Source organism: Petromyzon marinus, chromosome 6, assembly GCF_048934315.1.
Source record: "Petromyzon marinus isolate PM22_M1 ecotype Great Lakes invasive population chromosome 6, UKy_Petmar_22M1.pri1.0, whole genome shotgun sequence".
Lineage (NCBI taxonomy): Eukaryota > Metazoa > Chordata > Hyperoartia > Petromyzontiformes > Petromyzontidae > Petromyzon > Petromyzon marinus.
In genome coordinates, this window is record NC_133672.1 from 18118570 (window position 1) to 18240465 (window position 121896).

Below are 121896 nucleotides of genomic sequence, written 5' to 3' on the forward strand. Positions count from 1 at the left end.
TAATGGAAGAGGTTACAGTAGTCACACCAAATCAAACAAATTATTTGGCAACAATGTATTGGCAGTGGTGCATTAGCACAAATAAAATGTATATTTCAACACACTCGTTCTTATACTACCTTGAGAGAATATATAATAGGTGACGTTTCACGTAATTGCCCTCATTCATAGCAAAGAATATTTTAGGTCTGTTCAGATGATTACAGTATTTTGAGAAGGACTAAAATTCAACACATATGTAGTGAGCGACTTCCGAGACACGACATGTAGACGGCTCCTTGTTTATTTCTCACACTTTACAGGCACAATCACTGAGCAACATATGTCTATTGGGCTGCGCATGGCAAAATGCACTCATACAGCCCCATTGCCGGCATCTAACTATCTATATAGCTGGCTGACTAATACAGCGATGACGACGATGGGAGCCGTACAGCGGATCGGCCACGCGGCCGGGCGATGGAGAAGAGATGATGGCGAAGACAGCGATGGCAGCCAGGACTCGGACCCCCACTACAGCCCCAAACCTCCGGTTACGTCCCCCTTATATACTCCGCGGCGTGGCCAAGCCCTGCCTCCAGCCACGCCCCCTTCTAGAACCTTCGAGCAGGTTCCCAGAGTTTCCCGACTGATCCCCACCTCTGACCTTCAGCCCAGTTACGCCCCCCCCCCCCGATGGTTGGCTATTATATATGCACCCATATGCGTAATTATCCCTCCTGGTTAACAGATGGCACCCTGTCACTACACATATGTAAATCACAGCCACGAATTTAGAGCACACGGAGCTAAGTCTCTTTGGCACAAGCGACTCGGGTTGCAAAGTATAGTACAACACGTCTCAGTGCAGGAAAATGAACAAGAGGTACTGAGATGCGTGTGCATTACACCACTATGCATTGCAATATAAATGATCAATCGCTGTCACTTGGCTGCAGGGAGACTCGGGGGGGGGGGGGGGGCCTCGCCTGCCAGGGCACAGTGAAGGGCTAGTATCTGAGCAGCGTCACCAGCTGGGGCTTTGTCTGCGCCCTCCCCAATCTTTTTTCGTACGGTTCATATAGATGCAGAGCAACAACTACAATTTCACATTCAGGTGGTCAACCCAGATGATCTCTGTCAGGAGCAGCGGAATGTATCACTTTGATGTCTCCTTCGTATTTGTGGATCGGGCATTGCGTCATTATACATTTGTAATGAGTGGTCTCCGACACGGCAAGTAACTTTGGGTTGTTTATTTCAATAAAAGCTTGGTACAGCCACGTGTCTCCATCTCTTCCTTTTTGCGGACGTCCCCTCTCCGTGTGGCTACGCTGCCCCGCGCCACGTGGCACTCACCCAGCGCTCTCCAACGCACCGCTGGCTGACGGTGCGCTAGGGAGCGGCTGGCGGCTGGAGGACGAGCCGCCACGTGGTGGATGGGGATGGCCGGGGGGCAGCAGCGGCGGGGAGCTCCTCTTCAGTCTTCAACACCGACCCCTTGTGTTGCTCTGTGTCCCGCTTATATCCCCCTACCCGGGTCTAAGCCCCGCCTCTGGCCACGCCCCTCCTGGAACTTTCCCGAACGTTCCCGAGGCTTCCCTGGTGGAACCGCCTCTCAACTTTCACCCAGATGTAAACCCCACTATGGATAAGCATGAACTGTAGAATTATATATGCCCCCCTAATAATCCAGGCGATGGCGCTCTCATTACACATTGTATGGCCTGTTCTGGATGACCACAGTTGCAGAACACTGGAGAGTGTTTCATGTTCCATCTGTACATCAGGTCCATCACTGATGTCTGCAGCAGTGGTGCTGATGCTCCCCAGCTTGTGCTTGCCAGTTTCTGGCCCAGATTGACCCTTATTTTGGTCTTGGCAGCTACCTTCTTCAGTTGTTCATTGAAGGTTAGCGTATGGTCCAGCTTCACTCCAAGATATATTGGAGTGGTGTCATGGCACACAGTGTTTCTGCAGAAAGTCACTTTCAGAGTGTGCTTGACGCTCCTATTATCAAGATGCAATGCAGTGACAGTTGTTTTGTGGGGATTTGGCTTGAGCCTCCATTTATGGAAATATTCCCGCATGGTTACCTATTGCTCAGCATTGTTCATATCAGGCATATTGTTTTGAGGCAGGGAATGGTTCTTGCGAGCTTCAGCGTGAAGCCCTTAGTCTAGACTGTATCGTATGCCGATGACAAGTCCACAAAGGCCGCGCCGGTCATGGATTTCTTCTGGGATCCGGCCTCGCTGTGCGTCGCAAGGGCCAAAATTTGGTCACAGCAGCTGCGTCCAGGTCGGAATCCCACTTGTTCTACAGGGATTACTGTCTCGACGAGGAAGCTGATTCTCTGCAGGATGGGTTCCCAGAGTTTATAGGTCACTAGCGGTAAGTACCCGGCGTTGCCCGGACGAAAACGGCAGACACACACATCGACCTACACACACAGACATTGACCCACACACACAAAGACATCGACTTACACACACATACATATGGACTCACACAGACAGACATCGACATTAGACACACACACACATGGAGTTACACAAACATATCGATTCACACACACACATACATAGACTCACTCACACATTGACCTACACACACATATGGACTTACAAAGACCCACATCGACTAAGAGACGCATGGACTTACACACAGACATGGACCGACGCAAACACATCGACTTATACACACACATCGACTGATACACACACATAGATAGACTCACACACACATGGACCGACGCACACACATATCGACTTGCACACACATATCGACGCACACACACACATGGACTGTCACACACATAGACACATTGCCGTACACACATCAACTGACACACATAGACTCACACACAAAGACACATCGACTCACACAGACACATAGAGCCACACAACAACAATCGCCATTCAGCACTAAGTGGCGCTGACGTCATCACGACGCTTGTGCCAGGCTATGTGCACCTTGAGGCCACGTGAAGTGTAGAACGGCCGCTGGCAGGAGGTCACGGGGCAGACCCAGCAGGTGCCACGGGTCGAATGACTGAGATGACTGGCTGATGCACCACCTGTGCCCCCTACTGTGCCAATTTGCTGTGCTTTAGCCACCCGGCGCTCCGCTCATTGTTGTGAGCGTTGCTCCTATGCCCTCCGTTGTTGTTGCACAGGAGTGATATCAGCCAATAACTTGGCTTGACTGGTTTGGGTATGGTAATGACCGTTTCCTCCCGCCATGCTTTTGGGATGCATCTGGTTTTCATGGTTATTGTGTACGGTTTTGCCAACTATTGGAGTCTCCTAGGGCCTAAGTGATGGAGACATTCTAGGGGGATACCATCTCTGCTGGAAGCCTTGCCTGGCCTTCCCACGGAACCCGTAGTCTACACCAAGACCAGCAAGTTCCTACCGTTGATCAAGCAGCACACACGGGTGCCTGAAGGATGAATGATGGTGGTATTTCTACAATGTCAATTTCTCCCCCTGACCACCAGATGGTGGTATAGATAAGCAGTTTGCGGCTTGCGCATGATTTTTAACAAGACCAACATTCTGTGATATCTCAACAAAGTTCAAAAAATAGAATTTAAGGCTCAGACGCTAGCATTCTTAACTTGATTTGGTGTTTTCCTATCTTAAATCAATTTGGTTTTCATATCATTGTGTTCGTATATCATTGGGTGAAGGAAAATAAGCTTGAAGTTTTTGTGACAATGATATATGTATAATTAAACTTCACATTCCAGGAATAGCAGGCATAACAGATAACACACAGCCTCTGCTGCGGGGATGTTGTCGGATTCCTGAGGACTGCACTGCTCATTTTAAAGCGCATCTCATTTCCAAATTGGTCTTACATTATTTTGGATTTTTCTGAAATAGTAATTCAAATTATACAACATCTTAAGAGACAAATAAATCAGGGAAGTGTCGTTTGCCTTGATTTAATTGAAAATACAAATAATTGTTTTCACGCACATATAATGTAACTGCTGTGGGTGTAATTATCATAGCTGGAAATCTAAATAATTACGGAAATTGCGTGTAGCAAGAAATGTCATGTTTACTGTTTTGTGTTCTGTTCATGGATCGATTAGTCAGTTGAAGTCTGTTTAATGCTACATTAGTGCCAGTTGCACCAGCTTAGCCTAAATTGGGCAGGCTAATTAAAACTGGGCCTGCTATTAGACTTTACGGAAAGTTTCAGGCAGACGTAATTATTATAGTACAGTACTAGCCTTTTGCCCGTCCATGGACGGGTGTATTGCAGTAAATTTGAAACTTGCAAGTGAAAAGCAGACCGCGACGTGACATATTCATTGCATTAATGCATGTCCAATTTGTAAGGGAGTGGTGACAGAGACCTATTTCATTTTAAGGTTATAATCCCTTGTTCATCACGACGTCCTTTTTACTTTGATGTCTCAACAGCGTTACGGAGATCACGTGATGACGTGCGGGTTCTGCCTTTGTAGTGAGGGTTGTGAGTTGACGCCGAGGAGGGGGGGGGGGGAGGCGCCTCAGCCCCCCCATGTGGAGTGACGTCAGCCGCTAATTATTTGGAGGACGTCACCTGATGATGATTATTAATGAGGGGGGCTGTTCGATGTGGAGTTATGTAACCTGCTCATTATTATTAATGAGGGGGAGGGTGATTCATGTGGAGTGATGTCACCTGCTCATGATTATTAATGGAGGGGGGGGGGCATGTAGAAGGCGTGACCTGTTTAAGATTATTAATGAGGGGGGCTGGTCGACGTGGAGTGACGTCACGAGCGATGCACACAGTTTTCAGTTTATTTATTTTGGTATAGCCCTGTGAGCCATTCGGCTCTTGAATCGGGTGCAACCACAACAAACAAACAAAAAAACAAAAACATGAACAAGAAAACATCTTAAATTTGTGATTGTGCAAACAGAAAATCCATGAAAAAACAGCAAAATATTCCTGAAAAAAGCACCGTACACCAACGCTGTGTGCAAAAAATCCCAGTGGGATGCAAGTCAAACAACAACAACAAAACTTAGATTAAGGCCATCAGTCTAACTCTGTACTACAACAAAACAAACATGTCCAAACCAAAAAACGTTTTCGAAATCACCAAAAAATAAAGCCATAATTGCAACGTAAGTGGTCACAGGGACTGTGATCGAATTTTTACAATAAACTACATAAATAACATGCAACACCAAATCCTAGCGCCATAACTGGCTGTATGAGTTACTCCACAATAACAGAAGCATCAGTCGGAGTATCACATTTTTCAATGCACCTTTAAGATCAGCACGCTAAATCAAAATACAGATAATTCTTTGCAGCGTCATCCGGAGCGAAACATTTTATTTTATTTTACAATGAATAGCAGTGGCAGCTAGGGGTGTACAACTCCTCTAGAGCAGTTTTGAGAGAAGATCTCATTGGTAGCGATTCAAGTTGCAGTTTATTGGCAATAGCATTCCAAACCCTGGGGGCATCAATAGCAAAGGCCCTTTCTCCAGTTTTTGTACGGCAATAGGTAATGTGAAGCTGGTAAATGAGCGAAGACCTGAGGTCAAATTTGTTCTTTGAAACAGAGAGGAGATCCAGCAGGTAGTCTGCGGATTTTTTTGTAAGTACATTGTGAATAAATACGATCTGGTGCACAAGCCGTCGAACATTAAGATATGTTAAGTTTGACCCAATATAGAGATAACAGTGGTGAGTCCTATATGGGGTTCAATGTCAATCTTAAGACCGAGTGCTAGATGGAATCAAGCTTCTTCAGTACAGTACTTGGGGCTGATTTCTACACGATGTCACAGTAGTCAAGGAGAGGCAGTATGGTAGCTTTTAGAAAATTACAAACGGAACATTGGGGGGAAGCAGTGCTTGTGTCGATACAGAAAACCAATTTTTATTTTTGACTTTTTACCAATATAATCAATGTGATCTTCAAAATTCAGTTTTGAATCCAGGATGACCCCAAGATACTTATAGATCTTGACTTGCTCTATTTGATCATTATTTAAGGAATGTAATTGGGAAAAAATAACTCCCTGCTTTTGTCCTGGTGAGAAGCATAGCACCTTGGTTTTGGAGGTATTCAGGACTAGTTTAAGAGCAACTAGCTGATGTTGTAGTTTGTTGAAATCACCCTGTAGCTTAGCAATCACGTCATCCGGAGAGCGGCCAGCAGTAATCAGTATCGTGTCATCTGCAAAAAGATTTACCATGGAATGATCCAAGTCAGTGCCCAAGTCATTGACATAAAGAGAGAAAAGGGGGCCGAGGATGGAACCCCGTGGAACCCCTTTTGTTATCTTAACACTGTTAGACCTCCAACCATCTGTGAATACAGTTTGGGTGCGAGAAAAGAGGTAATTTTGTTACCATTTTACTGCGTTTTCGGAAAAACCGAGGCAACTTAGTTTACTAAGCAGGGTGTTGTGGTCTACTGTATCAAAAGCTTTGGACAGGTCTAGAACAAGACTGGCGCAGTACTGCTTATTATCAAGGCTACTGTAAATGTGATTCAGAGAGTCTAATGCAGCAGATGTGGTGCTGTATTTTTGTTCGGAACCCAGATTGTTTTAGATGTAGTAGATTGTTGGTGGACAGGAACCTGCTAATTTGGTAGTTCAATAATTTTTCAAAAATGTTAATCAACGGGGACAACATTGAGATAGGTCGGTAGTTATTTGGATCACCTTTAGGGCCCCCTTTGTTGGCTCATAATAGTCGGTCATAATAATTTGGAGGACGTCACCTGCTCATGAATATTAATGAGGGGGGCTGGTCGATGTGGAGTGACGTCACGAGTGTTAAGGACATTCCTGGGTGATCATAAGTATGTATATCATAGTTGCTATTACATGGCTGGGATAACTTGTGCTTTATTACACCACTTGAAAATGATTCCGTCTTCTCAACAATTACTTCTGGAAGTTGCACCATATAACCGGTAATGACAGCCGAGCCATGCACTCTTGGAAGATGCCTTCTGTAGGGTACGTGGTGGTTTTATTCGGGAGAAAATCACAGTTCACCAGAGGATTATTGCCTTTCAGGAATTCGTTTCCAAATATGGTAGTGCGCCACACGTCTGCTCAAATACAAATGAAGTGATTACAAGCGTGGAGATATCTGATTAAAATCGAGATGGAGATCGTGTGTGTACATGTGTTTGATTGATAGATGGGTCATGGTGGGTGGCGAGGACTGGAGTTTAACAATCCATGCCATGGGCGATGCGTATCCTAAACACTTGCAGCCTGATGCCACGTCGAAGCCAGCCAAAGTGCGCGAGGCGTCATCTTCTACAGAGCTGGAGAGAAGACGATCCGACCTGCAGTCTGCTGGGCTCGGAGGAGCTGATCAGTGGTGGACGGGAGTGTGGAGATGTTGGTCATGCTTAGGGGGAATGATGTTTTCAAACATTTTGGGAGACAGAATCACGGACACAGGATCAGGTAAGAAAAAAAAAATCCTTCGATTTAAAGCTTTCGTGACTGCAAGGATTCATCTTCTTTGGTTCTTTCGGTAAAGTCACCACGTAGAATGAGAATAAAATAATAAAATAACACAAATTCTCACGACGACAGGTTTGTTCCTTTCACCTGAAGAAGGCCACTTGTGTTGTGGCCGAAACGTCGTGAGAATTTTATTGTGTTATTTATTATTTTATTCTCATTCTACGTGACTTTACCGAAAGAACCAAAGAATAAAGACATATTTATTGACTAATGCAGGTGTGCACGCATGAGCCGTGTATCTGGGCCATAGCCATTAAATAAGTTTGAAAATTTTGATTTAAAGCTTTCGTTGACTGCAGGGATTCATATTCTTGGTTTGAAAATGTTATCTGTGGGTTCAGGGGAGATAGTGATTTTACACTAGTGGTGTTTCAGGTTAACTGGTTAGGGTGTTTTCCAAATTTCAACAGGTGTGCCTTGGTAAAGTACAGGCAGTCCCTGGGTTACGGAAGGGTTAGGTTCCCGAGAAATATCCGTAACCCAAATTTTCCGTATGTCGCAAAATAAACTATTTCCCTCCCAAAAATCAACGATAAAATCCCATATCCAGAAATAATTGTGCCTCCAGTAACGTTTTCTCTCATCGCGCCGTCGTCTCTACCGCCACCTGTATCGTATCGCTGTTCATACACTCTGCACTTCATATATGACTATTGAATTTAGTCGAATATCTACCCTAACACTACTCATAATTAAACTAATGGACCGCTGATTTAAAGCTTTCGTGACTGCAGTAATTCATATTCTTAGTTCTTTCGGTAAAGTCACGTTGAAGGGAAACAACAAAATAATAAAATATATATAAAACAATAAAAATTATCACGACGTTTCGACCATAACACAAACGGTCGTCTTCAGGTGTGTTGGTTTGCATAATTTTTTACACCGTTTAAAAATAAATTTATGCAAACCAACACACCTTAAGACGACCGTTTGTGTTATGGTCGAAACGTCGTGAGAATTTTTATTGTTTTATATATATTTTATTATTTAGTTGTTTCCCTTCAATGTGACTTTACCGAAAGAACTAAGAATATAATGGATCGCTGTTCATACACTCTGCACTTCATATATGATTATTGAATGTAATCGAATATCTACCCTAACACTACTCATAATTAAACTAATGGATCGCTGTTCATACAATCTGCACTTCCTACATGATTATTGAATTTAATCGAATATCTACCCTAACACTACTCATAATTAAACTAATGGATCGCTGTTCATACACTCTGCACTTCATATATGATTATTGAATGTAGTCGAATATCTACCCTAACACTACTCATAATTAAACTAATGGATCGCTGTTCATACACTCTGCACTTCATATATGATTATTGACTTTAGTCGAATATCTACCCTAACACTACTCATAATTAAACTAATGGATCGCTGTTCATACACTCTGCACTTCCTAGATGATTATTGAATTTAATCGAATATCTACCCTAACACTACTCATAATTAAACTAATGGATCGCTGTTCATACACTCTGCACTTCCTAGATGATTATTGAATTTAATCGAATATCTACCCTAACACTACTCATAATTAAACTAATGGATCGCTGTTCATACACTCTGCACTTCATATGATTATTGAATTTAATCGAATATCTACCCTAACACTACTCATGATTAAACTAATGGATCGCTGTTCATACACTCTGCACTTCCTACATGATTATTGAATTTAATCGAATATCTACCCTAACACTACTCATAATTAAACTAATGGATCGCTGTTCATACACTCTGCACTTCATATATGATTATTGAATTTAATCGAATATCTACCCTAACACTACTCATAATTAAACTAATGGATCGCTGTTCATACACTCTGCACTTCATATATGATTATTGAATTTAGTCGAATATCTACCCTAACACTACTCATAATTAAACTAATGGATCGCTGTTAATACACTCTGCACTTCATATATGATTATTGAATTTAATCGAATATCTACCCTAACACTACTCATAATTAAACTAATGGATCGCTGTTCATACACTCTGCACTTCCTATATGATTATTGAATTTAATCGAATATCTACCCTAACACTGCTCATAATTAAACTAATGGAACATATACTGTGCTGTATCCAATTGTTTATGAATACCACGAAGCATAGAAAACAAAGAATAACGTAATGCTACAAAGGGAAAAGGTGACGATGTGGCGGGTAGAGTCTGCTCAGGGTAACAATGTAACAGCTTGAGTCAAACTGCTGATCAGTACACCACCGCCTTGGGGCAATATGCGGCCTCGCCTTACGCCTCGCTCCACTGCATTCATCCGCAACATCACCGCGCTGCACTATTTGCACGTACGTAACTAATGCAAACATTTACACCGACAGTTTAAAAAAATGATTTACATGATTTATGGGATCGTTTCCGTAAGTCGGGTTTCCGTATGTCTGATCTTCCGTAACCCGAGGTCCGCCTGCAATTTTTGAGGATGTTAGTAGTGAAAGGTACATTGCTGGCCCATTTTGTGTGTGCCCATGTTTTATATTTCAGTTATCAGGCAGAGAGAGAGTTAAATGAGAAACATTATTCACAGGTTGCTACAGAGTCCTTCATGCAGAGAGTCTTGGAGCTGAATTTTCAGGTACATTGTTTTGCACAGGAAGTGTATGAACAGGTTTGAGTGTTTCAGGCCGAGTGTTTGATACAGGAAGTGTATCAGCAGGTTTCCAGAGTGACAGACCAGGTTGATACAAGGAAGTGTATCAACGGGTTTCCATGGTTTGAGACAGAGGTTCGGTACAAGAAGTGTATTATAAACATGTTCTAGAGTTGTCAGGTGTTTAGGCCACTTCCGGCCTGCGCAGTGTCTGGGCGGTGTTCGTGCCCCGCCTCAGCCGAGTACGGAGACTGTGAGTCTCCCAGGCCTTCACCCTGCTGCAACTAGTGACAGGCGTGCCTTCACTGCATCAGAGTTCAGGGGTGTTACGTTTTGTTGTATGGGTGTAATTGTCCGCGGTCCCTAACGTAATGTGAAGCTTCCCTAGGAGCTATAAAGGACCGCGGTCCCTGGGGTTCGGGACCACATCCTGAAGTCGTTCAGTAAAGCACTCGTTCATGTTGAAGCTTCTCTGCCTCTGGTCTGATTAAGGAGTGAGCTGCTCCTGCATCAGAGCCCAGGAGTCTTGAAGCGTGTCTTTTGGACCCCCCCCCCCTCGGTGTCTTTCTTGCCTTCCTCCTCGCAAAATCATTCACGAGATCATCAAAATCTAGCTGACTGACAAGGTCTGACTCTATTGGCATAAGTGACAATGAGCTGAGACGTGTTTGGCAACATGCTACTCCGCAACTAATTTTTTTATTCTGCCTAAAAGGGAAAATGTCCGCTCACCCTGGCAGTTTGTCACCGGCAAAGTTAGAAAATTCCGAAGTGCCACGAAAACATTGGGGAACACTGACTGCAGATTAAGTGCCCTGCAACGTCTCAAGCTATTTAGTTGGGCACTTCTCACCCTCAGAGTCAGACATGAAAGACTTTAATTGGATGAGTTCGTTGGCAAAGTTCATGTCCAGGTCTGGTGGATATGCAGCGGAGAGTGCATTTACCTTTTCCACTATGATATCACTGTTAGACACCTGATCTGACAAACAGAACTCCAAAGAGACTGGTCAAACGCTTGTAAGCGTCCAAGCGATGTTCAAGGCATGCCACTAGCTTATCAATGACCACATGAAATGTTTCTATTTTGAACTTCTCCCTCTCCTCAAGTGTCACATCTGACTCTGAGCTCTTATCTGCAAATGTTTTGCGTTTCCTCTTTCGCTGAAGATCGTGCTTATATGTCACATTTAAGGCTGCCCTTTCAAAAGCCCTAAACTGGTCTCACTGTCCCACCACAAAATCCCTTAAAGAAGACAAAAGCTGTGCTGCTACAGAGATGTCAATTTCACTTTTCTGTAGGTCCATGCTTGTCGCGTGGAACCGGTCAAGTATGACATCCCAGAAATGTGTCATGAACACCATCTCTAAGGTGTCCAACTTAGCACATAGACCAGCGGCCTCAATTCGAGTATTTTTTTCTCATCATTGCACATACCACCAAAGGCCTCTAATATCTGTGTAATTTCTCCTCAGTGCTTTGGTTGACTCTACCTGAGCACTCCACCGAGTACTGGACAGCGATTTTAATGTCACTCTGACATCTGCCTTCCGAAAGACTTTCCCCCATCTGTGTGTGGATGAAGAGCAAAATGTGTACAGTGACTGCAACATGTTACAAAAAACTCGTCAGCCTCTGGGCTCCTGCCGTCTAAGGTGTTAACACCAACTAAGTGAAGTGAATGTGCTGCACAAGGCACAGACTCTTATCAGAGGGTTTTTTGTTTCAGGTGGGCCTGTAGCCCATTGTATTTTCCAGACATGTTGCTGGCATTGTCATATGACTGACCTCTACAGTTTGAGAGGTCCAACCCAAGGCCCTCCACCATCAAAGTCACACAGTCTGCTAAACTTTTTCCAGTGTGGCTCTCAATTGGCTCAAAGCCCAGGAATCGCTCCACCACATTCCCGCTGCTGTTAACAAATCAGAATATGAACGTCAATTGGTTCACATGTGACAAGTCTGGGGTGGAGTCAACAATTATTGAAACATATTTGGCATCCCGAATCTCATCTGCTTTTGTTTTGCGAGTTTTCTGTCTCATTAGCTCAAAGAGTTATTCACATATTGTCGATGACAAATATGACACTGTGCCTCTTCCTTTTCCGCCAAACTTTTTAATATGTTCAGCTAAGAATGGGTCAAATTGTGATAGCAATTCTATGATGCCAAGTAAATTACCATTATGGGTTGACCCAACTCATTATTCATCTCCCCTAAACGCAAGTCCTCTTTCACACAAGAACTTGATCACTGCTACAACTCTTATCAAAATGTCCCCCCAGTATTTACGTTTCCCATCAAGTTGCTGCATGATATTTGCATCTATAGCACTGCCCTTTGTCTGCTGGTGCAAGGCAAGCACGCATGATCTGTGTTTTGCATTCTTTTCGTGTTCCCCTATTCTTTCAGAGTGCTTCCAGTCGCTAAACCCCTGAATAAAGCCACCGAGCTTGCTGGAGAACAGTTTGAATGCAAAACAGTGCACGCAACCTGTTGAGGGTGAGTACAGTAGCCACTGTCTAGAAACCTGCCCGTTTGGCAATATACAGTTCAGAAGTTGATTGTTTAAACTTCTCGTCTGTCCACCAAGCGCTCAATCTCGAACTGAAGCTGGGTATTGTTCACTGTGGTTTTGGAAGGGGACTGCTCCTCTTTCAATAAGCACTGACTTAACAATGCCACTGGAAGTGCTTTGCCATAATGCAGGGTCAGTGACCTCATAGCACCAGGAATGGCTTGGTTGCTGATTTGATTCTTGTGAACTGCCCAACTGCTCCTGAGGTGAAAATGACGGTTATTGTATACCATTAGCTGCCTTCAAAGGATGGCTCTGGGGGAGTGAAAACATTACTGGAAACTGAACTAGTGCTAGTGCCTTCCTTGCAGCTGACAATAGTGCTGCTGTTATCATTATTACTTTTAGAGAGTTTTTGAAAGAAGTTGGTAATGAGTGGAACACTTTGAAGCAAAACTGCCTCTCTTGCCTCCTTTTCTTTTTTGGCTTTTCTTTTGGAAGCACCACGATTCCAACGTTTGTGGTCCATATTTCAGGACCATTAGCTTATTTATATGAATACATTTATAGCATATCTCAATACTTATTAAATAATAATTTAATTAATATATGTGGTAGGTATAACGGAGCTCTGGAGGCAACACATTTATTAACAGTAATACAAAGGGGTAACGGCCCCTTCACCCAGTTAGCTACGGTGGTAACCCACGGATCTAGCTAATCTAACACACTCCACGGCATAACCACCCTACTCTCCTACTCCAGTCCAAGTTCCCATGTGAGCTCCTTTTCAGGCTAGGGCGTAGCATCTTCACAGCAATTCTCTCTCCCCATCTCCACCGGGGACCCACTTTTTATCCCACTGTGCGGGGCTTGCTCTGCCCTCAGCCATGCCTCCTTTACGGAGCCACGCGTAGGCTCCTTCCCCAGGCCGGGGTCCCCTCGGCCCCCCCTCTGGGGGTCCTCGGGTGGGTCCCCCTTCTTGCCCCCTTTACCCTGGGGCTGGTACTGCATTCTGACCTTGTAAGTCCTGCACACGGCGACATGCTACGATGTCGCTAAAATATATTAATAATGACAACACCCTTCAAATACTGTTGTTGGAAAATACAATCAAGTGGTAGTATTTTATAGTCTACAATATATTAATAATGACAACACCCTTCAAATACTGTTGTTGGAAAATACAATCAAGTGGTAGTATTTTATAGTCTACAATATATTAATAATGACAACACCCTTCAAATACTGTTGTTGGAAAATACAATCAAGTGGTAGTAATAAATCAGAATATGAACGTCAATTGGTTCACATGTGACAGGTCTGGGGTGGAGTGAACAATTATTGAAAAATATTTGGCATCCCGAATCTCATCTGCTATTGTTTTGCGAGTTTTCTGACCCATTAGCTCAAAGAGTTATTCACATATTGTCGATGACAATATGACACTGTGCCTCTTCCTTTTCCGCCAAACTTTTTAATATGTTCAGCTAAGAATGGGTCAAATTGTGATAGCAATTCTATGATGCCAAGGAAATTACCATTATGGGTTGACCCAACTCATTATTAATCTCCCCTAAACGCAAGTCCTCTTTCACCCAAGAACTTGATCACTGCTACAACTCTTATCAAAATGTCCCCCCAGTATTTACGTTTCCCATCCAGTTGCTGCATGAGATCTGCATCTATAGCACTGCCCTTTGTCTGCTGGTGCAAGGCAAGCACGCATGATCTGTGTTTTGCATTCTTTTCGTGTTCCCCTATTCTTTCTGAGTGCTTCCAGTCGCTAAACCCCTGAATAGAGCCACCGAGCTTGCTGGAGAACAGTTTGCATGCAAAACAGTGCACACAACCTGTTGAGGGTGAGTACAGTAGCCACTGTCTAGAAACCTGCCCGTTTGGCAATATACAGTTCAGAAGTTGATTGTTTAAACTTCTCGTCTGTCCACCAAGCGCTCAATCTCGAACTGAAGCTGGGTATTGTTCACTGCGGTTTTGGAAGGGGACTGCTCCTCTTTCAATAAGCACTGACTTAACAATGCCACTGGAAGTGCTTTGCCATAATGCAGGGTCAGTGACCTCATAGCACCAGGAATGGCTTGGTTGCTGATTTGATTCTTGTGAACTGCCCAACTGCTCCTGAGGTGAAAATGACGGTTATTGTATACCATTAGCTGCCTTCAAAGGATGGCTCTGGGGGAGTGAAAACATTACTGGAAACTGAACTAGTACTAGTGCCTTCCTTGCAGCTGACAATAGTGCTGCTGTTATCATTATTACTTTTAGAGAGTTTTTGAAAGAAGTTGGTAATGAGTGGAACACTTTGAAGCAAAACTGCCTCTCTTGCCTCCTTTTCTTTTTTGGCTTTCCTTTTGGAAGCACCACGATTCCAACGTTTGTGGTCCATATTTCAGAACCAGTAGCCTATTTATATGAATATATTTATAGCTTATCTCAATACTTATTAAATAATAATTGAATTAATATATGTGGCAGGTATAACGGAGCTCTGGAGGCAACACATTTATTAAAAGTAATACAAAGGGGTAACGGCCCCTTCACCCGGTTAGCTACGGTGGTAACCCACGGATCTAGCTAATCTAACACACTCCACGGCATAACCACCCTACTCTCCTACTCCAGTCCGAGTTCCCATGTGAGCTCCTTTTCAGGCTAGGGCGTAGCGTCTTCACAGCAATTCTCTCTCCCCATCTCCACCGGGGACCCACTTTTTATCCCACTGTGCGGCGCTTGCTCCGCCCTCAGCCATGCCTCCTTTACGGAGCCACGCGTAGGCTCCTTCCCCAGGCCGGGGTCCCCTCGGCCCCCCCTCTGGGGGTCCTCGGGTGGGTCCTCCTTCTTGCCCCTTTTACCCTGGGGCTGGTACTGCATTCTGACCTTGTAAGTCCCGCACACGGCGACATGCTACGATGTCGCTAAAATATGTTAATAATGACAACACCCTTCAAATACTGTTGTTGGAAAATACAATCAAGATGTAGTATTTTATAGTCTACAGTATATTAAAAATGACAACACCCTTCAAATACTGTTGTTGGAAAATACAATCAAGTGGTAGTATTTTATAGTCTACAATATATTAATAATGGCAACACCCTTCAAATACTGTTGTTGGAAAATACAATCAAGTGGTAGTATTTTATAGTCTACTTGTACCTAAAGGCAGCTTTGAGTAGATAAAAGAAAAAAATAGAAAAGCACATAAAAGAAAATAACCCTAACCCTTTAAAAAGGCTGTTAGAAAATAGCCCTTAGGAGGGATTGTTGAAATAGCCTTTAAAAAGGCTGTGGTTTTAGAAAAAGATGAAAAAGTCCCTGAATATATTACTGTGGTGAACCAAGCAAGAAAACAGGCATCTGTCTGTGGCTTTTGCGACCAAGAAATGTCTTATAAACCTGTCTGACACAGAGATAATTATGTTGCTTGAAATTCAAAAGATAACTTTTTTTCATTGGCTGAACAACCAACAAAGGTTTCTGATAAGTGAGTGAAATGACTTGGTGGAGACTATGCACATAGGCCACACCCCATCGATGGGGAGGGGCCACACCCCATAGGCCACCCCCCATCGATGGGGAGGGGAAAAAATACTTTGTAAGAGCTGTCTAAAATTTGCATGTCAACGTTAGCATTATCTACTTCCCTGGATCTGAAAACAGACGGTCTATGGAAAAATGAATGGGGTTTTCCTTAATCTTGAATTATGGATAGGGTCTCTTATATATGCGTTAGTGTATGAAAAAATATAGCTTTTGGTATATTTTTTAATGTTTCACAAAACTGCAGTGTATTTTTAATAATTGATTTGTCAACGGCTAACTAAGCTCTCAACAAACGACGAGCCCTCGGTCTCACTAGCTGGCTTTTTAGTGCAGATAATTTGGTTGTAAGGGCAGCTAGCTGGCAAAAATGGCAGCTAGCTAACTAATTTCTGTTAACAAGCTGAATCATATGGGCAGCTCGCTAGGGAAAATGGGCAGCTAGCTAAAATAAAGGGATAGCTAGTTACGGTAAGTCAAATAACGAACGGCTTGCCATAATATGACGCCCTTCAAACTGTCCTGTTATGCAGAATGAACTGACTTGTTGAATATTGTATCATGTCACAGCATATTGTAGCGTGCCAACCAGTAGCTCAGTTGTACAGAAGCACTGGACTCTCCGAGAGGCTCTCGTTTTCAGCATGCACTGTATGTACCAAGGGGCCCCAGGTGTTACACTCGATGTGTGCACCCAGGGGCCTGGGGGCCCTAGTGGTCAGCTCACTCTTTAAACGCCAAGGGGCATGGGGACCCTCACACTGTAAGCACTGAGGGGTCTGGGGGGCAGTAGTGGTCAGCTCACGTTTTAAACACCAAGGGGTCTGGGGGGCCCTCACATTGTAAGCGCTGAGGGGTCTGGGGGGCCCTAGTGGTTAGCCCACGCTATAAGCACCCAGGGGCCTAGTGGTCAGCTTGCGCTGTGCGCACTGAGGGCCCTGGCGTTCAACTCTCTTCAGAGTCTTGGGCCACGCACCGCGTGCGGCCTGAGGCTTGGAGGCCCCCTGGCAGTCCGAGACCCCGGGGCACTGGCCCCACTGGCCCGGTTCATAATCCAGCCTTGGTCTTGAGGTACGAGGCCTGGAGGAGTTTTCAGAGTCAAGACCCCAATGTGGGGTTGGGTGACTTTTCAGGGGAGAAGCAAGTGGATTGATTGTTTTGTGATTGTTGAGTTGTGTTTTGTTTTATTAAAGTTTTATTGGTGCAAGTTGGTGTTTTTTTTTTCATTTTGGTGGACCTGTGTGGCTGTGTGCTAAGAGCTCGGATGGGCTGGGCTGCTTTAAGAGGGGCTGAAGAGAGGTCCTGTCAGATTCGACGGACCAAACTCTCGCAATCTCAACTTTTGCTGTGCGAGCATCTCGTGGACAAAGACAAAGATCCCCCGTATAGCCTGTTAACATACTGTTGGGACAAGTTCTACTCACGAGTACCTATGAAGGTCGGCATACCACACAAGGGGGTGGGTGGCCAGCACCACGTCTGGCCGCCTTCGTCTCCCCCGTGGAAATGTTTTGTCCGCAAGAGCAGTAATGTAGCGGTTAACGCGCTGCGCTACGAACCCAGCGACTCGAGTTCGATTCTCACGGCCAACACCAGTGATGGTTATCTGAACCAGTCATGCACCTCCCCGAGGTCGACTCAGCCTTAAATGAGTACATGGTGCGATGTGTAAATGTTGCTACTAGGGAGACAAAGGTGGCCGGGTGTGGTGCTGGCTATGGTGCGAAATAGGTTCAACATACCCACCTCATTTGCTGTGCCACCCTTCAAAGATGCTCGCTAACAGAACTAGCCCAAAAAAGTATGTTTATAGGCTATATGGAGGGTCTTTGTCCCCGAGATGCTTGCACGGCAAATGTTGACGTGCCACTGACTGCTTCGCATCCATCGCTCACCCCGCACCACGGTATCAGTTAATGGTACAGTACTTCTGGGTACAGTATACTCACGAAAAGCCAAAACCATCCCCGGTGATAGCTAAATTTGTATACAAAGAGGTTTCCCGCGATAGGTCAAAACCTCAAACAATAAACCTGCGATATTCAATGCTCTCCTGTACAGTATTTATACGACTATTGTCTTAGAATGTTTTTGTATAGGGTTTTTTGATGATTATATATATAAAAAAGTGTATTTAGCATGCAGTGCAGTACTTATGTAGAGGTGTTTTGTGAGTAACCAATGAAGGCTCGAGCAGAGGGAGGTGCGATGGGGTTGCCAATCAAGAATGACGTAACGTCACGGAGCGGTGTTGGCTGAACCCCTGCTTCGGGCAGATGAGTGAGAGAGCCCAAAGGGTAGCCAAGGGTAGGACCCAAATAGTATTCGGTGTTCAGGGTAAAGGACCAAGATAGAGTGCACCTACACTGGTGTGAGCGTAGGATGTTGAGTGTAACAGTGTTGTATTAAATTGCAACAGCCCTTATAGAATTCCTCGTCTCCGCGTGGTTCTACTGCACCACTTATTTCAATTGTGATGTGTCTATTTTTTATTGCTGTGTAGCTAACCCCATTATTTAGGTAAGTCATCGTCGTCGTCGGCAGTCCCTTGGAATTCGAGGATGACGTCCATCAGGTTTCGTGGTGGCTCTTAAGGTGGCTGAGGAGTCCAATTCTGGATCCGTAGATCTTTGTGCATTGAGGGCACATGGGGAAGGACTTGAGGGTATCCTTGAACAACTTCATTTGTCTTCCCCTCGTCTGCTGATCATTAGAGAGCTGGGAGAAAAGGATATGGCAGGAAAAGCAGTTCTCAGGCATGTGGATGCAGTGGCCGGTCCATCGGAGTTGTTTCTTTAGAAGTATCGCACCAATGCTGGTGGTGTTAGCTTGAAGGAGGACACTCACATTGGAGCTGTGATCTTCCCACTTGATCCCTTGGATTTGGCAGGGGCAACGCTGATGTAACTGCTCGAGCACAGTGACATGGAGCTGGTAGGTTATCCATGTTTTGCTGCAGTAGAGGAGTGTCGGGATGACAACAGCCCGGTAAATTCGGAGCTTTGTTGTCCTGCGGAGATTTTTGTTATTGAAGACGCACTGTCCCAGCTTGTAGAAGGTGGCGCTGGCACACTGGACTCTGTGTTGGATCTCCTCATCGACAGTGGCCATTTGGGAGAGATGACTACCGAGGTAAGGGAAATACTTCACATATTCAAGTGCCTCTCCATCGACATAGATAGTCGGGGGTTGTTTGGCTGGTTGGATGGCGGTTGGTGGAGGATCTTGGTTTTGGTGATGTTTCCAGGTTAAGCCAAGTCTCCAATATGCAGCGTTAAACACATCGAGGGTCATCTGGATGTCCCGCGCAGAGTGAGCCACCAAGTAGCAGTCGTCTGAAAACTACAGGTCATGGATATTCTTTGTAGTCAGCTTCTTCTTTGATCCTCAAGTAGTTTCCACAGCAAAACGTGTTCCCCTTCTTGAAGGTTGTTACTATGGTCGCATTCCTGAGGTCGCCGGGAAGGTCTTCTTCGTGCCAGATCAAGATGATGAGCTTGTAGAGCCTTGAAGTGAGCAGGTGGCTGCCAACTTGGAAGACTTCAGCTGGGATTCCACCCTGTCCTTACTAATGGTTCCACTCCAGACGCTGTGGTCACGTCCAACCCAGGCATTGAAGTCGCCCAGAAGTATGACCTTGTCGCTGCTTGGGATGGCAGTGAGGGTGTCATTGAGACCGGAGTAGGACTGCTCTTTGATGCCATTATCCGCGTCGAGGGTCAGGGAATCGGTGCTGATGATAGTTGCGCATTGGTTTTGGCTGAAGTGGATGGCGGAGGGTCATTGGCCTTTCGTTGATACCTGTGGGGAGTTCCAGTAATGCATCAGCAATCTTATTTTTTACTGCGAAGCCGACTCGGTGGATCCGAGGGTTACTGTCCAGCTTCCCCTTCCAGAAGAAGGTATACCCTGCTCCTCTTTCTTCCTTCAGTTGCCCCTCTCTGGGAAGTCGTGTTTCACTGAGAGCAGCAATATCAATGTTGTGTTTCGCTGACTCTGGACACGATGGCTGTTCTTCACTCGCGGCAATCACTCTTGATGTTGTCCATGAATGTTCCTACATTTCAGGTGGCAAAATGTATATATTTTTAGTTTATTTTCGTAAATTTTTTTATTTACTTTTTGCTCGACCATAAGTATGGTGACCCCACTGGGTATGGTTTCCCAGCCACGAAATGTGGGGTAGCCTATGTTGATGGGACCTTTTCTCGCCCCTTCCTCCATTTGAGGGTGAGCAGAGGGCATCCTAAAGCGGACTGCTCAGCGGCGGATGTTGCTGCCAAAAGACACCTCTATCCCGGTGCTGGTGTCCAACGATCATCACACATCCACCGCCTGCATGCAAAGTCTTGACTGAGGGCTTCTAGATTCACAGCCCTTCGCCAATCATCCATCGCTGCAGGACTTTTGACTAACCTGACGAAAACCTGCGCATGAGTTGATTTACGTGGGGACCCCGGTGCATGAGTGGGATCCACACGATCTTGATGGGTGAGTGGCTGGGTCCAGTGCCGTGGCGAGCCGTGATGACTGGAGCCACTTTTCCCGCTGCAACCTTTGTCCGCCTTCACGGCCGTTGAGACCCAGATTCTCTGCCTGTTCTGCCGTTGAGGACTTATTGAATCGCTTTTAGTCTGGAGCATCCCCTTTGACCTTGCCGCCATGGGTGACCCTACCAGGAGCACGACGCTTCCGACGGCTTCGCTCTTGGGATCATTGGAACACGCAAACCTCTCCACCACAATAAGGTGGCGATCCTCAGAGAGGTAAGGTTTAAAGTATTGAATATCGCAGGTTTGCTTTAGGGGCACTTTCCAAGAATGTAACCCCCGCGATATTCAAGGGTCTCCTGAAAAAAAATATTTGTTTACAATATTGATTGTAAGTTATTCAGTATTTATGGTACGAAATAGTAAGTTATGAAAGCTGGGAACGCATTCTCATCGTACTAGTGTTATATTATTTAATTCATGACTTCTGAATACTCGAACGAAGCAGCAGGGACGCTCCTACTTCGCCTATCGAGGTATTTCTGTATGTTCTTCCAGAATGCCAACTGACAGCCATGCATCCAAGCAGGTCTTCAAAAACGATATTCCTTGAGTCACAAGATCCTGGATGCCGTTCAACGGCTAGCCAGGTGCCCGTGATGCTTAAAGTTTGTTTACTTTCAAATCAGTTTCCCTGGTGTGACCCAGGGAAGGAGCTAAGGCATTAGACCTCTCACGTCAGTTAGAACGCATTGAAACGGCGGCATAGTTATGGTCGTGTGCACCTTTATGACGCTCAAGTGACTGCTTTGACTCTGAAATATAAACACGTGCACGCGTGTTGTGACATGCACGAATGTTCAACTCCTTTTGGATAAGCACAGCGTGCTATGGTTATGACTCGATTTGAATATTTCCTCGTAATTTTCTTGACACGATCACCACGGGCTCCTTTGTGAGCCAACCACTTCACAAAATCATCGCGTTGTATGCTAAGTTATGCGTTATACACAATAGTGATGTGCAAAACACATGGGGATTCCTGCAAATAGATACAGTTACCTTAACGACGGCCAAACGAACGCACTCTATAATTCAAACAAGTGGCCGCACACAGTCTAAATGAGACTATGCGAAACGCCACTCAAACGGTGCATGAAATAGCAACACCTTATACATGATACATCAATGTATCAATAAGCGCATTAGCGATAACAAAGTGAAGCGACTTGAAAAATTAACCCTCTTGTCCTGAGCACCCATATTGATAACGCTATGTAACACAATTATTGTTCCTGGGTAGTAAGTGTTATTTCGTAATTGCTTATGCCTAAAAAGTATAGAAAAAGGCTATTATTCCCCACAAACTTTGCTTTTGTGACCAGGACAGTGATATTTTGAAATTTACCTATTTTCTATGAGAAAACGGGCGAATTTGTGTCTTTTCGGTCACATGAAGTCAGAAAAAACAACATATGAATCAAAATTAACATGTATTTGTACTAAAGTAATACAAAAATTACTACAAAAGATTTAGAAGTTTTTCGAGATTTACGATTATACTGTAAATAATTCACGAATCACCCCCCAAATGTAGTCTCCCATCATGTTCTCTTATACTGTCCTTGGTAGCAGCGTTCCAAAGTCCAGTATATCCTGGTGGAAGTGCTTGCCTTTCTCCTCCGAGTACGCTCCCATGTTCTCCTTGAATTTATCAAGATGAGCATCAAGGATATGGACTTTGAGGGACATCCTTCAGTCTCAACTAGCTCCACGTAGTTTTCGACCTTGTGATTGCCCAGGAAGCCACAAACCACTGCAACAAAGCTGTTCCAAGCCGCTTTCTCCTTACTAGTGAGATTCTTGGGGAATTCATTGCACTCCAGGATCTTATTTATCTTTGGTCCGACAAAGACACCGGCTTTGATCTTTGCCTTAGACAGCTCAGGGAAAAAGTCTTGAAGGTATTTGAAGGCTGCCGACTCCTTATCTACAGCTCTGACAAATTGTTTCATAAGCCCCGATTTGATGTGCGGTGATGGCATCAGCAACTTCCGGGGGTCCACCAGTGGCTCACACTTGACGTTGTTCCTCCCCACAGAGAACTCGGTCCATTGTGGCCAGTCCCGCCTGTGGTAGTTGCGCCTTGGTGTCTAAATCTTTTGTAGTAATTTTTTTATTACTTTAGTATAAAACATGTTAATTTTATTCATGTGGTTTTTTCTGACTTTATGTGAATGAAAAGACACAAATACACCCGTTTTCTCTTTGAAAATAGGTAAATTTCAAAATATCTCTGTCCTGGTCACAAAAGCAAAGTTTGTGGGGAATAATAGCCATTTTCTGTACTTTTGAGGCGTAAGTAATTTGCAAATAACACTACACAGGAACAAAAAAAAGTGTTACACAGTGTAATTATATGCAATGATCACACACTTCTTCACACAATCGAGCCCCGTGGTGACAGTTGCTAAACATTCGCTAGTACTGTACTGTATATCTTAAACGTGTGAAGGGATATGCAAATAAATCTGAGTCTATAATTTAAAAATCTGGGTCTATAAAAAATACCAAATCCATGCAATGGATAGGAGTCTCATTGAAGAGGGAGTTCACCAGCATTTGTTTCAAGCAAGCCGAACTCTGCTGATGAGATACACCGAATGCCAAAACCAGTCCAGAGTTTGGTTGTATTGAACCGTTGTGTGAAAAATACGTTTAGATTATTTTACGTGGAGTGACCAATATGTGAAGGAATCATATTGTCTGCTTGTTGAGTGCGTTACCCATTGAGGAGGAATGCGTGGGCTGAATCTCAACGGCCTCACCCTATTATAACAAGGTGATGAGTGGTGAGGGTCGGGTGAGTTGTGAACGTCTGACGAAGGTTAGGTGTGCGCCACGTAACGCTGCCTCGTCCGTAGGACGGGCGACCCACCACTTGATGCCCCCAGGGTCTGGAATGCTATTGCCAATAAACTGCAACTTGAATCACTACCTATGAGATCTTCACTCAAAACTGCTCTAGAGGAGTTGTACAACCCTAGCTGCCACTGCTATTCAGTGGCCTAAAATATGGCTCTAGATTTTGGTGTTATAATTTATTTGTAGTTTATTGTTAAAAATTCGGTCACAGTCCCTATGATCACTGTTACATTGCATTCATGGCTTTTATTTTTGGTGATTTCGAAAACTTTTTTTTGTTTTGGCCATGTTTTTGTTTATTGTAGTACGGAGTTAGACTGATGGCCTTAATCTTAGTTGTCTTGTGGTTGTTGTTGTTGTTATTTGACTTGCATCCCACTGGGATTTTTGCACACAGCGTTGGTGTACGGTGCTATTTCAGGAATATTTTGATATTTTTTTCCTGGATTTTCTGTTTGCACAGTCACATAATCACTTTAAGATGTTTTCTTGTTCATGTTTTTTGTTTGTTGCGGTTGCACCCGATTCAAGAGCTGAATGGCTCACAGGGCTATACCAAATAAATGAACTATGAACTAACTATGAACTATGAACCAGCATTGCTGCCACACGTGAGACGGAAGCGGGGGAACGAGCGTGGAGTCGTGATGTGGCGGCTTTCTCCCCCTCATTTGCCTATCGTCACCACTCAATAGAAACTGGGTTATATAAATGGAACACAGTGCGAGGTGTACACTTTAGAACTTGGCAGTTGAGGCTGCAACTGAAGCGATTTCTTCCGCAGGCGCATGACTCGAGAGTAACGGAGGTAAGTCGAATTTAGACTGCTCGTTGCGTAATTTCCAAATGCCCCACCGCGTGGCTTTCTGAGTCGCATAAATATTCACGGCTCTTTGAGGAAAGCTGTATGAAAAAACATCGACAGACCAGTCTTTCGCCAGGTCATTCCACAACATTCGGCAAACTAAGTCTCCTCTGATGGCTATTTTGTAGCTAGACTACAGATTGACAATATATAGTACAAGATACCCATGCATATCGTGGGGATTCAGTTCTCGGAACGTTCCGCGAAAGCCAAAACAGCGATATTCAAGACTTAAGCCTTATCAAAATGTAGAAGACCCTCGGGGGCGATAGGTCGAAACTGCGAACGACAGAACCGTGATATTCAAGGGTCTCCTGTATTGCCATGTTTACAGAAATAGCGCGAGTAGATCTCTTTTAAGGCAAGTCTTTTTTTTGCAGTTTTGAAAGAGTTTGCAATGTTTTCCAATGCAGTCGAGGGAGTTTTATGATAATGTGATGTTTTGTAAGCTGATTGGTAGAGCAGCAGGTTCTCATGACCTTGTCAGTTTAAATCCCACTTGGGGTCAACTCAGCCCATAATGACTACCATAGTCTGAGGCCCTACAATGCTGACGTATATCACCATAATCAGCCGTGGTCAATCCACTACTTGATAGAGGATGTACCAATGGACAAACAATGCAAACACTGTGTGCTTTCCTTGGCTTGTATCAGCTCTGAGCAGGGTCGCAGCTGCGCCCAACAGTTCCATGAGTTGAGCCAGAGCCGGCCCCATGCCTGAGCCGCTCATTTGGAATCAACTGAGTGGCTCTGGCCTAACCTGAGTCGTGTTACAGGCCAATCAAGAGCCGAAACGCAGCTAAAATGCACGCCTTTATGTAAGCCTGGCATCTCTATGTTATATGGGTATGTATATTAATAATGGAACTTGTCTTTGAATAGGTTATCATCTCAAGACTTGCGGCATGGACGGCAAGCAAGAGGCCATGTCTTCGCCAGCCACAGAAAGAGAGCAGGGTCCCGCCTCGGGCTACTATCAACCCCAGCAGCCGCCCATCACCAACCAATACCCACTCCCCCCATACCCAAACCCAACACAACCGCAAGTCTATTTCACCCATCCAAATCAGGGAGTCATCTTTTCGCAGCCTCAGATGGTGGTAACCAACCCCGGCCCGCCCGACTACCTGTATTTGTCCGTGTTCACGATGCTCTGTTGTTTCTTTCCGACTGGGATCCCAGCACTGATTTTCTCCATCATGGTGAGTGCATGCGCTTCGCGTGACCATGGCTGACGCGTTCTCATGCACCTAACGCCTCTCGCACTTCCGCAACGCGAGATGTCCCTCCATACGAGTCCTAGTTTTACAGCTTTGGTGTAAACTGACACTTTTTCAACAAACTGAAGTCACGATCCAAATACCAGCTTGATTGTGTATTGCAGACTTTTTTATGTGAGTTTATATTTCCATTATTGTTTAGTACACATTAGAGCAAAATCTATTTTTGAGATCGACCATCTTGAATATGTCATGATGTCAGTAAAGTGTGGAAACATGAGTGGTCATTGCAAGTGGAAACACGCCTCTTACATGTGCATTTAAAATTGAGGTAATGTATCCTTACAACCATAGAAGACATCAGCTTCACACGGGATGTGATAATCCAAGTTCGTGTGCACTGTGCTGGGAAACGCATTGCGCTTGGAAGCTGAGCTTGCAGAGGTTCTAATTCCAGTGGGCAATTTACCAATGATCTACCTGTATGTAAATTTCGAACCAACCAGTTTCTTTGTCACGAAGGTCATAATCGAGTAACCTGGTTCTGAGGATGTGATGACGAATGGTATCAAATGGCAAATCTATGAAGGCTGCTGTTAGTGAAGCTGTGATGGTTTGTGATGACGATATGAGCTTGATACTTCCACTCCAGCGACCGTTGCAATGTGTTAAGAGGTTGAATTTGGACGAGAGTAGGCATTCTGTACAGCAGCAGGGCGAGGGACAAGTGTGGGAAGTGTTGATTCAATAATCCACAAGATTATTTTTGTGAAAAAGACATCTGTGAAAGAGAGCTTTATAGCTCATCGGATTCCTCTAGTATAAATAAATATTCTGATTTGACATCTGTGCCCATTGGGTGCCAACCAGTGCCGAATTAAGCTAGTGCGACGCCTGTAGCATATGTTATAAAGGGGCCCTAAATAACAAAAAAACACAAATATTAAAACCCAAATTTGTAACTTGCATAGTAAAGTATATTTTTTGTATTTGCCATACAGCCAGATAATACGACATTGCTAAACTTAAACACCCAGTCGTTCATAAAAGTTGAAGGCGGTATAGTACTATAGTAATAGAGCAAGTGCAGAATAACTGAACCGGAATTGATAACTTTAAAGCATTTAGCGCGGGGCCCTTGAAAGTGCGGGGCCCGTAACATATGATACTTTTACTACTCGGATAATCCGGCACTGGTGCCAACAGTGTTAATAGAAGCCATTGAGCTCCCTGGATTCGCGTTTTTGTGCCTTTTGGCCAGATTCCTATGTACAGTAAAAGCAAGTTTTAAATATTCCTATTATTCATAACGTTTTCACCATTTTACAGTTTTTATGCTTGGATCCATTTCATTTTTAGAGGACAACAAGCAAATTATAGCTCGCTGTTCTTTTAATGTGCAGTTATGCAACAGCACCAATAAATTTGACCCCATGATATGTTTGCTATCTTCCGACTTAATCAGGGAAAGCGGTTGCTCATGATTTCAAGGTGTATGCCGCATACACTTAACCAAAATCGCATTGACATCGGCATTTTGCTCATTTAAACAACCTTGTACCAGCCCCAATTGATTTTTATTGCAGACAAAAAACATTTTAAGAGTACAGGTCTGCTGACATCACGATATTACACTGCTTTTATTACCAAACCTAGAAACGAAAATAACGAAATGACAAAATCATGCATACTTGAACTTTAAATCTTGACTTAAAGCTTTCGCGACTGCAGGAATTCATATTCTTTGGGTCTTTCGGTAAAGTCACGTCGATAGGTTCATATACGTGACTTTACAGTGATAACGTGACGATACAGGACACAGAGTAACATCAATGTGCTCGTTGTTTATTGTACGCAGGTCCGAGACAAGGTGTTGAAAGGAGACATGGAGCACGCCAGACACTGCTCCATGACTGCTCGGAATCTCAACATCTGTGGACTCATTTTGGGATTGATTTGGATTATCATTTCAATAGTTCTTTCTCTTGTAAAATAATCGCTGCATCATACCGTCCGCCCCCTTTATCATTATCTATTCCAAAGAGATGAGGGTGATAATGAGTAATGATTGTAAGTGTGGCATGCGAGGAGTTACATCGGGTGTGGGCTAAATGTAATAATACAAGTGAAATTATGGCGATGTTAATCATAAGTGAGGCAAATGTATTTGCTCGTGATGTAATTAGTAAAAATGTTTCAATGTTGTGAAGGTAGAGATAACGAATTGATTATATTACGGTGGGGCCGATCGGAGCTAAGAGAATATATGCAGGTGTACACGTGGGGGTAGTTGGTACAATCTGTTTTGCTTTAGACTGTTCTGGGTGAAGTTGAGCCATTGAGGGCCTTTGCTTTTCGATACGTTTGTGTATGCGTTCTGTCCACCACAGAGGAATGCCATTCCGGGCCAGTAGCAGCCAGATTACACCACAGGCACAAACGGATAGACGAGCCATGCTTTAATTAAGACACTCGATTGTCGCGTGGGAGGTGAGATGCATGGTTAGATATAGGTATACGACAGATAGGCGTGATTGGTAAAGTTCATGTGCAAATGGTGAATTGTGACGTCTGTCAGGAGATGGACGTTCTGAATAAGGGGTCAGGGTGGCGGTATTTGGGAACTCGAACAAGGGGGCACCTCGCACTTGCTGTGTGGGTTGGAGCCCCCCCCCCCCCCCCCCCTCTTTGGAAGTTGAGGCTGGCCTGCGTGTTTGTGTGTGTGCAGTGTGAAAGTGTTTCATACAGTATTTAGACGCTGTAAAATCCAAATTACATCGTATTGTATTTTATATTGACGAGTACAGTATTGTTATTGCTAAAATGTGCTAAAAGTTTCGTGGTTTGTTTGGGGATTTTTGGGGGGGATTTTTTTTTGTGAAAAGAATACGGATTGTGCACAGACAGAAGAACGGACGGACACAAGATTTCCCCCAGGACAACATTAAGTTGTCTGATGGTTTCCTTACACACTGAAGGAAGAAGGGGCACGCGACGAGGTAGTGCGGCCATGCAGCACCACGCTGCTGCCGATGTCGTATCTGATGATGCCGAATCAGAAACGAACGTCAGGCTGCGATGTCCCAGGCAATGCGCAGGCAGAATCAGACCGCACCCACCGGTGATGCGCACAACCATCAATCGGGCCCGGGTTGCCGTTTTATTTAGTGAATGCTTTTACACGTGACTGTGACACAGAGCACCAGATATACAAGGGAAATAAACAATGAAATAATACATGTTTGTCAGTGTTGTGCGTGAGTGGACGTCAGCCCACGTCGCCACAAAGTCATGTGACAGCCTCCTCCTCCAGCACGTGCAGGGCAACGAGTCCGCCCGGCACGCCCCGATGCACTTCACAGCCGGAGATGGTGCGCGCCATGGTCTCCTGCTCCCCGCATTCACACGTATGCCCCATCGATGTTTAAAAGCAGCGCACACAACCCCTGGTCACACCGGAAGCGGTTCAACTGGACAGACGGATCACTGATGAGGTCCTTGTTCGGCAGTGTGGATATCCCGCATACTGAGTGTCGGGACTTCAGACGCACGGGTGGAGGCTTGAAGATGTCGACGTGAAGGGGCAACTCCGATGCTGCATGTACCTTATTTAGCAGCTTGGGCATTGCAGCTTGGCGGTCATTTTTTGGTGGAGGGATGTTGCAGAGTACTGGCAGCCACGGGAGTGTGGTTCTACTGATTGCACTGGAGATGGTTCTCATGGTGACATTCAGCTGAGTGTCTACCAATTTGGTGTGAGTTGATCGAGTCCATACAGGTACACAGTATTCTGCTACAGAGTAGCACAGAGAGAGGCCAACCATACGTAGTGACCGGGCCCCTTGTTGAGCCAGTTAGCCGGGCCAGCAGACAGTTCCGTGAGCTCAACTTTCTGGCTGTCTTCTTGAGGTGTAGACGGTGTGTCAGACTCCTGTCCAACGTCACTCCAAGGAACATCGGCTGTGGGTCTTGCTTTATCAACTGGCCATTCAGGTGCATTTTGAGCTTGTAGGTGGCTTGGGCATTGTACAGATAAAACGCACTGCTAAGGTCTTGCTTGTACTTGGCTGGAGTTCACCATCTGCTGCAGTAGTCTGCTACCATGGCCAGGTCACTGTTCAGGGTATTTTCCAGGCTGCCAAAGTCACAGGCTTGGGTTGCGATGCAGATGTTATTTACGTAGACAAGTATTCATGACTTTGCAGTAAGTAGGTTGTTCATGTTGGGGCAGGAACAGAGCCATGTGGCAGTCCATTATTTTGCATCTGCAAGGAGCTGACCTTGTTATTCATGTTCACTTGGAAGCAGCGATTTTTAAGAAGTTCGATGATGTTCACTTCCGAGCGTGGCAGGACTCGTGACAGCTTCAATAGAAGTCCAGTGTGCCAGACGGTATCATATGCTGCTATGAGGTCGAGGAACACTGCAACTGTTTTTAGAGGTCGCTGGAAGTCATTTTCAACAAACTTTGTCAATGCCAGGGCCTGGTCACAAGTGCTTTGGTCGTAGCGCAAACCAGCCTGGGTCGGCAGTGAGATGCGTTCTAGCACCAATTGCTCCGAGAGTTTTAGACAATCAAAAGGGAGATGGGCGACTAACTAGCTGGGACACTCAGTTCCTTCCCTGTCTTTGGGAGTGCGATGACTTTGGCTCTTCTCCACATTTTGGGCAGCCGACGTCCTGACACAATTCGGGTAAAGAAACTTGCTCGCTAGTCCTGTGCGTGAGATCCATTGTGTTGCAGTAGTTCAGGGGATATGTTGTCTAAACCAGGAGCTTTGCCAGGTTTCAGTTATTGAGGTGCTGAATGCACATCAGCAGCGGTGAAACGCTCACAATGATGTTCTGCCTTACTCTGCAGGTATAGAGTACTTACCTAGACAAACGGAGAGGCAGTCAGACGCATGCGTGAGCATTGTGTGGACCGCGGAGCCGACGAGCAACATGGCTCTCTATTGACTGAAAGACCGCAACTACGAAAAGCTCACTTGCCGTTGGTGGAAGGAGACGAATCATGTCAGATGTTCCACGAAGGGGCAGAGCTGAGGAAGCAAGCCAAAGAGAGAGATGAGAGACGCTGGATACAGAAGGGCCGCAGACAACCAGGGGATGGAGACAGATGGAAGAGCGAATGAATCACCTCACAGACGCCGTCTTCCTACTTCTACAACGAATTTCGGAGGGAACCGGTCAAGCAAGGGGACTGCCTCTGGAGGCAGTGGGACAGAGACTGGAGATGCCTCAAAAATAATCACCTCCAGCATTGCCAGAAGAACTGTGGGGGCTGACGCCCACCTCCTCCACTCCTCCCTCCTCCTCGGCCACTTCTCGCCAGGCCCCCACCGATCGAGTGATCGGACCCCCCACACCAGCGCCCTCTCTGAGGGACATGGCTAAGTGGCTGGCTCACCACCGCCCGGAGTTATCCCACACCCTCCCCACGTACACCACCACTAATGCGTAGGTGGCTGCGTGCACGCGCGTGCCCGTGCAGGCGCACGTCGCCCACCACGGCTAGCTCGTGAGTAAAACATGCGGTGTAACGCCAGCAGATGGGTTTTAACTCACCCCTCCCTCGCCCAATTAATTGCGCGGTGCTGCAGCACGGACGCGGGAGCCGTTAATGAATTACTACCCGCGTGCCTCACACACACACGCTCGAATTACACACCACGCCGACAATCTCCCCACACACACAGAAATCACACTACACCGATCTTCTGAACTGAAGTTTATTAATGGCGCGTCTATAGCAAACCCTGTGCGGCCCGGAGTAAATAGTCGGCGACCAGCGCCTAGCCTATCCCTATTCAATCCCTGGGTGTACCCTCACCCTTCTTCTCACCTCGCAGACACACTCACGGCGTCGCGGACGCGGTGGGAGTCGGAGGGACGAGGGTACGAGAGGTCTCTGCCTGGGGTCGAGTTGTAGCAGCACTCGCCAGTGTCCCTCGGACGCTGCGAGCGGCTGGGAGTCGGACCGGGCAACTGAACAGCTGGAGGAGAACTCCCTAACGTTTTTCCCCTCCCTCCTTTTATGGCCTCGGAATCCGAAGATCCAGGGTCACGTGGTGTTATCCTGCGCGGCCAATCGAGTGTCTACCTTTTGATGCCCTGCCCTTACCTGGACCGGTACCCTCCGGTGCGCCTTCACCCATTGTTTACGCACCCGTCCTCTCCACTCCGACCACAACCGGTTTGGTCGGGGTGGCCGTCCCGCGGAATACACAGCTGCAATCGGTCCAGGAATTTCCCCCTTGAGGCCCTATCTCCCTGCGCTGTGAGTGTCTCATTGCGGTTAGCCCGGTGAGCTTCGTCGCACCCATACAATTTTAAGCCAATTCACAGGGGCCGCAATGCAATTTAGCCTGGGTGGGGTCAGCCAATCTCCTGGCACTGGGAAACCGTGGGACATCCCCGCTAGGGGCCCTTTGGGTAAAAACCCATGGTACCAGGTGACCCCCCACGAGACCCTACGTGGGTGCATGTGTGTGTTTAGTGGGGGTGTGCGTGCATTCATGTGGAGGGGTGCGAGGAGATGGCAGCGCCGGCGGAGTTGCTCCATTGCTGTGGCACTACATAGCCCCCCGAGGTGCCCGTCCCTGTCCCGGATTGACTGGAGCACTTCGCGTGGGCCACTCCCACCAGGTAGCGCCGCGGAGTCCACGGGACTCGCCCTGGCCCTCGTTGCCGGTTTCGTGGGTGGTGGCTCCGATCTCCTGTGGCGGTCTCCTTCTCCACTCCAAAGGCTTCTCCTGTCCTCCGGCATCCGTGGGCTGGGGAACAAACTCAGGGGCAGAGGGGTTTAGGGGCCGCCGCACCCGCCGCCTCCTGGCCGGGCCGGGGCCCCCTGGGGGCTTGGGCCCCGTGGGGCCCATGTATAGCGCAAAGCCATCAGGTATGGGGGGCATTGGAGGTGCGGGGATTCCGGGGTTTCAGGGCACCCGGGGGGTGGGGGCCTCCTCCATCGGGGCCGCCCTCCATGGTTTCAATCGGCGGACATTGACCACCGTCTCTCGGCCCCTCTCCCCGCCCTGGATCGGCAGGGCGAGATCTGCCGCACCACGGTCCAGGGTCCCCGCCAGTAGGTGGTCAGCTTTCCCACCTGTCCAGCTCCTACGCGCGGGGTGTGCAGCCATACCTTAGAACCCGCCGAGAAGAAGGGGAGCTCCACACGGGGCCGGGCGCCCGGCTCTTGCCGCTGATGTGCGGCCTCCCCCTGTTGGTAGGCCCAGCCACGGGCCCCTCGCAGGGTCCCCATCAGGTGCTCCATGGGCTGGCTCCCTTCCTCTGGTTGCGGCGGGAGAACGCCGAACAACAGGTCTGCTGGTAGGCAATACTCACGACAAAAGATCATTAGGAACGGGGTCTGACCCATAGATGTGTGACAGCCAGATTTGCCTGATGAAGCTAGATCGCCTGATGAAACTAATTGTAATTACTGGCAAAACGTCATACTCAGATTGTAAATGTTGTGGCTTGGCTCTCCAACACACCGGTGTGCTGTACTAGTGACGAATTGGCATGTTCTGTTTACGTAACAACCCTTACTAGTTGGCTGTGTCGGGTGGTGGCGGGTTTTAATGACATGTTTATATATTTATGCGATCTAACCCAAAAAAAGCTCTATTATGGATGATATTGGTCATGCTACAATCAGCTGACAGCTCCTTGCGAGCGCCACGAGAATGGGCAGAAACAAACACACTGCAAGGGGAGGCGTTACTAGAGCTGTACTTCATTATGTGGCACAGATTATTGATGGGGTAGCAAGTCTCAGGCATTGTCTTGTAGTACCAGAAGCTCTATGTCAACAACTATTCCACGAAATCCACGTTTGGGTCACCAAAAGACCTTGAAATAGAACTCCTATTGGTGGGGCATGTCAGCAGATGTGTATAAATGGGTAGAGGAATGCCTCGAGTGCTTTAGCCGGAAACCACCCGCTCAACCCATACCACCCCCTTGCAGTCCATTATAGTAAAACAGGTAAACGAGCTCGTTGCATTGGAAATATCGAGCCAGTTTCCATGCACCACAAAGGGAAACAAATATTTTTAGTTGGTGTGGAGTATGCTACCCGTTGGCCCATGGCGTGGCCCATTACCTGATCAGACTGCTGCTTCGATTGCGGAAGCCTTTATCCAGGGGTATTTGTTGGACAAGAGAGCGCCGAAACGGCTCCTTACAGAACAATGAAATATTTTTTCCTTCAAACTACTGCAGGACATTTGTAACATACTGGGCACGAAGAAGGTCCGAACGTCCCCCTACCATCCTCAAACGGGTGGCATGGTGGAAAGACTGAATGACACCTTGTCCAGTGTGTTATGTCATGTTTCAAATGACAAAAATGATTGGGACATGCATATACCAGGGATACTGGCTGCTTATCGCCTGGTTCTGCATGCATCCACGGGTTTCCCATTGTTCTACTTAATGTATGGCAGAGAACCAGAGCCACCCATTGACAGTCAATTATTCCAACTTCCAAGCAAGTCTGTCTTTTGGCCAGCTACCCTTCGCCTGTCCTTGCAGAGACTGCAAGAGGCTCGTACGGCTGCTCTCGCGTCATCGGCTGTGGCACAGGGTGTGAATGAACGTCGGAGGTTGGCATGTGCTTCTCCGATTCCCTTCAAGGTGGGGGACCTTGCATGGCTCCATTGTCCTCAGGGACTGAGTGGAAGGTGCCTCACTGGGGTTAGTGTACCAGGTACTGTGAGGCCCACTCCACAAGTGCCTCGCCATTTTCATCAGACACTGCATAGCCCTGGAGCCTAAGGCCTGGGCAGGAGGTGTAGCTGTAGTCACGTGTTTCCCGGGATCATGACGATTCAGCCAGCTAGCTGCAGCTTTGATTTCCCCAGACATGGCTGACATCGCCGGGTACTTGCAGGGGCAAAGGGACGCATTTGTCCACACCGAGTTGCCGTAATCCAGCACTGCGTGTGCAGTTCTGTTAGCGAGTAGCACCGATGAAGGTCGGCACGGCACGGCACACGAAATAACATAAGTCTTTATTCCAGCACAAGACACGGTCTTCAAGGATTTCCTTCACTCCAAGCATCTCGAACTCCCTCGTTTCCCCTTTATATATCTTTCAAGCCCCTTTGCCGAAAGTTCCTTGACCCGCTTTCTCTCAAGCCAATCCCTTTCACTTTTTCTAACGGATGTCAACCGTCGACCCTGCTCCTATTTTGTATTTCTCCTCCAATCCCTTAAATTCCCCGCCTGTAACCAACCCCCTTTCAGGTCCGTTAAGTACCAGTCAGAGGGCTTGTCTTACTTCCTGTCATGCACGCTGTTGTATATGTGGGTGTTATGAAAATTGATGAAAATAATGAAAATTAAATGAATTTTGAAATTTGCATAATTTATCCGAAATTATGTTAATTTGTGTAATTAAGCGTATAAATTATGCTAATTCGAGAGGTAATCGTATTACTTTATACGAGTGGGTGTGGTTATGTTAATGATAGCCTTATGACAATCAGGCCCTGCCTCGTTGACGAGGTGGTGTTATCAATCGGGATAATGCAATCAATCCGGTGCAGTTAAGCTGGTGTCACCTCGGCTTCGTTGTCTACTTCGTATTATCGATCAGTATAATACAATGATTCTCGCTTTAACATTACTGAGTGAGTTAGTGTGTTTATATTTTAGGTTCCCAGGTTCATATCTCAACGCAGGATACAGATCTTACGCAAAAATTTCAGGAAAGAATCACACGACCACTTCTGTATTAGTCAATTTATTTTCTAATTAAACCTCAACTATAATATAGTATGTGAACTCTCAATCTCGGAACGTCAACACGGTATCAATACAGTATCATCAACGACTGTACGATTTCACTTTGACAACGGCACATGGGTCCCGCATAACGCGATTGTGGTTAGTGAGAGAGAGTCGTTAAAACATGCAAATGCTATGCTAAACAAAAACGTATACATTATAATATGAACGATCATTATGCTTGAAATTGTCAGCACATTATCACAGACGATTGATTAACATGCAACGGTATCCATATAACAAGACGATCAAACAGTTATTATTTCCAAAGGCATAAATGTAACAACAGATCCACCGGACAGACTATAAGATTACCGAAATGGCTTAGTGTGAGGGTGTGCGGCGGAACGTGTTATCTCACGGGAGATTAATTAATTCGTGAATGAGATTGTATGATCAGAAAATCGTTTTAGCACGATTCCTCCCCGGGAGCGTAGCTCCGTGGCGAAGGTGCCAAGGGTTAATTCGCACTGATGGATCGGTTGGTAACTTATGCGATTAGAAGTACAGTCCAAAACAAAATATTAAAGAGGATACTTATAAACGACGGATGGTTATCACTCGGTCTCGTTGTGATGCCTTCACGGCCAGTACGTTTTACGGACTTGAGTGTGTTTGTGTGTCATGAATTGTGTGGAGTAGTCAGTGTTCGGAATTAATTTTTTGCGTTAAGCGGACGTCAGATTGGTCGTGTAGTGGGGGGCATAGCGCACCATCGTATCGTTGAGTTATTTTTTTTATAGGTTGATGTGTGAGTGTGGTAGGTCTTCTTGCGTTAACATACGCCGACGTGGGGCATCCCTTGTATGAAAAGCATCCCCGCTCCTTTCATAGCGGTGAGGGTGCGTGGGGGGGGCATCATACGGGCAGCGGCACTCCTCCACACGGCGGCCAGCCTCTGTGCACGGCTGGCGGGGAGAGTTGGCAGGCGGCCAACTCCTGGTGCAGCTCGAACAGGGGCAGGCAGCAGACTCTCTTCACTGCTGGATGGCTGCGCTGCCCTCTGTGGTTGACGACGCTCCGTGGCTGACGACGCTCTGTGGCTGACGACGCTCCGTGACTGACGACGCTCTCTGCCCTGCTGGCAGATGCCGGGCTGGTAGAAGCCCCTCTGGCTGATGAGCCGAACTGCTTTTAGCCCTTGCTGATGTCGTCGAGGTCGTAGCAGAGTCGAGCTGACCCGCCGGTCGCAGCTCGCTCCTGCGCCCCGAGGGGCCGGCTCCGGTGAGCCGACCGAACTCCCCCGAGTTCCGGACGAACTGAGCCCCGATGGGCCGGCTCCGGTGAGCCAGCCGAACTCCCCCGAGTTCCGACCGAACTGGTCGAACTGAGGTTTCAATGTTGCAGGGTCCTCTCTTTATGCCAAAAATCCCTTCACTCGGATCCTGCCGAACAAGGCGGGGCTTCTTTCGATTTTGCTGTGTATTTAAGTGAGCGCTATCCGTGTATGGGGGGGAAGGGAGATCGACGCTGACTACGACCAAAGGACTCCTGTACAAGACCAGCTGCTACTGCAGTGCGGGCGGCTCAGTGACCAAAGCTGCAGCTGCGTTGAGTTGTTCAAAGCGCTGTTGGAAGCACCAGCCAGGTCCCGAGAATGTTGCCGCGTGGAGTCACTTAGAGCGCTATTGAGAGCATAGATTCCGTACACTGCAGTTGCGTTGAGTTGTTCAAAGCGCTGTTAGAAGCTTCGACCAAGTCCCGAGACTGTCACTGCGTGGATACATTTAGAGTACTGTTGTAAATGCAAACCAAGGTTGAGTTTGTTGAATAGTGGTGGTGCTGCACTACTGTTGGGTGCTGGGGAATCCCTAAGGCTGTATGCGACCTCGAGAACGGATTTGCATACCCTGGACTTCTGCTGCAGTCTCGTAAGGTTTGGTTTCGCGGTTTGGTTACAAACGGTCGCATTTTTTATGTATCTGTTTTGTTTCCACAGTGTTCTGTGATTGTGTAGTGGGTTCCCAGGACACGGAGACGGTAGAGTAGAGGCAGCACTATTTATTGAACAAGGGGTCACACTGGAAGGGGTAGCGGCCCCTTCACCCGTATACACTCAGGGATACCCCCTAGGCTATCTAGCCTAAGCCCTAGGCTCCCGATTCCTCCAACTATAGGCGCTAGAGGAGGCTATCTGATCTGGCCCTGGTCAGACACAGATCTCGGCACCCCACCAACCAGACCGGCCCTTAGAAGGACTTCGGCTCTGAGGCTCTGGGGCCGCACCACCGGCTTGCCGTGCCGGCCCTGAAAAGGACAGCGGTCACAGGAGTCCTAGGGTCTATCCTAGCCAGCCTTCCTTCTTCCCTGGCTCTTCATTCTTGGCCCCAACACTGCCCCGAGCTCTCTGGCTCCCCGCCCTTTATACCCATACCCCACTGAGGGTGGAGCCATAGCGGACGTGGTTGTAGCCACCAAGGTGTGGTCGTGCCTCACCTTTCCACACCGTGTGTTTCTTTCCCATAACACCCCTACAATTGTTAACGCGGGGTGCTGTGTTTAGCTGGTGAACTACGAGGTTGTACAAATGTCCTGTTACTTTTGCCGAGAGTTTTGAAGAATTGTACTTGGTTAAGAATGTATCTGCCATAGTTGGTTCACGTCCTTGTGCAAAGTGTTTCAATAGTGCATAACGAATCAAGGCATAGTTAATACATTCCAAATCTTAAGATTCATTGTGTTCCGGATCGAGTTATTGTCCTTTCTGTCGCCATTAAAGCAAAATCCGCATTGATACCCTATAAAACATATTGAGGGAATTGCATGGCAGAGAAAATGGATCCGAACTCCGCTCTCCTATATATTTTAACAACTCTCACCTACACTCTTCCATACACATACAGCACACACACAACATATACATGATCTGCATAACACAAGTATAGTCCACTAGGACACGATTAACGCACAGGAACTTGCACTATACTTCTGTAGGTTAATTCAAACCCACGACATTCGTTTTTCCGGTCAGTGGTGAATACAATCCTCACCTGTGAAGTCAATGTTACACTCCTCAAAATATTAGTCCGGCAAAGCCTGCCGGGTACGGTGGTGCTTCTATTGTAGATCTGGAGGCTGTCTACAGTGCAGCCATCAGATTCCTTAATGCTGTGGGAAAAATTATTATCATCAGTGGCGTCACTAGGGTTGGAGTCACCCAGTGTGGTAACTCACGGTGTCACCCCTCATGGACCTCCGTCCGTACTAGACCATACAGAAAAATTGGGTTATTATCATCAGTGGCGTCACAAGGGTTGGAGTCACCCAGTGTGGTAACTCATGGTGTCACCCCTCATGGACCTCCGCCCGTACCAGACCATACAGAAAAATTGGGATATCATCAGTGGCGTCACAAGGGTTGGAGTCACCCAGTGTGGTAACTCACGGTGTCACCCCTCATGGACCTCCGCCCGCACTAGACCATACAGAAAAAATTGGGTTATTATCATCAGTGGCGTCACTAGGGTTGGAGTCACCCAGTGTGGTAACTCACGGTGTCACCCCTCATGGACCTCCGCCCGCACTAGACCATACAGAATCCTTAGTAATGTTTTTGTACTAATGTTACAATTATGCTCTTCATACAACCCTTAATTGTCCACTTCCAAGAACACATTCAGCACCGTGATGGTGTCGAGTGGATAATTTGCGTATGTATAGCCTAGGCGTGACTTTTGTAATCAACATTTTTGAGTTTAGGATTTTGTAAGGACAACTTCGGAACATTTACACTGTGTAATAATGTACCGTTGCTTTGCTACTAAAAAGTTAAGTTACTCAATGCCAAGTGATGTCACCTTTTAGTGGCAAGAGCATGGCAGTGACAAGAGCAGATATCTATCTTCTAAGTGTATAAAAGTCTAAAGTTGTCTGTTTGTCGGTTTGTGGTTTTGCTTGTGTGTTCACGTGCTTGCGAACGATTTGCCTCTCCAACGGTGGGGTTTACGATAAAGAAAAATAGCCAGGTACTGTTGTATATATTGGGTCTTGAAAAATTATAAAAAAAATAAATTAAAATGAAATGAAAATGTTGAAATATGTAATTATTGAAAAGTATGCTAATTTATGTAATTATGCTAATTAGAAAAGTGTAATGTTATGCTGATTAGGAAGGTGTAATTGTATTACGTTATGCAAGTGTATGCGATTATGCTAAAGTGTCCAAATATGATAATTAAGCTCTGCCTGGTTGTCTAGGGTTGCATTATCAATCGGGATAATACAATGATTCTCACTTTTACTGATTATGTCTTAGTGTGTTATGTCAGGTCTCAAAATTCAGATCTCTCCGCAGGATACAGTTCTTATAATTAAAATTATTATGCATGAACTTAGGAAGGCACCACTCAGACTCTTCTGTGTTAAGCAATTTTAATCTCATAATAAAGGTTTTTGGGTTAGATCGCGTTGTTTATAAATTTGTCGTAACCCTCCACCACCCAACACGGCCAATCAGCAAAAAAATGTCAAGTTGACAAAAGACAAATAGTTCACTACTTTAGCCCACCGGTGTGTTGAAGAGTGAATCCACAACATTTACAGTTTGAGTTGTACTGTGACGTTTCGCTGGTAATTACATCCAGCACCATCGGGCAATTCGCCAGAATGGTGAAGCCCTCACTTGCTCCCGGTCTTAAATAGAGCAGCAGGGTGACGTCATCATTTAACTCATTCAGGTGCAGTGATTTAAGGTGGAGGGGGGTATTGTAATTATATAATCGATTGGTAATCAATCAATGGTCAATCTCGAAAAAAACCCATAACATTCTAATATGTGAACTCTTATGCTTGGAATGTCAACACAGTACTCCTGGAGATGTCCTCCTCATTGATCCGTACATTTAACCCTCAATGATTACGTTTGTTAAACTGGGTAACAGAACAATCGGTGAATTCCTCAGAGTAAAGCGAGCATACACGGCGATGGGAAAAAAAGTCCTTAAAAATTAATGTGACAATATTCATACGAACAGTAATAAAGAAAAATGTCCCGAAAACAAACGTAGACCTCAATGAATTAATTGGTAAGATTACGCAATTAACGAAATGTCTTGAAACAATGGTGTGCGGAAGTGTGCCTGCATGTCTAGCAAATGCTTATCAATTGGTCAAGGCTTCAATAAATTCGCGGGCAGGATTCTGTGATCAAAAGAAAGCATTTAACACAATAGTCTCCCTGTGAATGTGTAGATTCGTAACATAGATGTTTACAAAGGTTTAGTTTCATCAATTAATTCATTGATACAGTTATGCAATTAACAAAAAGAATGGCTAAAAATACTTCGAACGACCATATCCACGTAACTCAATGGGTAGCAATGCTTTTCACGATCAGCTAAGATTTAACGCCCTGTTCGAAACACAATAACTTTTGGAGTACTCTTATTAGTGTGTATTGTCTCCTTGCTCAACTCTTTGCGTTCAGCAGACGCCGAGGTGCCGGGGCGTTCCTTGTACCGAAAATGCCTTGGTTCCCTGCTGGGCGATGTGTCGTGAGTTGTGTGGGCAATGTCATACACACGACGCTCTCTCTCCCTCGTGGCGGCAGCTGCAGGCCCCTCCACTGCTGGATGAGCTGAGCCGGCACGACGCTCGTCTTTGAAGGTGCCCGATCGCGCTCGCAGCTTGTTCGCTGGTTGCCGGTGCCGACACTCTTTCTCAGGTTGCGCCGGTCACGCTCTCTCTCTCTCCCTTGCACCAGGACACGGTTGGTCCTTGTGGACTTGACCTCTGCAGGAGTGTGCTCGGCTTCCGTGTCCGCACGCTCGTGGGTAGTCGCTAGCCGCCGCCGCTGCTGCTGCTGGTCCTGTGCGATGCTCGCTTGGTCGATGCTTGGCGCTTTTCCGTCCTTTTTTTCCCAGGTCGATTGCTTGTCGTTGCTCGTCACTCTTTCGCTCTTGCTGCAGCCGCTGGTGGGAGCTGGCACTCGGTGTAGAATACAACTTTTTAGCGACACTTCGTCTGTCAGCGCTGAACTCGTACTCGGTGGCACATCGCTACTCTGCAAGCCTCGCCATCATCGGTCGATTGCGGGGCCCTTCCCCGGAGCTTGCCGCAGCAAGACTCAGTTGCATGATCTCTGTCCTTGCTTATATGTAGAAATCTCTCCCCTCTGCGCATCTCTTGCGAAAAAAAAACAGATTCCCTCTGTCTCGTCCCCCCCCCCCCACTTTTGACTGGCTGCTTTCGATCACCATGTTTATGTTTGCATTCCCCCACCTCTGCCTTTGTGGTGTTTGCTATCTCAAGGGGAGGCACCCTCCCTTCATACGTATTTTATTGCTACCATGCGGTGTCAAATTGTGGGAAGACAAAGGCGGTTTGGGGCTCTGGCCCTATGGAATACATATTATCTTGGTTGTGTGCGATTGACCTATTTCGCCTTGTATCTCTTGACTTACCCTAGGTCTAATACTTCATGATTATTATTTGGTTTATGTTTAACCAAGATTCGTGATCTACCATAGTTGTTACCACAGGTATTCCAAGGGTTGTATTAACCTTTGCTCCATGTCTGTATCCAGGGATCCGTGCTTTTTATTTTTGATATCCTGAGGTTGGAGATATAACTAAGTTTTCACTTATGCTTTCTTGACTGCCGGAATTCATATTCCTTGGTTATTTTGGTAAAGTCACGTATATAGAAAGATACAATATGAAACAATATATATTGGTGAATAAGGGTGAAATAAAATAAGTAATAATAAAAGCCACTAATGTAGACTGCAGTCTATAATGTCGATTTATTCTTTTTGCCAAGTTTGTAACTTTTCCCGTTAAATAATACGCGTTGTAATGTCCGTTTGCCCTGTGCTCTGCGTCCGTACCAGCGAGTCTGGAGATTTGTTTGTGAACTGTCCAAAACGTCCGTGGAGGTCGTGTCATATGGTCCTTTGACAATCTGGAGATTTCCCAGATCGTCATTAACCTCCCTTTGCCCCGGAGTTTATTATTTAATGGCTCTTTATGACCTCCTCCCTCCAGTTGCTTTAATGTGGCAAGGCAGCTGGGTTTGAGGGGTGGGATGTGCCTCACCCTTTCATGCCCAATGCTCACCCAGATCGATTATTATAAAAAAAGAAATTGTCAGAATTATTCATATGCATTTTTGGAAAAAGGCCTATATATATACAACAGTACCACACCGTAAGCCCCTCCGTGAGCAAGCGCTATTCCTTTTTCACATCCGTCAACTTTTAATAAGTTTAATTAGCGATTTAGTGCGATTTTTTTGGCGCTATCTCTTTATTTATGACACGTGCACGACCATACCAACTCACGCGCCTTTGGTGGGGGGGCGGCCCATGCCAAGTCGCACGCCTTCGGTGGGAGTGAGGGGGACATTTTCTTGTGTTAAAAATACACTAAACGCGGAGCTTAAATCTTCAGTCTGATGTCCCCACCCCGATGTGTGCAGTTACTAATATATACTGTCGCTAGATGCTACCACTATAGGCCGTAGATATTACTGCAGAGCAGCCGGGAAGATCGTGGCTGGGGGTGGGTAGCAGACCAGCCCCAACCTGTCATGGTGCCACCTCGGCCGGCTGGACAATCTAAGCGAGGCCGGAGGCTCTGCACGGGACTAGGCCTCACCACGCCACTGTCAGTTGAGTACTTTGTGCTATAGAGTCGATTAAGACTGCTATAGAGTCAGCATGTTCTACTATAGTGATAGCAGGTACCACCACAGTCGGTACGCACTGCTGTTACATTTTTAAGAGTAGTTTTGAGATTTTTTTTTTTGGCCCGGGCAACGCCGGGTATATAAGCTAGTTGTCAAATAAATCCGAACAGTTTTTCCTGGATCATCAAAAATGTGGTATCCGGGATTTTTCGAGTTTTTGAATGAATCTTAAATTTAGAAAAAACATCTCAAGTACGGACTTGTGTTAGCAACATCACATGCTGCTTGCAGTTTCATCGGTGTGCAGTATATTTCTAAACATATCACTGCTGTAAGTTGTATGCCTCTTAACGAGTGTATAAGAGTTCAAATAACCTGCAATGTTCCATACTCTACAGTAAATCTAAAACTAAAAAAGTGAAATACCAATTTATTTGTAAAATTGTGGAGAAAAAAACATTGATGAACAAAACAGTTTGATAATTTTTTTGTAAAAAATAGAAGCTCAAAACACATGCTAATAGTTAGTACGCACTGCTGTTAGATTTTTAACAGTAGTTTTGAAAAAAAAATTTGGCCCGGGCAACGCCGGGTATATAAGCTAGTTGTCAAATAAATCCGAACAGTTTTTTCCTGGATCATCAAAAATGTAGTATCCGGGATTTTTCGAGTTTTTAAATGAACCTTAAATTGAGAAAAACATCTCAAGTACAGACTTGTGTTAGCAACATCACATGCTGCTTGTAGTTTCAGCGGTATGCAGTATATTTCTAAACATATCACTGCTGTAAGTTGTATGCTTCTTAACGAGTGTATAAGAGTTCAAATAATCTGCAATGTTCCATACTCTACAGTAAATCTAAAACTGAAAAAGTGAAATACCAATTTATTTGTAAAATTGTGGAGAAAAAAACATTGATGAACAAAATAGTTTGATAATTTTTGTAAAAAATAGAAGCTCAAAACACATGCTAATATTGCACACATTTCATTTTCAACCGAGGAACACATGCCCACAATGCGGTTTAAAATTACAAGTTTAAATTATAAAACAGCCATTAGTTTATTAACATCTCTCCTCTTATTACAAATCTCGAATTCTTTGACTTTTAACATGTAAACTTTACAATTACAACCACAAGACCTTGTTACTTTCACGAATGGGAGTCGAGTCTGTTCATGTGCGGTGTTGGATGCTCTCCTGAAGCCACAGGCTGTCCAACACAGCAGGGTTCCTGAGATTCCAACACTGACCGCTGTACATCCAAATACCTATATTCCACAGGCAAGCGTCATTAAAACAGTTCAAGTTATATAAACAATCAACATGGACAAGATGAAAAATCTACTCGCTAATTTATGTTAATTGCACATGAGGTAAACACGAAGGAAAACCTAGGCACGAATAAAGAGACCAGTCTGCTCATAGTCCTAACGGGCTCGCAAGTGCTAATGTGTTCATGGCCACATGCGCAATTATGTACTCGATGGATGGACATCAGCAAGGAGGATCTGGGCCGAGCTGGGGGTGAAAGATCTATCGTACTCGACGTGAGATCTCAACACCATTTTTGTTACACAAACAATACGTAACTTACTTCTGCGTTTGCCCAAGTGACCCAGACCTTGTTAAGTGTGAACACGTTTCACCAATTTATACTTAAAAAGTGCCCCTCTTCAGAGTATCAGAGCCTTTGGAAAGGTGCTCAAACTATTCGGTTGGATAATGTTAATTTACATCCTGCTTTGGTTTACATTTTAAATTATTTACCAGCTCACGTAATAATCTCATGACCTTTCTAAAACAAGTTCCATCTTTTGAAATTCCAGTACATATGATTTGTGGAGTGGTGTTGCCACTGTGTTTGGTGTTAAGTGATGCTTCAGATGCTGTTAAGATATGAAACTGGCTGCGAAGTTAAACTAAATTGTGTGCATTGACTTGAGTTGTAAGTTTATTTGAGCTCTTAAAGTACACCTACATCAGTTCCAACTAACTTCACTGTGCCATTCAGGCCAGCCCAAAAGGTGGCACTACCAAGAGATGCAACTTCTGCAACGGTATAAAAACAAATGGCGCAACTGCAATCTGCTTAAAACGACTACTCTAAGCGCTGCAACACCAACCTCAACAAGATGTAATGACATCTACTTAAACGGCCACATAACAGTATAAGCCTAGAGAGAGCTTATTTCACCTGTAAGACACTGTAAAAATTGAGGAAAGTGCTTGGATGCACATGCAGTTATACATCGCTTCACAACTTAGGCAAACAACCTTTAAAGAAAGGTGACATGCTGGTTGGGCCCACCAATGTTAGTTTTCATTTTGATTAACTTTGTGAATAACTTACATTGGAAGTGTTGCATTCCCTAGGGAGTAAATTTAAGTGCAAGATGTGATAACTTTTTTTTAATTTCCCAAAACATAGGGAACGATGGGTACAAGTGTTTAAATGCAGTGTTCTGAGCATTTCCTTTAACATTGCTATGCATGCAATGCAAATGACTAAAACAGTCATGGTACCAAAGCACAAAAGCTACCTTGAATTCAATTGTAGTTTTGGCAAAAGGTATTTACTTTCAGCAAATCTAAACAAGTTAACATAACACTGATGAAACAAGTTATGAAATCAACATTTCCATTTAACAAATGTTTTAAATAAGCCCGTAACTACAATGTAAATTATTATTCCCCAATAGGAGGAAGATACCATTACGCTTAAGACATTTGTGCATAAAGTCCAGCACAACTGCCAAAATCTGTTCCACGCTGCTGAGAGCTGAAGCATCACAACAGCCAAAGTGCAAGGGCTGTGAAGAACAGCAACTCACCGGCCTTCATTCTTCATCTAGAGTCATGAGCACTGCTCAGACAAAATATAAAGTCTTGGCCCAGAGACGAGCACACACCATAGTCGCTTCAAGAGTGTGGTTCGCAAAAGCGTGCATCATTATGCGCCCACCAGCACTGGTTATAGCCAAACACACACACGGTGGACACTGATGAAATAAAATGCACACAATTGCAAACTGGTTTCACGTTGAGTAGAGGGTACACACTAGGAAAAGCCACACAGGACAAGGTCTTTGCGATGCCGAGCCGCATCAGTGCGTGCCAGTGTACGCCCTCCAGATAGAGGCCATGGAGGCGACTGCCGAGGACACGAGACCGCCCGCGTTGCTCGCAGAGATTGGCCCCGAGTCCTGCAGGCTGGTGCCACCGGTGTTTGTGAGCGCAGTGCTCTGACTGGGGCTGCCTTCCAGTGCCCGTGACGGGATGTCCATGAAGCGTGGGTTGGGGACAGTTTCCCAGTCGAGCCCCAGGTCCGTCTCCTCGTCGGTCGTGTCCTCCCCATCGCTGCCCTCAGACTGACTGGCTGTGCTGGCGTCCACCAGCTCCATCGAGTCCTCCATGTCGGCCGTCACCTCAAATGGCCCGCTCCTGAAGGCAAGTGTGCGAAGCCAGTGAATTCAGAGATGATACACACACACTGCACTTTCGGCCCATGATAATACAGCCGTGTGTTGTTTTTTTTTCGTACTACATGAAGCAGTGTAGCATGTGAAAGGTTGCCAAGAAAATGTTACTTCCAAATTTTAGACAAAAACACGACGCTACATTGGAAAAATATATTTGTTTTTATCCTTACTAGGTAATAATAAAAATGATCACACTGTCATTGTATTCCAAGTACTCATCTGACAATTGAGTCATTGCACGAAGAGTACAATGACCACATTCACTGAAGGGAAAAAACAATTGAAGGCAAAGGTGCTAATACCATGCACAGAAAATCTCACCTTCCTAGGCTGCTGTTGTCTGGCCTCACCATGTACATCAGGTTCTTGAGCGGACGTAATGGATGCAAAAGCTCAGGGTCCACATGCTGCAAGAATCAGTGTGGAGTGTGTCAGCAACTCATTGGAAACAGCAAGTAAGTGAAACAGGTGGCTGCTAATCCAAGACACCTGGATGTGAGCAATGCAGGTGTAAAGGTGGCTAAGAATGTACTGAGCAATTTGCAGCATGTTCAGAATGTGGTTTCTAGGGTGTTAACCAGAACACCTTCTTCACATCATATTACACCCGTGTTGGCCTCCCTGCACTGGGCTTCCAGTTTCACATAGAATACCGTTTAAAATCCTATTATTACCTTAGAAATCAGTGAACCATCTTGCCCCATTCTACATCATTGATATGCTGCACCCATGTCCCCTCAAGTTCCCTAAGATATGTGGATATAGATCTTCTCTTCATTCTCAGGTCAAGGCTTCGCTCTATGGGTGACCGAACTTTTTGTCCGTGTAGCCCCCAGGCTATGGAATGCTCATCCACGAGATATCAGGGATCTCCGAGTCTGTAGACATAAATTGCATCTTAAAACCTATGTATACGCTTTCACTTATGAAACTTTAGAATGAATTTAGTAAGTGGATTTTTTAAATGTATTTATAATATAATAATTTTCATGCCGAGTGTCTGCTGCTGCTGCTGTGTCCTGTACAGCGCTTTGAGATCCTTGATGAAAAGCGTGACATTCATGGAATTATTATTATTAAATTCAACAGGGTGTGCCTGGCACTGGAATGGAAAATAAATTGCAATTAAACAAAAAACTAAATTACACATAAAGGGGGACATATAATTAATTGTAAAGTCACGTAGAATGAGAATAAAATTATAAATTGATAAAATAAAATAACACAATAATATTTATTATTTTATTCTCATTCTACGTGACTTTACCGAAAGAACCAAAGAAGATTAATCATTGCAGTCACGAAAGCTTTAAATTGATAATTGTAGTGTCCCATGAATGTATTTTGGCCAACAATAGTGTGTGCAGTTCTCTATCCTCAACAGTAAGGTCTGGCAAGAGGTGGCCGGGTGTCTCAAGAGGTCAGAGCGTTGAGTCCATGAAGCTGAGATACTGGATTCAAATACGGGTTTCGGCCACCCACGATTAAACTGGATAGCTGAAGTCGAAATTAGTGTTTCATCTTAGCCCAGTCACTGCAGGAAAAAAATCACGTTAAATTTGTTATTGAACATGAATTGGCTAAATTCAATCTGAGGAGTAAAATATCATTTTGACTGTGATGCTTACAACTGTACATTAATGAAGCGTGCACCCCTACTGCCTGAAAGCTAAAAAGGTCACTTTAATGATTATTCAAAAGTCCTGTGAAAAATCTCTTCCACAGCCATTATCTCATGCATGGAGCACACTGTCCAGTGTAACTTGTTTCATGCCATGATGCAGAGTATAATAGAATAAGTTGAGAAAAGAAAACCCAGAAACCTCTGGCATATGACACCTTAAAATTTCAAACCAATAATTTTTTTATAGCCTTTAAATTCCTATACTTGTTATTTCAGTTCTAGATTTGAAGTTTTTGTGACTGCAATGATCCACACTCTTTGGTTCTTTCGGTAAAGTCACGTAGGTAAAAATAAAAAATAAAGTTAATCAAATCACGACGTTTCGGAAGCAACACAAGCCTCCGTCATCATTGTTATTTCAGCTTTCTGATACCAATTTGGCACCAACAATATTGGTGCTAAGTAAACATTAAACTCTGGAAATGTAAGTGCATCATCTGATAAACCTGGTAAACATGTGTGGTTACAACAATGCAATAACAGAGAATGTCCTGTCGGTTTCATGTTTAAAGGACGGCGCACTCCAATTGTTGTCCAACGAGTGTGGATATGAGCGTGATTGTGTTTGGCAATGTCTTCTGTGTCATAATGAGTGCAAGGATGAAGTGGGGCAGTTTACATCGACAATCTTGACCAGGCACCCTGTGAGAGTGGAGTGAAATGTGCAGGCCTCTTACGGCTGCTGTGGCGGTGGTTTACCTGGGAGCAGCAGAGGTGCAGAACATTGGTGTTGAGCTTCTGCACAGCCCGAATGAAGCGGTGACGGCTTATGTCCTCCCGGCAGAACTCACTGTGCACCAACAGACAAATCAGCATTACTGAAAGGCGCACATGCTTTCAAGTAAATATTTCAGTTTTGTTAAAGATCCATTTTATGCAATCATGAAATAGTGTTCAATATTCATACAAAGTAGATTAGTAAATAATTTAATTTAAAACGTGAAACAGGCTAAGAAGATTAAATTCCTTGCGGATTTTGGAAAACAACCTTGATATATAATTATACATTTTCAACCTTGTATCACTGATAAATGACATTCAAATTGATAAAACAATGATACAATTGAGCAATTTTGGAATTGGCACAAGTTGTGCCTTAAATAAAGATCAAATTCAGATAGTTATCATATCAGGATAGTTAAAATATCACATTCAAAGACATTAGGAAAAGCTACATTTTGATTGTCTGTTGTTTTTAAGAAACCAGTGTTAAATCCTGAGTGAGTGGGTGAAGGCTGGCCAGCCTTGGGACCTCACCTGTAGCAGAGCCTCTGGGGCAGGTTGATGCCCAGGATGTGAGACAGCACGGACACCAGCTGAGCCGTGTGGCAGAGAGCGGCTGTGATGGGGTACGCCGGGCTGCCCTGCTCCAGCACTGAGACAGACACCCAGTCTCGTTATACAGGGGCATCTATCTATGAAGACTGTTTTTTTGCAGGATGGGGTGGTATGACCAGCAGCAACTACCTCAATTAACTCAGTGCTGATATAATGCACCAGGTACTCAATTTAGGCTAAGTCAACTTCCAAAAACGGCTGAGGTTATGTTTAGATCCCAATTGCTGGTCATCTTGACCACAGCAGGGAGGTGAACCTCCATCGCTATGCAAACATGTATCCTACAGAAGTATTTGCTGCATAGGCAGCACCATCATCACCATGAAATGCAAGCACCCGCCAAACTCACCGGGTTCCTGCGTGGAATTCCTGCGTGCCTCCACCCAGCTGTAGTAAGGTGAGAAGTCTCCGTTGTGCGGCAGGCAGATGTGCGGCTGCACCACGGCCACACGCACCTCCCCATTGCCCTCTGTGTAGACCCAGCGGCCAGACTGGTAATTGGTGCGCCGAGCCTCCGCCAGTTTGTCCACCGTGCTGCTCTGCATGGCCGCCTCTGTGCTCGTTCCCGCGTGAGGCCTGCTGCACCGCCAGACAAGCGCGCACACGCACGACCATGCAAGCCATCACACACCCAGCACACGCAAGCATGAATGTTCGTGCACAAAAAACAGAAAATAATTTTTCCGATAAATTCATGCATATATATTTTCGTACATAATGAACAAGTGTACACATCTTATATTCTTTGTTCTTTCGGTAAAGTCACGTTGAAGGGAAACAATAAAATATATATTGTTTTATATAGATTGTATTATTTTATTGTTTCCCTTCAACGTGACTTTACCGAAAGAACCAAGAATATGAATCACTGCAGTCACGAAAGCTTTAAATCAAAATTTGTACAAATCTTATTATGTGGCGAATAAAAGCCCAGATATGCAAATTGATGGATAAAAAAGAGCGACTCAAAAAAAACCTCACAAACTCGTAGGTATGCACTTAGGCTGCGTGCCCTCGGCTGTCCAACACGATTTAGAAGTCTCATGAATGAGAATTACACCAAATTAGTATGGCCTCCATTACAGTGTCCTAGTTGCCTAACAAATATTTCCTATAGTGCCACTACAGCGGTTGTAATGGGGTATCAGAATGATTTTAAAGCATGTTGTTCTCAACGATGTTTTCATGAAATTCTTGTTGTACAGCCCTAGAGACATGGCATCGTTACCTATCTACAAGAACTATTTGATTTTATGGTTGCATCGTCACAGACACAACTGCTTAGCGTTTTCATACTTAATTGCAATTCATTCAATGGCTAGAAAGCAGGAGTTAATTGGGATTCACTTAACATACATTAAGCTTAGGTGACTAAATCGGATCATACATTTTTGAATGAAATAATGCAAATGGTATTAAATTTCTCTCACTTAATTTAACTTTATTATATGGAATGGATCATGGGCCTTTTACCGTAAACAATTCGCTCACTTCAGCAGCGGTAGGTTATGGATAACACAATTAACTTACCGTATCAGTGGGCCTCAGTTTTTATTTAAAGTAAAAACATTGTATTTCAGATTAATGATATCACCTACGTTACAGGATAATACTTATCGATGATTAATGTTGGCCGAAAGGGTTTGGCATTAGACTATTAAATTATTTAAAATGTCTTCTACCCGGAGATATTTCCCCTACTAGTAGAATTTATTTACAGGCTGCGTGTATTTAAACATAAAAATAGATACGATCCATAACTACAAGTCCAACTGCAATACATTTGGCAGGTAATCAGATCGAGTACTTGGCAAACCACAAATTTCAGCTCCTGAGATGGGCAAAATAAGGAAATTGTGTCACCGCTTTACATAATGCGAGAATCCGAGAATGGACAGTGCACTGAAAGGAGGGGACAAAGTAAAAATGGCAGACAATTCGCAATTAGAATCCACAAAATAAAGACTAAGAAAAAGAGGGTTATGGAAATAGGGGAAAATACAAAATGGTAGAACACATAGAACTCTGCACAACCATTCGGAAATGATACACACACACATTAAGAAGCCATCCTAAGCAATGAGCATAAACGGTTGATGGTAGCCTTCGACAGCCAGATGAACCATCATGCACGACAGATAATTATAAAACTAGTGGAGGAATTGTAAACAGATATCTATAAAAACTCGCCATTGCATATCTGCTTTTATCAATATAGATGGTAATTAAACTCCTGCACGACTTAAATAACTGTTAATGGCAATGTGAAACAATGTGATCGTATTAAATACAAGGGCACTCCTCAACATGACCCTGTTACCTGCATTTCCTATGATTAGCTGATGAAATTAACACTGTATAAAGAGGTTTACTGCAACCACTACATAGTGAATGTGCAAGTGATGTTTTAACGCATGACAATTGAGCCCTCAGTTGTATCCAACACCTTTCTTGGGATTTTAAATTTGCGAAATTATAGGTGGAAGCATGAAATTGAAAAAAAAGGTTCAGGTTTCTCTTTGTTAAAACAGATTGATTATACCTTGGAAGAGCATTTCAATCTGGTGTTCCCTCTTAATAAAAATGCATTTGCACTACTTCACCATCACACAACATGGAGTAAAAGTCCATGTTTTTTACAGATACAACTAATCGATGAATAAAATACAATGTGCTGCTTCCAAGAATTGTAACCACAAAACAAACAAATGGTTTTAACGACAGGCAAAAGGAACTAACACTATCCACTGAAAATGGTCCTTCAAAATTAATGTAGCCCAGTGGCATTAGTTTTACGAAGGAAAACTTTAGACTGGTTTTGACTGTACTGGGTATTATTAACAGTGTGTGTTATTTTCAAAACTAATGGATGATGGGTAATCACTTGTGCAAGAACGGCAGAACTTCCCCTCGTATAAAGATGAGCACTATTCAGAATGAAATGTGCGCGAGACAAATCCTACACTCCACATCCACAGCGACTGGCAACTATACAGATCTTCACACCTACAAGGACAAATCTTGGTCTATTGACAGTGATGGAGACTAGTGGCCACCTTTCTGATGCCAGATCAATGAGTCCTTCCGAGCACACCTTTCCATTTGTAACTCTGAAGAGCCAGCGGGCTCGCAACCATCTTCCCAACCTCCTCCACCCACTGAATACCCCAACAGAATATCACGGTGAGTAGGGTCAAGATGTGAAAGAACGAAAATTTAAATGTTGCAGTTAGTGCACCAGTGTCACGCACGTACCAAATCTCATGTTTCTCAATCAGCTTTCACTAATTACTGCCCCAGCATACTCAGAATATTCCAACTCTCAGGTCTCCATATCAGAATATTTATTTATACTGGAGGAAACCGATGAGCTATAATCCTCTTTCTCACAGATGTCCAGTAGGGGTGGGTAAGAACGTTACAACAACAAACATTACAAAAACACAATAGAAGTGCAAAGTATAGGAAAGGTAAGCAAATCACTAAAAGTATAACAAATAAAATCCTGATTGGAAGCTTTCGTGACTGCAGGAATCCATACTCTTTGGTTCTTTCGGTAAAGCCACGTAGGTAGAAAAATAATAGATCACGACGTTTCGATCACAACACAAGCAATCATCATCAGGTGGGACAACCACAGCAAGAAACACCTGCTGAAGTAGGCGAGAGATCTGCCGTAGCAAGAGGTTATATAGTAGGCCTCGGCAGTAGGGGGGGAGAGAGAAGGGGGGGGGGACAGAAAGTGGACCCAGCAGCAGCACCCGTGTCACTGGAGTGAAGTCCACTTTCTGCCCCGCCTCCTTCCCCCCCCTCACTTCTCTCTCCCCCCCTACTGCCGAGTCCTATATACAGTGAGGGAAAAAAGTATTTGATCCCCTGCTGATTTTGTACGTTGGCTCACTGACAAAGAAATTATCAGTCTATAATTTTAATGGTAGGTTTATTTGAACAGTGAGAGACAGAATAACAACAAAAATCCAGAAAAACGCATGTCAAAAATGTTATTAATTGATTTGCATTTTAATGAGGGAAATAAGTATTTGACCCCTCTGCAAAACATGACTTAGTACTTGGTGGCAATACCCTTGTTGGCAATCACAGATGTCAGACGTTTCTTGTAGTTGGCCACCAGGTTTGCACACATCTCAGGAGGGATTTTGTCCCACTCCTCTTTGCAGATCTTCTCCAAGTCATTAAGGTTTCGAGGCTGACGTTTGGCAACTCAAACCTTCAGCTCCCTCCACAGATTTTCTATGGGATTAAGGTCTGGAGACTGGCTAGGCCACTCCAGGACCTTAATGTGCTTCTTCTTGAGCCACTCCTTTGTTGCCTTGGCCGTGTGTTTTGGGTCATTGTCATACTGGAATACCCATACACGACCCATTTTCAATGACCTGGCTGAGGGAAGGAGGTTCTCACCCAATATTTGACGGTACATGGCCCCGTCCATCGTCCCTTTGATGCGGTGAAGTTGTCCTGTCCCCTTAGCAGAAAAACACCCCCAAAGCATAATGTTTCCACCTCCATGTTTGACGGTGGGGATGGTGTTCTTGGGGTCATAGGCAACATTCCTACTCCTCCAAACACGGCGAGTTGAGTTGATGCCAAAGAGCTCCAATTTGGTCTCATCTGACCACAACACTTTCACCCACTTGTCCTCTGAATCATTCAGATGTTCATTGGCAAACTTCAGACAGGCATGTATATGTGCTTTCTTGAGCAGGGGGACCTTGCGGGCGCTGCAGGATTTCAGTCCTTCACGGCGTAGTGTGTTACCAATTGTTTTCTTGGTGACTATGGTCCCAGCTGCCTTGAGATCATTGACAAGATCCTCCCGTGTAGTTCTGGGCTGATTCCTCACGAGGTGAGATCTTGCATGGAGCCCCAGGCCAAGGGAGATTGACAGTTCTTTTGTGTTTCTTCCATTTGCGAATAATCGCACCAACTGTTGTCACCTTCTCACCAAGCTGCTTGGCAATGTGTCTTGTAGCCCATTCCAGCCTTGTGTAGGTCTACAATCTTGTCCCTGACATCCTTGGAGAGCTCTTTGGTCTTGGACATGGTGGAGAGTTTGGAATCTGATTGATTCATTGCTTCTGTGGACAGGTGTCTTTTATACAGGTAACAAGCTGAGATTAGGAGCAATCCCTTTAAGAGTGTGCTCCTAATCTCAGCCCGTTACCTGTACAAAAGACACCTGGGAGCCAGACATCTTTCTGATTGAGAGGGAGTCAAATACTTATTTCCCTCATTAAAATGCAAATCAATAACATTTTTGACATGCGTTTTTCTGGATTTTTTTGTTGTTATTCTGTCTCTCACTTCAAATAAACCTACCATTAAAATTATAGACTGATCATTTCTTTGTCAGTGGGCAAACGTACAAAATCAGCAGGGGATCAAATAATTTTTCCCTCACTGTAACCTCATGCCACGGCAGATCTCTCGCCGACTTCAGCAGTTTTTTCTTGCTGTGGTTGTCCCACCTGATGACGATTGCTTGTGTTGCGATCGACACGTCGTGATCTATTATTTTTCCACTTACGTGACTTTACCGAAAGAACCAAAGAGTATAAAATCTTGACTTAAAGCTTTCGTATCTGCAGGAATCTGTTCTACCATTTTCTATTCTTATATTCTTTGGGTATTTCGGTAAAGGCACGTAGATAGGTTAAAATTAATAAAAATAAAATAAACAAAAAACTACGACGTTTTGATCACAACAGAAGCGATCGTCATCAGGAGGAAAAAAGAGGGGGAAAGCTGCTGGGGCAGACTGTTTTTAAAGGTTTAAAATGGGTGTAGCCCAAGGGTCATTAACGAAGTGGGCGGGGCTAGTGATGTTAATGTGAGAAATTATAAAGTTAATATAAGACCGGAGAGCGGCCTCCACGGCGAGTGCGTGGAGGTGGCTATGTTAATGTGAGATATTAGCATGTTAATGGAAGATCGTAGAGCCTCCGCAACATCGAGATCGGCGCGCGGAGGTGGCTATGTTGGTGTGAGAAATTTAACCTGTTAATGTAAAATCGGAGAGCCGAAGCCAGGCAGAAAATAAAAAAAATTTAAACTAACATCGGAAGGTGGCAGGATGGGAACATCACAGCCACCTTCCGATGTTAGTTTTTTTTTCCCCCCATGGACCAATCAGTTTCAAAGACAATGCATATATTATCAGAGTATGTTTTTTGTTTGCATTCTGACCACAAGTATTGTGGTTAATGCAGACATGATTCCTTGTAAAAGGTTGCAGTTTGGTGTTTTAACATCTTAACACCTGTTTTATTGCCAGAAATGTAAAAACTTATTCTTATTTTTTCAAACCGACAATTTTTTTATCCATAATACAAGTTTTTTGGGTTAGATCGAATAAATAAATGTGTCATTAAACTCGCCACCGCCCGACACAACCATTTAGTAAGGTTTGTCACGTAAACACAACATGCCAATTCGTTACGAGTACAGCACACCGGTGTATTGGAGAGCATGCCAACGAATTGGCATGTTCTGTTTACGTGACAAAACTTACTAATTGGCTGCGTCGGGTGGTGGCGGGTTTAACGACACATTTATATATTTACGCGATCTCACCCAAAAAACCTGTATTATGGATGATATTGGTCGTGAAAGCGTACGTGTTAAACTATTTTTATTTAACCAGGTAAAGCCCAGAGCTATTTGCTTCTTTTTCAGACATATGTCCAAGCCCAGATTGATCAAAGTCTTGCAAGTTAGATAAGCCAAGGATATTTTTGTTACAACGACATTTATTATTCTCAGCCATGACAAATCTTGCAGGTTTTACACAGTATACACTAGAATAAGTTGGCCTCTGTACCTCCTTCAGCCATGGTCACATGCACAGAAGCTTGGGAGCACATGTTCTCAAACAATGATGCCTCCTCCTTTGTAAGCATTTACACCAATGCTTGCAACTTTAACACTTTTCCATTTCGATGAGGCACGTACGTGTACGTCATTGGAATGGAATGGGAAGAAAACTCAAATAAAATATCTGTATCTGTACGTGGTCGAAAGACGTACCAAGGCTCCCACATGGCCTTGCAGGAGGGCATGTGGCACAGTTTGGCGCCAGCTATCGTCGTGTGATCGTGTCGCTAGTTCTCTATTAATAAAATTTACACTAACCGCTTGCGCATTCCGAGATTCAGCAGTAATTGAGAAAACCACCCTGCAAATTGCAGATGTCTCGGAATGTGGAAAAGGTTAAAAACAGACAATAAACTTTACATACATGAGGCTGTTCACATAACCCGTATGTGTATGACAAATAACAAGTGCACAACACAGACACAACGCACGAACGTCACACTCACATGTAAGTAGCCGTGCACAGAATGGGACAGCAGGCCAGCTCATTCACGGTGCACTTGTGAACAATATGGAAGGCAGTCTCAATTCTGAAACATCACACGCACACAAATACACGTGCAGATGAAAACTCAAGTCATTGTATTAGTGATCCCTATGGTCAGCCATGCACAGTGCAACAAACCGTTTAAATATTTAAGCGTGCAGGACAACGGTCTCTGCACCATGGAGCCACCGCTCTTTTTATCAACATGAGTAGGTATGTGAGCAGCTTTCACCCATAATATGAAAACAAACCATCTCCAGTCTACCCAGTGCTTCCTGAACAGGGAATTTCTTGGGAGGGGGTCCTCGGATTAAAATTGACAAAATTCAAACCAAAGTGAATCGTTGTTCAAGTAAGCCTCGCGGATATCATCTGCTGTGTGCAGCACTTAACCATTTGGTGTAAATCCCACATTCCTTAGCAGGGATGAGTCTAATCAGAGAAAAACTAATGGTAACTCTCCACAAAGTGCTACTCATCTTTCATTAACCGCGGAGAGATGAAGGGCTCGTTCGACCCGTTTCTACCTCGAACTACGATGGGTTCTCCAACGTCGCTGCATGAGCTCTCCGCGAGTTACGCGCCATGGTGGTGTGCAGAAATGCTCTACTTCTCTCACTCCGTACATCTCCATGCCATGTCTAGGCTTCTCTCACTCCATTCATCTCCATGCCATATCTAAGCTTCTCTCACTCTGTACATCTCCATGCCATATCTAGGCTTCTCTCACTCCATTCATCTCCATGCCATATCTAGGCTTCTCTCACTCCGTACATCTCCATGCCATATCTAGGCTTCTCTCACTCCGTACATCTCCATGCCATATCTAGGCTTCTCTCACTCCGTACATCTCCATGCCATGTCTAGGCTTCTCTCACTCCGAACATCTCCATGCCATATCTAGGCTTCTCTCACTCCATTCATCTCCATGCCATATCTAGGCTTCTCTCACTCCATTCATCTCCATGCCATATCTAGGCTTCTCTCACTCCGTACATCTCCATGCCATATCTAGGCTTCTCTCACTCCGTACATCTCCATGCCATATCTAGGCTTCTCTCACTCCATTCATCTCCATGCCATATCTAGGCTTCTCTCACTCCATTCATCTCCATGCCATATCTAGGCTTCTCTCACTCCATACATCTCCATGCCATATCTAGGCTTCTCTCACTCCGTACATCTCCATGCCATATCTAGGCTTCTCTCACTCCATTCATCTCCATGCCATGTCTAGGCTTCTCTCACTCCATTCATCTCCATGCCATATCTAGGCTTCTCTCACTCCGTACATCTCCATGCCATATCTAGGCTTCTCTCACTCTGTACATCTCCATGCCATATCTAGGCTTCTCACTCCATTCATCTCCATGCCATGTCTAGGCTTCTCTCACTCCATTCATCTCCATGCCATATCTAGGATTCTCTCACTCCATTCATCTCCATGCCATGTCTAGGCTTCTCTCACTCCATTCATCTCCATGCCATATCTAGGCTTCTCTCACTCCGTACATCTCCATGCCATATCTAGGCTTCTCTCACTCCGTACATCTCCAAAATCTTACATTCCACATCTCCATACTGCATCCGTCTCCGCCGCTCTATGCATGGCCTGGAACTCACTTATGAAGCACCTTTATAAAGCTTCATGTCACACTGCGTTGTGACAACTCCAACTGTGATGCGCTGTGTTGAGATCACCCTATGTCCTGCTATGTTGGGATGGCACTACTGTGTCTTTGTCAAGAGGACACCTGCTGTTTTGGGATGGCCCTGCTATGTGGGATCGACTCCTACTCGCAATATAAAACCAACTCCCGTTGTGTTGGAATAGCTCCTGCTTTGTCAGAACTCCTCCTGCTGTATTGAGCATCAAGCTGCATGTAGAAAATGGGAAGAGCGTGGCGAAATGTATTAATAAAAATAGGTATACGTATTCAGAAGAGCTAGAAGGCAGATGTATTCAATCGAGAGAAAATATTACAAATAGAGATATTAGAGAGGAAAATGGAGATGTAATCATAATTGAGTTCGTAGTGAGAATTAATGTATGATTGTAATAGCGTGTATATGCCGATCTCACAAATTCCATGTTGTGTGCATTTAATATTTCACCCGCTCGGCCCCTATCTCCACTGACCTCCACCCCAAATCTCCATGTGTTATGAGTACAGACTACATGCTGGATAAGATGGTTATTAAATGAGTTTGCATATTGGTCGCAAAAGCATGCGTGTTAAATTGACCTCACGGTTTAACACAGAGGCTTTCGCGACCAATATCATCCATAAGACATTTTTTTGGGTTAGATTGCGTAAATATATAAATGTGTCATTAAACCCGCCACCACCCGACACAGCCAATTATTAAGGTGTCTAATGTAAACAAAACATGTCAATTCGTTACCAGTACAGCACACCGGTGTGTTGGAGAGCCAAGCCACAACATTTACAATCTGAGTACGACGTTTCGCCAGTAATTACAACTAGCTTCATCAGGCGACAGCCAGATTTGTGGAGAAGTCCACCTGATTCGTTCCTTAAATAGAGGCGTAGATGTGATGACAACACTTGTGCGCTCTTCTTTCGCGAAGTGGGGGGGGGGATTAATGAATATGGTATTCAACGTATATTATACACGTGCATTATGGGAGCTCATTGTTCTTGTACTTCCTGTCGATTGTGTGTACGATAATAGCCGTATGGTGACCTGTTTAGGCATGCATTTAAACAATGTATTATTTGATGATTCACTTCCAAGCAGCACTAAATCTATAGCTATCCGAACGGTTAATATTTGTATTTCTCTCAATTTCGATAGATTATCTATGTCTTGGCCAGTAGTAACTAGTTTTGCACAGAACTTCAACATCAAAATCAATTGAGTGTCCTTGTTGGCACGCATGTTCTGCTACTGCTGAAAGTTGTATTTGGGAGTATTTAATATTTCTGTTGTGTTCTTTTTGTCTCGTGCTAATCATTCGTCCTGTTTGCTCAACATAGCATTTGCCACAAGTGCAATTAATCCGGTACACACCCTTTGTTGATAGCTTCAGTAATACATCTTTTGTACCAGATGTTAATTTCTGTATTTTATGTGCCGTGCCAAATCTGACTCGGATGTTTTGTTTTTCCAAACATCTGACTAGTTTATCAGTTACTCCCGCAATGTATGGTATTTTAATAGTTTTAATTACTTAGGCAGTTTCAATTTGGTTTTGGCATTCAATGCCCTGTTTATTTGTGCATCATTGTAACCATTCAATTGCAGCACTTCTTTAACATGTTTAATTTCACTTCTCAGACTATCACCATCTGACACTTTTTTAGCCCGATGATGGAGCGTCTTGATGAGAGTGGATTTATGTGCGGGGTGATGGTGTGACTGCATTCAGATAGGTGTCAGTGTGCGTTTTCTTGTGTTAAACAGTACTTACTCATCATTTCGAAACCAGTCCTGCCAGAATGAAAGGATTGCCAGATTCCTACTAGATCCAAATTTAAACTGGATATTCAGTGTACCCCTAATATACCACGGAATAACTAACATGTCTCGACATAATTAATATCATTGGCAAAGGGCCTCTCCAAATCTGGCAGCTCTTTGTGGTGTCGTTGAGGCACAAGTAGCCTAATAAATGTGGGGGTTTCCCATCCCAAAAAATGTTCAAAGCCACATTGGCAACTGAAGTTCTGATTACAATATTACATGGGTCTGAGAACCTGAGCAAAGTTCTTAACATTTCCATGGAGTGTTGTTTACACCTCCAAATGCTGTAAAAATGTAGATGCACAGCTTGTAAAACTCTCATGTGCCAGAACCTCCCCAACTGTGTGTTGATAAAAATAAACTCTGTCGTTTGGGATACTCTTCATATCTTTGACACTCTAATTGAGAGGAATGTTAGAACTCTTATCCACCATAACATGCTGTTTTTGGGGAAGAATGTAATCCTAAATTGCTCAGTTCCAACAAAAAATGATGAAATAAAGTTGAATATTTTTTTTTACACAATATAATTTACAAAGTCAACCACAAATTATTCGTCATTAATCAAATTTCCACGGCTGTAAATACACATAGCATAAGAGCTGGACATGTTAAAATAACACTGAAGTTAATGATAATTTGTTATTCTTTTCTGATTTTATTACAATTTGGATTATAAGTGAGCCATTAATTTGCCATCTACATATTTATGGCAAACAAGGCATGTTGCCTGTTTCCAAAAGTTGCCAAATGCACGAGCACTTGGCCTCAGGATATTCTGCACAAACATGTCCAAACTCTCTGATACTGTGTTCAATAACAACACCACAAGTAAAAACACTGCTCTTTGCGATTTTTCCCTCACACTGCCCAACATGGGAATTCCCACTCATTGTCCTTTTCCGCGGGAATTCATAACCTTGCTCAATTCAAGAAACGTTTCAACTTTGATCCATTAAAATGTTTACAGGATCGCTTGTGTTTGGCCCTTTGGCATTTTTGGCCTCAGGGCCTGTGCTCAGTAAGGGAGGGTAGTAATAAACCCCCCCCCCTCCATCATGTGCACGCACGTACACATATCCACGCACGTCTGCACAAACATCCTATCCCGCTCACACGTGCACGTACACTTTCTGCTCACACACAAACAGCTCCGCAATGTACACGTCCGTGTGCACACACACATAAGACAGCTGGCCCTGTTCCGCTTACATCCCCCCCCCCCCCCCGCAGCGAGTGAGCGTACATACCCTTGGGGTGGCAGGGCCTCGGTGAGTGGGAAGATGGAGGAGGTGAGCTCACGGACGTGCATGCGCCGCGCCGTGCCCAGCGCCTTGAGGCGCTCAATCAGCTCGCGAAGCCGTGGCTCGAGCCAGTCCCGGCGGCGGCCTAACCGGCGCCGCATCGTCTCCTCTTTCTCGGCGTGCTTGCGCGCACGCAGGGCATTCCGCACATTTTCATCCCGTTGGCGCTGCACGTGAGCGTTGTCTGGTGAACGCATGCACACACACGCAGGCAACAGAGATGGAGGCCACACGAGCAGAAGGGTGTCCCAAACAAGGGACTGCATGCGGGTAGAAAAATATGCGTCCACAGAATGGTATGCGCAGCTCTTTATCGCCCAATTTTAATGGTAAACATCGCAATACATTCAATCGATTCTAATACTATTTGTAAACGATTAAAACCTCAATAGATAGAAAAGTAAGTGCAGGTCAAAGTCCCCAGAGTGATCATGAAGAGCTTGTCCATATAAAGTCCCTGAGGCATAAGACAACATAGGGGAATGACAGCTATACCCCATACTGATGTCACCAACAATGATATACAGTTTATGCATTTTTTATTCATTTTCTTTCTACTGTCAAAAAATATAGCCACTATTTTGAGTTGTTGGTCTAAAAAAAGGCTGCGTGGATTGCACATGCATAATGGCGATGTCACGTGACATGCAAGACATGGGAGGTGATCCCGTGTTCAAAATTGTGCATTTTCCGGCCTCAAAATCATGTTTATTGCCTTATTATTACTATTAGAACATATTGGTTTGTTTTCTGTGTCATAAATGGCATAGATAGAGGCATTTCACAAGAGTCAAGACAAACGTGCATGAGGTAGCTTATTCTTCTTGATAAAGGTAAACTTTTGATTTAAAGCTTTTGTGACTGCAGTAATTCATATTCTTAGTTTTTTCGGTAAAGTCACGTTGAAGAGAAACAACAAAAGAACAAAATATATATAAAACAATAAAAAATTCTCACGACGTTTCGACCATAACTCAAACGGTCATCATCAGGTGTGTCGGTTTGCATAAATTTATTTTGAAAACGGCATATTTATTTGTTTATATAAAAATAACGTTTGCGTCACGCGCAACGATTGGCTGTTTGCCAGGACTAGTCCATCTATTTTTTGAAAAGAGGAGGGGGGAGACGAAATTTGTTTTTATGTATGCTGTCTGAAAGCCACTGTAAGCGTGAACAATCAATCAAGAACTGAAATGATTTATCAAATCTTTCCAATGATTGCTAAGATAGAATCCATCTTCTCGGTTGAAATTGTCTCTGTGTTTGTATATGTGGATAGCCTCATGAACGAATCTCTCATGGAAGCCAGATGGCTTACAAAGAACCTCCGTCTTGGAAAAGTCAATGGCATGTGAGCCTACTGAATTAGAACAATGATCTGCTACGGCCGAGGTGTTGGTCCTACCGTGTTTAAGGTCTGCTTTATGTTCACGAATGCGGTCCGAGATATGGCGTTTGGTTTCTCCAATGTAACTACTACCACAGAGGCAACTTAGTTTGTAGACACCAGGGTATTGTATGTCCGGAATCACATCTTTTACAGACGGAACCAGATCACGGATTTTATGTAATGTGTTGAAACGGACCTGGATCTTGTGTTTATTCAAGATTTTGGAGATCTTTTTTGTGATCCCAGCAATGTAGGGTAAAGTGATGGTTTTGAAAGGCTCCTAAAGAGGGTTCTTCTTCATGGTTTGAGTGATAGCTTTGCGGATTGTATAGTCGGAGTAACCATTAGCCCTAAGAGCTTGGTGTACGTGCTTGAGTTCACTGCTTATGTGTTCCTGGTCGGATATGCATTGGGCTCTATGATACAGAGTCTTGATGAGAGAATTCTTCTGTGATGGATGGTGGTGGGAATCCGGTTTCAGATAAGCATCCGTATGGGTAGCTTTCCTGTAGACAGAGTGGCTCATTGAACCATCAGGTCTCTTTTTAATTAGGACATCCAAAAAAGGTATCTTGCCATCTATTTCGACTTCCATGGTAAATCTGATGGCTGGGTGTATGGAATTGATGTGGTCGAAGAATTGGTCTAGAGCAGGCCGGCCATGTGGCCAGATGACAAAAGTGTCATCCACGTACCTCTTCCATAAGGTTGGGCGCAGAGTGGCAGTCTGGATGGCGTCAGTCTCAAATTTCTCCATGAAAATGTTAGCTATAACTGGAGAAAGGGGGGAGCCCATTGGGGTGCCCTCAGTTTGTTTGTAGAAAGTTCCATTCCAAGTGAAGTATGTATTGGTTAAACAGTGTCTCACCAGGGGGGGTACCTCAGTGTTTAGTCCTTGATGAACCAAGTCTTCAATGATTGCAATGGTGTCAGGTACAGGAACCTTGGTGAATAAGGAAACTACATCAAAACTGACAAGCAGGTCGTCTGGGGACAGGGAAATACCCTTGATTGTTGATACCAGGTGAGTAGAATTTTGTACCGCAGAGGTGGTCTTTCCAGTGAAAGGACGCAGGATTTCAGACAAAAAACGAACTAGTTTGTAGGTGGGGGAGCTGATAGTAGAGACTATGGGACGAAGAGGTGTATCAACTTTATGTATTTTTGGTAAGCCGTATAATCTTGGTGGCCTGGCAGCAGAAGGTTTCAACGAAAACTGTTTAGATTGATCAATTAATGCGGTTGAATCAGAAATTATTTTGTTGGTTTGTGTGACGAGGCTGTTGGTGGGATCTCTTTTTATTTTTGTATAACTACCATCGTCGAGTAATTCTTTAATTTTGTTGTTGTATTCTATTTTATCCATGATAACAGTAGCATTGCCTTTGTCAGCTGAGAGAACTACAATATCATTCCTCTTTTTTAATTTATATAATTCAAAACGCTCATCTTTGCTGAGGTTGCTAGCTGGCATCTTAGCGTTTTTGAGGGTTGCAGCGATTTCAGATCTTGCTACGTCTGCAGCGATGTGACCCAGGCCCCTGAAAGCAACGTCTACTTGGGCAATTATATCATTAACTGGTATGTGTTTAGGTGTGACTGCAAAGTTTAGACCTTTAGCTAAAACGGATTTCAGACCATCGGAAATAGAACTGTTACTGCGATTAATTACGACTTTATTAACGTCTAACTTTTTGGTGTGTGGGTCCGGTCTTTTGTTGAATAGGAGGTTAAATTTGGAAATCAGGTTTTCCTTACATTTGGTCGACATAGTAGCAGCTGAAGAGGCAGTCATATTGTCTACATGTTCCCAATCCGATGTGGACATTATTGATGTGATTCCGGACATACAATACCCTGGTGTCTACAAACTAAGTTGCCTCTGTGGTAGTAGTTACATTGGAGAAACCAAACGCCATATCTCGGACCGCATTCGTGAACATAAAGCAGACCTTAAACACGGTAGGACCAACACCTCGGCCGTAGCAGATCATTGTTCTAATTCAGTAGGCTCACATGCCATTGACTTTTCCAAGACGGAGGTTCTTTGTAAGCCATCTGGCTTCCATGAGAGATTCGTTCATGAGGCTATCCACATATACAAACACAGAGACAATTTCAACCGAGAAGATGGATTCTATCTTAGCAATCATTGGAAAGATTTGATAAATCATTTCAGTTCTTGATTGATTGTTCACGCTTACAGTGGCTTTCAGACAGCATACATAAAAACAAATTTCGTCTCCCCCCTCCTCTTTTCAAAAAATAGATGGACTAGTCCTGGCAAACAGCCAATCGTTGCGCGTGACGCAAACGTTATTTTTATATAAACAAATAAATATGCCGTTTTCAAAATAAATTTATGCAAACCGACACACCTGATGATGACCGTTTGAGTTATGGTCGAAACGTCGTGAGAATTTTTTATTGTTTTATATATATTTTGTTCTTTTGTTGTTTCTCTTCAACGTGACTTTACCGAAAAAACTAAGAATAAAGGTAAACTTGATCGGTTTGCAATTGTGTGCTCAAGGGCATGAGAGTACCTACAGTTAAAACGCCATCCTTAACGCTATGAGGTCAAAGCAATGTCTCCCATGTGTTTCTGCAGCAGCCAAATCCCAGTGGTAATGACTGAAGTCACGTGGGGTTCAAACAACTGCACCTTGCTGTTGCATGGTACATTTAAATACTGGTGTGGCCCTTTTGACAGCATGGGCAGAGTTTAAAAAAAGACTTAGCAATACAGAATTGCGCCTTAGTATAGCTGAGCACATGCTTCATAGGCATTAATGTCATGCTGGAGACTAATGTTGCACCAGCTCATGTTCAGATAGCCAATCCAAACAGAGTAAAAACAGAATAAACTTAAGTTATCTGGCATTGCCACATGGTTTTTGCCAGGCTAGGATTGATCTCAGGCAGTTCCACACTTTATCAACTCACTGTGCTTTAGCCACCTGATGTCCTGATATTTTGAGTAGTCCTTCTCTTCCTCCCCCCAACCATCTGTGCTACCAACGCCCTGCCTCTACTACAGTCAAGGCTCAAGACCTTCCTCTTCTCCTCTGCCTGTGACTGTCACCAATCTTAAGTGTTTTCACTTGCACCTCACTTTATATACCTCCCTTTAAACATTGCAATGCATGTTTTGAAACGCAGTTGAATTTGTATGAAATATAAATTAAAATGTATGTTATGTGTACCAAACCGCCAGGTCCCAAATCACATCAGATCGTGACTCACCAATCAAGGTGTCTTTCTTCACTTGATCGATTGCCCTCTTGAGCAGATCAATCCGGCTCTTACAGCAAAGGATCTCCCACTTCTATGAAGACCACACGGGGACACATGTGGTCATTGGCATAAACATAGATCCACATTCGTTTTTTGTACCTAAGCATCGAGTCAAATTATAATAAATTATTTCACTCATGATACACGTTTAAAATTTTGCATATAGAGTATTTTAGTGGATTGAATAGATAATCTTTTTTTCCCAAGCAAAACCACCAGCAAGTGGCCCCGATAAGACACCGGGCCCTGGTGTTGTAGGGGGTTTACCCGGTGCCAAGAGAATATGCTCAAAGTAAAAGAGCAGGTGTCAACAAGATAGGTTGGGAAAAAATATCGATCATCAATTTATTCCAATTATATGTCGTGTACATCTATGGTAATGGAAAAAACAAGACATATAATACAATTGAGACAGGCAATACAAAGGAAACATACCATGAGACTATTTGTTTCATCTACGTGGCTTTCCCGAAAGACCCAAAGAATATGAGACAACAGATTCCAACAATTCAAACGTGACAGAACATATGAGCGAGTAAAGGAGACAATAAAGATAGACCAATTCCAGGTACAGATTGGCCCTCCAAACCAGTGGATCTCAACCAGGGGTACGCGAACCACTAGCCGTACGTGGCAATGTCCCAGGGGGTACGTGAGGTGATTTACAAATGTGCGAAATTATATAATACATGAGTCATTGGTGAATAATCATGTATGAAACTGCCAAAATTAAATAACTGCAGTAACATTAAAATCCATACGGTAACCTAGAAATATATAAAATACATTTAAAAACTCATTGATCGTATACAATGCGGTTTCCAAGAGTAACCAGCGAGTGTGAACAAATTATGCCATGCATGCAGAGCGTCCATTGCATTTATTTTTATTCGCTTGCAGTAACTAACTAGTTAGGAAACCTCACAAAATGGACAATTGGTTAAAATATTGATGTTCATTATTCATAAATGTATTTCTCAGAACCATGTTGAGTCAGGCACTGGGTTGAAACCAAAATCAACAAGGGGGTACAATCCAGATTTGAGTAGCCATAAAAGGTTGAGAACCACTCCTCCAGGCGATAGGAATACATTATGCAGCATAGAAATAAAACACATTTGGAAGGTGTTTTGGATGGATTTGTACAGCTTCATTACGCACCAACTTTTCCTTTTGTCTCTGAGCCTCAGCCACCTCACGAACCCTGCCAATGCCAAACACAAAGACAGCATGTAACCAAGCAGCTACTCAGTCATGCTGCAACTCATACACATTGGCATTATTACCACAGCACTCTGATTTATGCAAAATATATCACACTAAGTCAGCTGTGATAGGTTAACAATGCTCCTGCCATCGGCATAACATCACAGCCATACACAGCTGGAGGACAGAGGCTGGTGGATACCAGTGAAACGCACACTATGCAGGATGAGTTAAAATGAGTCCTGTTGCTTGACATGCACCTAGCTCTTTGTCCACATTTGGATAAAGGCCTCCCCACACCACGACAGACATGGCAGTTGTATGATCCACTTCACCATGCTGGACATCTGTGAATACTGGACATCTGTCAAAAAGACCTTTATAGCTCCTCAGATTCCTCCAGTATGAATACATATACGGATTCCTAGTTAAAGGAAGGTCTAGGAATGGTGCAGGTATCACTCATCACTTATGTTTGCCGTGGCCGAGAATTGAATTCATAGCAGATTGTGCTCGCACTGCATCCCCGTGACACCCCTAGGCATTCATAGCTTTATTTTAAACCGACTTCACAATCTTCGAGCATTGTTATAACAGGTCCCTGCAGGGTGGGCTGGTAGGACAAGTCTCTGCGCTGTCTATTGCTGATTTTACACCCAACAGCACGAGATTTCACTTCGTTAAAGTATTGAAAGGGGACGGACGGACACATTAATCTATTGCAGGCTGGTACACTCAGTTTACAACTTCGTTCCTACCAGTATAATGGGTTGCTGTCTTCATATAGGGCACACTTATTTAAGAAAATCCACAGATAACAAATGTACTGGTAATTGCTCTTAAGAGAATGTTAAAGAAAAATAAAATTACTACCCCTATGACAAGGTTGAGTCAACACTGGACAGCAGCTATGGGATAGCAGCTATGGGACTGGAGCTATGGGATAGCAGCTATGGGACTGCAGTTATGGGACTGCAGCTATGGGATAGCAGCTATGGGACTGCAGTTATGGGACTGCAGCTATGGGATATCAGCTATGGGATAGCAGCTATGGGACTGCAGTTATGGGACTGCAGCTATGGGATAGCAGCTACGGGATAGCAGCTATGGGACTGCAGCTATGGGATAGCAGCTATGGGATAGGAGCTATGGGACTGCAGCTATGGGATAGCAGCTACGGGATAGCAGCTATGGGACTGCAGCTATGGGATAGGAGCTATGGGACAGCAGCAATAGGATAGCAGCTATGGGACAGCAGCAATAGGATAGCAGCTATGGGATAGCAGCTATGGGATAGCAGTTATGGGACAGCAGCTATGGGACTGCAGCTATGGGACAGCAGCTATGGGACAGCAGCTATGGGATAGCAGCTATGGGACTGCAGCTATGGGATAGCAGCTATGGGATAGCAGCTATGGGACTGCAGCTATGGGATAGCAGCTATGGGATAGCAGCTATGGGATAGCAGCTATGGGACAGCAGCTATGGGACTGCAGCTATGGGACTGCCCTATGTTGGTTGGTAAGTCACCACGGTTGATCGGGGGTTTACTTTCAAATAATGTTGCGGAGGAATTATCATGTCAATCAATTTTCTTAATGCATTTATAGGATCGTTCAGCCCATGTGCTTTGAATGTGCAGCTGTATAAATAGTAAAACGTATAACTAAGTCACTTGTGCCCCTTACTTTTCCTGATATTGTTGCTTCTCTTTTTTTGCGATGTTCAGTTTCCCTTGCTTCTTGAAATAGCTGTAAAGATACAGGCACAAAACACATTTTACAATATAAATTCAATCCGCTAAAACAATAAAATGGTTTTACATATGTATTAATCATATTTACTATATGTAGGAATCTAATTATTCGGCACTCTCCTTATTGCTCATGTAAACCCCCATGCAAATAATGTGATTATCAACTTCGAGCTTTAAATTGAATGAGGTCGCAGCGCTGAACCAGCGCTGCTAAAATCCTGGGTTTGAATCTGGGTTTCAGGAAACCGTAATGAAACCAGGTTTCTTACGTCTGGAGTTGGTTATTTCATAAATGAATGACTACACAAAGAATTACATGAAATGTATTTGTTAATTCCCAGTTTGTTACTGAATTTTGGTTGCCAACCCCTGATCATGACAAAACTTTACTACCTGCCATAACTATACATATGATGCTGTGTTTTTAAGTAATGACCCTTCAAATTGTTTATTTATGAGCAAATCTGTACAATACTATTGTTTAGCTTTTGTAATTTATCTTGCGTTCAACGTTTGTCTTTTTTGTGAAATAATAAATTATCATTGGTTGTTGGTCACATATACAAATATACTATTAATTCTCGAATATCCAAATGGGTGAAAAATACTACTATGCCCACATTTTATCAACTATGAAATGGCATTATTATTTAAAAGTGAAAACTGAGGAAATAGTCCAAGTTCCGAAAAAAAATCAGCGAGTGGAGAGGAGAAAATCATACATATCAGGAGTTGGGTAAGGAAGAGGTTAAAAAAAACATCACAGAAACATTTAAATATCCCCCACAACCCCAAAAAAAGAATGGTAAGAGGCATTAACAGACAAATAATTATACAGCTTAGATTTGTGGCCGTCTCTTACAGTGTCGTGAGGTCTGCTCAAATTTAGATGCTATACAAGTTACTATGACAACCATCGTCCTAATCAACCATTATTATTCAGTCAGTCCGATGAACGTTGAGTGCCCTTAAATTTTTCTGTATGTTCACAGCATTACCACAGACAAGATGCACTATTCTGGTGAAGTTGCACCGTACCCACAGGACTGACAACAGTACTGTGGATAACAACATCGGGGCCACCATGAACATTAGGAAGATTTTAGTAAACAACAGAAAGGACTGATCTGCAGACAATATAGAACGACTCAATGATTGGCGCGACCCCACAAACAAGAGGAAGCGCAGCTGAAAAGGCTGCAGATTAAGAGTTGCACAAAATGCACAGAGAGATGCGTGTACACACACACACAGCTTATATTTTAATTTGAGACGTTTCGATTGTAGTAAGGGGGTCGTAGTTATTGTCTTCAGCCTAAAATAAAAACGTCTCATTTTTGTTAAAAATATAGGCACATCTGCTCCAACTTGTTGTCACGAGCCTGTACATTCCCAGCTACCCTCATTTAGGAAAGAACATCCCTTTAATGACAACAGTTAAAAATAAGAATGGAAGTATTTCAACAATTTTTGTCGTAGTGACACATCCACTTTCCATTTGGATCAAATGTCTAATATTGGACTGGAGTTTCACAAAATAATAACTCAGCAATTCTTTTGACAGCAATAAACCACACAGCTGTGTGGAGGAGTTACCATATCCATCCATATAGGAGACTAAAGTCAAACATCACAACATGCACATTGCATAACACAAGCTATAAAAAATATATAATCACCCTACGCGGCATCTCTTTTTAGTAGTACAGTACGTGGCACGAAAGTAGAAATATTTAACTAAATAACAAAATAAGGGCACAGCAATATTTTAATATAACGACTGATTTGCTCGAATGATCAGATGTGTGGTATTCCAAGTGGTAGATATGTAAACATTGGCAATGTTTACATTAACTTGCAAGTGATTTTACATAAAAGATATAGCACTGTGTTCTCTACGATATGTTCAACTGATACATTTAGGCGTCATTATTAACACAAACGAAGCTATTTTATAGTGCTCCACTGATATACAAAATGTGATTAGAAGCCATGTCATTTCATGTTTTCTTGGAAAGCCATGGCAATCTGACAACATCAGAGCTCCACGCGTGCTCCACGTGTTTAAATGAACATTGTGACTATACACTTGTTGATGCTTTTACACACCTGTCACGCGTATACATCAAGAAATGCCAGACAAAAATAATCGCGCGTCGAACATTTAAAGGTATCACCCTCGTGAGACAAAACACGCCAAAAGTAAATGTTTCTCACACACACAAAACACAACACACACTCAGTGCTCACGTCAGAGTACATAGCGGGCATACCACCAACTCAATTCACGCAACACCCGTGTTTGTTGCGATTAGGTCCAGATGACCGCGCAGTCAGCTTCACAACCCACAACCTCGTCACATCACACGCAGCAAACAGGCCGCACACATCTCCTGTACCATCGCTTACACTCTCCACACCCCACATTTCACCGCTGTCACTTACCTCATCACACAAAGACAAAGATAACCCCCCCCCCCCCCGTATAGCGTCAACAGAATGTTGGGGCCAAGTGCTTTTAGCGAGCACCTATGAAGGCCGACACGGCACAGGACGAAGTGGCCTGGTACCACGCCCGGCCGCCTTTGTCTCCCTAGCGGCGATGTTTTACATCATCGCATCCCACCACACTTCGTGGCAGTAACGAAAGGGGAAGTCGCCACACACCTCACGCACACGAAACCTGACGTCGCAACACCTCATCTCGTCACACCTCGTCTCGCACCACTTCTCACACCAAAGTCACTCGCGTCTCATGCCTCGTCACTCCACAACAGACTGTTGAGGAGGCAAGTGCCGTTCGGGAGCACCTATCAACGCCGGAGCGGCTCACGAAGGGGTGGGTGACCACAACGACGCTCGGCCGCCTTTGTCTCCCCAGCGGAGATGTTTACACACCGCACCAGGTACTCATTTGAGGCCGAGTCGACCTAGGGAAGGCCCAGGGACCGGTTCAGACAATCGTCACTGGTGGTGTTGGTGGCCGTGAGCGAGACTCGGAACTCGGGCCGCCGGGTTCGTGGCACAGCGTTGCGCTCAAAGCACTACGCCACCGCTACTCGTCACTCCTCACGCTTCTTCATCACACACTGGCGTCGATCACACCTCGTCACATTTCACGCCTCCTCACGCCGCAACTTCGTCTCGCCTCGCCCCTGCACCCCCAACAGCTCGCCTCACACGCGAACCACCCATTCGCACACCGCGCACGCGCGCATCCACTCCTCGCGCCGCGGCCGCGGCCGCCTTTGTCTCGTCGCGGCGCACCTCTCGTCCCCCTTGCCGTCCATGTACGAGAAGTCGCCCTTGTGCACGCACGCGGCGCACGTGAGACGCCGCCGCGAGCTGCTGCACAGCGGGCATCGCTCCACGGCCACGGAGATGGCCAGGGGCGGCCCGTGCGGCGCCGGGGGCCGCGGTGGCCGCTGCGCGAATCGCGCGCCTCCGCCACCTCCTTCGCCTCCCGCTCCCCGTGCTCCTCCCGTCGCCATCGCCAGAGCTTCCCCCAGCGTCGTTTCACTTCTTCCTCCTCCTGCTGCTGCTGCTGCCCCCCACCACCACCACACCCGGGCGGCGGGCGCCCCCCTCTACTCCTCCTCCTCCTAGCCATTGGCTAACGCGCCGGCACGTGACCCGGCCCCGAGCTGGTACCCCCCCCGCCCCACCAATCGCGACGCGCGCGCATCGACACCCTCCTCGTCACGTGATGCTTTTGTTGTTGCCGCGAGACGGAAATTTGCGGTGACGTCGCCCGCGGTAGCAGCCTCGCGTCGACGTCACCGGCCGAAAGTGTAGTGGGTGACGTCACCCGCGTGGATGGGTTGCGGTGACGTCACCGGCGAGCGTGGCTGAGACGGCGCGTACTATGTGCAGGTTCTTATTTAGTGCTGTTGCTGCTGCGTCTGCGTTGGCAGTGGTGCACAAACAACAAGCTAAAAACAAGTTCACCATAGCTCGCTCCTAATGACGCCACCGCCAAAAATATAAGAAGGATCAACCCCGAAAACAGTGTCAGAATCTTTATTTCGAGTGGAGAAATGCCATGAGCTATGAGGCTCTTCTTCACAGATGTCCAGGTGTCCCGGTGTGGGAGCCCTGAGTATGTGTGACGTCCTGGGTGCCGACCCAGAGGTGTAGAGACACGAAGAGCAAGGTTTACACCTTTCCCATAAACCACACCCATACATATTCCTGTCAGCCAAGATCAGGAGTCGGCAACCGAAATAACAAGAGCCATTTTTTTAAAATTTGAATTCGGTAACAAAAAAAAACCTCAATATGTCAAGAGTTGCAATGCATGTGAATACCGTCACGAAGCAGTCCTTAAAGATCCGCACGTGATTCCGGAGCCACAGGTTGCCAACCCATAGCCTTGATAATTGAACGCAACACCACCAGATCCCGAAACAAATCGATTCCTGCCACCCAAACACAAATCCCAATTCCAGGATTAAACCCGGACAGGTGGCAACCGGAACGACGAAGCATCCCCAGTCACGTGGCAGATGCCCGAGGGTGGCTTCTTCCCACACTCGATAATGAAGTTGGCCAAACATCCCCATCGAGGACGACAAAACTTGGCAATTGTTAGCACCGGTTCTGGCTGCGTTTCCACGTGTCTGTGGTTTCCCATGCTTATGAATAATTATCCCTCTGAGTGGACGAAAACTGTGTGCGCTACACATAAATCATGTTTTAATATGGCTCGCATGTGGATGCCATTTCAGCTGTTAGGTGGTATGTTCTCCGTGTGCTTCAGCTCTTCTCTTCACCAAGGTTTCCTGGCTGGTTTGCTCCTTCAGAGAGTCTCCATCCTGATGCTCCTGGTCCACCATTTCCTGCATCTCCTGATGCTAAGACACCATACAGGTACTTCATTTAAACTTCTGGCTTAATCTTGACTTACAACAACGCTGCTATTTACAATAATCACTTTGCAAATGGATATGCAGCGGTTACTGATGTAGGGTACCTTCAATGCTTCCCTCCTCTGGAACTCTAGCTGTGCCATTCGCTCCAACACCCAATAAGGGATGTCGGGAATTGCCATGTGGATCACGTACTTAATAAGCAATGCAAAGTGCTGCACAAACACCAGACACCCACACAGCACAGAAACACATCAGTATATAGCGTACAAGAGATTGAAGAGGGAACCCTGAGGCCTTGCTTAGAAATGTATAGAAATGTAAGGCAAATTATACCGTAGTTAACTGTTGAATATATATAGAGGCTTTCTAGAGCTCCCTATAGAAAAGACCATTCTGCAATCAGTGGCGTGAGCAGACAAATGCAGGACTGTTACCTTAACCAACTACTATTTCATATTCTTAGCTCTTTCGGTAAAGTCACGTTGAAGGGAAACAATAAAATAATATTAAAATAATGTAATATTTATATATTTATTATATTCTTAGCTCTTTCGGTAAAGTCACGTTGAAGGGAAACAATAAAATAATATTAAAACAATGCAATATTTATATATTTATTATTATTTTATTGTTTCCCTTCAACGTGACTTTACCGAAAGAGCTAAGAATATGAATTACTGCAGTCACGAAAGCTTTAAATAAAAATTCAACTACTATTTGTGAACAAGTGGCTGCAGTAGAACGAGCAGCTGGCAATCATAAGGTCGCAAGTTCAATTCCAGGTTGGGGTTGACTCAGTCTATTATTCCTCTGGAGTCAAAATAATGAATACCACGTTGTGGGGAAGTCAAGTATTTGTCCTATAGATACGCTTGCCCCACCCATAGGAAAGTGGAATTTCCATAACTGGCTCAGTGAGTAACTAGGATTTGAGCAACGTCTTAGTGCTCATTAGAGCAGGACATGACGTTGACTTTGACAACCATTGGGTGCTGGAAAATGACACAATCACAAGCAGAGACTCATCACAAAACGTAATCTAGGAATAGGTTTTACCCTTTTAACTGGCACAAAAACTGACACCTTTATTCAAGGCATCATGTTTGCAATAACCACAACACAAGCAGTCAAAATGCAAACAAAAAAGACAACTCTGATAATAATATGCACTGTCCTTAAATATGATTAGTCCACACCCGAGACGGCTTTTCTTAGAGCTTAGTCTCCATTGGTGTTGAACCAGAAGACGCCAAAAGGCGTACAACTCAAAAACAGCGCACTATCAGAGTATTGAGGGCTCGGGGTGAGCATTTATATTATGAGACCTCCTTTGCCAGTAACAAGATATAGGAATAGGTTTTACCCTTTTAACTGGCACAAAAACTGACACCTTTATTCAAGGCATCATGTTTGCAATAACCACAACACAAGCAGTCAAAATGCAAACAAAAAAGACAACTCTGATAATAATATGCACTGTCCTTAAATATGATTAGTCCACACCCGAGACGGCTTTTCTTAGAGCTTAGTCTCCATTGGTGTTGAACCAGAAGACGCCAAAAGGCGTACAACTCAAAAACAGCGCACTATCAGAGTATTGAGGGCTCGGGGTGAGCATTTATATTATGAGACCTCCTTTGCCAGTAACAAGATATAGGAATAATAAAAACGTAATCTATAAAGGTGAGCATTCGCAAAGCCACCGAGCAGTGTGTACGTCGTGCGACTCACCTCCAAAGCCACAACCAGCAGCACAGAGGTGTTGATCGGCAACCAGGGAAACAGCCTCTCCAGGTGGCCACCCTTGCTAATGAGTGCACAGTTCACCACAATGGCGATCACACCCATTGCCTCCATGATATTCTGGTTGTACGACAACAAAAGACATGCTCACGATGACGGGGAACAGAAACAGGTGCATAGCAGTCAAGTCAAAGTGTCTTCCTGCTTTAATGAGCAACAGTACTCGTCGACAGTCATGGTCCTAAGCCAATAGGAGGACATGCCAGATTTCCCAGCAATGTGTTCCAGAATTTTGGATTAATATTAAATATCCCAAAAATGTGAATGATTCAAAACATTTTCGTGCATTGATTTGAAGGTGTTATCATCACAGCACGGGTACATTTTGAATCACAACGTAATGTAAATGATTATATGAAACTAATAAAAATGCCAAAATAGTCCTAGAATTATCCTTAATCTTTTTATTCGAAACATAATTCATGCCTAACAGCCACCTAATATACTGTATTTGCTTGATAGTTACAGATCGGCAAACCACACACTGTATTTTAGGATATTTTTCCATTGCTTCAACTGCCGCGCCAGGAAATCGAACGTCGACCTCCAGTGTGCCAACTGCTAACGACCATTGTACCACAGCGGCAACTCATTTCTTTAAGGTTAGATCGCGTTATTTATAAATGTGTCATAACCCTCCACCACCCAACACGGCCAATCAGTAAAAAAGTGTCACGTTGACAAAAGACAAATAGTTCACTACTTTAGCCCACCGGTGTGTTGAAGAGTGAATCCACAACATTTACAATTTTTGAGTACGACGTTTCGCTGGTAATTACATCCAGCATCATCGGGCAATTCGCCAGAATGGTGAAGCCCTCACTTGCTCCCGGTTTTATATAGAGCAGCAGGGTGCCGTCATCATTTAACCCATTCACGTGCAGTGATTTGAGGCGGAGGGGGGTATTGTAATTATATAATAGATTAGTAATCAGTCAATTGTTATGATTAGTAATGAGTTGTAGATTAGTAATTAGTTGTGATGTGCTTTAAATCAAAAAGTTGCGATGTGTATTATTTAATAACTGAACCCAATTACTATAGCCACTCAAGTGCAGAAATTAAAGGTGACGCGGGGTGGGGGGGTATTGTTATTATATAATAGATTAGTAATCAGTTAATTATTATGATTAGTAATCAGTTGTAGATTAGTAATTAGTTGTAATGCGTGTTATTCAATAACTTAACCCAATTATTATACCCAAGCAAGTGCAGGGATCAGAAGCGGGAGGAGGGGGGAGATGGTTATTGTAATTATATACGTTAGTAATCAGTTAATTAGCATGTGTTTCCCCTATAAGGAATTGTAATATGTATTATTTAATAATACGCTTCCAGGCTGCACTAAGCCTGTAGCTGTCAGAGCGATTAAAGTTATTTCTATTTCTCTTAATTTCAATGGATTCTCTAATTAGTCTTTGCCAGTAATAATTAGTTTTACACAACACTTCAACGTTATCAAAATCAATTGAGTGTCCTTGTTGACACGCATGTTCTGCCACTGCCGACAGTTGTGTTTGAGATAATTTAATATTTATTTGGTGTTCTTTTAGTCTTACGCTGATGTTACGTCCCGTCTGTCCAATATAGCATCTGCCACATAAACAATCCGATATACACCTTCTGTTAATAATTTAGCTAATTCGTCTTTAGTGCAATATACTAGTTTTAGAATTTTGTGTACTGTACCACATCTTACTTTAATGTTTTGCTTTTGCAAACACCGGCTAATTTGTTAGTTACTCCTGAGATATATGGTATTTTAATTGTTGTAACAATCTGATCGCTTTCAGCAGTGTTGCTTTGCGATCGTAATTTGGCATTCAGTGCTCTGTTAATTTGAGCATTATTGTAGCCATTCTGTCGCAAATTGCCCGATGATGCTGGATGTAATTACCAGTGAAACGTCGTACTCAAAAATTGTAAATGTTGTCGATTCACTCTTCAACACAGCGGTGGGCTAAAGTTGTGAACTATTTGTCTTTTGTCAACGTGATACTTTTTACTGATTGGCCGTGTCAGGTGGTGGAGGGTTATGACACATTTATAAATAACGCGATCTAACCCAAAAACGTTTATTATGAATATTCTTGGTCGTGAAAGCCTACGTGTTAAACTCATTTCTTTAGAACTGCTTTTTGTGTTGTTTTTTGTCCTTCCACCCGCACCTCCGATTTGCATGGTTGGCTACGTATGGTGCAATAAAAGTTCAACATACATACGCCCCTCACATATAATACCATATGTAAAATCTAGATTGAAAACTAATTTCTTTAGAACTGCTTGTTGTGGTTAGTTTGCTGTCCTTACCCCGCACCTCCGATTAGCACAGTTGGCTACATATGATGTGAAAGGAGTTCAACATACATACAAAACAATGACTATTGCACGTTACTCGTGGTGATGTCCACCAAGCCTGGACGAGCCACCGCACGAACGCACCTGCCACATGCCGATGTTCTTGACGCGCTGCCCGAACGGCCGCTGCAGGGCCGTGCACAGCTTGAACGCGTCCGTGCGGATCTCAGCGAGGTTGTTGAGAAACGCAAAGAGGGCCGTGAGCGGGAAAGTGGACGAGAACAGGGTGACGTAGCCAAACTGGATGAACATCTCGAGGTAATCTTGGAATGTGTCCTGCGCAAGCCACACGCATCACACGTAATATAAAGGTGCAGTCCTGCAAGTGCTTGCTCATGCGACTACTAGCCCAAGTTGCTACATGACAAGAATCTTTAGATAGCCCCTCTGGTGGGTACTTGGCCTATTGTTCCACACTGGCCATGCATCTTGGAACATTGTGCCGATCGACTCACTGTGGAGTTAGTACACTGTAAAAATGTAAATTTTTTTATTGAACTATAACACTATAAACTATATTTTGATTTAAAGCTTTCATGACTGCAGGGATTCATATTCTTGGTTCTTTCGGTAAAGTCACGTAGAAGGGAAACAATAAAATAATAAAAATATAAAAAATAAAATTATCACGACGTTTCGACTGCAACACAAGCAATCATCATCAGGTGTGAAAAACCACAGCAAGAAATTTTTTAAAAAAGTGGCGGTTTTTTTAACGTTAGCACCACGGAGAGCGATTTGGCAGTTATTCAGATGGATGAGTCCATCTATGTTCGGAAAAGAGGAGGGGGGAGACGAAAATAATGGATGCGGTCTGAAAGCCACCGTAAGCGTGAACAATCAATTAAGACCCGAAATGGTTTATCAAATCCTTCCAATGATTGCTAAGCCAGAATCCATCTTCTCGGTTGAAATTGTCTCTGTGTTTGTATATGTGGATAGCCTCATGAACGAATCTCTCATGGTAGCCCGATGGCTTGCAGAGAACCTCTGTCTTAGAGAAGTCAATGTCATGTGAGCCTACTGAATTATAAAAGTGATCTGACACGGCCGAGGTGTTGGTCCTACCGTGTTTTAGGTCTGCTTTGTGTTCATGGATGCAGTCTGAGACATGTCGTTTGGTTATAATTCAGTAGGCTCACATGACATTGACTTCTCCAAGACAGAGGTTCTCTGCAAGCCATCTGGCTACCATGAGAGATTCGTTCATGAGGCTATCCACATATACAAACACAGAGACAATTTCAACCGAGAAGATGAATTCTGGCCTAGCAATCATTGGAAGGATTTGATCAACCATTTCGGGTCTTAATTGATTGTTCACGCTTACGGTGGCTTTCAGACCGCATCCATTATTTTCGTCTCCACTCTCCTCTTTTCCGAACATAGATGGACTCGTCCATCTGAATAACTGCCAAATCGCTCTCCGTGGTGCTAACGTAAAAAAAAAACCGCCACTTTTTTCAAATTTTCTTGCTGTGGTTTTCACACCTGATGATTATTGCTTGTGTTGCAGTCGAAACGTCGTGAGAATTTTATTGTTTGATATTTTATTATGTATTGTTTCCCTTCTACGTGACTTTACCGAAAGAACCAAGAATACTATAAACTATATTTTATTTTTCTAGATTAAGCTCAATGAACTATATAGCTCTTTTTCAGAAGCGATCTGGTCACAAATGATCGCTCAACGAAGTGACTTTAAATTCCACGTGACCTTGGACAGAGAGACACCGCAAACTCCAAATATACAGGCATCAGGGTCGGGATCGAAACAACAACCTCCTGTATACCAGGTCAGGTATTTGACATCTCGCCATCGGCAGTTGCAACTGCCGCGCCAGGAGATTAAACCGGTGACCTCTGGATGGCAAGTCCAATGTGCTAACTGCTAATGATTATACGGCAGCAGCATCCCCTACACAATATGGACGCACGTTGAATATCACACGTTGAATATCACACGTTACTCAAAGTATGTCCACCAACGGCGTCGGCACTGAATGTTGATGGGAATGTAATGTTGCGCATCATCGACATACTTAACATTCATACTCAATTTGCATTCCGAGACTCCAAAATAATCCATCAGATCTAGTTATCTCATAAACACCCCATTAAATCAGCTGCACTCACACTGCGAAGTGAACCATGAATAGGTCACCTGGTGTATGAGAACACGAGCAGACTTGGTCCGAATACAAGTGGTTAGGAATGTAAAGGCGATTCAAATGAGTACGACTATGCAGATAACTAGTCCTGAAATATCACGATGCACAATTCCTGTTTTTTACATGTGTAGTGACATAGCGTTGACTGTTGGACAGCAGCAGCAATTACAAGTGGGCACTTAGCACACACGCCGCTGATCAAATACGCCGATGTGCCGGCAGGGCGGAGGAACTGGGACAAGGAACATTATAGACCTCATGTGGAAGCCCCTGGAACCCTCTAGAGGGTTCGAGAAGGGAGGCATGGTTAGGGCGGAGCCAAGCCGCACTGAGAGAAATATAAGCAGCGGAGAGCGAGAGCTCTGGGCTGCAGGTTCTGGGATTGGACTCGTCTTGTCGTCGCTGTCGTCATCATTGCCCTCACCACTGCCGCCTTCGTCCGACCACCGTAGTTGGCTGTCTTGGTCGATGCCGTCGGTGCAACGAAGACAGGGAGTTGTCTGGGACGGGGCGTGCGGCAGCGGGATCATGTGTGAGAGAGAGAGGGGGCTCGAATGGTGGCGTGAGCTCGACAACAACGAATAAAGAGGGCAGAGCGGCGCCTTCTGTGACCACCTCGTCTCCAGCTGACTGTGTGTGCGACGCATGCCACCCGCATGCACAGACGACACTACATTTGGTGTCAGAAGTGGGATATAAAACCCCCCAGTAGTGTTGTCGGGACGAGGACGGCGAGAAGGTCGACCCTCCGACAGCCCCGAGAGAGAAGCAGCACGTCGAGAAAAAGAGCAGCCAAGCGTCGACGGCTAGAGTGCTACGCCAGGTGGCGGGAGCGGGAGAGCGTCGACAGAGGGAGAAGCTGCACGTCGACGAAGAGAGAGCGATTGCGAGTCGTCAGAGAGAGAGTGACTGTATGTCCATGGAGAAAACGGGGGCTGCACGTCGATGGAGAGAGAGTGGAAGCCACACATCGACGAAGAGAGCGGCCGAGATTTCCCGTCGTCAAGCACCAACCAAGCAGCATGGTGGGAAACTGCCATGTGGAGAGGGGCGCAGGCCGACATGAGGCACGGACCCCAGGAGACGGCGCAGAGGAGAGCGGGGACAATGGAGCGGGAGCTGCCATCGTAGCGGGAGCAGGGGGCTCCAGAGAGGGGACCACGCACATGGTGGGCCCCATTTGTCATCGGAGGAACTCCCGTGGCCGAGGGGCACCACTTTGTTGAGGCGAGAGTGGGAGCGCGCTGAGGAGCACGGTGAGTGAGGGAGCTGCAAGAGGCCGCTCCTGATCTGGCGCAGGAAAACTCGCACAAGATTCCTCCAGAGGGAGCGGAGGGAGGACGAGATGCCCTACACCTTCCGGGCAGCGCTGCTGATGCTGGGACGGGAGGCATACCCACTCGTGGGTGAGGGGGCGCTCGACCTTCGTGTGGCAAAGAGATTGCGGGGGCTGGCGAGGAGATTGAGGCTTGCCCTGCCCTCCGCCGTCGGCATGGAAATTTCTTCCTCTATGGTGGCCAGAATCATCCAAGTCCATGAGGAGCGACAGCAGCGGGCAAGCTGGGAAGTCGCAGCATTGAATTTACAAGATATGGTGGTAGCGGTGGACAGCAGGGGGGCCCAGGGGTTGACACCCCCGCAGGAGGACCCACGTTGGGAGCAGCTCCCTCTGGCGTGGAGAGACGCGTCAAGGTGCTTCGTGTGTGGTCGGTCGGGCCACACTGCTGCGGACTGCCGGGGTGACGAGTGACATCGGGGGAGTCACCCGTGCTCGTTGGGCCGCTGGCACAGTCAACTTAAGCCCCGTCGGACTGGGTCTCTGGGGCCTACCGAGACCGTCAAGTGCGAGGCCTCAGGGACCGGAGCAGGCGGGCGATGCCAAGCGGCAAGGGACCACGCCCTTTGAGCCGAGGACTCTGCCTCCATCGTCTCTTGGCCCTCCGGGTTCCAGAGGTGCAGGACTCTGCTGGGACGGGGGTGACCGGCGCCATGGACCGGATCATGTGAACTACGTCTCCGATTGGGGGGACTCTCCCTTACACTGAGAGGAGACTCAGGGTGTGAAGGGGTGTTGGGGTTAAGGGCCTGGGTAAAAGGCAAATGGAGGCGATGTGCCGATTCACGAGCTCGAGGTGCCGTGTGTGTATGGGGGGTCGCCGATTCGCGGATGGGGGGCTGTAAGGGAGTCACGAATTCGCGAATTCGGGAACGCCGTGTAAGAAGTGTTGGTTTGTTATTGGAGGGGCACCGGGGAGCAGTGGAACAGGTTGTTGATGCGGGAGATGTTGCGGTTGTCACGGCATTGTGAGGGATTTTTCTGTTTGTTTTATTTTTTTCGTTGAGGTTCCTCGTTTTAAGGGTGTTGTCCTGCCTGCCGCCAGTGTTAACATCTGGGACGGCTGTTTTTTTAACGGGGGGGTGGGGTGATGTAGTTACATAGCGCTGACTGCTGGACAGCAGCAGCAAATGCAGGTGGGCACTTAGCACACACGCTGCTTAGCATATACGCGGGTGTGCTGGCAGGGCGGAGGATCTGGGGCAAGGGTCATGATAGACCTCGTGTGGAAGCCCCTGGAACCCTCTCGAGCGTTCGAGAAGGGAGGCGCGGCTAGCGCGGAGCCAAGCTGCACCGAGAGGAATATAAACAGCGGAGAGTGAGAGCTCTGGGCTGCCGGTTCTGGGATCGGACTCGTCTCATTGTCGCTGTCATCGTCATCGCTCTCGTCGCTGCCGCTTTCGTCGCTGCCGCTTTCGTCCAATCACAATAATTGGCTGTCCCGGTCGACACCGTCGGTGCAATGCGGACAGGGTCGTGTCTGGGACGGGCGCGCGGCAGCGGAGTCGTGTATTAGAGAAAGAGGGGGCCTGAGTGGTGGGGTGGGCTTGGCAACAACAGCAACTAATCAAGAGGGCAGAACTGTGCCTCCTGCGACCACCTTGTCTTCGGTTGACTGTGTGTGCGACGCATGCCACCCGCACGCCCAGACGACACTACACATGTAACATGTTTACATTTCCAGTAGAGTAAACGGGAATTATAATAGTGTACTGATGTCATTGTAATGTCATTGTAATCTTCGTCTTCAATATTACTTTCCACGTGATTTTTGTTTTTAACAATTGCAATATCACACTGCAGGTGTAATATTTCGATTTAAAGCTTTCGTGACTGCAAGGATTAATCTTCTTTGGTTCTTTCGGTAAAGTCATGTAGAATGAGAATAAAATAATAAAATAAAATAAGACAATAAAATTCTCAATGAAGCACTGTCGTCCCGACAGTTCTGTTCTTTCACCTGATGAAGGCTACTTGTGTTGTGGCCGAAACGTCATGAGAATTTTATCGTCTTATTTTATTTTATTATTTTATTCTCATTCTACGTGACTTTACCGAAAGAACCAAAGAAGAGGTGTAATATTGTACTTTTGAATTTTAAGCTCCATACGTCAGTGCCTGTACAATTTTAATCCTCCTCACGTTTGCGCTAAAAAAGGCAGTCCGGCGCACTCTCATTTGGTTAAAATACATTCCGAACCTCTATGCAGATATTTTCAATTCAAAGAATCGTAATTTTGTTCATTCAGAAACAGTTTTCAATTGCACCAATTTGAAAGCAACTACACTACTACACTCGGTGAAAGTGATCTGTGCAACGATGGGTTTTTATAAATTATTACAGATGTGGCAAATTTATAATAAGTTAGTTTTGGTTATATCGCGTTAATATAAATGTGTCCTTAACCCATCACCATCCGACTCAGCCAATGAGTAAGGTTTGTGACGTAAACAAAACGTGCCAATTAGTTACTACTTCAGTACACCGGTGTGTTGGAGAGTAAACCCACAACAATTACAATTTGAGTATGACGTTTCCCTGGTAATTACAACAATACTCTTTGGTTCTTTCGGTAAAGTCACGTAAGTATAAAATTAAATTAAATTACAACCAGCTTCATTGGACGAATTGTCCTCCCGTGACCAGTCTTAAAATAGGTGATGTTATGACTGGTGGGTTAACGACACATTTATATTTACGCGGTCTAAACCAAAATAACTTATATCATGAATAACATTGTCACGAAATTCTATTTGTTAAATAGACGTAACAAACCGAAAGTCGGCACACCGTACCACCACCGCCTTACCTCATACTTCTTCATGCAGCTCTCAATCACCACCTGGGACACCGGTGGAGCCTTTCCGTGCAGCTCCATCTCCGCCAGTAGCTTCACCTCTTGCTCAATCTCCACGGTCCGTATCAGCTGTATCTCCTCCATGCGTTCCTTCTCCCCCATCAGCTCTGCCGCTGCTGTTAGCTGCTCCCCAGCCGCTGTCCCCTCACCAGGATCTTCACGGCTCAAGGGTACTGCCCCTGCCCCCTTCGACCTGGTCCAATTCACGAGCTGCGCTGTGCCTATTTTGATCTCACTTTGCGTGCTCACATCTGAGGTGGAGCCATTTGTTTTGTTGTCGTCGTTGCCATCGTCGATATTATCGTCGTCGGAGAGCATGTTCACGCGGGGGACAGCTCTTCCAATGGCACCCGCGCCCTGTGATGCCTCACTACAACCACCGGGTTCTAAAACATACACAACGGCACTGTTGAAAGCATATCCCTTTGACGTACATTTAATCACTGGTTTTGTCCACCACTTTTCTTTCACTTTTGTGCAACTAATAATGATGCTATAGTAATGTGCCTTCAACGTGCTGTGTGCTTTCACGTGTCACTGATGAGGGTCATAAAGCCAGATGAAGGCTGCTTAAGGATGATTAGGGTACAGTATTAATGCACAAGCCTCATCAGCAGAATATGAAATACATTAATTTGAAGGGCTAATGTAAAGCCTTATTTTGTGACTAACATCCCTTAACGAGGTGCCAGGCATCGAGATGCATTATCTCTTGTGATTGACATGTTTTATTCAATCAAGTGAGAGCCCATTTAGATTTATTTTCTTGGAAATGATTTAATTTTAAACCTATTTGAGATGCTCTGCTTCTTTTGCGAGATCTGTGAATAAAGTGAGAGTCCTTTTGTATTCATAATCTTCCCGTTTTCGGGGGGAAACTTTGATGTGTGCAGTCCAGAGCATTTGTTTAAAAAAACACGATGTGCTAAATTATAGGTGTTTCGTGAGGAAAATTGCAAGGGGAGTTATAGTATACTGAAACAGCACATGTGATAGGCTACTATTTTGGAAAATGGTCCTTCTTGAGAAGATAAAAAAAAATCAGGACTTGTAAGTGGAAGACCACTTTCTTCACTGTAGTGAAATGTAACAGTCCACAGGCATGAAGGGTAATTTAACACGAGGAGCTATTTTGTACTAAAATAACCTTTAAAAGAAAGCAAAATAAACATATCAAATGTAAACCAAAATAAAAGTCTGTTATGCACTTATACGTCAGTGAGGTAAATTCTGGTCGTACGTTTAACATTTTCTACACTGTGGATTCAGAATATGTAAAACTCAGATCCCACTTTTCACTTGGCCGGCTATATTACCAAGTACAGGTGGGAGGGATAGCACAGTGGCTCACACACTACACAACAAACCTTGTTACCCGAGTTCGATTCCCGGCCACGGCTAAAATACACGTAGCCCATTGGATTCCTCGTTTCAAAAAAAATATATAAAATATAAACAAAAATATTCTGATACCTGAACCAGCCTTGACCCACCCACGCAGATGACCAACCTGCACTGAATCAGCGTGGTGAAGTGAGGTCAAACTAGGGCTGAACGATTAATCGATTTCAAATCGAAATCGCAATTTGAAACAATGCGATAGGCAAATCGCAAAGGCTGCGATTTTTTTGCGATTTGGAAAGTCCTGTTACTTTCTTATTGGAATAGGTTTTTTTTTATTATTATAACTTTATTTATTTAACATAACAATTATTTTATGTTTGATTGTTCTATTTCAATGAAAACATTTTAATAAAACATGTTGGAAGCAATTCATGTCTTGCATTACAATATATAGAGAAGTTCATATTTTGATGGTATCATGTGGTAATGCTCCATCACATGTTTAAAATCTATTACGCAGTGAATATTGAACTGAAGCTTGACTTAAAAAAATTTAATCGCAAATCAAATTGCAATATCTGTCAGAAAAATCGCAATTAGATATTTTCTCAAAATCGTTCAGCCCTAGGTCAAACAACCTCCGTGAATGAGGCCTCCATACAGTAGCGAAAGGACGAAGTGATTAATAAAATGATTATTGTCCGTTACTTTTTTTACGATGGCGCAGTGTCACTGATTGACTTCACAAGGCGAGGCTCACCGTTCTCGTGATTGCAGTACGCATGCGGTGGTGCTGCTGGCGTGGGGAGAATGGGTAGAGGGTTGTCGGGCCGGCAGCGTAGGGCAGCCAGGGTGGCGCTGCCCAAAGCGTGAAGAGCAGGCTTGAGTTGCTGCACGGTGATCCAGGGCATGCCCACGAGCTGCCAGGCGCGGCACATGTGGGTACGCAGTGCAGAAACCGGGCAGCCGTAGGTAGCTTTATAAACTACTAGTGGGAAATACCCGGCATTTCCCGGGGGAAAAATATATTTCTTAAAAACATAACATATACATACACAAATACGAAGCTATTGTGAAAGCCCGGCGTTCCGTTTGTCCATTTGTCTGTCAACAAAATTATAAGAAGCTTGCAGAAGTCCAAAAAGTTATAGAAATTGGGGGGGTAAAAAGTTGATCTAAAAGGTTTCGAAAATTGTCGACCCCCCCCCCTCCAAAAATATTTTTACCTCCGCGTGGGCATATATACCCACACGCCCTACATACAATAGAATGAGTAGTATCTAGTGACTCTATAGTAGTGTAGAGGAGTATTGTGAGTAACCATGAGGGGGACCCCGTGACAGAGGCGGGGTCGTTGTGGGGAGCCAGGGTAAGGATCGGCTGGAAGGAGCCGACGGGATAGCCGAGGGTAAGGTCCTGTAGTGTGGAGTAAAGGATCGGCTGGAAGAGGATCTCTCTCTCCTCGTCGCGGGGCGGTATTGGCTGAACCTCCGCTCCGGGCAGACGAGCGAGAGAGCCCAACGGGATAGCCGAGGAAAGAACCAAATAGTTATCGGGGTTCGGGGTAAGGACCGAGATAGAGAGCACCTACACTGGTGTGAGCATAGAGTGTGAAGTGTAACAGTAATTTAATAAAACGGCAACAGCCCTTATAATTTTGACTTAAAGCTTTCGTGACTGCAGGAATTCATATTCTTGGGTCTTTCGGTAAAGTCACATAGATAAGTTCAAAGAAAATAACAAAAATTAACCTATCTACGTGACCCGAAAATATGTAGCCCTTATAGTGTTCCTCGTCTCGGCGTGGTTCTAACAGTAATATCTGACTCTACAATTGTATCTGGCTCTACAGTAGTATCTACTGATTCTACAGTAGTATCTACTGATTCTACAGTAGTATCTACTGACTGTACAGTAGTATTTACTGAGCCCAGCAGTAGTTACTGACTGTATAGTAGTATCTACTGACCGTAGTAGTATCTACTGACCATAGGAGTAACTACTAACCTTATTAGTATCTACTGGCCCTACAATAGTATCTACCAACTCTATATTAGTAACTAATAACTCTGTAGTAGTATCTGCTGACCCAATAGCAGTATCTACTGACTCTATAGTTGTTACTACTGACTCTGCAGCAGTATATACTGACTGTAGTGGAATCTACTGACTGTAGTATTATGTACGGACTATAGTAATATCTACTGACTCTACGGTAGTATCTACCGATTCGATAGTAGTATCTACCGACTCTATAGCAGTAACTACTGACTCTGCAGGAGTATCTAATGACTATAGTAGTACCTACTGAATCTATAGTAGTGTAAGGGATGTCTGGGGAAGGATTCCCACCAAAAGGAGGGGGAGTGGGACGGTGACAGGGGAAGGGGGAGGAGCAGGCGAGAAGATATAAGAGAGGGAATGGGCGGGAAAAGAGGGAGAATTGGCGGGAACCGGATCGAGGAAGCTGGGGACGAGTGTGGACTGAAGGAAGGAATAAAAGATTAACCCCCTGCAACCTTGTTTCGGCTCTCCTTTACATCTGGTGGCAGCGGTGGGATCGACAATGGCTACAAGGAAGAACCTCGGCGAAAGAGAGCCAACAGAAGAGGAAGCAGGGGCCGGAGATCCTCTACGTCCAGGGCAACAAGGAGGCCTGCTACCAGGAGCAGCAGCAGGAGGCCCGGACCCCATGGAGGACCCCATGGAGGACCCCATGGCCCTCGTGGAGAGGGCACTCCAGGAGCTACTGCGTCGGCTCCCTATGGGGGGCCCACTAGTGCCAGGACCCCCTCTTCCACTCGTACTACAGGAGGAGGCTCCACGGGACCCGGAGGCCGACCAGCTAGCTGGGCATGAGCCGCAAGCAGCCCCGTCACGCCAGCCACCGCTCCCGCCAAAGCCGCCAGGGCTAAACACCGAACGGGGGGAGCAGGTGGCAGGACGCGCACGCCGGCTGGGGCCCGTCGAGAAATTTGTGGCCGAAGGAGGGGATTGGGAGGCGTTCGTCCGCCGATTCGAATCTGCCTTCCATGCTCTTGAGTGGTCAGATGAAGAGGCGCTACGAGCGTTGCCATCCGTTCTGGACGACGATGCGCTCGCCTCTTACACCTCCCTTCCCACGCACAGCAAGACCACGCTACAGGCGACCTACGAGGTCTACAGCCCAGCTGAGGGCGCCTTTGGACGGTTCCAGGACTGCCAGCGGGGGGCTAGAGAGTCCCCTTTAGCCTACAGGGGTGCGCTGCTCGTGTTGGCGAAGAGGGCTTTCCCTCGCCTGGCCGATGAGGCACTTGAGAACCTCGTGCTCGAGCACCTCATCGCCAACGCTTGCCGCGCCGGCGTCATAATGTCAGTGGTGACGCAAGAGGAACATACCTCGCTGGTGGCCGCCCGGATCCTACAAACCCATGAACAGGTCATGGGCCGGGCACAACTCGTGGGCCAGGTGGCTGGCGCGGCGGGGTAAAGTAGCCGGGCCGTTACCGCGGCGCTACCAGGGCCAGCGAAGCCAATCGCCAAACCTGCACCGTCGCCGCAGGAGCCAACAGAAGAGGAAGCAGGGGCCGGAGATCCTCTACGTCCAGGGCAACAAGGAGGCCTGCTACCAGGAGCAGCAGCAGGAGGCCCGGACCCCATGGAGGACCCCATGGAGGACCCCATGGCCCTCGTGGAGAGGGCACTCCAGGAGCTACTGCGTCGGCTCCCTATGGGGGGCCCACTAGTGCCAGGACCCCCTCTTCCACTCGTACTACAGGAGGAGGCTCCACGGGACCCGGAGGCCGACCAGCTAGCTGGGCATGAGCCGCAAGCAGCCCCGTCACGCCAGCCACCGCTCCCGCCAAAGCCGCCAGGGCTAAACACCGAACGGGGGGAGCAGGTGGCAGGACGCGCACGCCGGCTGGGGCCCGTCGAGAAATTCGTGGCCGAAGGAGGGGATTGGGAGGCGTTCGTCCGCTGATTCGAATCTGCCTTCCATGCTCTTGAGTGGTCAGATGAAGAGGCGCTACGAGCGTTGCCATCCGTTCTGGACGACGATGCGCTCGCCTCTTACACCTCCCTTCCCACGCACAGCAAGACCACGCTACAGGCGACCTACGAGGTCTACAGCCCAGCTGAGGGCGCCTTTGGACGGTTCCAGGACTGCCAGCGGGGGGCTAGAGAGTCCCCTTTAGCCTACAGGGGTGCGCTGCTCGTGTTGGCGAAGAGGGCTTTCCCTCGCCTGGCCGATGAGGCACTTGAGAACCTCGTGCTCGAGCACCTCATCGCCAACGCTTGCCGCGCCGGCGTCATAATGTCAGTGGTGACGCAAGAGGAACATACCTCGCTGGTGGCCGCCCGGATCCTACAAACCCATGAACAGGTCATGGGCCGGGCACAACTCGTGGGCCAGGTGGCTGGCGCGGCGGGGTAAAGTAGCCGGGCCGTTACCGCGGCGCTACCAGGGCCAGCGAAGCCAATCGCCAAACCTGCACCGTCGCCGCAGGAGCCAACAGAAGAGGAAGCAGGGGCTGGAGATCCTCTACGTCCAGGGCAACAAGGAGGCCTGCTACCAGGAGCAGCAGCAGGAGGCCCGGACCCCATGGAGGACCCCATGGAGGACCCCATGGCCCTCGTGGAGAGGGCACTCCAGGAGCTACTGCGTCGGCTCCCTATGGGGGGCCCACTAGTGCCAGGACCCCCTCTTCCACTCGTACTACAGGAGGAGGCTCCACGGGACCCGGAGGCCGACCAGCAGGCTGCCTATGTGGCAACTGGGAACGGACCTCCAGCATCTGAGCCGGAGCCATCGCTGCAGGAGGTCTACGTGGCGATCCGAGGGCTGGCGGAGCAGAGAGACCAGGAGCGCGACCAGCCGCCGCGCCACTGGCAGCCGCCTCTATGACACCGTGCCGAACCACCCGACGAAACGCCCCGTGGGTCTGCCACCGTTGCGGTCGAGAGGGGCATGTGGCGAGGGGGTGCCGCACGGAGCCGGAGGCAGCCAACTCCACCTGGAACCCACCGGGGCCGAACACCAACAGGAACCAAGCGGGTGACGCCGTCCCTCACCGGTGGCCTCCTCAGGGTGGACACCATCGGTGTCGGGTCCCGGGCTCCACCATCCTGGTCGGGGGAAGGGGATCGCGCCGGGGCCGGGGATCACGACGGGGCTCGCGACGGGGACGGGGATTGAGTTACGAGCGGACGTGACGTCGCGGCCGGAAGTGTGGCATCGCGGTCGGATGTGACTTCGCGGCCGGAAGTGACGTCGCGGCCAGAATTGACGTCGCGGCTGGGGGTTGGGGTCATGGCCGGGGGTGGGGTCGCGACCGGAAGTGACGTTGCAGCCGGGGGTGACGTCGCCGCGCGGGGTGACATCGCTATTTACCTGCAACGCCGGTTAGTTGCCAGGGGCAATGGCCCCGGGGCTGAGGCAGCACATGCAATCGCCGGTGCGCCGTGGAGTAGTTTCGCGCACCGCCTTACCCTCGCAATGCGGCGTACCGAGACAGGACTAGGGGGGGCCACATCATAAAAGGGACCCACGCCCCCGCGACAAAGGAAGGGGAGGGGGGAAGGGCTCATGGGAAGGCCCACCCCTAATCCCCACCCCCCACTACAATGGGAGGGCCGCCCCACACCACAAGGGGGGCCCATCCCACGTCACAAAGCGGGGTACTTCGCACCACATGGGGAGCCCAGCCCGCACCCCAGTGGGGAGCCCACCCCACGTAACAAGGGCGCATTCAACTTTCTGCGACACACCCTAAAGGAGGGAACCACATCTTCGGCCCGTTCACACCCATCCCCTGTCACCTCGCCATACACCGCAGGATAGTGAGCCGCCGCCTGGTCAGTGGCTGGACTCAGACACACAATGCAGGAAGCTGGCAAGGCGGATGGTAGCGGCCGCGTCGGGAACCTTGGTCCTGGCTGGTGCGATCGCGGGAGTGTCGGCATACATACTGGTTGACACGGGGGCATCGGCCACAATCATCTCGAGCACCATGCACGAGATGCTGCCGGATAAAAAACGGCCTTTAGTCCCCATCAAGACGGTGTTCGTCGCAGCAAATGGAGGGAGTATGGGCTTCCTGGGCCAGGTTGAAGCCCCGATACAGATTGGGCAGCTTTCAGTAGCAGGACCCATCCTTGTCTTCGCAACGCTGCCCGTGCCCTGCCTGTTGGGAACGGACTTTCCGAGGCAAATGCCTATGAAAATCGATCTGGCCAACGGGCGGGTGTAAGTCCAGGGAACACATCTCCATTTCCTGAAGGCAGAGGGGGCTCTGGTCAGTGAGTCTGTCTCCAATCCCCTGGTAGCCCAGATGCTGATACCGCTGCGATATCGGTCCTCCCTCATGACAGCCCGGCCGGACTCACCCATCCTGGTGTCTCTGGCACCAGCCGCCATGGATCGCCACGCACTGGTAGAGGCTGAAACTATTGTCCATTCAAGTGCTAAACACCTCCAACAGAGCAGTGACGGTGCAGGCGGGAACGGTTCTGGCCCACGTTAGTCGCTTGTCACTAGGAGCCCCCGGGATGGGGCCAGAGCTTGTGGGAAGTGTCAGCCAGTCCGAGGACAGAGGGGACGACTCGTAGATGGACCAGCTGGCGGGGCCTGAGCCGGATTTTCCGCCTGACCAGATTACCAGCTGCACTCATTACTGCAGGAGTTCTTCGACGTGTTCAGCCGGGGACTGTTCGACCTAGGACGCACGCATCTGTTGCAGCACCACATCAACACGGGGGATGCCGCACCCCTGCGCCAAAACACATATAGAATGAGCCCAATGGAAAAAGGGCACATTCAACAAGCGGTGCAGGAGATGCTGTGGGCCGACATCATTTCCCCATCCTTGAGTCCCTGGGGGGCAGGCAGGTCACTGAGATTCTGCGTGGACTTCCGCCGCCTCAATGCCGTCACGTTTGCCAACGTATATCCCCTACCACGCATTGACGACTCACTTGATGCACTGGCAGGAGCAAGATTTTTCAGTACGCTCGATTTATTGTCCGGTTTCTGGCAGGTCCCACTGGACGCGGACTCCCGGCCTAAAACAGCGTTCCGGACACCCCCCCCCACCATCCCCCCGCTGCTCTACGTAGTATCTACTGACTATAGTAGTATCTACTGACTCTATAGTAGTGTAGTGTTGTGGATTCTGGAGACGTTGGACTCGGGTCTTGGAGGCAATACTATTAAGGTTTGTCACGTGAACAAGACGTGCCGATTAGTTACTTCACCACACCGGTGTGCCAGACAGCAAACCCACAATATTTGAGTACAATAATATAGAATACATTTTACATGTTGCCGCTGTGTAAACAAAACCATGGATATTCTTGCCTTGATCGATACAAATAGTGCCTTCCAAGAGAATGTGGCATTGTGTCCACCTACCAGAAGGTTATATCCCCGCAGGAAGTTGATGAGGAGGTGGAGCTTGAGGAGGAGGTGCGGCAGCAGCGCCGTCTTCACCTTGCGAGTGGCCTCGGTCACCAGCGAGAATGCCGCCAGTTGCTGCGGACAGGAAAAAAACTAAAACTAAACATTTTTATTTTACCACTTAAGGCCCACTGAGCTATACAGTATAGCTCTTTTTTGGAAGGGACCTGGCCCCAAATGATAGATCAACGAAGTAGGCTTATTATGTGGAAATTTATAGCAGCCAATCACTCTAAACGCATGTTGATTCTAAATGTGGAGGGAAAAACCCGGGGACCTGGAGAAAAATCCATGCGACCACGGGAAAAGAGACAGACGCAATCTCCAACTATATAAGCGTAAGGGTCGAGATCGAGCCCACGACCTCCTGCATACAAGACGAGGTTGTTAACATCTCCCAGCGACCATGGTATCAGTGCCCTGAGCAGTGATTTTCCAGGCTCTGACACTCTCGAACACGGCCGTGCAGACTCCCATGTGGGCTGTGAGCTATTTCAACTCGATAAACAGTTCAACGCCTGTGACCTAATTGACCAGGAACGCGCCCGTGCCCATCAGATCTCGGAAGCTAAGCAGATCAGAGCCTGCTCGTATGGGTAACTCTCATGCACGAGCAACTGTTGCACGGCTATGTTGTGGGCAGAACAATTCATTGTTGTACTGTACTTCTGTGCTCTCCATCTTGACCAACCCGCAAGGTCTGTGGTCTTGTATAGGAGGATACCTGCTATGTATAATTCCAATTGGGTAATTTTCGGGTTATTTTTCTAATTTGTACCAAGACACCCACTGTGAAGCAGAGGATGCGTGTGTTTTTAATGGTTAATATACCCACCATATTAATCAGGGCGGCCGCTGCAACAAGCGGCGAAACTCGCTTAAGTTAGGCCGTGGCACCGCCCGTGTCAACTCCATGCTCTGATACAGGCATTGGCTCTCTGAGCCCACCTCATTATCCCAACCGAATTACAATACTGTATACCATATTTAAAAGCAAGTATGGCAATTCTGGGTGGTCCCCCTGCCTTGTTTGATGCAGCTGGCTATGCTCTCCATCTTTCTACCCCCTGCTTTTCATAGCCGGTTTAGCCTATGTCGACGGTTTGTGCACACGACACAGCGTGATATAAGGGTCCTGCGTATTGCCTCTATAAAAAATAAAAAGTGACTATGATAGGTTATAAGGGTAACTGCAATGTAGCAAACATTTCCGACAGCTTCTGCTAAGTGGCAAAGTTTATCACCTCCTTGAGCCTCTGCATGTCACCCAGGTAGAAGGCAATGTAGAAGAGGCTTGAGAAAGAATTCACAAACTGGAACTGGGCGAGAACAACAGACATTGCGTGAGCAGCAGTTTTTATTGACACCAGGTATAGACTGATAAATCAATCTTGATTTCACCAATTCAACAAATACATTATGAAACATATTTCAATTGCAATAAATAAAAATTAACTCTAAGTATCGCCAAAAGAACATACACGTACGAACCAAGAAACATATCCATTAATCTATGTATGTATTGATGTTGAACTTCTTTCGCACCGTACATAGCCAACTGTGCTGATTGGAGGTGCGTATGATGCCGCAGGGACACTGTCCACCCTCACAAAGTCGAAGCACAATGCGAACTCACCGAGACGAGCTTGATTATCAGTTGCTTCTCATAAGCTTTCTGCAGCCTGTAATTTTCTGCGAAATTTGAGAGAAAAAAATGGGTTGATGTTTTGAATGTTGTGCACATGTTTGTGCATGTGCACCAGGTGGATGTCATTATATACTCGGCAGGCACTTGAAAAGTTCACGATCTGCTATATATTTTAATAATGACGATGATTGTCACCACGGAAACAGTTATGATCGCACAGTTACCATAGCCACAGTAGTGATGTCACAGTCACCCCAGGAAGAGGCGCTTATCACCTTGATGTACCAAATATAAATTGTTGTCCACGGCACGTGGGGTGCACTGCGCTGTACCGAGATGGTTGAGCCAGAACGCGATCCTCTTGTAGACCTCATCAAGGAGGGAAACCACCAGGGCCAGCAGCAGCTTCGGCAGGAACTGCATCAGGGGCGTCACGCCGTCAATGGCCTTCACGTACTCCTGTCGCGACCACGACCATGCATGCACAGCACATGTCACAGTCTAGGAAATTCGATCGGAGTAATATCATAAGTCAACAGTTTTTGCAACACATTTATAGTAGCCCCAGTGCAGCATTTGGTCCAAAAGTGGCTCTGTGTACCAGTCAGCAGACCACCAAACAAACACCAACCTTCTCTGGTTCTTTCGGTAAAGTCACGTAGAATGAGAATAAAATAATAAATTGATAAAATAAAATAACACAATAATATTCTCACGACGTTTCGGCCACAACACAACCGGCCTTCATCATTCTACGTGACTTTACCGAAAGAACCAAAGAAGATGAATCATTGCAGTCACGAAAGCTTTAAATCGAAACCAATCTTCCCTTCATGAGCTCCCACACAATAACATTTTGTAGGCTCCTGGTTCTAAAACATTGTTGGATCCTCCCTTTGACCTAACTATTCATTCTGGCCTCGCTGAGAGGGAGGGTTCCATGGAGGTCATTTTTTATCCACCATAGGACATGACTCACCTGTAACTCAAAGCATGCAAACATGGCCAGAAAGACGGCCGACAGCGACAAGAGGCACAAGGGGATGCTGACGAGGTAGCGGAACATGCGTCGTCTCCACGGAGGGTAGTAGAACTCCTCGAGGCCTGTGATGGGGCTTATGCGCCTCCTGCCCTGTTAGCATATCACAAAGACAAAGATCCCCCATATAGCCATAACATACTTTTTTCGGACAAGTCCGGTTAGAGAGCACCTATGAAGGCTTGTACGGCACGCTAAGAGGTGGGTGGCCAGCACCATGCCCGGCTGCCGTTGTCTCCCTGGTGACAATGTTTACACATTGCACCAGGTACTGATTTTAGGCTGAGTCGACCTAGGAAAGACCCCAGGAATGGTTTAGATCACTGTCACTGGTGTTGGCCACGAGTGAGACTCCAACTCGGGTGGGCAAGTTCATAGCGTGGACTGCTAACCGCATTCCATTCCGTGTGCATGTGTAATGACAATGGAGCCTGCATGCGGTGTGAGGGGACTAGTGGCCACAGGAGGTAATGACAGGGAAGTCAGCTTACAGTACGAATGCACTAGTGGCCACGGGAGGTAATGACAGGGGTTTCAGTTGTGGCTGCGAAGGAACTGGTGGCTACGGGAATGTTTGAGAATTGAGCATGGTCAGGTGACGGAAGAGGACGCTAGAGTCTGCTGGTAGAGCGAGCGTCCAGAGTCAGCGAGAATGATCGAGAAGGGGGGCGTGGCCTCGTGTTAATATATAAGGGAGATGCGTGGGAGACTCAGGGCTGTTGCAGTGGGATCTCTGCCTGATGTCAAGTGAACGTGTCTTCATTAAAGTGCCATCTCAAGAGAAGTGTATCAAGTCATCATTACGTATGCATGGATCATATATTCCGCAACAGGGAGGACTTCCTATCGCCCATTATTTTCCATGAAAAAAAGGAACTACGCAACAAATTCATCGACCTTTCCACATTTAGTCGCAGACCAGAAGGTGTTTATTTTGTGTGGCTACTCCTTTCGTCCGCAATTTTCCGTATCCGTGAACGGCACCACCCAACTGCTGATGATGCTGATGATGACGATGATGTTGTTGTTGTGCAGGTTGCCTTACACAAAACTGAGGGCGAGGCTCCTCCAGCAGTCCGGGCAGCGAGTCGAGGGTCCCCCACCTGTGAGAGGGATCCCACAGGGAGCCGGCGTCATTCCCACTCACACGACGCCCTGCCACGTCACACTTCATCACAAGACTTTGATTTGTTAACGAAGTACCATTGAAGTAATTTTACTCATCACAACTTTAATGCCATTTGTCAATTCTGCTGCTGGATGAACTCATGTATGTATGTTGAGTTTCTGTCTCCATATGTAGCCATCTGCGCTAATTGGAGGTGTGTGGGGGGGGGATAACACACTAAACACAAAAAAAACAAGAAAGAAGTATTCAATCTTGATTAAAAAAAGAACGAACTCCATATCGGCCATGGGAATTCTGTGACCATACTCCCACCATGGTGACCTTTGAAGGTTGGCGATGTGAAAGCCCTGGCCTGTTTCGGATACAACTAACGGTAGCTGTGGCCAGGAATCAAATCAGGTCACTGAGTTTGCAGTGCAATGCAATGCTAACCACTGTGCCACTGCCCCACATTACTAAAATATGAATGCGTGGAAGAATGTTGAGAATTTGTGTGGATTTTAACTATTATGGACCTTCAACTGCGAGAGTCAAACAAGCTATCAAAAATCATGACACCTCCTTTTCCAGTACCAAAATATGAGAATAAGTGTTTTCCCCTTTTATCTGGCAACAAAACAGGTGTTAAGATGTTAAAACACCAAACTGAAACCTTTTACAAGGAATCATGTCTGCATTAACCACAATACTTGTGGTTAAAATGCAAACAAAAACATACTCTCATAATATATGCATTGTCTTTGAAACTGATTGGTCCACACCAGAGACAGCTTTCTTTTGAGCCTCGTCTCAAACGGTGTTAGTCCAGAGGACGCCAAAAGGCGTTGAATTGAAATTGAAATAATCGGTAACTTGTTGTTTACACTACTATAGTTATTTATCCTATAACTTCCTAAGGAGTTCTCACAACCTAGCCACTCCCTTTCCTCTCCAGGCTTAACTGCCCTCCAACTGCTATTTCACCCCTTTGTATATTTACTCTCCTACTTCCTACATTGCCTCAACTGACAGCCTCGTGGCTGCCTGTTAACTGCCCCAACTGACAGCCTCATGGCTGCCCGTTAACTGCCCCAACTGACAGCTCTCGTGGCTGCCCGTTAACTGCCCCAACTGACAGCTCCCGCGGCTGCCCACTAACCGCCCCAACTGACAGCCTCATGGCTGCCCGTTAACTGCCCCAACTGACAGCTCCCGCGGCTGCCCACTAACTGCCCCAACTGACAGCCTCATGGCTGCCCGTTAACTGCCCCAACTGTCAGCCTCATGGCTGCCCGTTAACTGCCCCAACTGACAGCTCCCGAAGCTGTCCACCGATCCCACTGCACCTCACACCCACGAACTTTAGGAACGGGGCTCTGTCCACTCAGTGGTGCTGATAACATTCACATTCAGCAACATAAGTCGAGAGCCTCATCCCCGAAGTTCCCTGCCGTGGCGTCACCTCCCTCCATAACACAGCCCCTTAATATCCCCATACATAAGTAGTGCTTCACTACACATACATAACGAAAAGAAACAACGTTAATCGACACATTTCTGCATCATTACACGCTGGTAAGGCAGTCATATTTACAGCAGGTGTAATAACGATGAAGCGGAGGTTCTCGCAGAAGAGATCTCAATTTATATATTCCAGAGGATGGCGCATCGCTTCGCTGACCCCACATAAAGTGGAGGAGTGGAGCGTGAGTTCAGGGGCGCTCAAACTACCTTTTTCAACGGGAGTATGCAAGATACGGATATTTTTAACCCGTATACAATAGTATGTAGGCTATAACACTCTCTATATATGTTATTTTAGTTGCACCGTGAATGGGGTTTAGAGGAAGACAGTCTCACAGTGACAATATTAATTTTAAAAAAATACTGAAAGGTACAATATTCACAATTAAGTTATGCGTCATGCCGTCCCCATCGGTCTAAGATTCTCTCAAAGGGGGTGGATCGCGTAACTTTATGCTGCTCTGTTGATATGATAGCCAGACGCGTTAGTTGGGCTTGGTGCATGGTAAACCACAGGTATTTTTTTATGAACCTTTTTTTAAAATAACTTTTCTTAACGTGTTTGTACTCAATCTGTTGATTCGGGGCCCCCTTGTGGCCGACTGGAGCCCTTATGCATCGCCACATAACACTGCCCCCCCCACCCCGCAGTTGCCCCCCTGCGTGAGTTCACCTGTGAGAGAGCTCGGCACTGTGTCTCTTCCAGCCCTCCAGGAACAGCGTCGCCCACACCACATTGAACAGCGAGAACGCCACGCAGCTGATGTCCTGGCTCGTCTGCGGCACACGCAAGCGGAGTCCCACACCCGGTTTCCCATCTGCCATGACGAGGACGTTGCCGCCATGGGGTGTGAGCACATTGGAGTTGCAATCCAGAAAACGACGGTTTGATTCGACCTCCCGGCACGTCACTTGAAACAGTGGTGCAAGGTTCTTAGATCCTCCCGCCTATGTCCACTCAGCAGGATACGGTAAGTGGGTGCACGACAGTCGATCGGCGGCAGGTCGCCTGTGGTGGGGTAAAGTGTGGCTACTCCCACCTCTTCCAAGATGAATGACCCAACGTAGAAGAGTAGGCCAAAGTATCCTCTAGAGAGGCTCTCTAGAGTTTCCACTAGCGGAGGACCTTCCGCCATCAGTGGCAATGGGAGGGCTGCGAATTTACCTTTTAGCTGCACTTTTAGTCCATGAGCTCAAACACCAAATATTTCACTTGTCGGTACCACCAGATGTGGCTTACCTTTTGCCCTTCTAATTTATTCATGCGGTCTGGAACGCCAATACGCCGATGACTAAATTATATAAAATTTATAACACCTGCATTTATATGGTGCTTAAAATGCCTCAGAAACCCAAACTGCCTCAAATAACATCGAATATCAAATATTGGAAGGACACCTCCAGTCGCAGCTGTCCCTGTGCAGCACAAGCTAACTCGGCAACAATTTGCCAGTGGGCGCTCGTCTGCCGGTAGCAGGGCATGACTGTGATGTGTTATCCATAATTAGCACTTTCATGTAGGGGCACAGATCAGAGCTCTGTTTGTACACAGAGTATGTTCGCATTCACATTAAGCACAGATTCTATTCACAAATCACCTGGTCGGAGGTTGTGCAGAGCCAGAGCAGGAGCCCAAAGAATGCAGGGTAGAACATGGCCGACGTGTAGAAGCCCAGCCAAGCGAAGTACACGGCCACTTTCACCCCAAAGTATTCGCAAATCTGGTCTATTACACAAAAAATAGACAAGATCCCCCATATAGCTTTCAACAGACTTGTTGGGGCAAGTGCTGTTAGCGACTGCCAAGTAGGTGGGTGGTCAGCACCGCGCCCGACAGCCTTTGTACTCCCTGATGTTTAGGTTTACACACCCCACCAGGTACTCATTCAAGGCTGAGTCAACCTAGGGGAGGCCCAGGAGCAGTTCAGATATAATTACCACAAGCACAGACCACACAGTAACCAACATGCGTGCACTTTTTCAGATGTCTATAATGTGACTTTGAGTCTGAGGAAGTGGGCCATCACTTTTCAAAACAGAGAGCATGGAATATACATGTTTTATGAGGAATATTCCATTATTTTACATATATATATTTTTTTATCACTGATGATATTCCACTTATGCGAATGGTAAAACCCTTTTAAAACACCACAAAGGCAGAGAGCAAGATCTCAGAAGGCGACAAAGTTAGAGATCAATACATATTTCCTACCAACACTCAATAGCGCTGCTTCATACGGTGTAAGAAATGGTTTGTCAATATTTGTACGAAAGCATTTTAGCCCTCGCATATTAGCAAATTGCATTGAAGTAAGTAAGTAAATAATTACTTGACATTTTCTTTTTGGTCCAGGAGAAAAGGCTGAGGTTGTCAACTCATTATAACTGATAAACTGGTTCAATCATGGGTAGCTGCCTGGATCGTGAATTCCCTGCTGACTCAGGGAATTCACGAGGCTAAGCCTGAGGGGCCCTGGGTAACTAAGTCACTCGCCCATCCTGATGATTATCTTCTTGTGCGCCATGGGTGCTCGAGTTTCCAACTTAAAATTTTACATCATATATGGACGTCAAATTGTTGTATTTCAAAATCCCATATCGTGGCAATAGATGTTTGAGGCACTGGTGTATTGAACAGAGTGATCCAGATGTCTTGTGACCCTAAATACCATTCTCCAAAACTTAAAAAAGGAAGTAAGGTTTATTTTAAACAGAAATAAATCTGTAAAGTCACGTAGGTATAAAATAAAATAAATCATGACGTTTCGGGCGCAACACAAGCGTCCATCATTAGGTGGGAAAGCATGGTCTGCTGCTGAGGCAGACTGTTTAAAAAAAAAGAAACGTCGTGATTTATTTTATTTTCTACCTATGTGACTTTACCGAAATAACCAAAGAGTCTTGATTATTGCAGTCACGAAAGCTTCAAATCAAGATAGAAATTAATCTGCAAAGGAAAAAAAATGTTCGGGGTCAACTAATTGGGGTCACCAGACATCTGGACCACGCTCTACATTCGTGGTGGTGCTTACACATTGCGGTCCAAAGTAGACATGAGTACTGCACTACCCCCTTCCCCTTTTAATTTATAAACTCCTTGTGAGATGACAAAAGAGATATGGGCAATATTGATGTGGTAAGATATGAGAAATGTAGACAAATATACAGATGAGTGTGATGTGGGAGAGACATGCAGACAAGATCGAGGTCAGAGATATTAATGCGATTTAATTTGAATAGCTTGTGCATGGGTGCCGACCGCAGTGTGGCAGTGTAGTTGTGGGGAGTGTTGACGGAGTTGTTACTTGCTGACCTAGCGGCTGCTTTTCCAAGAAGCCGTACATCCATGTCTTAGCGAAATGTGCCAGGGCCCGAGACTCGTGGAGAGGGAAAATTTGAGCCACCACTCCCTTGGCCAGCAACTCTGGAACTGCACAAAATCACACGCGGAGGTCGACGACCGTGAGCACCGAACGATGCGAGAGAGCGTGACGACGGCAGCCCAATTCGACTTCTTGAATTCAAACCCACTCGGCAAATTAGCAAAGACACAGAAACTGTCGCCTGCCCAAGGGGGCCGAGCGAGCGTGCGCGCTGCCACATTTCGCGCGGGTGTGTTCCTGGAAAGAGCCACCCGGGACGCACAGATGGCCTGTCCCTCCAGGAAGTTCACGTTGCCCACGCGTTCCCCTGAGCGGGCTCGCACGTTGTCCAGCGTGTGGCAGATGATGGCCTGACGCTCCTGTGGCACGCAAACACGCGCACACACGCACGCAGCGGCACAGCGGGCACTCGTGGTCGTCACGAGTGGCGGCACGCGCCCGCAGTTCAGTGGGTTGATGGCGGTTGTTCGTGCGCTATGCAGACATGTGCAATGGTGTCAGAAGCTATAATAAAGCAACGTGGCTCTCCCCCTGCCTCCCCCCCCCATACATTTTCTTGGTCTGGGGAGGGGGAAATAACTGGTTTACATTGCACGGTAGTACTGCTACATATGGATTATATGTGTGTCTGTCCCTCTCCTATGTCCCAGTGTGTGTCTGCGTCTCTCTCTGGATGACAGATTTACTGGGCCCCATACTTATTTGTAATCTGTACAGTCAGAACATTGTACGGTACAGTATAATGTATCTACACGTATAATGCGAATGTGTCAGCCTGTTGATATTTCCAAAAATAATGTTAACCAGCAGCTAGCAAACTCTGGGCTGGTTTCACCATTCTAGGCTTCATCAGCAGAATCATCTGATGAGCTAGATGCCAATAAGTGCCCTTTATCTCCACCATGTCCATTTTGCATTTTCAGCACTCACTAGTTACCGTCAACGGTGTTGCACGTGTGTGTTCTATTGCTTAACATGAAGACTTCAACGCACCTGCGAGGTGAGGGGGTCCGTGTTGGGAGAATTGTAGGCGTGCACAAAGTTTGCCGCCTTCTTGGGAAACCAATTTTTTCGTAATTTCTGGAAATCGCAGTGCCTGTCCTTTCTCAGGCCCATGGCCTCCGCACCTCTCACCAGGCTACAAGCACGGAGTCGAGAACGAAGTTCACGTGAGAGCCCGCTTAGTCTGATGACGCTTGTGCCAGGTCGTGCTTTAACATTTGACAAACATTACAGTGTGATACAACAACGACGACAACAACAATAACAACCGCCAATTGCCACTAAGTGGCAGTGTAGTCACCACAGCTGTTGTGCCAAGTTAGGTGCACCTTCAGACCACGTAAAGTGTCGACCGATCGCCTGTGTACACACGCACAAACACCAGGGTAACCTTAAATGTATTTACGATCTTACGATTAGGGATTTTAACCACGCGCGCCACGCAGCGAAGACCAAAAACTCATAATCGGTGTGCGAGGTAACACAATAAAAACTGTCATCTAAATACTGTGCGTGAAAGCAACATTGTTTCAAGGTGGCAAATTACCTCAAGAAAATCATAGATCAATAATAAAAAAATATATCTTAAAATAAAAACATTCACGCCAAATGTGAGACAATGAGAAGCCGGGCAAGGTGGGGGAAGGGCACGGTGGGGGAAGGGCACGGTGGGGGAAGGCCACGGTGGGAGAAGGGCACGGTGGGAGAATGGCACGGCGGATTTCCTTACTCATCGTGGCTGGCCGTGAGGTGCAGCACGGTGCACGGGATGTGACTTATCTCCACCAATAGCTCCGGAGCCTTGGCCTTCAAAATGTCCAGCACCCACAGCACGGTGGGCATGGGAGTCTGGTCTGAGATACCGACGTGCAAAAGGACATAGTACAGGGTGTAGAGAAGGGTTTGCCAGCAGTTATGCACGAATATATGTTGAACTTCTTTCGCACCGTACGTAGCCAACCGCGCTAATGGGAGTTGCGGGGGAAGGACAAAAAACTAAACACAAAAAGCAGTCGCTCCGGTCCTACATCCCATATCTCAACCAGACGTCACTAAATCTATGACTTTTTAAAAGTTAAAATATTAACAATTAGAATACACGGTCACCCACTATTTAAATGTTTTGACAATTCTTTTTGTTAACAGTTAATGTACAAATATGGACACTTGGCATCTTGTTAAATGTAAATAATTTAAATATGTAAGTAAACGTATGACTATGGTATTGTGCACTGTGTAAATGATTGTATATAGGAAAGTGGACTTATTTAAAAAAAATGCCTGGACAAATAGAGTAATGGGAGGAAAGAATTGTTGATGTGTTGCCATAAAACTGACGGTGTTTTAATTACATGGACCCGATTTAAAATCGCTATATCTCTGCAACCACGAACCGCCCATGAATGAAACTCTTACCACTTGAAAGGATGGACATAGAGAGGGCGGGGAATAGAGAGGGCGGGGCATAGAGTTTCAAAAGATTACCGCGAGATGCCTCTCCCAGCGCACAAACAGCCCCTAGCCTCAGTCATTTGCAAGACAACACTGCCTCAACGTTGGATAGGTCGCACGGGACCCTAAGACTTGGCGCTACACTCTTGGCCCCCAAGATCCCCAGACATCATCACACCCCGTGACTTTTTCTTATGGGGATACGTCAAAGACCCTGTTTTTGTGCCACAATTAGCGACTATTCTGGATGACCTCAAAAACAGAATCACGGCAGCGGTGACTTTAGTGGAAGAAGACACTTTGAGAGGCGTTTGGGACGAATTAAACTGTCGTGTCGATGTTGTCCGTACAGCAGGTGGAGGGCACATAGAGCATTTATGAAATGGTTAGTATAACTTGATAACTCATTAAACCACTCATTGTTTTTTTCGGTAAAGTCACGTATGTAGAAATACCATAAAATTATATTAAAATAAATAAATCACGACATTTCGGCCGCAACACAAGCGATCTTCATCAGGTGTAAAAAAACAAATAGCACATAGGGTGACATCAACGCAACACATAGAGAGCGTTAAACAGCACGGAGGTAAATACAACAAGAAGATGAGAGACGAGAATTCAACAAACCTAAGAAAAAATTTACCTGATGCAAAACCAGTCAGGCCAACGACACAGTTAGACACTTGCCTGGCAGACCACGAATTTCAGAAGAGTGCTAAATTTCGTGTTCATCCTCTGGGTTGAACATACCAGCATAGACAGAGTGAACAAATACGAGGTAGAAGATAGCAGAAATACATATACAGGGACACCAAGAGGCAAGGTGAGGAAAGACGGACAGAGAAGCAAGAAAAAGGGGCCGGAGGGATGAACAGACAGAGGCTTAAAATAAGCAGTAGAGGTGGGGGGAGGGCCCGAAGAAAGCAAGGGGCACGGCAGCAGCAGAAGAGGGGGGAGGGGCAGGAAAATGTAAGGGGGCGCAATTAGTTTAGGACATAATTGTAAAGGTGACTTCCCCGTATAAGTGTGTTAATAAAGAATTAAAGCTTTCGTGACTGCATAAATTACTCATTGGTTTTTTCGGTAAAGTCACGTATGTAGAAATACCATAAAATTATATTAAAATAAATCAATCACGACGTTTCGACCGCAACACAAGCGATCTTCATCTGATGAATATCATGCAACATATGAAGATCGCCTGTGTTGCGGTCGAAACGTCGTGATTGATTTATTTAATGTAATTTTATGGTATTCCTACATACGTGACTTTACCGAAAAAAAACAATGAGTAAGTTATGCAGTCACGAAAGCTTTAATTCTTTATTAACTCATTAAACCGTTTGTAACTTTTTGTGCAATTGTAACATGTTGCCATCGTGAAATATACTGCTTTGAAATTGGGTCCATCTTTTTTAAACACCCTGTATTATAGATACACATTCCGTATGAATGGTAAGCGGCATGGATTAACAGAAATCAACACTTTATTTTTTACACGTGTATACATGATGCTGCCCTGACCAAAGTCGACAATCGAGGTCACGCACGCACGGATGAAAAACAAAACTCACCATGAAAAACGATAGCAACATCGCACTCCATCCTGCTATTTACAGGCACAGAACCCGTACCGCATGACACCGCGCGCCTTGGTAGCTGCAATTCCTCCTGGATATGAACGAGAAATTGCACCAGGATAAAAAACACATGCATTACAAGGATTCAAGTTGACGAGTTGCTTTTACATTGGGCTGTTTTGATTCACATTGATTTGACAATTGGTGTAATGTTTTAAAGAAAGTATTTTCCCCATCATTGTATTCACGGTGCACAGTTTCCATCCTGCCATGAGCCATGGCATCTATTCGGAACTCTTGATGAGCAAAGTGGCCCTGTTTGTCCTGGAATGGCCGCACAACATATTTTCACGGAAATTAATTTTTAAAAATGTAGCAAGTGGCCTCTTTTATCTTTGGACAATAGGGAGCGCAGATTCCCCGCGGATGCAACATTCAAACTGTATGTTGCATGATATTCAAACGGATAATGCTCAGAGTTGGACGTATATTTTGGAAACTTTTTTTTTATTCTGCAGAACAGTGGGCGTATTCACAAAATACGCCCACTGTTCTGTACAATGTCTTGAAATATGGTTGCATTTGTCTACAGTAATTCTAGACATGATCACACTTGCAACGGGCATTAGGACTAATTTTATCTTCCACTCTTGCGCAGTTGAAACCGCACTTGTGGTGTGTCAATTCTCACAATATATCCAGTGTCATCCACATAACTGAGGGTTGATGTCCATGACAGATGCTATCCATCTTTCACGATGTTCAGTCTCTCATTGAAAGTTCAACTGCTCACAATATCCTACCAGCTGCTACGTTTCCTTACTCTTCTTTACCCACTCCCCTTACAATTGTTCTGCACAATCATCCTCATCACCTCTCCAGCTGTGACCGTCTTAGGATATGTCCAGCATATGCCACCGTTCTTCTCAGTAATCATTGCTTGCACAATTCTCTCTCGACACATCTTAACACGCCAGCTCACTCATTCCATTCTTCCGTAACCCCACATCTCAAGCGCATTTAGTTTGCGTTAGACACAGTAATTGACACTCGTTACGATGGGAATGTGGTAGTACGATTACCAGTGCAGTGAGCTTCACGGGGGCATTGCATTTGGTGTTCGCTGATTTTTTTTCTTACAAATGCGAGGCTGTCGTGAAGACGCTATGTTTCGCAGGAGTAGGCGATGTTGCTGCGTTTGATCCCATTTGAGTAATTTGCAGGTAATTAGCTAATTTTGCACCACGATACCTGCACGCAATGGCCTACTCCTTTTGAATGACGTCACAAGATAGTTAATGTCCAATGAAACAGACGAGAGGTATTTTACGGTTAATACATCCGCAGTAATAACCAGGGCAGCCTACTGGATCGGAACCGTGAACTTCTGCAAAAAGCGGCGAACACGCTAAAGCGTGACCAAGCGTTACCACCTTGTGTGCACGAAGCCATGAATTGATTGAGCATTCTGTGGTGATTTAATTTGTAAACTGTGCCATGGCATGCGGAGCAAAGTACATGAAGGTGTTAGCGAGAGGGTTAGGATAGTTGTAACAATGGCTAGCGTTTGTTACGTCGTGGGATGTATAGCAAGTCATGCTGTGATTATGTCATGTCCGAATGCGTGGAATTAGTTATTTTGGGATTGATCATGTCGGTATGATGTCAATTAGGGCTAAAACGCTCCACCACATACAAACAAACAAAATTATCACCTGGACAAATGTGCCAGTTGAGTTTGTGTTTCAGCAATGTGGTTAGTTTAAAAGCCAGCAAAATTTCACACTTTCCTACGACGTTTCACCGGAGATTAAAACCAGCATAATCCAGTATTAACAAGTGATGTAACCTCACGTGAATTTGCTTCCCGATCTTGGTTCTTAATTAAATGCATGTGTAATGAGTCATAATTCCCAGGAGATCCTCTAGATAATGCCTGAACTCACTACACATGCATTGTAGTGGTTACCCTTCTCTTGCATGATCTCCTAATTAATCCCAGGACAAATCTTCACTGCATTTTAAATTGTATGCTCCCACCTTAAAGATCAACCGTGTTCGCAGATGTCGAATGTCGAGTGAGGTCTCTATCTATGTGACTCGGCCATGCTCAAGCTTGGATAGCTCCACCGATTATCAGAATATGTATTTATACCGGAGGAATCCGATGAGATATAACGCTCTTTTTCATAGATGTCCAGTACAGGCGGGTCAGAAAGTTACAATACAAAAGCACAATTAACAGGAGTGCAATGTAAAGGAGAGGCAAGCAAATCGCAAAAAAATGTAAACTGGACTATTTGTTTAATATTATTGCTCAATAATAATGATTTACATTTAGAAGGTGCATTTCACCCGTAGATCCCAATGCGCCACAGTGTATGGAAAGCAGAAAATAAACAGCACCTGCAGGGTAAACGGCCAGAACGAGTGGGGATAAAGACCAGTTTAAAGAGGCGAGTTTTCAATAGACTTAAGGAGCCCTAACGACTCCGATTGTCTTATTACCAAAGGCACAAAGCGTTGTTCCAAAGTCTGAGAGCTGCACTGACAACAGCCCGATGAGCCCAGGACCAGAGCCTTGACCTCACCGGAGTCCTTAGAAACAGGCGATCCGAAGATCTCAGCAACCCCGCTGGGGAGTAAACACGGATCAATTCCTGCCAATACTCTGCCGATTGCACGGGGCGTTGAATTGCTTTATACAATACGAGCAATGTAAGAAGTATTCACGAGGAAAATTGTTCATCACGCGGAGATAATAATAGTACTTCCATAATACAGGTTTTTTTGGGGGGGGGTTAGATCACATGAATATAAATGCGTCGTTAAACCCGCCATCACCCAACATTCCATTAGTAAGGTTTGTCACGTAAACAGAACATGCCAATTCGTTACTAGTGTAGTGTGCTAATTCACAGACATTAGTAAGAGGTACTCTCACTCTTTTATTCCGGCCTTCACAGCCTTAGGGGATAACCACACACTGGGTCGGGACAGCCAACACAACGACGACGGAACGACGAGTTCCACTCCAGATCGTAACAGCCCCGACTGTGAGTCGGAGCTCGCCTTTTTGCCTGAACAGCGTGGCCAGGCTCCGCCCTCGGTCCCTCCCCCCGCACCCCTCTGGATCCCCCAGAGGACTCCGTGCCTTGCCCACAGGTGCAACTGGTACAACGGGCTGCTGTTACCCCTCATTCTATTGTCTACCAATCTCCCAGTGGCACGCGCTACAGTGATTCATCAATGTCACCACACTAGTACAGCACACCGGTGTGTTGGAGAGTAAATCGACAACATTTACAATCTGAGTACTTGGAGAGTAAATCTATTCGATAAAAAAAATGTTTTCATTCGATACAAAAAAATCGATTTTAAAATGTGTTCCCCACTTCCTCTCCCGTGTTGTAACCCCCCCCCCTTCACCTGCAACCAACCCCCCACGTCGTTCAACTTGGAGTGTCAGCCCCAGCTAACCCCCACAACACATAATGCGACCCAAAGGTCACACCACCCTTACCCCTCCCCACACCATTTTCCTTTTGTGGTTGTTGTTTGGTGCGAATGGGATCACATCCATAGCATTGGGCCATCAGGCACTCACCTTGAACACAGAAAAACGCCGAGTGCCCTTGGGAAAACGGTCATTGAGAACGTGCAACCGTGTTCGGTTTTAAAATATATATACAGTATATAAATAAAGCTTCAAAAATAGGACATACGTTTCTTATGTGTCATATTGTTCCTTTTGTATTGTGCAAGGGCTGTGTATAATAATGTACCATAAGCATGATTAATACCGAAAGCGATGTATAATTTATAATTAAATATATGGTTACAGTGAAGTACATATCACTTTACAGCACCTCTATATATACACACACGGTATGTGCTATTTTAAATGTTTCTAATTTAAGAAAAAAGTAAAAAATATGTTTTGATATATTGTCATATATGGCTAGATGATATATCACATGTCGCAGATATTTAGTTTATAAGGCAATACGAATTGAGGAAATTCTAATATAATACAGGAATGCAAAATACATTTTAGGAGGATTCACAAACCTCGTCCCTTTAAAGAGGGAACGCCGCCGTTTTGGATTTCGCTGGCGTAGACGAAGTTGTTTTAAATAAACCGCGAATAAGAGTCCCATCAGTGTACGGACACTCAACTGTCTGCCTTTTAAATCTTGATTTGAAGCTTTCGTGACTGCAGGAATCCATACTCTTTGGTTCTTTCGGTAAAGTCACGTAGGTAGAAATGAAAAAAAACCACGACGTTTCGGGCGCAACACATGATGGACGTCTTCTTTGGTTCTTTCGGTAAAGTCACGTAGAATGAGAATAAAATAATAAATTGATAAAATAAAATAACACAATAATATTCTCACGACGTTTCGGCCACAACACAAGCGGCCTTCATCAGGTGAAGGGAGCGAGACTGTCTGGTAGGACAGCGCTGGAGTGAGAGAGCCACGTTCAGATCACGGCTTTTAAGCTGTGTGAGAGGAACAAAGAGCCTTAGAGTCGCGGCATCTCTTCAGAAAGGTGAGAGACTCGATTAGTTGAGCCTTCTTATCCCGAAGTCTGTTGAATGATCTTAAGGATGTGTGGAATCCCTCCCCGTAGAGGCGGTTAAATTTCGATTTAAAGCTTTCGTGACTGCAATGATTCATCTTCTTTGGTTCTTTCGGTAAAGTCACGTAGAATGAGAATAAAATAATACATTGATAAAATAAAATAACACAATAATATTCTCACGACGTTTCGGCCACAACACAAGCGGCCTTCATCAGGTGAAGGGAGCGAGACTGTCTGGTAGGACAGCGCTGGAGTGAGAGAGCCACGTTCAGATCACGGCTTTTAAGCTGTGTGAGAGGAACAAAGAGCCTTAGAGTCGCGGCATCTCTTCAGAAAGGTGAGAGACTCGATTAGTTGAGCCTTCTTATCCCGAAGTCTGTTGAATGATCTTAAGGATGTGTGGAATCCCTCCCCGTAGAGGCGGTTAAATTTCGATTTAAAGCTTTCGTGAAACGTCGTGAGAATATTATTGTGTTATTTTATTTTATCAATTTATTATTTTATTCTCATTCTACGTGACTTTACCGAAAGAACCAAAGAAGATGAATCATTGCAGTCACGAAAGCTTTAAATCGAAATTTAACCGCCTCTACGGGGAGGGATTCCACACATCCTTAAGATCATTCAACAGACTTCGGGATAAGAAGGCTCAACTAATCGAGTCTCTCACCTTTCTGAAGAGATGCCGCGACTCTAAGGCTCTTTGTTCCTCTCACACAGCTTAAAAGCCGTGATCTGAACGTGGCTCTCTCACTCCAGCGCTGTCCTACCAGACAGTCTCGCTCCCTTCACCTGATGAAGGCCGCTTGTGTTGTGGCCGAAACGTCGTGAGAATATTATTGTGTTATTTTATTTTATCAATGTATTATTTTATTCTCATTCTACGTGACTTTACCGAAAGAACCAAAGAAGATGAATCATTGCAGTCACGAAAGCTTTAAATCGAAATTTAACCGCCTCTACGGGGAGGGATTCCACACATCCTTAAGATCATTCAACAGACTTCGGGATAAGAAGGCTCAACTAATCGAGTCTCTCACCTTTCTGAAGAGATGCCGCGACTCTAAGGCTCTTTGTTCCTCTCACACAGCTTAAAAGCCGTGATCTGAACGTGGCTCTCTCACTCCAGCGCTGTCCTACCAGACAGTCTCGCTCCCTTCACCTGATGAAGGCCGCTTGTGTTGTGGCCGAAACGTCGTGAGAATATTATTGTGTTATTTTATTTTATCAATTTATTATTTTATTCTCATTCTACGTGACTTTACCGAAAGAACCAAAGAAGATGAATCATTGCAGTCACGAAAGCTTTAAATCGAAATTTAACCGCCTCTACGGGGAGGGATTCCACACATCCTTAAGATCATTCAACAGACTTCGGGATAAGAAGGCTCAACTAATCGAGTCTCTCACCTTTCTGAAGAGATGCCGCGACTCTAAGGCTCTTTGTTCCTCTCACACAGCTTAAAAGCCGTGATCTGAACGTGGCTCTCTCACTCCAGCGCTGTCCTACCAGACAGTCTCGCTCCCTTCACCTGATGAAGGCCGCTTGTGTTGTGGCCGAAACGTCGTGAGAATATTATTGTGTTATTTTATTTTATCAATTTATTATTTTATTCTCATTCTACGTGACTTTGCCGAAAGAACCAAAGAAGATGAATCATTGCAGTCACGAAAGCTTTAAATCGAAATTTAACCGCCTCTACGGGGAGGGATTCCACACATCCTTAAGATCATTCAACAGACTTCGGGATAAGAAGGCTCAACTAATCGAGTCTCTCACCTTTCTGAAGAGATGCCGCGACTCTAAGGCTCTTTGTTCCTCTCACACAGCTTAAAAGCCATGATCTGAACATGGCTCTCTCACTCCAGCGCTGTCCTACCAGACAGTCTCGCTCCCTTCACCTGATGAAGGCCGCTTGTGTTGTGGCCGAAACGTCGTGAGAATATTATTGTGTTATTTTATTTTATCAATTTATTATTTTATTCTCATTCTACGTGACTTTACCGAAAGAACCAAAGAAGATGAATCATTGCAGTCACGAAAGCTTTAAATCGAAATTTAACCGCCTCTACGGGGAGGGATTCCACACATCCTTAAGATCATTCAACAGACTTCGGGATAAGAAGGCTCAACTAATCGAGTCTCTCACCTTTCTGAAGAGATGCCGCGACTCTAAGGCTCTTTGTTCCTCTCACACAGCTTAAAAGCCGTGATCTGAACGTGGCTCTCTCACTCCAGCGCTGTCCTACCAGACAGTCTCGCTCCCTTCACCTGATGAAGGCCGCTTGTGTTGTGGCCGAAACGTCGTGAGAATATTATTGTGTTATTTTATTTTATCAATGTATTATTTTATTCTCATTCTACGTGACTTTACCGAAAGAACCAAAGAAGATGAATCATTGCAGTCACGAAAGCTTTAAATCGAAATTTAACCGCCTCTACGGGGAGGGATTCCACACATCCTTAAGATCATTCAACAGACTTCGGGATAAGAAGGCTCAACTAATCGAGTCTCTCACCTTTCTGAAGAGATGCCGCGACTCTAAGGCTCTTTGTTCCTCTCACACAGCTTAAAAGCCGTGATCTGAACGTGGCTCTCTCACTCCAGCGCTGTCCTACCAGACAGTCTCGCTCCCTTCACCTGATGAAGGCCGCTTGTGTTGTGGCCGAAACGTCGTGAGAATATTATTGTGTTATTTTATTTTATCAATTTATTATTTTATTCTCATTCTACGTGACTTTACCGAAAGAACCAAAGAAGATGAATCATTGCAGTCACGAAAGCTTTAAATCGAAATTTAACCGCCTCTACGGGGAGGGATTCCACACATCCTTAAGATCATTCAACAGACTTCGGGATAAGAAGGCTCAACTAATCGAGTCTCTCACCTTTCTGAAGAGATGCCGCGACTCTAAGGCTCTTTGTTCCTCTCACACAGCTTAAAAGCCGTGATCTGAACGTGGCTCTCTCACTCCAGCGCTGTCCTACCAGACAGTCTCGCTCCCTTCACCTGATGAAGGCCGCTTGTGTTGTGGCCGAAACGTCGTGAGAATATTATTGTGTTATTTTATTTTATCAATTTATTATTTTATTCTCATTCTACGTGACTTTACCGAAAGAACCAAAGAAGATGAATCATTGCAGTCACGAAAGCTTTAAATCGAAATTTAACCGCCTCTACGGGGAGGGATTCCACACATCCTTAAGATCATTCAACAGACTTCGGGATAAGAAGGCTCAACTAATCGAGTCTCTCACCTTTCTGAAGAGATGCCGCGACTCTAAGGCTCTTTGTTCCTCTCACACAGCTTAAAAGCCGTGATCTGAACGTGGCTCTCTCACTCCAGCGCTGTCCTACCAGACAGTCTCGCTCCCTTCACCTGATGAAGGCCGCTTGTGTTGTGGCCGAAACGTCGTGAGAATATTATTGTGTTATTTTATTTTATCAATTTATTATTTTATTCTCATTCTACGTGACTTTACCGAAAGAACCAAAGAAGATGAATCATTGCAGTCACGAAAGCTTTAAATCGAAATTTAACCGCCTCTACGGGGAGGGATTCCACACATCCTTAAGATCATTCAACAGACTTCGGGATAAGAAGGCTCAACTAATCGAGTCTCTCACCTTTCTGAAGAGATGCCGCGACTCTAAGGCTCTTTGTTCCTCTCACACAGCTTAAAAGCCGTGATCTGAACGTGACTCTCTCACTCCAGCGCTGTCCTACCAGACAGTCTCGCTCCCTTCACCTGATGAAGGCCGCTTGTGTTGTGGCCGAAACGTCGTGAGAATATTATTGTGTTATTTTATTTTATCAATGTATTATTTTATTCTCATTCTACGTGACTTTACCGAAAGAACCAAAGAAGATGAATCATTGCAGTCACGAAAGCTTTAAATCGAAATTTAACCGCCTCTACGGGGAGGGATTCCACACATCCTTAAGATCATTCAACAGACTTCGGGATAAGAAGGCTCAACTAATCGAGTCTCTCACCTTTCTGAAGAGATGCCGCGACTCTAAGGCTCTTTGTTCCTCTCACACAGCTTAAAAGCCGTGATCTGAACGTGGCTCTCTCACTCCAGCGCTGTCCTACCAGACAGTCTCGCTCCCTTCACCTGATGAAGGCCGCTTGTGTTGTGGCCGAAACGTCGTGAGAATATTATTGTGTTATTTTATTTTATCAATGTATTATTTTATTCTCATTCTACGTGACTTTACCGAAAGAACCAAAGAAGATGAATCATTGCAGTCACGAAAGCTTTAAATCGAAATTTAACCGCCTCTACGGGGAGGGATTCCACACATCCTTAAGATCATTCAACAGACTTCGGGATAAGAAGGCTCAACTAATCGAGTCTCTCACCTTTCTGAAGAGATGCCGCGACTCTAAGGCTCTTTGTTCCTCTCACACAGCTTAAAAGCCGTGATCTGAACGTGGCTCTCTCACTCCAGCGCTGTCCTACCAGACAGTCTCGCTCCCTTCACCTGATGAAGGCCGCTTGTGTTGTGGCCGAAACGTCGTGAGAATATTATTGTGTTATTTTATTTTATCAATGTATTATTTTATTCTCATTCTACGTGACTTTACCGAAAGAACCAAAGAAGATGAATCATTGCAGTCACGAAAGCTTTAAATCGAAATTTAACCGCCTCTACGGGGAGGGATTCCACACATCCTTAAGATCATTCAACAGACTTCGGGATAAGAAGGCTCAACTAATCGAGTCTCTCACCTTTCTGAAGAGATGCCGCGACTCTAAGGCTCTTTGTTCCTCTCACACAGCTTAAAAGCCGTGATCTGAACGTGGCTCTCTCACTCCAGCGCTGTCCTACCAGACAGTCTCGCTCCCTTCACCTGATGAAGGCCGCTTGTGTTGTGGCCGAAACGTCGTGAGAATATTATTGTGTTATTTTATTTGATCAATTTATTATTTTATTCTCATTCTACGTGACTTTACCGAAAGAACCAAAGAAGATGAATCATTGCAGTCACGAAAGCTTTAAATCGAAATTTAACCGCCTCTACGGGGAGGGATTCCACACATCCTTAAGATTATTCAACAGACTTCGGGATAAGAAGGCTCAACTAATCGAGTCTCTCACCTTTCTGAAGAGATGCCGCGACTCTAAGGCTCTTTGTTCCTCTCACACAGCTTAAAAGCCGTGATCTGAACGTGGCTCTCTCACTCCAGCGCTGTCCTACCAGACAGTCTCGCTCCCTTCACCTGATGAAGGCCGCTTGTGTTGTGGCCGAAACGTCGTGAGAATATTATTGTGTTATTTTATTTTATCAATTTATTATTTTATTCTCATTCTACGTGACTTTACCGAAAGAACCAAAGAAGATGAATCATTGCAGTCACGAAAGCTTTAAATCGAAACATGATGGACGCTTGTGTTGCGCCCGAAACGCCGTGATTCATTTTATTTTATACCTACGTGACTTTACCGAAAGAACCAGAGAGCGTGTCTGCCTTTTCGTTCTCCGAACGGCGGAGCCGCCTTTGCTCTGCTTGCTCCCCGTTGCTGTTTGGGGGCAGGGTAAATACCACCCGAGAGCGAGCTGTCCATCGCCAGGCGTCACGCGTTAGGCGCTCAACTTTGAAGTGGCCTCTAGGGGTGGTGCCACGGTGCCGCAAGCCCTCGACCCGTCTCAACTCGCGCAGCGGCGCGCTTCGCTGACCTCGTTCAAACTCCGTTCACGCATTCGCTCTCCCTCTCTCTCCTTCGCGGAATATTCTTCTTTTAAGTGACACGGGCTGACCTCGTCCATCCGTTAATCTTAATATAGTAACGTGACGTTGCAAACAACTTTCTTTTTCAGAGCACGTCTTTCAAATAGTTATTGTTGACCATACCTGTCAACCCCTTATCAGTGCCTATCTTATTATAGACCAATTCAGACCTTATTGGTCACCCCCGTACCCCTTATAAATCTCATCGCTCATCCAACAAAGTCCCATCACAAGGGAGAAACACACACAAATAGACAAAACACGTTTTTGCCCGTAATGAAACGGATGTACGCCGTATGGACCTGAAAATGACATTTCCCCGTAAAAGAATACGGTGTAAACCGTATGGGTTGACAAGGTGTGTGTTATCCACACGTACGTTTTAAGGGATCATTTAAGGCATCGCCTCTGTTGCCTTGGCTTCACGCCTCACAGTCACCATCATCTATGCTTGTGCAATGTACGTCCTCTTTGGTGAACTTATTTCGCACCGTACCCAGCCAACCGTGGTATTGTGCAGGGTTACAAATGACATTATTGTTGTTATTATTGTAGGCGTGTCGCTGCCACGTCTTTGTGTGCGAAGTTTCACGTTTTATTATCGTGCATTGTTCTTATCGTCGACCAACATCAAGCCTCAGCAAGCATCGCGGCACAACTAAACATTGAGTTATTCTTCATAGGAGAGGAAAGTTCTGCTGGTGTAAAATTCAACTTTCTGCCAAGAGCAGTGTTGTCAGTTTGAGGAGAATTGTCAGAGTTCCTATCACTTCAGGGCCCCGTGGATTAACTTACCAACCAGTCATTACCGCCGGTCCACCCCCCCGCACAACTCAATGAGTTAGAATGGGCGAGCGCATCCGCCCACATGGCCGTATATCGACACACCTGAGTGTGAGTAAAGTTCAAGGTCATAGGGGTTGCCACCTGTCCAGATTTTTCTAGTATCATACTCCTTTCCTGTATTTTCGTTTTTGGGTATCTGTCCTGGGAAACTTGAAAGTTTTCTCGGTATATATATAAAAAATAACAATTGTGAGTCGCATAATAAGACACCACTCAAGACAATGCATGTGCATGTAGTTCACCCCTCTTCTGGTATTGTGAGATATTCTTAGTTCCATGATATGCCTCGAGTTTTTTTTGTGTACCTCAAAGGTGGCACCTTTACAAGGGAAAGAATGCATCGTGGACATTGTTGTTGTTGAACCCGCGATCTCCACTGGCGATCCTGAGCAGCTGGGGTAATTACAGATGTTTGAGGAAACCAGTCTCTCAAAAGGACAATGGCCTGGCCTACATCCTGACATGCGACCAATATCTTAAAAAGCTTTGACATACGTTTGAATGTGGCCAGTACTGTAATTGTTTGAATAATAGTTTTAACCGCTTGCTTTTTGACGTAAAGAGCACGCCTAAGTTACTTCCCGGCTCTTACAGGTAGGAGCTGAAAGCTTGAAAAAAAAGTACTTCGTAGACGGTGCTTAATATCAGCCGGAACGATCTCTGAAACGCTGTTCCGGAATTATGTTCAAACGCAGCATCCATCTCGCCTTATTTTATCCTCATAATACTGTAGTGCGTGGTGTGTTCGGTGGTGGTGCTGGTGTGCAATGGCTTGGCGTACCTTGTACTCTAGTGGTAGTGCCTTAAGCCAGCCCAGCGATGTTGCGGGAAATATTGAATGAGATCGTCTGCCCTGTGCAGAGACATACGTGAGCTGGCGGTATTCATAAACACATTCTTAACACCTTACTGGTCCTGTTGTACTTTTTCACTTTTTAAACAAATTCACTTTATTTGTATATAACTGTAAGTACATAATCACTGTTAGCTTATTAACATCATACATGTTATTGGTTGCTAATGTTAATAATTTAATATTTGCAACATTTGCAAAGATTGTGTTAAATATACTTTAGTGTTTGTTTAAATATGCAAATGACAACCTACTCTGTTCCCCATTGGCTGATTTCTTACAGAGGTTCCAAAGCGTTAAGCCCCCGTTTTACGTAAAATTATGTGTTCACATGAACCAACATCTACAAATCCCACATTTTCTGGTTTTAACAGACACACAATAAGTGAGTGGCGCTAGGCACAAGCAAACTAAGTAAAATCGTTGGGCCCCAAGTAGGCCAAGGGTCCCCAGATTCATGAAAAAATATAGGTACATTAAAAATCAACTGGAATTTGAATCCTAAAAAAACCTGCTAATTAACATAATCGCTTATCTCACTACATTAATATGTTTGCCTACATTTCTCCGATCTTGCTCCATCGCGATCTCTTGTCTATAGCTCTTCTGTCATCATCTCACTAGAAATTTATATATTTAAAGGGGGGAGCCCAAAGACTAACTTTTGAGGGCCCCCAATGGGTTCACACCACTGCTGACTGAAATCCACCTCGCCTGAATACGATCTTTAAATTCACTTTCCCTAACGCATGACAACAAGAGTATGCAATGTATGCGGTAACATTTATCCCACTTTTGCTTCCTCAACGTAAACATCGTCTATTGTCGATAAGTGCGCTCATATATTAAAAGAACAATGTGTTAACATCAATGTATGTTGAACTTCTTTCGCACCATGCATAGTCAACTGGGTTAATCGGAGGTGCGGGAGAAAGCCAAACTAAAGACATAAAGCAATTTGTTAACATGTGGATGTAGAAGCCTCACATTGCATGACCCTTTCAGTCGATTTCACAGAACCTCTCTTTTAAGATGAGATGCACATATCTAAAAGGATATATGATGTATAACATTGCATATTTTGTTTAATATGTAGGCTTTCGTGACCAATAATATCCATAATAGAGGGGTTTTTTTCTGGATTAGAGTGCGTAAATATAAATGTGTCGTTAAACCCGTCGCCACCCGACACAGCGAGTTAGTAAGGTTTGTTACGTAAACAAAACATGCCAATTAATTACAAGTTCAGCATACCGGTAATTACAACCAGCCTCATCAGGCGACAGCTAGAATGCCCGAAATGTCGTACTCGAATTGCAAATGTTGTGGGTTTACTATCGAACATATCGGTGTACTAAACTAGTAACTAATTGTCACTTTTGTTTACGTGACAAACCTTACTGATTGGCTGTATTGTATATTTTATTAGTCATTTTACATGTTCAGATCTTGCATTCAAAAATCTCACAATGTCAATAACAACAGTCCAGGCATCGCTTTGTGTTCTGGTCATTCACTCAGAGAATTCACTTATAATGCCCGACATTCTTCACCCACTCGTGGGGTGAATCTAACTCTTGTATTATTTTCTGCAAAAAAAAAACACGAACTGAGGACCATGATTGGAAAATCTGGCCTCAGTTCCCTAATAGAATTTTTTTACATTTATTTTACCAGGTAAGGCACACTGAGCTGTGTATCCCTTTTTGAGTTGCGACCTGGCCACAGATGATAGTTCAACGAAGTGTCTAATCATGTGGAAATTAATAGCAACCAAATAGTCGAAACGCGTGTTGTTTCTAAATGTGGGGGGGGGGGGGGGGGACCGGAGGACCCCGAGAAAAATCCACGCGACCACGGGGAGAGAGAGAGACACGCAAACTCCAAATACACAGCAGCAGCAGGCGTCAGTCAGGGTCGAACCCACGCCCTCCGGTATATCAGCCGAGGGAAATAACGTCACCACGGAGGGACAATACTTGACTTCAAAACCTTACCCGTGACAAGCCAAACAGCGGTGCATTTATTGGTCAGAATGTGGGGGATTACAACATGTAATTTGGAGCAAGTGTTCCACTTTGTAACGTACAGGTATAGTTAATCTCACTTTGACTAAAGGTTTGGATGGACATTCACAGCGGCCCCCAACTATTGGGACCTAAGGAAAGCTTATCAGGGCAGTCTTCTCCATCATCATCATCTTTGGAATGGATAAGATTGAGTAGCAAATAGAAATGAGTCCCCACTCAAACGAATGAGTCCCCACTCGTGCCTTCGGAGAACGCCCGCAGTCAGGGCATTACACGGTCGCATATCTGACTCGCTTGGAACTTAAGTGTAGGTAAATGTGTGAACATTAATGTCGAATACGTGAAAATCGATATCAAATTGCAGTTACACCATCGCACAAGTAGGTTACCGAACAGAAATTAAGTGCGAGCTGCTGTGAACAATGGAAAGATGCTTTACCGTGCAGAAATGTAAAAGTGAATGCGAGATTACGCACGCATTTCTGAGTTGCAATAACGTGGAATTTGTGGACATCGACAGAGAACGATATTTACACCGTGCGCCACAACTTTACTGGATGTGGGCTGTTAATTGGTCCAGAGAGAATATGTTGATGGTTGGGTACACACACATAACATGCATGGACACATTACAGTCATTTTACCATAATATTAAGTGATGTTAAATATATACACTCTAAAATATACCACGTACCTTATTAGCCTGTGCTGATTTTTTTGCTCTCAATAAATACACAACAAGAAACCCCCTCCTGTGATGAACTTCAGCCTCGGGTGACGCAACTTATTTTATCAGAAGAAAAACATGCGTGGTTTCTTTTTTACTTTGCGAACTCACTTTTAAACGACAAACTAAAAATCAAGTGGTCCCGAGTCGGTGGAAATGCTTTCCGTATAACTCTGGAGCTCGTGTGGACAAAAAAAGAGCAACTGTCCTTGTTCGATCGGGGACAGGTTCTGCTGTAGAACGAGGGCGTCTATCGTAAATCATGTGTGCTGTGCAGACTGGGTTCTGTGTTGGTGGGAAGTGTCGGGGAGGGGATGGGTGCAATAGTGGGGGGCCTATCTTTAGCCCCTGATCCAATTTCAATGGCACTGCACCCAGCCACGCACGTCGCACGTAAGCACATGCTGCAGAAATTGGCAAAACAGACACGTGATAATGATGGCACCGTCTATCAATTAGCTCACGGTCACCGTTGAGGCTGTCTCGTGTAACTTGCCTTGCCACTCAAGTCTCCAACGCTAACGATGATTAAAACATTGATTCTGCTATCTTGAATTAATTTTGTGGGTAAAAAAAAACTAATTTGGTGACTTTTTTTTCTTAACTGAAGTTGGCACTCGATAAATTATTTAGAAAGAACCCCGCTCTGGTGAAATCACAGTTGGGTACAAACTTGATTTGAAGCTTTCGTAACTGCAGGAATCCATACTCTTTGGTTCT

The 121896-nt window shown here is 45.4% G+C and overlaps 2 protein-coding genes across 7 annotated transcripts; both read right to left on the bottom strand.

The window, feature by feature from the left end:
- Positions 1-43559: 43559 nt before the first annotated feature.
- ATG14 (autophagy related 14) lies at positions 43560-73056 on the bottom strand. 4 transcript variants are annotated; one of them, XM_032947581.2, is made up of 11 exons: positions 72741-73056; positions 69406-69468; positions 67673-67715; positions 66461-66542; positions 61768-62005; positions 56988-57071; positions 50000-50226; positions 49570-49687; positions 49012-49102; positions 46950-47035; positions 43560-46590 (listed from the first exon to the last, which is right to left on the bottom strand). In XM_032947581.2, the coding sequence occupies exons 1-11, from the start codon at positions 72962-72964 to the stop codon at positions 46254-46256; spliced, it is 1593 nt and encodes a 530-aa protein (XP_032803472.1). In that variant the 5' UTR covers positions 72965-73056; the 3' UTR covers positions 43560-46253. The 4 variants fall into 4 exon arrangements, with proteins under 4 accessions (XP_032803472.1, XP_032803471.1, XP_032803474.1 ...); XM_032947580.2 differs by having other exon boundaries at positions 50000-50229; XM_032947583.2 differs by lacking the exon at positions 56988-57071 and having other exon boundaries at positions 72741-73055.
- A 423-nt stretch (positions 73057-73479) lies between these two features.
- LOC116939346 (anoctamin-8-like) lies at positions 73480-121574 on the bottom strand. 3 transcript variants are annotated; one of them, XM_032947578.2, is made up of 21 exons: positions 121144-121574; positions 118348-118414; positions 106386-106482; positions 104087-104210; positions 103348-103492; positions 102617-102713; positions 102285-102401; positions 100567-100694; positions 99642-99745; positions 97382-97439; positions 96277-96429; positions 95630-95756; positions 95286-95341; positions 94894-94968; positions 93605-93724; positions 86975-87134; positions 84823-85256; positions 78590-78781; positions 76076-76207; positions 74446-74556; positions 73480-74326 (listed from the first exon to the last, which is right to left on the bottom strand). In XM_032947578.2, the coding sequence occupies exons 3-21, from the start codon at positions 106414-106416 to the stop codon at positions 74204-74206; spliced, it is 2487 nt and encodes an 828-aa protein (XP_032803469.2). In that variant the 5' UTR covers positions 106417-106482; positions 118348-118414; positions 121144-121574; the 3' UTR covers positions 73480-74203. The 3 variants fall into 3 exon arrangements, with proteins under 3 accessions (XP_032803469.2, XP_032803468.2, XP_032803470.2); XM_032947577.2 differs by having other exon boundaries at positions 118348-118419; XM_032947579.2 differs by lacking the exon at positions 118348-118414.
- Positions 121575-121896: the final 322 nt, after the last annotated feature.

Bases quoted from the DNA above. Each gene is read 5' to 3' on its own strand.
- ATG14 (XM_032947580.2), bottom strand. From the start codon at position 72,964: ATGGCGACGGGAGGAGCACGGGGAGCGGGAGGCGAAGGAGGTGGCGGA. The intron at 50,230-56,987 runs GTGAGTGTGACG...CTGGCGGTGCAG, and splicing joins CTGTGCACGGCTACTTACAT to CAGGCCTCACGCGGGAACGA. The intron at 49,688-49,999 runs GTGAGTTTGGCG...TGTCTGTCTCAG, and splicing joins GAATTCCACGCAGGAACCCG to TGCTGGAGCAGGGCAGCCCG.
- LOC116939346 (XM_032947579.2), bottom strand. From the start codon at position 106,416: ATGGAGTGCGATGTTGCTATCGTTTTTCATG. The intron at 95,757-96,276 runs GTGAGTCATGTC...TGGTCGCGACAG, and splicing joins TTGCATGCTTTGAGTTACAG to GAGTACGTGAAGGCCATTGA. The intron at 94,969-95,285 runs GTGAGTTCGCAT...GTTCTCGCCCAG, and splicing joins TGATAATCAAGCTCGTCTCG to TTCCAGTTTGTGAATTCTTT.